Here is a 134,475-nt window from a genome sequence, read left to right on the forward strand (position 1 = left end):
ATATTAAAGTAACAACTTAGCTCAGTATAAAGGGCAGTAAGCGCGACGATAATGAAGGATAGAATAGTTGCATCGGTAAGTGAAAATCATATTTATTTGCAGGTAGATGTGGCAAATGAATATGAGGCCTTCTACAATAAAAAACAAGCAAATACTTATTTAAACACCACTATGTGCTATACTGTACAGTACATAAGAATGTTACGGTGTATACAAAAATAGACATATCAAAACACATTTACACAATTGGGTAATATGTACATACCACAAAAATAACATCAGATGACACAAGACTACTCAAGAGTACTAAATTCTGATTTCAGCCTGTTAATCTGTAGCTTGATATTAATAAGATTATCATGTTATTCAAGCAAATCAAGCTAAACAACAAATCACTTTTGCCTTTTATAAAAGAACGACATGCAGAAGAATCTGGTGTTAATGGGAAGAGCAGGAAAGCAGCCACAGGTCAAATCTCTCGAACTCTGATCTGACTGGGAACATTGGGAGGTGTCATAATGCCCTTGACCATCGACCTTCAGTTGCTCCACTGCACCTGCTCAAAGCTGTGGTTGTGATGGGAAGTGTAAATGTAAGACAGTGAGAGTGAAGAAGTGTCGTCGAAATGAATCACACCTTCCCTGAATGAGTACAAAAGAGTACAAAGTAATCCATAATGATGTCAGGGTGTTTCACATTTTCGGAATGTATCAGAATTTTAATAGCGTATACCTACCTTTGTATTTTATCAATTTGATTGATTTGGTATGACAAAGATTATCATATAAAAATAATATGTATATATCTATATAATACAGCCTGACCAATTCAGCAGCATGGCTGATATTATCAGCTGATTTTCGCTTATCAGATATATTAGTATCAGCGTATAAGTATGTTGTAAATGTTAAAATGTCCCGCTCAACACATAGTCATAATGCTTTAATAACCAAAGTCAAGGGTTAAAAATGTTCATGTTTATATTTATATGTTAAAAAAATCCATACTGGTCTGGTTCTTCTATAAAAGTATACAGCTACATGTATATTGAGTAAGCTGTGATAAAGCTAGCAGTCAAGCTGAAACGACAATTTGATTAATTGATTAGTCCGTCGAAGAAAAAATAATCAAGTATTTATATCTTTTCAATAATTTTCTCTGGTTCCAGTTGCATATTTGTGAGGATTTGCTGCTTTTCCTTCTCTCATGGGATAGCTCATTGAATAGCTTTGGGTCTCGGACTGTTGGCTGGACAGAACAAGACATTTGAAGACGTCACCTTGGGCTTTTGGAAATAGTGATGTGAATTTTCTGACATTTTGTAGGCCAAACGATAAATCCATTCATTAAGAAAAATAACAAATGTATCGATAATAATAATAATAATGGTCAGTTGCAGCTCTTGTCAGCAGTCAGGAAAAGGCTACACAGCACTCATGCCACATGACTATCATACTGTTGGAGAAGGTTGAATTGGTTAAATCTGTGCTTGTTTGTTTCCTAATGAAACAAGTCAGAATCAGAAATTGTTGAACTGTATTTGAAATGCTTTCTATCAGTGTCTTACTGATTGTGCCATCTGTGTGGCTGGATTAGAATTAGAATAGAATTGCTTGTTTTGCATGGTGACCAAAGGGAAAGCTGGGGATTGCTGCGGTCGGACCGTTGTCTATGAAGTGCTGTTCATTGACGGAAAACACTAACAGAATATATACATCCTGATCTAAACATATTGGTGGCACATTCTTCTCCACAACACAATATTTAAGTGGAAACTAATATTTGTGCTACAGACACAGTACACCAAACATGAGCAACAAAGTTCAAGTCAATCACAGGAACAAGTTACACTCACTATAGTGAACAAAACAAAAAGCATGCATATCTAATATACAACTGCTGCCTAACAACCACTAAACATTTGGCGTAGTACTTTTTTCACATCAAATAAGAATAATATTAAATACTATTTTAGGAACTATATGTATTTTCTATGGGAAGGAAGGATTCTACTCTCATCACTAAATAGAATGTGCTGAGCATGGTCTTTCTAATATCTCTGGTGTATTAGGAAGAAGGAGGAGATTTATTCCAGTTCTGTGATCCTGATGTGTACGAATAAGGAGGAGGGAGGAATACTGGTTCCATCTTTGGACAAAAGGTGAATGTGACGATAACCTGAGAACACAAAGCAAAACCAGCAGGATGAGGAGAACACGGCCTTTTGACTTATTTATACAAGCTTAACGGAATCTGGCATATTTGTGTAAGACTACTGAGATACAGTGTGCACAAAGTCAAACTTACAGACCTGGAGCTAAGTTCAAACTTAGCCTAGTTCTAACGTCAGCGTTTATAAAGTGGAGTTTTATCATTGGGAAATGATAAAATCTTCGTTCGTTCTGATGTTGAGATCAGTTGTCACTAAATATTTCCACCCGCAAACTGCTTGGTGTAAGTCCGGGCCGACAATTTTTCAATTTAGTTAAGACTGAGATTCAGTATCGGTGAAGTCGGTGCATTTATAGGCCCCCTGTGACATCACCCACTGCAGGGGCCAAGGCTCATCACTCCTCAACACCCACGAATTTTGTTCAAAAGGTTCAGCAGCCAAATTCACATTTTTTAAAGTACAGTATGTAAAGAGGAAGAGCCAATTTAATAATCACATTCAACGATGAATAAGTTTGGTTGATCAGCATACTTGCCAACCTCCAGCCATCAGGTTAGACCAAACTTAACCAGGGTATCTGGGGATCTCAATTTCTCCATGTATGCCGAAATACAGTAAATAAAACAAATACCTACATTTAATAAAGATATATCTCTTAGCCTCTAAAACATTCAGAACTTATGCTAACTTATGATACTGCAGTGACTTCCTGTTTGCATAGTTGACCGCTCTTGATTGGACAGCGCTACAGATGTTTCCTAGCAAACACATTCACACATTCTCAACGTCTTTCCTAGCTGAGGCACTTCAAGTTTTGATGGTGCAACCTGATTTAGTAAGTCACTAGTTTGAAACTAGTTAGTAGTCACTGAGAACTTGGGAAGGACTTTACGTTTAAACTGATGCTACCCAACCCTGGTGCAGACTTCTTCAGGGGCTTCATAGCACAGCACATGTGCAACAGGTCATTTTAATTGGTAACACAGCGACCACTTGAGAGAATGTTCCAGGAGCAGCGTGGTCTGGTTTTTTAGGTTTGAGAGCATGATACTATGAAAACCGTGGAATCTTAAGAGGACTGGAGGGACTATGGGTGTAATTATTTTTCTGTTCGTTTTCTCAACTTAACAAGCCAAAGCATGAAAGTTCATTCTTGACCGTGGAAATAGTAGTTGACCTTGATTTAACATTTATTTTCTATTACATTGGTTCGTTTTGTGAAATGAACAACAAAACTTGTTGTGTTGAGGTCATAACAGAATTGCTTTGTGATCAAGATATTGTTTTGTGATCAAGAGAAAACAAAACTTAAAAATTACTTACTCCCAATTCCTCTATATGCTAACCTATCAGACATTTGCACTGCATCCTAGACTTTGGGGGCCATTCTTTACTGATGAACTGATATCTCTGCCTCTTTGATAAAATATTTCTCGATCTTAGGTTGGCAAAATAGTGAGTTTAGTATATTTAAGGAAATGTTAAGTTCTTACATTAACTATTTATTTGCAAGTTAAGGTACTATATAGCAAGACATCATTTGCTGGAAGAAGTTATAAGATGTAACGTAACAGTTTTTTCAACCTTACCTTGCTGCATGCAGCTGAGAGGGAGTGTATACTGCCCCACAAAGTCATTTTTAGATGTCTTGTCATAGTCTTCCACGACAAAGCGCACCATGGCCAGCTCAGGGGTGTGGATGGTGAAGCGCAGGGTGTCATACCACACAGGGTTGAACCCTGCAGGAAGGACAAACGGTTCAATGTTGGCACTCACGCTGCTCAGAGACAAGTCTTGATTCTGCGTGAAGCCAAACCAAATCTGACATATAAAGCTACTCATCCTGTCCATTCATCCATACATTCATTGTCTCCCTTATTTACCATTGTTTTCAATGTATCTGGTCTCCTGCTTTGCCTGGTCCACAGGAACACCATGGATCTCCACTCTGACCAGAGGATCTACTATAGAATCCTCTTTGATGTTGACTTTGGGCAGCTGCTGACCACTGATCACCTTAAACACATAAATACAGCGTCCTCAATAAAACAATGACTGAAAAAGATAATAAACTGAAGGGATACATTTTTTTTTATCTTTCTTTGCGCTTGGTACCTGTATCGTGAGGATGACAGGTTGGTAGCCATGCAGTGTATGGGGCGTCTCAGGGTCAAATCTTTTCTCGGCCTCGCTCATTAAACTGGGCTTTAGGACGTAGCCACAGCTGCCATTCTGATTAAACAGTCCGTCGTTCAGGTCCATCCCCTCCCCAGCAGTCTGGAAATTCAACGCAACTGAATGAAAAAGGAAAAGAAACATGATTTACTTTTGCTTTTTTTTTTGACTCATGTTATTCTTGCCAATATATTGACATTCACAACACACTGTATTCAGGCACTTTGAGAGAATGAAATGTTATTAAAGCTGCGCAGGGCAACTTTGCACAAACTATGACTTTCCTGCTGTTGTTTGATGTTGCATACCAAACAACACAACACACAAGATCTACATTAAATTAATTTTGCAGAATATTAATTGGTGAAGAATACTAAACTGGTTATTTTTCAACAATGATAGTACATGATAGGATACAATAGGGTACTCAAGTATGGAGAATGTAGCTATGTAATACTGAGCCACTGGTTGCTTTGGCAATGTTGTCTGACCCCCTCCCAACATTAGTTTCTGGCTATGCTTGGTGTTGCCTTAGTGGGAACGGTAGAGTGTAAAAGCAGCACCACGGACAGCGCTGCATGCAGCACAAGGCAATGCAATTCTAGTCTATAACAAAGCTGTGTCTGAAGTCACTCCCCTTTCACTCCCTCAACAATAAACAGTAGTTTACTCTATAGTGAACAGTAAAAAAAAGGTTTTGGACACTTCGAACACTTCATCATCATTTTGCGTCATCACCACTAACAAGTGTAGTTTTGCATAACTTTAATTGTCGCATCTGAGTTGTGGGATTGTTAGCAAAAAGTAGTGGGCACTGCTTTTTTTTTTTTCAAAACACGTCAACATCTGTCAAATCAGGGTTATTATCATTTACCATTGCTTTGAGTTTCTGCGTTGTTGAGAGGTATATATTTTATTTTATTTTAGGACAATTGTGCTGCAACTCTGTGCATCATCCACAGAAAGGCTCCCCTACCACTTTTGCTGCTACTTCAGCATCAAAACTCACATGAGTGCCACAAAGAGAATGGGAATCCCATTTGATGTTATCTGGCTTTAGATTTGAAGAGGGGGCACACTAACATTAACAATGAGCTAACGGTCATTTTGGGAGATGCAGTTGCAAACTGTAGCCTGATGCAGCGTTAATAGTGAAAACAATATGAGAGAAATGCAAATGATTACAGAAAGAAGGTCTAAACGCCTGCTTAAGTCTGTCTTTCAGTTGCAATCACCGATTTGGCACCCAGCATTCCACATTTCCTGAGGATTGAAATTGGAGGAGTCAGTTCGAAAGCCACTGGGATAAACCCTGGTCAACTGCCGTGAGTTGTGGTGAACAAACTCGGCCCCTGAAATGGAGATAATATGAGAAATGTAGTTAAGGTCGACTGAAGCCCCTGAGAGTTATTGTGTGAAAGTTAATAATTTTCATACAGAACATTTCTCCAAATGTATTCATTTTCATAAGTATTCATTTAATGTATTACAAAAATCCTACAGAAAAATCCTAGAATCAAAATCCCACACTATAAATATCAAAAACTCATCATATATTAATCAAACCTTAGTATTTACAGTGTCTATCATAAGCCATACATTTGAATGTCTATCAAAATGAGAGGAATGATGAGACTGGACTCACCAGCCTCTCGCAGGTGTTTGCGTGCCTTGGACTCTGTGAAAGAGGCTACCTCATAGAACTTGGAGTGGATGCGGGAGTGTTTGAAGCTACTGAAGTGGACGCTTTTGCAATAAACGACACAGTCTGACAGCTCCTTGGACAGACGCTGCTTTGACTTCTATGGAAATAAGAAGACAAAAGACAAAAAAAGGCAAGACACTGATCAATGCGTAGGTTGATAAATTAAATGAATAATAGATTTTGACATAATGCCTATTGGCATATAGTTAGCATTAATGGTCACAGGCCATAGGAATTGTGACAGGAGCAAAGTAAATAGTCAGCTATAGAGTTATAGAGCTGCAAATTCCACGTAAGGAGAAGGTCGAGGTGGATGGATGGTCAAAAAACATGGGACTGTAACACGGGAGACTGCTGTTCTTCTCCCATTTCCAACCATGAGTCAACATTGTTCTTTTAACCATGATCTCGATCGTCCCCTAACCTACAGCAAGCCAAGTGGTTATTATTGCAGGTGCCATAACCTTAAGCCATAGCCATAACGTAGTAAACCTAACCAAGCTAAATCTTAACTATAGTGCTGTCACATCATAAAAAGGTTTTGGAAGGCGCAGACAAATTATGTCCTCCTGCTGATAGGGCCGTTTGACAAGAAAACGCTTCTTGCGTGGACCAACAACACATGCTGTTGTTTCATTTGGAGAACTTGTTGGTCAAGGCCACAGCTAGCTTAGAGACCAGTGGTGTTTGTCACATTAGACAGCTGCCTACAATGTATAATGTTATGGCACAGGCTACTAGTTTTACATGGTACCTGCCAGTCAAAAGTGGCATCTGTCAGGGAAACACAAGTGTGGCACACAGCATTGGTATACCAGTAGTCAGCAGCTGCATATGTCAGTAAGAATCTGTATGTGCCGCAGTGGAGTGGTATGTAGCAGTGGAGCACAAATTACATGCCATTTTTATGCGCCGCAAGCCAGTTGAACAGCTCTCAAAAATAAGCTTATAGTCCACAATGAGAATGCAGCCCAAACTGGCAAACCAGGGCAGAAGCAGGAAGGCAGGTAGGCACAGTAGGCAGCAAGTCATAACACAGGTAACAGATAATGGGCTGGATACGCGAGCAGGAAACAGGCAGACAGGAACAGGATACAGAACACAGATACAAGAAGAAATGGCTGGAATGACATGGCATGGCATGGCAACTGATTGAATATGTACTGTGGGCCTAATGGAATAAAGAGGGGTCGGTGTGCAGGGATGAGCAGGGTCAGATGACTGGCAAAGGCCGGAAACTGTATGAGGACAACAAGGGGACTGGTGTGGAATGACAAGGTCTGGAACGATCTTTCAAAGTGCAAGGGCCAGAGAGAGTTGGAGAGATACTGGATTTTTCTGTTTTAGACTTGTGTAGAGGGTTCATCAGACCCAAAGAGCCATTTAAACCTCTTTGGGTCATTAACACGTCACATGAGTCAAGTCACATGAGGCTCATTGAGGTCGACCCATGAACTGGCCCAGCTGACTCTTATCACTACCACGTGATAGGGCAAACCCTTGTGATACAAAGGAATCCTGCCATGGGTGGAAGCACCAGGCACATTGAAACCTTGAGACAACCCCTTTTTGAATTGTGTAAGTGATACTGGATCACAATGCCAAGCAAAAGCAGGTGTGCTGCCAGGGTGGCGTCCATGACTGTAGAGATCAGAGGTGTGGCGGGCCCCAAACAGCTCAACGACAGTGAAACCTGCAGAGCACCTCAGCGTGCACGCCTGCCTGCCTCCACGTGAAAGCCGATCTGGCTGGTCTACACGGGCTTCACCTGTCTACCAGACAGCAAGACAGTCATCTCTCCAGACACCTAAACCATCAGCAAGGGGCACCGCCGAGCTCACTTCACTGCCAAACTCGTCGCTGGCCTCACCTCTGATGACCGTGTTGACAGGAGTCCCAGTGTGGCGTTTCATGCTTCTCAGATGCTTATCAATAAACATGACTCTAAGTGCCCAATGATTCTTTTACACAGTTTCCTGCACTGGACCCAGATGTACAATCAACATCAAACATTATCCTCCAAAACCTGTAAAATCCATATTTCATATATCAAGCTACGATAGAAAGTGGAGTGCTAGTGGAGTCAAAAAATGTATTTGCCAAATTACATTCATTTTGTTGACAAAAAAACAGCCAATTAATCTAATGGATCAACTCAAATACATTTCATTGTACAGTAAACTAGGGACAAATAAAATATTAAATAATCAATGATTCCACTAACAAATATGCCAGTCACATTAAACTTTATGTGGCTTTTAAGAGCACACACCACACCAACTTCAGGTGACAACCAGTGAGAGCTCTTGCTATATCCAAAGGCAAATGAGACAGAATTTCAGCGACGCACACGAATGCCACTCAAATGATAACAGAGTTGGCAAATGGAAAAGTAAAAAGAGAGCCAATTTGAATATCAAAATTGGAAACTAAAGAAGAATTTAAGTAAGAAGTTGTGCTGATACAGTATTTGTTAATTGGCTTTATAATTTTAATCAGAAATGCAGCCAAAAAGGCAAGCCCTATGTAGAGCCTCCACACTTCAGTATTTACCAACAGAGGTGATTACTGACTGCAATTAGTGCTGCTCAGAGTATCAAGTATACCATTTTAGAGGAGACTGCCCAACCTTCACCTTACCTAACTTAGCTTAGTTTGGCCTAGCCTAGCATGGCATGGCTTGGTCTGGTTTGGCATGACAGAATGGGGGGGGGGGGGGGGGGGGGGGGGGGCAACCGTGAGATTCCCTTGTCAGTCCTTTCTTCTACATTTGACATGCAGGGCGGTGGACAATGTGTATTTCCTTCACTTATGTAAGAGTTGATGTGTATATCTTTTAGTTCAGTAAGAGCTGATAAATATTTTTTCTGTCCTGTGTCTTTAAGTTTTAAGAGGACGTCAGTTCAGTTAAGTTCACTTCAGATCTGGATGGCTGGGGTAGGAGACACCAGTGTCACGGGTGGTAGCACAGTGTTGAAGCCTCATTCTCTCTTTCTTACCTGTCCCTGCCTGCCTGTGTGTCTTTCTCTGCTATCACAGTGTAAACAGATCACCTTATCTAACACCCAGTGTCTGCTCCCTGCCCTTCAGTCCTCTGTATTTTTCATGAGGGATGACAGAAGTTTATGCAATCCTTTTCTGCTGGATAAAAAGGCGACCAGATTTCTGTCCGTCTCTGAGAGGCTTACTACAAAACACTCAAACAAAATGTGACAACAAACACGTACCTGAGGAGAAACATGATGTTACGCTGACTGTGCTGTTAAAACAAAGTCAGGAAGTGTATCTTCAAATGTGCAGATGGTTGTGTCTTTCTGTGCGGTTAAATAAAAGCAGCAGAATGGGATTAAAGGAGCTTGTGTAAATGAAGTGCAGATACGCTCATAACAACCATGATAATTAATCATGATCAACACAACATGCAAATAATATCAGAGTTTCACTGTGTGACACACAGGTTAGCCTATTACAGGCAACAACATCTTATCACCAAAATGCAGCTGCCAGAGTTCCGAATGAACATATTACAGTTTCTTTAATGTCTTATATTATTTTACTTCTTTATACAGTTTGTAAAGCACTTTCATACACATTTTCCACTGTGTATGAAATGTGCTGTATAAATACATTGCCTTGCCCGAGGAAATGTTCAGACAACACAGAAAATAGAGAACACCACAGATATTAAAGAACCATTGTACTGGTTTTGCATATTTTTGATTTCATTACTGATAATTCTCCAAAGCATGCTGTAGTGTTATTTATTTATTTATTTATTTATTTTGGGCTTTTTAATATGTTTTCTCATCTTCCAGTCAGACACTGGCTTAAAATGAATAAAATAAAAATTAATATACGGAGACATATGCAAAAATACTAGTATAAAGTTATACAGTTTCACATCTGAGCTCCAAACATTGGCTGGCTGAGATGACATTTTTGGATTTTGCTGCAAAATTACACAACATCAAAGAACTGTGAGGAGGGTGTGTGTGTGTCGGTGGAGGTGGGGTAACTGTCCTGATGTCAAGACACATAAGACGAATAAAAATTGTCACCAGGTCACTGAAGAACTTTTCAAACTTATAAAGACTGCAGCTGGTCTGGGTACCTGAGTTTATCCTCTTAAGTTATCCAGTCATACTGGAGATTCAACATTCATACAACTGGTCTACTCTTCAGTATCCTGCTTCTCATGCAGGTGCATACATTTACACTGGGAACTACCCAGTATAACCATACTCTTCTACTGGTGGCCACCAGAGAGTGCCACTGGAGCAACTCCCCCAGTTGTTGTTAAGTCTCTAATCTGGACTGAACAGAGAAAGGACATTCTACTGTAACTACCATCTGTAATTTATTCAATTATTAACAAGATGCATTTAATCAAAAGGAGTGCCTTTATTTTGGGTTGGTCAGCTTAATCTATTAAGTGCTCCATTCATACATTATAATCCACTTCCTGATTTGCCTCAGTGTTGCATCATCAGCCTAAAAATTACTGAAATAGATTCTATATCAGGCTGGTTCATCAGCCTGTGTATAATAGGCTGTCTGGGTCTGAGGCCAAAAGGTTGCACCATTGTGCGTGAAACAGCCCGACCCTACCTTGACCCTGCGACGGACACTCTCGCGGTGGAGGTTATCTTCGTCAATTTCAGCCACCTCGTCCTCGTCGCTGACCTCTCCGGTCAGAGAGTCTTCCACCATCCCATTGAAACTCTCCTCCAGACCGCCGATTTTCTTCGCCTTCAGCAGAATTTTCCCCTTAAGATCCTGACAGAAAGGTCAAAGAAAGCCCCAGGGTCAACCTTCACATTCAGTTTAGATAAGATGGTAGTCAAGGTATGGTAGCCTGAATGTGCCTATCCAGGAAGTGAATGTGACAACAAAATTATTTTCTGGCGTACCTTGAAATGTTGTATAATTTCCCCCCCGGGGATCAATAAAGTATTTCTGATTCTGATTCTGCAATGATGCAGGTCAAGACACTGCTGGTGTGTGGCCTCACATGAAAAACTATCTGATAGCGGTGTGTGAGGGTGTCTTGTTCTAAGTACCGGTGGTGAGAAAAGCCAAAAATGACCCATGAAATGTCTAAATGAATAAGCGTTAGTGTTTTCTCATGCAGTGCTATTGCCTGTCTGAACACAGCCTTGAGTAGGTCTTAATGTGCATTTATGTCCATAGAGAAAAAACCTTTTCAGTAAAGTATAGAGCCTAACTAAACCTGTTTTTTAACTGTAAAGCCAGCAAGTACCATACATAGTAGGGCAGGGTTAGGACAACAGACTGCTCTGCTCACCTCAGGAGATGGCAGCCCAATGGGGGCCTTGCCGTCCAATGCACTTTTCAGCAGCTTGTCACCAAGGATGTGGTTGAGGTGTTGGGCCATGACTTTCTGTTGCTCAACACTGCAGTGGTTCTCGATGGACAGGATGACTGGATATTCCGATACCTGGATGCGGGAGAGGAGGAGGCGGAGGGAGTAAGTGAGTTCGTAATTTGACACTGGAGAGCATTATCATAGGGGAAAGCTAATACACCTGCCGCCATATACCCGTGGGTTGTGCCTGGCTGGCTGAAAGACCAACAGATGGATGGACTAGGGGTCATGAGGCCACAATCTTCAGTTGCCGACATATACTCATACATAGCAGGCTCTGACATGCACGTGAACCTGGCAGCTGTTCACTTTGGCATGAGGCTGGCAGTCCTGGCTTGTTCATTTTATAAGCGCTTTCAGATTATGTCTTGGATATCGTTGCACAGTTGTACTCCCTCTCATAAATTTACAATGAGATGCAGAGCGATTTGTTGATACAGCTCCGCAGGACAATGAAAGCAAAAACAATTGCAATGCCAGCATGAGGAGATTGCAAAACGTGCTTGGTCTATTTGAAAAGACACCTTCGGACCAGTGTGACCATCTTTCCAATAACGCTGTGAAAATCAAGACTATTGTCCCAAACACAAATAACAATATAATCAACTTGAAGGACAGGTATATCAGCAAGCCACCGTACTCAAGAAAGTTCTGCATATTGCTCAAAGCTTATGACTTGTTGTTTTAGTTTCAAGCTATGGACAAAAACTTTGGACAAGAACTGCCACTTCTTGCAGATAGAAGTTTCGAGCTGACAAGAATCACAAGAAAATGGGCCTGACCTTAGCAAGATCTTTGTATTGAGACATGTCCTTTGGAGTAATGTTTTGGTTGCAAGCTCTGGGCAATGTGTGGGGTCCTTCTTTACACACACAAAGTTCACATTCACTTCTACATTGGCAGTAATCAACAAAGTGAGGCAACGAGAAATGTGATGCTACCTTGAAGGCATAGTTGCCCACTGCATTGACCACATCCTTGAAGAGTATCTTGGAGGTAAAGGTGTGTCCATGATAGACAATGGGCTCTCCATTGGCACCATCCCAGCAGTCTACTTCCACACACCGGCAGCCACGACTCAAAGCTCTGACCAGCAAAGACAAAATAAATCGTTCATTCATACATTCAGTCATTCAATCATCCATTCATTTTTTTATTCAGGATCACAGGAGGGCAGAACATACACTGGCCATAAGTTAATGTCATTATCAGACTGAAATTTACATGAGTAAATTTAATGAAATAGAATTAATCTCAGATTCAGAATTTGACGTCAGGAATCCCACTTTGTTTTATTAATGAATTTTGTAAAACTGATGAATGGTGGCAGATTAATGCAGGTCAAAGTCACAGTAAATCCCATTACCCCTGAGAGGCTCAATGGAGCATAGATGGATGGGTAAGGGATTTCCGCTGAGGGAGACCCTGAAATCTATAAAATGGTTCCAAAGTGGATTTGGATAGAATCATCTTCTAAATTACTTCAAATATGACATGAGAACTGGTGATAATTGAATGTGTTGGTGCCCTCGGCAAACTCTCTATCGTTTAATCAATTATAAGCGTCTTTTTTCTTATGATTTCCAAGCAGACTGATGGATGTTCATGTGCAATGGACACCAAAGATACCACTATCCCTGTAAGGTCATGCTGACTCCAGGACTGTGTATTATGTCTGTGCGGTCAGATTTGACTAAGTTATGACTCTGAGAAGGGGTGTGAGGGCAGCACCAAGTGATTTTTTTCCCCTTATTGGTGGGCCCCCAGCTATACCACAAATCGGCACTGGATAGTTTGTTTGGCACATTTATCATTAGGCTCAGAACTACAGTATGTCCTTGTTTTACCATTGGTTGTTTTTAACAGTTTAATGTTTGGTCTTACTCACACCAGCATCAATAGCAAAACAGCTTAGTGGCTCATCAACGAGCCCCACAAGTAGTTTTCCAGCACACTTATTTCACAAGGCTGTGCAAATAAATTTTTCTGTGCCACATTTTAACATCACACAGACATTTCCAGCAGAGCCACATGATCATACCTGACATAGAAGCTTAGAAAGTTGACCCAGCAGAATTACCTGATGTATCCCTCTACACTGCTCTGTCCTCGGAGCTGGTCCTCCATCAGGTAGGTGTTGTGGGAGGAGGAGATGAAGTAATGGCACAGCGGCTGGCTCATGTCCTGGAAGACTCTCCGCCGCTGTGGGTTGAAGATGGAGCCCTCAGCTGAGCCAAGGTACATCAAGAAGCCATCAAATGTCATGGCATTCAGCAGCTTGGCTGGAAATATAGCAGGATCGTGTCAGAACCTTATCACATAGTGATGGAATCCAACCTTTCATTTATTTTACATTATTCAGTACCAAGAGGTACACTAGGTGTGACTTCACAATAGTTTTACTTTTCCTATGGTCTCATATAATCACACAAACACAAAGATACAGTATATTCTTCACAGTCCATGTACCTGTGTCAGAGGGCTCATAGCGCTCAATGAGCTGCTTGGCATGCTGCTGGATGTCGTCCCCTTCCAGCTGCTCTTCTCTTAGGAAGTCCTCCAAGTCGCTCTGAGATAACTTCTGGCCATCAGCTGAGTACTCCTGGAAAACCCTCAGTACATCCTCCCGCTGGGTCAACATCTTGTAGAAGAGCACAAACTCGTCGTCCTCCAGGGTACCTGACTGGGACTTGTCAGCCATCTGAGAGAAGCAAAAGGAACACGCTGTAGCTGTAGATGCATCAAAACCCCAGAGGTCTTAGAGCAGCCCCAATCTGGTCTCAGGAAATTGGCCATAGAAACCAAACACTTTATGTTGAATGCTTAAATCACAAGAATGACCATAGTTTGTGTTTAGCTCAAAGGCTCTCACTGTGAAGAGACGATGAGCGTGGTGCTCATTCATGTCCACATTCATCATTTTCAGTAAATCTTGCACTTCCTTGAAGTTCATCCTGCCATCGTTGTTCTTGTCTGCCTTCTTGAACCAGTCGCCAATCCATCTGGGTACGCCACTTAAGGAAAGTGTCACATTCAATACAACAAGTGCTGTATATTTACTCACTTCTTAAACTGGCAAATTTCAATGTGTACAGTACATCATGAATCCAGAGGCTCATTTGCCAGGGAGGTGCCCTGGGAACCATTTTGCTGCTGGTAAATTAACTCTTTACACAACAGATTTATTAACTTAATTCTGAGGAATTTAACTTTGCTGTGGATATTTATGGTTCCCATAGGATGAACTGAATAACCCTCTTGGGTCAGACTGTCAATATCAATGTGCCACGGATTTCTATGAAATCTGCTGTGGATGTTCATGGCCCCCAAAGGACAAATCCTAATGTTTCCCGTGAACCTCTCATGTTTCCTGTAGTGCCACCATCAGGTCAAATGTCAACTTGTGGCCTACATGAGAAGTATTCAACACTGGATGATACTGCAAAACCCCAGATTACATTCAATTTTTTTTTTTTTTTCAGTTTTTAAAATTCTCACTTTCTACAATATCTGTGCATGGCTACCACAGTATGGAAAGCTTGTGGTTACGGTTAATAAAAAGTTGGCCTTTGACCTCCAAACCATATCTTTCCACCTTACTACATTAAGGACACATTACTTCCTACACTTGACATGACATGCAGAATCTGTCAACGTGGACATAATTCCGAGGATACTGGGGTATCAATATATAATGGGCAGATGGCTATGTCGTGTGGAGATCATGTTACCATGGGGATACAATCTTTGATTGTAATGATCCCCAGGTCTCAACAATGCAGCTTTTATTGACTACTTGATGGCCTTCAGTCTCTTTTTACTGTGTGTCATTTTGCTAATCAGCACAACTCCAACCAAAGAGGAGGAAAACAATCAGTAAAAATGATGGTTGGACTGCAAACAAGCACTTTGAAGGCATTGCTGGCATATGACTGAAAACACTGAAAGATACTGATCTAGTTTCTCTCGCTCCCCCATGTTCTCCAGGTTCTCAATCAGCTTCCTCATGCCTCTGATCCAGGACTGTGCTTCCTCGGCCGACTCGGCCACCAGGTCCAGGTTGCCCCTACGACCACGGAAGACCAGTGTGAAGCATCGATCAGCTGGGAACTCATCAGCAATGCTGAGTAGCACCTCAGATTGGTGGCCCTCCCGTATTGCCTCCACATCACTCACTGAAACTGGGCACAAAGACCGACACAGGATGGAAAACTGAGCAAAAAGTTATGTCATATACAGTACAAAAACAATCAGTGATCAATCAGAATGCTAGGTGAACTACTGTATGATCTCCAGGTGATGATCATCATAAGATAAACAACAATAAAATGAGCAAGTCAGTTACATTGCTCTGAGGAAAGTTGTAGCTTCAAAGAAAATAAAAATAAAGAACTGAAGATCATCATCACCATTTGGGTTTTCATAATCGTCATGTTGGGCTCAATGTCCGATCAGAGGTCCATCACATCAGTAAATCATTTGCTCTTACATGTGGAGTGGGCGTTGCCAGCCTTCTTGGACTTATACCAGATGGTCATGTAGTCGTCCTGCAATTTGAAGTAGCGCTGCTTCTTCCAGGTCCTGGACTTGATTTTCCTCATTACCGTCCCCACCAGCATGGACTGGAGGTTGTCATCCCCCCGGATGCCTGAAAGGAGACAGATAGAGTTATTATAAATATAGTGTGATGAGATGGTACTTTTGCTCAAAAGTATGGAAATTCAAATGTAAACATCCCATTTGTAATTTCATTTCCAAGTTTAAGTTGCTCATTGTCTGCCAATTTGAACATGAAAAGTCCATTTCACGTGCAATTTCATTAACATGTAAATGAAAATGTGATTTTTACATTTAAATTTCATCATGTGCCATGCACACAAAGATTACTTGTTTTTGCAGCCCTGGAATTCCATACAAAAGCTTGTATTCATTGTGTGTGAGATATAAAAATAAAAAGTCTACTTTACTAAGGCAGCTCTCTGGGTCTTATATTTGCAAGATACTATAATCAGTGAAGTCCATAAAGCTGTGAATCATACTTTGAGCCAATATTAAATATCTTAATTTGTATCTTTTGCATGCCTAGGTTTGTTGAAAATCCTCCCACAACAAACTAAGAGTCTGCTTAGAGGTGGACAACACTGACTAGACTGGATTTCAAGTTTTAACAAACTGGCCAGATTATTCTGACACTTGCACAAATGTACATCCACACGGAGAGAACGTTTCAAACCAATTAGCTTCAGTGAACGAGTGGAAAATGTACACGTATTGTCCTGATCAAGTAAACCACGATCCCACCACAGGAGTACAAAAACAGACTCACGGAGGCCACTCCCTGTGGAAGCCATTCGTCGCTGTCTCACACTTCTGCCATCTAAAGAGAACAGAGAGCAGAACAGGGGATGCCAACCTTGAGAAACGCTTATTGCATCTTCACTTTTTAGCTATTCACGCATGTTTACAGTTCCAAGCCAAAGACATTTAGACATGATGATGATTTCATCAGCAAAACAAATTATTATTCATTCATATAAGATAACCTCAGAACTTTGGTCTTTTAGATTTAGTCATTTTTATTTTTGTGGGCTGGTGAACCCTTCTTCTCTGAAAGCTTTGATTCACAATTTCAAACGCTGGGTCCATTGCGGGGCTTTAACTGCCATTTAACACTATACGCTGTTACATTCATCCATTTTTTTTTCAATGATTCAATTAACAAAAACATTTAGACAATAGGGTAGATGCAAACATTCATACATATTCATACATTCAGCTTAGTATACAAAAAGGTCTTCATCCAGCACCAGGATCATTCAGGGTTCATTTGCAAAAACAGATAGCTAAACTGGTGTTGGTTTAGCTATCTGTTTTTGCAAATGAACCCTTCATTGTCCTGCTCCACATAGCACGGGCACCTCATGATTCCGGGCTCACTAAGCTGATGGACGGTCTGGATGCTCTTTTGCTGCTCTGTTGTGTTTTCACTGCATTCAGTGCTGTCCTGCACTTTTTGTTCCGTCTCTATGTTCACCAAACCAAATAATCTCCCCAAATCCCTGTCATGGTGTCAGCATTCCTTTCACTCATGACCTGAACTAACTCAGTGCTGGTCCTGATGCTCAAAACACCTGTCCTGTAATTCATTGACAAAGATCATTCTCATGTACAAAAACCGGAGTTGTAAACAATATTATTTGAGCAAAAACACCTTTTTCTCAGGCTACAGTAATACTATTATGATACCCGCTCACTAACTTAGGTTTGTAATGACAGAATTAAGAAGTAAAGGCCAACACAATAAATACACTACAGTAAATACATTATAATAAAACACACCAAATACATTGAATAAACAAAGATAGGTTGTTTTAAACTGGATCAACAGATGAGGTAGACAAAAAAAATCAGCTCTAAAGGAACAACAGCTGCTGCTGCTGTGTTTTTCTGTCACATTTGGTACATCTACATAGTTTAATCACTCTGTTATGAAGACTTAGGACCAGACAGGAAACCAGACAACAATGTTGACAGTAGATCGTGTACTAGTGCGCTATCAGACAAAATATTCATGTTGTCTCGGCAGGTGATAATAGGCGGCATTTTATTTAGAAAGCAAAACTGTGCTGAATATTCTCTTTTCTTCTTCTACTGTTGTCAAACATCCACACATACTAAAGGTCCAAGTACATGGAAGTGTCGTACTGTTTTCTTGTTCCGCCAACTTCCCTGATGGCCTTTTAGGAATAAAGTAAAATAAGCCAAAGCAGCACTTTTGTCAAATAGCTAGGACCTAAAAGGTGCGTCTGACCTGCTGCAGGATCATCCCTGAGTCCCAGTCGGCGCTGCTGGCTGTTGCAGAGCTGGAGCAGATCATATGGCCCGGGAGCTGCTGCTGTCTCCCTGCATGCCACGCTGCAGTGATGAAAGCCAGCAACGACTAAAGCCAGAGTCAACTCACTGTGACGCTCGCCTGCCCCTCCTCCTCCTCCCCCTCCCCATCCCTCTCTCTCCTGGATCCTTTTTGTCCCGTTGCTTGATCGCCCTGTTTGGCATTTCTCAAGCTGTTCTAAGAGTTGTGTCTTCATCACGATCACACTGATCGGACTGAAAGCTCTGCCCGGAGTGAGGTCCCCCACGCAGACTGCTGAGAAAAACTGCGTCCGGCAGACGATGAAGTTTTCAGCTCGGTTTTGCACGACGATCCATTGGGTTACGCACTGGGATTGACTCCACATCAAGAATCAGGTCATGACCTTTGTCACCTGGTTCAAGTGACTGAGGTCACTTGACTGATGAACAGAACAGATGGAGAATAAAAAGGGTACCAGCAAAGACGTTAATGTTGATGATTCATTATATATAATAGGCACAGGCAAGAAAGCTATGATGGAAGGTCCATAAATGATTTTACAAGTTTAAATTACATATAGAGCCAGAGCCAAAAACTTCAGCAGTGACAATTGCGGTTCTCAGAATATTTAGCTCTGAATAAAGTATCTTCTTCAATACGCAAAGCTCACAAGTGTGAATTTGATTTCAAATAATGTAGTTATTATATAATTGGTTGAGAAAAACAATCACATAACAATCGTATGACATGATCTTCAGTGTTTGCCCACTTGCCAAATGTGCACTTCTTCTGAGTACTAACGCAGCACTATGCACGTGTCTAGTCCACATTCACGTCAAAGTTCATGTAATAATTCTCGATAGTGGACAAATTCACTGCATTTCATATATTTACTGAACATATATGTATTCTGTGCTTTCATTTGAGGTTCTCCAGCTCAGTGAAACCCAATTATTCAATTACTAAACCTGTTATCAGTGAGGAAAACAGACCTTTTCTAATTCAAAGGCCCATTATGGCCGTCATGTTGGCCACATTAAATTGGTGTTTTCCACAACAGAGTCTGGCAGCCTGTCTGCTGTCATACAAGACGCTCATTACAATCAGCCTGTTTCCCCCAGATTTGGCCCTGGACCACCCCTATTCCATGATGCCAGGTGGAGGACCGGCAGAGCTCCACCACAGAGAGCCAGCATGTTTTCTGTCCCGTCTAACGTTACAAAGCCCTGCTCATCAAACTTTGATCAGGCAAGTTTAGCTGCAGGCCACAAGGACAGAACACCAGGGACAGATTCACCATCAAATTAACAAACTGTTCCCAGCTTACCTCTGGAGTCATTACTGCCATCACTTATGCACCTCAGCTCACACACATAAGTTTGTAAGTTTTGAATATTAAGATTCTCTCTGTGGTCTTCATCTGTGCTCCCTGCTCAGGTTCTGAGGCATTAATAATTCACAGCTTCAGCTCAGCTTCCCAGCTCAAATTACACACGTTGAGCCAAGACTAAAATGGAGGGGCTCCCTCACAAAGACCTCCTCTGAGGAAAGAAAATAACTACAGTACCCAGCAGCAACCTCTACAACAGATGACCTGAGGTCATTCACACCAGACATCATCACAGCGCTTAGTTTGTTGAATGGTTAATGAATTAGACCAAAACAAAGTCAAGGAAAAAACAGAATAAATGAGAGCAGAAACACGATTGCTTTGACACTTTCAGACACTGAAAGCTATTACATAATGTCCCTGATAGATAATTTCTTCCACAGAAGAGGTCCTTGAATCAGCTGGAAAAAATTAAAGTCTATGCATTTCAGCTGATGATTTCAATGAATGCAGAGCCCCATTTTTACAGACAGTTTAGGGTGACTTGAAGGTAGCATCTGTAATGTTTAATCTATGTACAATGTGTGTTGGCATATTTGTACAGCCTAATAAAAAAAAACAACAGAGAGGCACTCCACCAGTTGTACACATGGGCACAGGGGTTACTGTGAGAACAGTCTTCTGATGCTCTAAAGGAGCCCTGTCAAGTCTGAGAAAATACTCCTGATGATGTCACGGTGATGTCATGAGGGTTATCCCAGCATAGAGTTTTAAAAGAAAGCCTGCGTTACAAACTTGCGGCGAGGAGTTTCCGAGATGTGGGCGTTTACCATGGCAGGGGACAATCTAACAAAATACACTGTCACGTTGCATTGTGGGAAATGTAAGACCCAGTGTTTTTGGAGCTTGATGCACAATGGCAAATAATAATGTAATAAAACTAATAGGCTAATCAAATATACATTTTTCTCTCTCAATCACATTGCAACTCATGTGAAGTGTGATATAAATATCAGCCATGAAGTTAAAACGCATGAGCCCGCAGTGGATCTACGCCACACCATTAAGGTACACTCACATTTCGTCAGCAAAAATATTTTATATCTAGGCTTTTGGACAATGTATTTATTAATTAATTTACTGTAACATTAACAGTAAGAGTCATACAGATTTCATAACACGCAGGCTTATTGCACACAAACAATTCATTGAGCTTTGGCTCCCGCCTTGAAGGGCTGCTATATTGTAAGTTTCACAACCCACCAGAATTTAAGCTCTTTTTCGGCACAAATGGAAATAAAACCCCAAAGCCTCCTAATCTGCCCAACATTACCCTTTAAATTCTAAATGTTATACACCTATTGAGAAATGTTCATCGGGACAACCATGCTGGTAGTCTGTTCAAAACAGAGCCAGCACCCTGTGATGTGATTATTGTGAGAGCACAGGGCACAAATCACACACACGGTTCTAAATTGATTTTAACTTAACTTTAACTTTCTGCAATTAAGATAGCTTATCAGTAACACACCTCTACAGGTGATACAGACGGCGTCACACAACTCCGGTTTATTAGCTAATATATTTAGTTATGGCAATGTATCTGGCAGTGTTACTGCATGAACATGCTGAAGCTGTTATCGTTGTATAACAATTTAGTGTAGATCTGTAACTCAGCTGCAGAACGCATGGCGAGGCAACAAATGTGAATGCATTTGAAACTGTGGATCCATGGCAATTGCAGAGGCTCGAGCTGTTCGCTTGCAGATCTGAACGCAAAAATAATTAGGGCCTTTCCTTTGAAAGTCTTTCATAAAAACAGTGCCATCTGCGTGTCCATGATTGAAGGCTTGTCTGTCAGGCAGTACTTGGCTGGTGTTCCTCAGGGTCGGTGAGGAGCGGTATAAGTCACTGTGGGGGGAGAGGGATGCCCCGGGGGTCAGTAACCTGACCCTCCTGTAGGTTCTTCACCAGCTGGGCCAGCCAGCGCTTGGTGGTGGTGTCATCCTTCAGGACCTGGGCGAAGGTGGTGTCTTTGAGCTGGTCAGGGAGGCACTGCCGCAGAGCTTCTCTGGCCCTGCACAAGAAACAAACACAGGTCAGACATGGGTGCACTGCTAAATCCGCAATGCTGGATTTTTACAGGATTTTTGCAGTAATGTGACGATGTATCATATTTGTCAACATCCTCCGATCATCCAACCAGATCAGCCAGACCAAATGCCACCGCAAGCAGTCCGATCGCCCCAGGGAGAGAGGGAAGCGAGCTGGGATAAGCTAAGCTAACCCAGCTTGGACCTAACGCTACTCCACTACCCAGCCTACTCCGGGATAATATCCGGTCGCAGGAAAATAAAATGGAACGGGAAATCAGAGACTGTTATGCCGACATCTTTACAGAGACCTGGCTTCGTCACAACATCCCAGATCAAGCCATTTCACTCGACAGGCGGACCGCGTTCCACGCCAACAGACCACAATAAGACCACAGTAAGACGAGGGGTCTGTGTTATAATTACATTTACATGATGCTTGGTGCTCAAACGTACTTGCAGTGGATGGACAGTGTCTCCCAGATGTGGAGTTCTTAATATTAAGATGTCGACCACACTATCTGCCCAGAGAGTTCACCAGTGTTTTTGTGGCTGCTGTTTACATTCCACCAGGCGCAAATTCAAAAAAATGCATTACAGGAATTGTATGAGGTCATCAGCGGTCACATGACAAAACAACCTGGTGGTATTTTTATTGTAGCTTGCGATTTTAAACAAACAGACCTCAGAACTGTTTTACCTAAATTCCACCAACGTGTCCACAACATCCTGGACCATTGTCTACACAAGCATTTCTGGCAGCTACAAAGCCTTCCCCCGTCCCTACTTTGGTCAGTCAGACCATATTTCCCTGCTTCTTCTTACTGCCAGATGATTAAAAAGGGTCAAACAATCAGAAGAACAGTTAAAGTGTGGACAGAAACAGAAAACTGATTGGGATTTACTTGTTCAGTGATAAAAGTACCTGGAGTTGTCAGACAGGCGTAAGTAACAGCGCACTACATGCTTCAGTAGGCGGGCTGAGGGCTCTTTGGAGAGCTGCAGGACCATCTTGCCCTGAAACAGAGAAACAGACCGTAAGACCGAAAATGAAAACTGCCCATGAATACATTACATGTTAATAATTAAGATATGAGTGACTTACAAGAATCATAGCAACGTGGGAGAAGCGCTCATATGTTTGACAGATGTATGCCAACCCTGTGTCATCCAGGAGAATCTTCTGTAATATGAAGGTTGCAACCTAAAAAACAATTACACCACATGTTGAAGCAGGTTATTACTGACTTGGCTTTTCATCAATTCATACAGTAGTAATATGCTACAGGAAAATGTAACACGCAGCATGTAGTGTGTGTTGATGTGATATAGCCATGTGTTTTTACAGGGACTCCAATTCCCGCTAGCCCTAAATATCTACACTCTGAAACCCATAGCAAACCCATTGATGAGAATAAGTCCAGTCAGAGTACCGTTTTGGACAGCTCGCTGCCAGACTCCATGATGCGAAGGCACAAGGGAATGATCTCTGTGGTCAACAGGAAGTTGATCACCTCCTGCTCATCTGTTTTCACCAAAGCACCTTGGCAAAGTAAACACAATAAACCAATGAGACAAAACAATTTCGAGGCATGCAAAGCACACATGCATTTAGTTTATAATTTCTACTGTTTGTGCCCCACAGTAAATACATAAAATGAAAATGTTACATTTGTAATGTGCAGTCATCAGATATTGGGATGAGATTGTAGTTTCAAGACAGTACGTGCTGGTGAGGAAACCAGTGGCGTTATGCACATTACCCCCTCCCCTCCACGCCAAAATGGTGGCAGAGAATTGAAACTGAAAACCACTGCTTTATTTTTCAGTGCCAATAAAACTTTTTCCAATACGAGCGTTTCAGTGCCAATATTTCCCTTTTCAGTTCAGGCTTTGTTTTCAAGGCTCTTTTGTGGTTGTATGTTGACAAATTCAACAAACGTGCGCATAAAAAACAACAAGACTCTAAGTGAAATGAGTCATTAGCAGGGGAAGAGTTATACTGTATTATTGGACAGGAGCATTAAACATCTATGCTAATGGGAAATGCTATGCACAAGTACTGACTCATAGAGCCTTTTGTAAGAAAGCGTTTTCTTAGTTAATGATTTTGCGTCCTGTATAATATTCCTATATCACCCCTGCAAACACTAATTTCAAATAAATGTAACATAATTAAAATAATCCAATGATGTTTCTTTGTCATCAGTATTGTACTTATTACAATATTACTTATACTTAACTTGTGACTTAATCCAACATTGTCATAGTTGTCGTTTATCTTAATAATACATGTTCTGTTGTAGACGCTCAACAGCGAGTTAGTTTATGGTGTTTTTCTCAAACCCAAACACTCCAGAGAACGCGTCTCCACTGCTCTAGAGTCCAGTGGCGGCGTGCTGTACCCCACTGCATCACTTTGCATTGCACTTGGTGATGTATGGCTTGGATGCAGCTGCTCGGCCATGGAAACCCATTCCATGAAGCTCTCTACGCACTGTTCTTGAGCTAATCTGAAGGCCACATGAAGTTTGGAGGTCTGTAGCGATTGACTCTGCAGAAAGTTGGCAACCTCTGCGTACTATGCGCCTCAGCATCCGCTGACCCCACTCTGTCATTTTACGTGGCCTACACTTCGTGGCTGAGTTGCTGTCGTTCCCAATCGCTTCCACTTTGTTATAATACCACTGACAGTTGACTGTGGAATATTTAGGAGCGAGGAAATTTCACGACTGGACTTGTTGCACAGGTGGCATCCTATCACAGTACCACGCTGGAATTCACTGAGCTCCTGAGAGCGACCCATTCTTTCACAAATGTTTGTAGAATCAGTCTGCATGCCTTGGTGCATGATTTTATACACCTGTGGCCATGGAAGTGATTGGAACACCTGATTTCAATTATTTGGATGGGTGAGTGAATACTTTTGGCAATATAGTGTATATGCTTGCTTATGAGAGCTTATATGGACTGTGTGTCTGGGCTTCCTGTCCAGAGGCCCACAACATAATGGGAACTGCTACTGCATTTGTCAGAACTGAACAGAGTAGGTGCAATATTCATGAGTTCTGTAACGTTGACTTCAACTGATGAGTGATCGATGGAATGAAGACTTCTTACCTATGACTCCTAAGCTGGTGAGGCGGAGGTACTCAAATGGCCGCGTCTTGCTCACTGTATGTAAGAACGGGTAGAGGAAGAGTGGGATGTGTGCAGCCAAGAAAGCTGACCTGGCAAGAAAAAAAAAACGTTTTGGCATTTGTTTTTGATGAATGGCTGACTTCAGTACTGCATGTTTTCTGACCAATGCATTTTCAAGTTCTGCCCAGGAACATGATCCTCAAAACCATGCTGTCATTATTTACCACGTCCTTATCAGTGAGTGACAGAGCGAACACTGACACACGGTCAGTGTGTTCTGAACGTGAAATTCGGTTACCTTGTCTCTGGATGGGAGGCCACACACTGGAGGAGAGCAAGGGCGTTACATACTCTGTTGGACTGGTGTGCTGTCAGGGTGGGGGGGTTGATTGAAGGGTAGATGTTGACGATTTCCTAGCAATGACAGGGATGAAAATGCAGGTAAAGCATAAATTGCCATGTCCTTTGTTTTTACAAATTAGTTCATTTTGCCTACCCTGTGGAAAACACTGCCCCAACTCACCTGCAGCAGGGCCGCTATGGTGCCGCAGGAGTGCCACAGCATGGGAGCCAGGTCAGGGACAGACTCCCTCTTCTTGCTGAGCTCCAGGAGGGCATTCTCCCTGGTCTCTGGACTGGACAGCTCGTTGATCCACTGGTAGATCTTTTCTCTGTCCACTTGTGCCAGTGCTGTGGTGACAGCCTGAAAGCAAGATGGAGCATGTAGCAGCTGGCACACTCCTAACTTTCATTGTATGGTAAGTTATAGTCAACATGAAGTCAGGAGGTGGATAAGCATTGTAAACCTATTCCAACGTGTACTGGATGCAGGCCGAATTTAAGAATGGCCCAGAGAGGTATTTCTGTATTAGAGCCATCACTTTAAAGACCAACTCTGCATACGACTGGAAAAAATTGACAATTTCTAAACTGACCTCCGACTAGCTTAACGTTATATTTTTGTGCAGCGACTATAAACAAATGAAATGGTATAACGTTAGTAAAGCTACTTAATATTATGCAAGTAGTCTTGGTGACTTGTAACCCTACCTCAAGTGAATTAACCACTGTGACATAGCTGTCTAGCTATCTCAGCTATGAAATTAACGTTAGCTGAAAAGGAGTACGATAGGGTGACCTGTAGACATGTAGCTAATTTAGTTCAAGCTAGCTAGCTAATTTAGAAAGTTAATAGTGGTATCTACTTACTGCGCCAGTAGCCAACATTCTGTTCAGCGCTTGGATTTAACTTATCCAGTAAGACCTTTAAAAAAACCTGTTTCAAAAATGTAGCCTTTTAGTTGGCTGAAACAGAATTAGTCTGCTGAAACACAGATATTAGGCTACATTTGTCTCCATGTTCTGCTAGCTACAACAACTATACTTCCGGATTGCTATTTTCAAAATAAAAGCACAATTGGTTCACACGCGCACCTCAGAAGGGCCGCTTGAAACTAATTTTGAACTATTAACAACAATGTAAACCAATCATTGTTTGCTGAGGGAAAAAAAGGTGTTTGTAGAGCGTTCTAATTCAGACAATCCCATCAGCAACTGCTTTTTAGCTCTTCTTGTAAAATATCATCAAACAATAAAACGTGTGTTTGTCTTACCTTTGTTTCAAGATAAGACAGGATAGTCGTGCAGCAGGCAAGCGTGCAAATATAAAGAGAGAGTTTTCACATTCAAAGTTTTATTATAAGAGTATTGATGTTTCTGTGTGTGGTTGTAACAGTACTGACAGGATTTTCTGTCCCAAGCGGTAAATACATCATTTTATATTTGTACATGGCAGTGTAGTAACACTTGACAGATAATACCTTCACAAAGCTTCTAAATGTATGTTAATCCCATTCATACAGTTTGTGAGGGGAACATTTTATTACAGCAAATTAAAGCGATTAGATACATGCACAGGGAAAAGTGCTGGTTACAGAATGCGTAATGAAGTTTTTTTTTATCAAATTGTGTTTTCTGTGTATAAATATAGTTTACACAGATACAATATCTGTAATAAGTGTATACAAAATGCATGTCACCTTTAAATATGACTTAGGATAGCAAATTCAACACTTAGGCATTACATTTTCAGCTCCAATGTTTGTTGACAAAATGTATGACAAAATGAAAAAGAAGAATACAAAAAGTGGGTCAAAGTTCTGGTGTGTGGGGATGTGACATCTGATGATTCCATATGAGGTTCCTTTGGAGATGACAGAGAGAGAAGGTAAAAAAAATATATATATTGATACATTCATGACAATAATAACAATAATAATATTATAATAATCCATATTTTATGTAAATTGAAATTTTAATAGTACTACAGTAAGTAAAAAAAAATCCAATTTTATTGTATAAGTCTTATTTGTGCATGGTAGACCAGTAAGAGATACAGCAAAGCATCCACAGAAAAAAAATAGAATGAATCATACAAAAAGGTGTACAGGGTAGAATAATAAGGGGGTAAATCGACTGATGCCTAGATGCATATGATCAGAAATATTAAAACAGGTGTCTGCTTAAAATCAGTTAAACTAAAACAAGGAGCTGATTACTTTGGCAAATGTTCTGTTTACCTTCAGTTTTTAAATTCGGGTGGCCTCCTCTTTTCAATTAAAAGACATACTGTACAGCAAGTTCCAGCTCTCATTGGCCACCTGTTTGGCTCTAGCCCAACACATGAGCCCCACTACCTTTTCTGGACACTATGTAGACGCAGTAAAGAAAAGGAAGATGCAAGAGCTTCGTCCACCTCAAGCTCACAACACTGAAAACCATGGCCAGCCAATGGAGGCTGCTGTTACTTTACTTTGCTTTGAACTGAATGTACGTTGGCTGCATGTCTGCAGCCATCTTTAAATGAAAGGGTTGACAGAATGCAAAATGTCAACAGTAAGACAGAAAAAAAGACTGTGACTTGTGAGATGGAGTTTGATTGGACGACAGATAAAATGATTCAATAGACTTGAATTAAGAAAGTGTACTATATAAATCCAATTCTAATTAATCATTAATCAATGTTTCATTTGATTTGAAAAGGTAGCAAGTAAGTAAATTACTATAGAAATTCTCATTATTATCTTATTACTCTGATTATGTTGGGTCTCAACTTGATAATGACCTGTACATCTCTCCATCTACGTTATACAGTGGGAAACCAATGGAACATATTCCCCTTAACATTCTTGACTTATTTAAGATATATATAATGTTCTACATCATCTATATATTTATTTAGTTTTAGTGACACCTGATCTTGTTTCACAGTAGATGTTATTACTCTCTATCAGGATCATTATTCCAGATGGATAGTTTGGCAGCCCCTTGCTGCCCTCTTGTGGATCCTTCAGGAAGCTGTTCTATGCTTATGCTTACTATGCCACAGTTCAAGGTTTACCTCCTTGCATACTTCACCTTGCATCCTGGAGGAGAGAGGCCACCTGCCCCGGACCTCTAAGTCACCAACGGTCCAGTGGTCTCTAGCTGTGGAACCAAGATGGTGTCCTGCACACAGAGTGTCACAGTTTCATTTCAGCTGAATAAGATGAACCAATCTGCTTCATAAAACAACCCGGAGCTGATTAGAACAGTTCAAATTCAAATCTGGTTTCAGATTCGACACAGAAACACAAACCCGAGCCTCACCACATCAATTCACAGTGAAGAAAACAGACATGTGAAGACAAAGCTTTGATGTTAGCCGCTTGAGAGAACACTTGTAGCATGTTGTGGGTCAGCTGTGAGCTCAGACTCTGACACAAGCAGAGATGAACTAAGTCCAGCTGAACTCCTGTTTCAGCTCTGTTTGTTGCGGCGCTCTGCTTGTGATCGTAAGAAAAGTGAATATTTCTTGAAAATGAAATAATAGTTTTTAGCTTTTTCCCGAAGCTAGAGTTCTCTATTAGTTGGATTGTGATACTTTGCTTGTACAAGTGACACAAGAGCCTCCATATGGTGGAAATACTGCTTTGGACCATCAAATTGGCTGCCTTTTAAGACAGATTTCTGGGTGTCTGTTTCTTTCATTTTATTGAAGTGACATTTAAAGAGAGTAAATGGTAAAAATGTGACTTACTACTAGGTTACAACCATGGCCAATGTTGATTATTAGCTTTATTCTCAGTGCACTGCATTTAGAAACACAAATGTTTGGAATGTAACACTGTGTAGATACTTTGGACTGAATAGGACAAAAGCTCAGTGCAGCAGGAAAGAGGAAGGCTCAGAGAAGAACTATAGAGAAACACTGTGTTTCAGTCTGGGGTCAAAATATTCACTTTCAATATAAAACAGATTTTCCTGTATATATCTCACATATGTCAAAAAAAAAACCTGAAGAAAGGGTTTTTGAGGTCCAGGATGTTTCCAGATCTGAAGCCCGATTGGTCGACTGTGGCTGTGATGTGGATGTCATAGCTCTGCCTGGAATGAGGGAAGGGTAAATGGTCATGAGTATTTGTTAAAACAAGCATCCATGAGAGCTTTCACTGGCTTGGCTGATTGATCTGTTGAACTGTTGTGAGCCAAACAATAGAAGAGCTAAGACAGTGGTACAACTCAGTGATTTTGAGTTCTACTTTGGCAGACCAGGCTTGTTGGAAGCACGGGTGTACCTGTTGTTAGCGGACAGCAGGACAGTCCCAGACAGAGTTTGTCCCAGCTTGGCAAAGAGCGGGGTCTGAAGCAAACATCTGACCTGGTACCAGCGAGTCAGAGGCTCGGTGGGAGCTGTGGAGAGCCACACTGTTGACCTGCAGAGACACACAGAGATTACGCCATTCTCACACTGACGTCAAGTGATTGTTTCAGGTTGAGGGAGCCCTCGTTTGAGTCTGAACAAGTTAAAAAAAAAAAATGTGTCCCAAAAGCTAGCTAATATGATATTTGTATTAACTTTCAATTGCTCAACTGCAGTATGTTGGTATGTAAAAGCTGCTTTATGCCATAATGATTTTCGATATGTCAATTGTATTGAGTCGTGAATTTCTTACTTGGATCCCAAATAGGCCACATCAAACCAGAATGCAAGTCCATGGACCAGACCAGACTGCAGCAGTGTAAACACAAAGGGAATCTCCATTCTGGAAGAAACACACACGTTGTATTGCTTGTCTCAGTAGGTTTTTCTGCATTTTGACAAATTATTTTAGACATAAAACTAAATATGTCCCAGCATTAAAATCATCGCTTGCATCAATATTACATATTATTTGGTATATTTGTTTTCTCCTTTCCTTTCACTATTTGCTGCTGCAGCAGAGACCAGTCTTTCTAAACCCCTCAAATCTTTGGGGTTGTGTCTCAGCTTAGAATACTGAATCATTTGTGAATCAACCATGCAGGCGGTAAGTTATAAAACCTTCCTCTGAATGGCTTCAATCTTCAGAGGAGATTTCATGACTGCTGTAAACTCTCTCTCCACTGCGCAGTGAATAAAACGCATCTGGACCGGCCACAGAATTGGACCTGATGTGAATCAAATGCTGCAGCCTTTACAGTCACCAGATCACAACCCAGTTGCACACCTATGGAACATTATGGACCAATGCCCTCCACCACCATCTCCAAATGAAACAATATAAACTTCCATCTTCAAATCGATTTAGTGATGTCTGTGACTGTCTCTGATGCTGTACGTCCTTTATATTGTCTGGCTATGTTGGTTTTTCTATCTGCTGTACTCAGGTATGTCAAGAGATCTAAAAGAAAGCATTACCAATGAAGTCTTGATAATCTACCATGCATGCATCTAACCTGTGTAAGTCTTCTTCTTTAGCCTCCATGAAGTTGATGCAATGCTTGACAGACCTGGCCATCAGGATCTGCGCATCAAATGTGTCCTGAAAAAGGAATAAAATTAAATAAAGTGTCTGTTGAAAACATAAAATTTAAAAGAGATCACAATATAATATTAAAAAGGCTTCTAGCCACCCTTAGATTTGAGGCATTTTCTTTCAGGGCAGATAAAGCCAAAGGTGCTAATATAACGGCGATTGATTAGCAGAGGATTTTTCCTGCCTGGGTAATGCCTGCTGTCAGGCAGCAGTGTTCTACGGCTGCCAAACACTTGTACATGCTTCTTTCTGCAATCAGCCAATCAGCAAGCCAAAATGAAGAACACTCGTGACTGTCCTGTTAAACCGAACCAAACCACCCAATACAATGAGGTGGAAATATTTTAGATGCCCTCTGCATTATTTTACACACACTTACAATGTATTTCTTTACTTTGAGATCATAACATACTGGCCTTGTGGCAAGGTTACTGTTTTGACACATACGGTGAATGGAGTTTTGCTACACGTACCACTATGGGCTGCCTGAAAAACTCATCCACTGCAACACAGTGAAGAGCACTCAGGTTAACGCCGTAGAAGCCTCTCTGCTGCCTGGAGAAAGAGAAGCAAAGAGTGAACAAATAGTCAGCCGACTGACACATCCGGTAGTTCATGAGTGGATTTGCGTTATTCGACACATTTGCACAAGTTTGTATCGCATGCCAACTGACTCCCTGCACACAGGACGCAGTGCAAACTAGTGATGCTTAGTTTTCTACAGTATGTTAAGTTATTAAATCACATGCTGTTTGTATCTGTTGTTATCGTGATATATCTGTTTGTTTCAATTGATCTGAACTCCTTTGATTTTAGGGTTCCCTACCTGAAATGAAACAATTGTTCACACCACAATAGAACAAGTAATGAGTTAAATATTTCATGATGGTTCATATGAGATAGGCAGAACTGCGAAGGGCATGTCATTTTGGATTAAAAAGCGTAGAGTTTGGAACCTTAGTGCTGCAGCTGTAATTAGTATAAACAAATGAGTTCATAGAGTCTTTACCGCTGAATCGCTGCTAAAAATTGTTTTGGTGAACAACATCAGTAGTTTACCTTCATACCTCAAGGCAGACTGAGCCTGACCTCCACATAGTGGTGGAGCAGTGAAGGGCACAGACCATGGCAGCATGCACGCACACACACACACACACACATGCTGGTACGATACACTTTTGTACAAACAAACTGCACAACAGAGGATGTATTGTTTGCATAAAGTTCCTAGAAATACATACAATACAATAATAGAATATAGCGGAATACATGTTCTCATTTGTGAAATAAATACATTTAATTATCTAATTACCATTTGATATACTTGTCTAAGTTCATTGTACATCTACATCCAGGTGCCACAGCTGTTTGTATCAAATAGTGACATACACTTTTACAGATGACACTGTTTTGTATTGTCCAGCCTGAATGAGGCTCTTAACTGCAGTTTGCATGTGATAGGGTCCAGTATCAAATGTGTGAACTCTGCTGAACCATGATTCCTCTTTATTTTTGTCACCATTTTAAACAAAATATTAATATCTTGTGAAAAAAATAAGATTTCAATTTTTTATTGTATTTTAGATTTGTATTAGAGATCAACTCCTTCAAAACCTTTATTGTATTGATAGATTGATTTCTAAATGGTTGTTAATGAAACACACTGTTCACACCTGGTATTAACATGTGTCATGGGTGATCCGATCACATGGGCAGCTGCAAGTACGTCAATTCACACCTGGCATTAACTTGTGCATGTAGAGACGCATTAACTTGCGTCTCTGCATGCGTCTCCAGTGACCACTTGTGATCGGATCTCACTTCCCTGCTCTATATGCAAATAAACATGTACATCATTTCTGTTTGCAAACACCAAATGCGTTGCTGTTTTTAACCTGAATTTGATGAATTGAGTCTTTCAGGGGGGCCAGGCCTCACTGGGTGAAAATGGGTCATGTTTTCGAAGGCTATCTGTCGATCAGGAAACTCCGTAAATTGCCGAAAGCTGAAGCAGAGCAGCCAGAGGACATCAACGTGTTTTATGTGTGCTATATCCACGAGAATCCATTTGCCTGTTGTTGTGGTTTCTCGTTGTTGTTTCGCACTTTAATGAGCAAATGAGTACGTACTTCTGCTGACACAGAGGAGGGTGGTCCGTCAATGTGGCCCAGGACACATTCACGTACGCACTGCTAAAAGAATGTGGCCATATGCGGCCCAGACCTCCTCTGAATGTAGACATGTACTGTCTACGCTCTTTACCTCTCTTACTCTCTTCATTTAAGTAAAAGTGATAATAGTATCTCTATAGGGTTGCTCACACAGTGTTTCACTCTCCCCTTCTTAACTGCATACAATACGTTCAGTTGCTGTGTAACATATGTCTAACATACAATGCAATGCATTGCCTATCACACATTGTCTGGTGGTCCTGGTTTGAATTCAGATGCAGATGTGATAACTGGAGTTCGTACACAGCCAGTCCCCAGGCCTGTGTTGGCTCTGAACATGGGCTATAGGGAAACTCATGTGCACGGCATACTGGTACTGGAACGCATGCACTGTGGAACAAGATGTCACAACAGGAAAGTGCTGATTTCTCTGTCATGTCAATGACACCAGAGTGGTTCATGGACTACCTGTCATGACTGTACATCTGCATAATTAGCAACAACCTTTTAGGTCAAGTAAGTTGGCTATAGAAAGTCATAGAATATTATATAGTTGGACATAGCAGACTTTTCCTGAAACTTATCTTGGGTGTTTTGTGGCTTATCTGTTTGTTTGCTTTTGGACACAGCTTTTGGTGGTTGTCAATCTGAAAATAGGTCTATTTTAGTGTAAACAAGGAGTGATATGATCTCTTTTTGTCCAGATGGAATTATAGTACATACTGACCAAAGGGATCAATATTGTCATTCTCTCAAATTCTTTCTCTTCCCTTAACTAAGTTTGACCAATTATTGAAATGCAATAAATTTCCTGACAGGAAATCTTAAATATATTCACTTTTAGTACAAAATATCAGCTTGAACCCTAACTTATCGGCCTACAAAGATCATATCAGTCAAACCTTTGGTTAGTCTGTATGAGCCAGGACTGGACTGAACCCAAGCGTTTTACGCCCAACAGGAAACATGCCTGACTGAGGTCAAGCACTGGGAACATGTGTGTGTCTGTGTGAGCCGGACAGAAAGGGAAAGAAAGGGAGCCAGTGTGTTTGCGTCCTCATGCATGAATTTACGCCTGTGCATGCTTGTGTGTGTGAGAGAGACCAGAAACTAGCTTGTGCGTAGTGCTCGAAGTAGAGCTGCTCGTCACTGAAGGGAGCCAGATGAATATCAGCATAGGAGGGAAACATCAGACCTGGAGAGAGGGAGAGAGAGAATGACATGGAGATACAGAGAGTGAGGAAGACAGAGAGCTAAATTAACAGTGAGAGACAAACACTCAACATGAGAGATAGAAATAAAGTCACAGACACAGACAGACATTTAGAATGACAAGGTAAATGACTGGAGAAACCCCTTCGGAGGCCTTGGGGAAAATTAGCTGTCCCAAGTCAACAGAGGTAAGTCTGAGGTAATTCAATAGCAATTCAGGATATGTAAGTCCCAAGTCAAAACCCACGTTAATACCAACACCAAGTCCCAAGTCAAGAAAGTTAAGTCCCAAAGCAAGTCCCAAGTAAAGATGGGTAAACTGTAAGGCAAGTCCCAAGTCAATACCAACAAGTCCCATGTCAAGATAGGTGAGTCCTGAGTCAAGTCCCAAGTCAAGACAAGCTTGTCCTAAGTAAAGATGGGTAAACTGTAAGGCAAGTCCAATGTCAATACCAACAAGTCCCATGTCAAGATAGGTGAGTCCTAAGTCAAGTCCCAAGTCAAGACAAACTTGTCCCAAGTAAAGATGGGTAAGCATGGGGAGTGTTATGGAGTGGTTAAACAAAAATGTGGGAAGACTATTATCTCCTACTTGCCAAATGAAATTCAGAATAGATTTAATTTTCCTAATACATCAGTACCATCAATGCAAACTTTAGAGCTTTGTTATGATTTGAGTATTTCATTTACTCATTGCATCATTAAAACCAGTTTGAGGTTTTGCCCTCCTCTGCATCCCTGACGCTTCTCCACACATACCATTGGGTTTGAGCCATTTTCTGGCATGCAAGAAGCTCTCCATGAGTCTATCATTGAGCAGCATGTATCCCATTGGCTCAGAGACAATGACGTCCACCATGTCAGGACAGCTGACCTCCTGCACCTCCCCTTTTAGGACCCTGATCCGCTCAGACAGACAATTACTCTGGACCAGGATCTGCACAGGAGACAGGAAAGATGTACTGCATTAAAAACACACTGTAAGCCCAATCAGAATTGAATTTCCTCAAGTATACATCTTGATAAAATAACCAAAGTAAACTGGGTCATTGTGAGAGGAATTTAATTATGTTTTTACCACTACTTCAATTCAAGGGTATTAAAATAGAAAACCCTCTGAGACACATTGTGACAGTCTGATTTAAAGCTTTTATAATCTGTTATAAGAATTTAAATCTGTCACCCCCTTTCTGTGGACTTTCTATTTTAGGACTATGTATGTTTGAGTTGACTCAAAGATGCTCCTTTAGGAGGATGCACCACTTTTTCTTCTATTCGTGCTGCTACTATAGAGCTGCCGTTGGTTCCGGAAGTGTTTTTCCCATTTCAATTTTGTCTGTCAATGACATCCTCAATGTCACTTAACACACAAACACAGGAGTCTGCCAAAAAATGTAGCAATCCTATAGGTTTATATTGTGGCCAATTTTAATGATTTCAAATTCATTTCTGAGAAATCATGTTCTGGTCATTATTTTGGCAGGGCGGACGGCTCAAAATACTACAGGGCCCAAGATCCTTGGCCGTTGCCATGGAGAAAAGCCAGTCAGAGGCGGGAATCAAAGTGGTAGCCAATTCAAAACCCTTTGTTGTTGCAGCTGAGAACAAAGCATGGTGACGTAGTTGCTCAATCATCCAAAATAGACTCAGAAGTTACTAATGAATTGGTACAGGCTGCATATTGTGTTTACAGCTTTCTCAAAACCATAATCTGGCCACCATTAGCAGCGTACGTAAAATAAATTTAAGTTTGGATGTTTCTTGAAGTCTATGGAACAAATCAATGGGATATATTTTACAGTATATACTATATATGTACTGTATTTCCTCATTTACCTCTAGTGGTGTCTCTCCATACAGATTGCATGTATTGGTTCTATTTGTCCAGGTTTAGATATAATATCTGTCTCTGAGACTTCTGCCTCCACCCCAATATAATGGAGGTAAATGGAATTTAGTTTGTGGTGTCCATAGGATTGAAAAAATTTCAACTCAACATTAAATGTCTTTCCAGAAACAATGTTGTGGTTGCTCTGGATAAGCGACAAAACACACTGTCTGCAGTTTGTATAGGGACTGTGGATTATCCAAAATAACAGGGACACTGTTTTTGGAAAGACACATCTCAGAACTTGGAAAAATACAACTAGAAGTATTAGAATCCATTCATAATATGCCACCTTTTTGGATGTGGTGTGTTAAGCATTTCACAATGCTTCCTTCTGATTGCTGTGGAGAAGGTAAATCTGACACCAGGCTAATGTTCATATTTAATAAAAGACAGATATGAAGCCCATATATCGGTCTAAGCCCAGTACTGTGTGCTTCAGCATCTCTCTGCAGCCCCTATCCTACTGAACATGCCAGATGTTGCTGCAACCCATTAACTCCCCAGAATGCCATGCTCTGCATGTGATGTATGTACTCTATGTGTATGTGTGTGCTATCTAGTGCATTGCTGTGGTTTCTCTTCTCTCTATCAAGGCCAACACACACACATTAATCTCCAAACTCTGCATGTGAGCTCACAGTCGGGAGATTCAAATCTTGCTTGGGGGTTAGTTAAAGAGACTCAAACACTGTTTTAATTTCTGCAGAGATCAAGACCAGTTTTAAAACCTGTGTACAACAGAACTACACAAATTTAAAGCTGACAATATAACTACAAAGATGGAGGAGGATGGAGGATTCATATCTACTGACCTGGGTAAACTTGGCCATGGGGTTGGCTTCAACAGCATATACTCTGGTGGCTCCCGCCTGGACTGCGAAGAAAGACAGAATACCAGAACCACAACATACATCCAGAACCACCTACAGAGACAGGAAGAGAAAATTAGAACTGGTTAGGCTGGTGTGAACTTGACAATTAGAAAGTTATACATAAAATATATGTATTTTATATGTATATGTTAAAATATATACATACATACATACATATACACTCCCTGGACTTTGTTCCAATGTCCAAAATCCCCAAATGTTCTTTAGAGACAACAAACCAAAAACATGTGGCGTGCAATCCAGCCCATCACAGGCAACAAAAGCAGGAGCACCCTGAGAGTGAATATGAGTGAGGCTGCTGGGACATCTCTGGCCTTGTACTAAGAACATGTGACCTACCAACTACTCTATTTCGCATTTTCGCAACATCTCACTGTCATAGGAGAGTCCGCCACCAGTTTGCACACAGAACCAACAGATCCACAGAGTAAGCCATCGGCACTGCCCTCCACTCAGCCCTCACACATCTTGAAAATAACGACACCTACATCAGAATGCTCTTTGTTGATTTCAGTTCAGCATTCGTCACAATCTCCCCGATGAAACTGATTGGCAGACGTAGCACTCTGTTCACACCTCCTCCATTCCAGTGCTCAACACCTGAGCCCCACGCTGTACACCCACGACTACAATACCCTACACCACCACCATCCGCCAGATTGCAAATAGCGGTGAGACTTCATATCAGGAGGAAACCAAAGACACTCCTGTCTACATCAGTGGAGCTGAGGTGGAACAGGTGAGCAGTTTCAGGTTCCTGGGAATCAGCATCGCAGAGAACCTGTCATGGTCATCTCACATCTCCACGCCAATAAAGGAAGCTCAGAGACAGCTGTACTTCTGTTCAGGAGCAACGGAGAGCATGCTGACTGGAATCATTGCAAATTGGCTTGAAATGTGCACGGCCCAGGACAGGAGGGCTCTGCAGGGGGTGATTAAAACTGCCCAGATACTAAGAGACAATACCCGCCACAGCCTGTTCACCCTGCTGCCATCTGGCAAGCGAAGTACCCGATGCCGTACCACAAGAGCAGACTCTTTCCCCAGGCTGTGAGCTGATTGAATCACTCCCCCTCACTCCAACAAAATGCATAGTTTTTTGTTATGTTTTGCTTTGTGTTGTTTGTGTGTGTAGCATAAAGGGACTTCAAGCATACATTTTGTTATACAACCCATTTATATATGCAACATGGATAATATTTGCAGCATTTTATAATATAAACAGGAGCGAGCCACTGTCTCAACCGATAGGCATGCATGTTGAGGAGCTTTTGAGCACTCGCGCTGTCACCTTGTCTCTGAAGTCGGTCTCATTGGCTAAAATGGCTCTCTGGTAGGTGGCGATCCTCAGATAGTCTTGAAGCAGGCTCTGCTGCTGGAACAGACAGCTGTGGAACTACACACATGTACAACAACGAACAATTTGTGCATTCAATTATTTTTCAAACTGATTTATTTATACCTAGCACCAGTAAAGTCAGACTCATTGAGTGGCTTACCTGGTAGCCCTGTGTAGGGGCATTTTCAGTCCTTGATTCAAACATAGTGGGATGTCTCAAAGAAGGTGTTTTGCCCCTATCTGCATCCTTCTTTTCACTCTCATCTCTTTCTGTGCAACATGTCCTTGTCTCTTCATCATCCCCTCTCTTCAGCAACTGCTGGAAGTTCTTCATGTCTGGAGAGTCAGAGGACAAGGTGTTTGCCGAGTTCTACATGTTTGAACTCCTGACACACTAACCAAACCCCGGGATGATAAGCATTATGAACTTTTGCTGTAGCATTTACTGTACAAACCAGTTGGAGTTTTGAACTGCAACAGAAGACTCAGCTTGCCAACAGTGACCAGGAAGGACTGTCCTCCGACCTGGCAGCAGTCCGTCTCCTTGGAAACCGTAAACTGGAACACTGATGCTCCGTTTGCTGAGAACATATTGTTTTAAACCGCATAGACACAAACACAAGAACACTTTAAGATGACACTTGAAGTTTGACACCCTTAATATACTTCGACCCACGCTTTTTAGTCTTGTCTTTGTGTTGTGTCATTAACACTATTACAGCATCTGTGTTAAAGGTTCTACAAGCTTTATAGAGCATTTTTTAATGACACGGTTGGTTGTATCTTGTAGGATTCACAGACACATTCACAAGCATGCAGGCAGTGCCATACACATTCCCGCCAGCGGCAACACCATTGCACTGACCGACAGATGGTGGTAACGTGAATGAATGGGAAACATAGCAAAGCACCAGCAAAAGGCAGAGAAGAAGAAGACGAGCTAGCGAACATGGATGTATACAATGCAAGTTTTAAAAATCAGCTTTGCAAATATTTATTTGAGAAGGGAAATGCTTGTGTTTTGGCGAGAAACACTGCAACTGTGAGTGATTGTATGAGAAAACTGCACAGAGTAACTAACTTGTGGGAAATTGCTCTTGAACAGCTGACACAGTAGGAAATACCATCGGTAAACTGGGACAGGTTTCATTACACCCCAGTTACTGCTGCAGCAGTGGAAAGTAAGTCTACTGTATTAGTACTAGTACAAAAAGTATAATTTTGAGATACTGTATTTGTGTGTTGAATGTTCTGCTACAGTCATTTTTTTCTATTTTTGACTCCAAAAAGTATTTTTACAATTACAAATTAACTAATTTTCTTGAATCAAGTACCATTTATCTAGTAGTGCTGCAATGTTCGTATCAAAAACACACAGGTATTTCTCACTTATTTTAAGATAGCATTCAGGACTCAATAAGTAACAAATACGTACATGATTACTTGTTAAGATGGATGTTTATGACCATGTCATGGTACACTGTAATGGACTGAACTACCCAACAATGTATTTAGGAGTTAATTACACTCTGAAAGGGGCCATTCTTCATAATGAACATTTTTGTTTCAAATACTTTCGTACAATTTACTAATAATATTTTTGTACATTTTGAATACATACATTTTGTAGGTTTGAGTATTTTGGCATTTTGGTATTTGTACTTTTACTTAAGATAAGATACATTTCTTGTAAACACTTCTTCAACCTCTGACAAGCTGTGATGTTTAACTTCAACACACAAAAGAGTGAAATATACGTTAATTTATGAATGATCAGTTGTCCATCATGACTCCAACATTCCATTCCTGGTTGGGTCCCCAGCTTTATCTTAACACTGCACTTTTGGCACACACTTTTTCCACTACTACAGCCTCTGTCCCCGGTATTCTCCAAATAAGCAAGCGTGGCGTGTGTGTGTGTGTGTGTGTGTGTGTGTGTGCTCTCACCATCCTGCACAGTGAGCACCTGAGTCTCCACTCCTGTGGTGAGGAGCAGAGTGAGCTCCTGCTCTGCTTTCTGTCTGCACACATTGACCTGCTGCTCTCTGCTCACCCCCTCCCTGACCTGCACCTCCTTCAGAACACAACACACTGGATTATATCATCGCACACCAGAATGTTTCAGATCCAACCAAATTACACCTGACCAGAGCTTGTATAATTTGCATTGCTACTTTTAATATTAACCCCAGTCTGCCAAAATCTCAATTTGGGCAAAGAGGAGAAAGCCTGAGGTATGACTAGCAAGCTGGCTGTGATTGGCTGAGGCCGAGCCGACGCTTTTATCCAAAGCGACTTACAGAAAGTGCAATCAAGTATGCGGATACAACCCCAAAAATTGCAAGAATCATGCAAGTACATCGACTTCATCAAATATGCTTAACTGCTTCAAGTGCTACATTTAGAAACAATAAGAAACCGAGAAGGAGTAATTTTTTGTTTTTATGGGCCATGGTGCAATCTGAACAGATGAGTTTTCAGTCTGCGATGGAAGATGTGTGCGGTTTCCGCTGTCCTACAGTCAATGGGGAGCTCGTTTCACCATTGCGCAGCCAGGACAGCAAACAGTTGTCATTTTGTTGAGTGGTAGCGGGGCCCCCCTCGTAGTGAGGGAGGAGCAAGCCGCCAAACGGCCAGCGTAGCAGAGCGTAGGGCTGGGGTGTACGGTTTCACCATGTCCTGCAGCCCGATAGGCAAGTACCAGTGTCTTCAATTGGATTTGAACAGCCACTGGTAGCCAGCGCAGGGATTGACGGTTGAATACACATGTATGGAAACTCAGAATCTTGTCTACAATATGTAAACCAGGAATATAACTGTCCTTTAAGCAACCCAACATCTCCATTCGACAAATGTCGTATTGCACACAAGAAACTGGATTACTGAGAAAAGCAGGTTTAGGCAGATAATTGCATATCTTCCACAAAGTTAAATGTAAATTTATACATTATCCGTCACTGTGGGTGAATTTTCCAACTAATAGCGAGGAATAATCAGACCACTTTAGTGCATATACTGTAAATATAGTGTACACATATATACAGTGCATATGATGCCTTTGGCTCAGCATGGTCTTGCTATCTTATTCTTTTTGGAGTGTGCACCTTTTATGCACCTTCCATAACCATTTGCATTAAACAGATTAGATTCAGAGCTGGACAGATTACAACTGCATACATTACATAAATGGGAGCAGAGTTTGATTAGTTCAAACTCAAACCCCAAACCAGGTTTATTTACTTAAAATGCATCTCGTAAAGTCACAACCCAGTTTAAAAGAGCAGTATATATATTAGTGCGCCCACTGCAGCCTCCACCGTTACCTCCTCATGTGTCTCCATGTGCTCCTCCTCAGCCCTCACCTCCTCCTGCAGAGTGAAGACCCTGACAGAGAAAGTCAGTGACTCCTCACTCCTCTCGTCCATTCCTCAATGTGAAAGGAAGCTGCTCTTTGGGAAACAGGAGGAGGAGAGGGCACAGGGAAGGGGGGTGGAGAGGAGGGGATGGAGTAAAAGGGGAGGGGAGATGGAGGAAAGATTATGGGGGAAAGAGAGAGAAAAGTAGGGGACAGAAGTTCACATTGGAAGAAACTGAGAAATCTGCAGCGTTCCTGTGAAAACAACTTTTGGATTCCAGCCATACTGAAACCAACAATGCTGTGCTGAAAGTACTTTAAGCTTTTCACATTTGCGCAGTTGCTTTAATGGATGGTCTTGTCCTGTTTCTTTGGGATTTATTCAAGTGATATGTCCAATACATGTATGGTCCGACAGATTCCAACTTACGACCACTAACTGACAATTTAGTTGACCAGTGGAGATCTGTATTGGTTGGGCTGGACAGGAAAGCTGGTGGCATACTGACAATGTATAACTTCACAAATACATAACTGTCCTAGTACTTATTCTAAGTAATTCCAGAAGTAAGAAGAAAAATATAACTCTACTTAAAACAATGAGAAGTATACCTCTCAATCTTAGCACTTTCTGATAAGGCCCCTATAGATGAGGTTTTGCAAAGGACTATTATTGAAAAATGAAATGACATTCATCCTGGGTGTCGGTCAGAACACAATTCCTAGACAGCTGACTTTCTCTTTGAGTACTTATTAAAGAGACTTCCAATAGCACAGCACAGTAGACAGAGCTATGTTGGTAGACAGAAATAATAAGACTGGATACATATGCAGAATACAAACTGTGTGTATTAGTGTGTGGTAACTGAAACTGAGAAATGTTAATGATTAAATAATTCACTGGTAATGGCAACCATTAACAGACTAAACGGCAACTATCTACTACTCAATAGAAGTTTCGCGACTCTCATTCAGCTCTACAACAACTTTGCCTCAAGCTACCATGATTGTGTGGTGTTTGCTACCCTCTACTGGGCTTAATATGCGACCACTTCATACCATGGACACCTGCCACCGAGTTATCACAAGCTACGTCCACATGCACTATACTGTGGCTGCCTACATTCTACATACATTCTTCTCCAGAAAAGCCACAAACATGCATGAAGGCGTTGCTTAAGGTGAACGGAAAGCTATAATACAAGGTGAATGACAGTTACGTCAAGATATAATGTAAAAATATAATTAGCTATCTATTGGCCAATTAGCTAACTAAATTCACAGCTAAGAGTGATATAACATTATTGCCATAACCTACAAAAACTACTCTTTGCATCCCACTTACTTTAGTCATAGACGCACACGTAAAAAGAAGAGGGTTTTTTTTCCAGTCTTAAATCCGCCATCTTGGGGACCACTGGTCTAGCCTTCCATAAACAGCATTCAGTGCATGTATGCTGGAAGCGGCGGACAGCTTCTCGACCTCTGAGAATCCAGAATGACCGACGGATTTCAGCAAACACTCTCTCCGGACCAGGATGACACAGACGGCTGTCAAAATCCTGGACGAGTAATTTGGTTGCTGGACGACTGGGGTCCAGGACGATGGGGTGCACTGTAGTGAGCTCCAGTTCCTCTGCCCGCCGTAATCGGCCACCCACCCGGAGGAGGCCTGAAGCCAGGGCGCTAGGATGTCCAAGGTGCCATTGGGTGTAACCGTAGAGGGCAGCAGGCTCTCTGAGATGTTGTCTGTGCCCCTGATGTGTTCATAGAGGGGGCAGTTAGAGCTTTGGCTTGAACCTTCATCATCTGGAGCTCACTCATTGCTCACTCTAAATCAGTTTGGTTCTAGAGACCAGGACGCCAAGACCAGTAAAAATGATAAAGAATGACAAACTTTATTTCATTTAACAGAATTGTACTCAATGTTTAAGAGAAAGAAAACAAAAGGGGTTGGAGATCCCAGCCAAAAAGAAGAAAAGATGGGAAAGACACCTGCCAGCCACGCAATGGGCCGTCGCACCCAGCTCAAAAGAGAACCAAACCAAACAAAACCTGAAAACTGGACTACCGGTAATCTCCAACCCAAAATTAAGTAACAAAAACCCAACACTCTAATACCTACCATACACTAGAAGACTTTGAAAAGACTGACACCCTTCCACATCTAAAGAGTTTTAGTCACAGAACTATAAGATTTTGCAAAGACTGGGGATCTTGTATTCTGTATTTCCAGTCTAGGATTATGACCAGTAATGCTGGTTTCACTATAAAACTCAGTTTATATATATATATAAAAATATATATATGTATTTTTTTTTTTTACTGTGCTCTGCTACTTTCAGCAGTGAGTGACAGATAAAATGTTGTCTCAGAGTTCACATAATGCATATATTAGGGTTATTGCATAAACTCAATACAATTAGCTGAAAATTAGCCTGGCCACCGTCAGTAATGAATACACACATTGTTAAACCTTTGATCAAACCAATAACTAACAGCAGTAACAGTTACCTAGTGTTTCTGTAGTGGTGACAAAAGAACTAAAGCTCCCTGCGCTCTCCAGGGAAAATATTACGACCAACTCACAAAAGAAATATAACATATTAGAAATTCCGTAAAAGTGTCCGTAGAAACACATCACTCTAGAAATACAAGATAAAGTGCTTTGTAATCCATAAATATAAACTGTGTTTCAGTACAAACTTCACACAATGAATTTTGTCGCCTCAATTCGCTACCAGCCTCCATTGGTTAGCTGCGTTTAAAAAATGATGGTTTCTCCCTAAAATAAGTGTTGGTTGGTGGATCAGATACACACTGCAATAAACACCGACTCATAACACTGTTAAATCACCATCTATCAGGTGTGTGTGTGACAGTGTTTGAGTTTTTTTGGCAACTACCCGGTTTGCTGCGTCCTGTTTGGTGCTGGAGAGAGCGCATCCATTTGTTGTTGCCAATGTTCACATCAATTAACTTCACTATTTGCATGAGCCAAGACTAAAAACTGTGCGTGCCCCAACCCCAGCAAATGATTTTATTCCAACATTTGAAATTTGTCTGCGTACTGTATTATTTTTGTTTGAAAAGTCGTTTGGTGTAAGGCCGGCATAACTCATGCTGGGAAAAGGTATCCAGGACTGTGTTGCCGGCTGTGATTGACGATCAGATTCAGGTGTTCCGCTCCTACAAGAATCAACAGGGAAGGGGGAGGAAGATTACCAGGGAGAGAAAGAGAGAAAGCCAACAAAAACACGCCTGCAAGTGGTGTGGATTACTACACATGCACGGGCACACGTAACACTCATCACCCTGTCCAAAAATGCCTAGCATCACATATGTTTGAGTAGTTGGCTGACTCTGGCCCTCATCTGTGCTGGGCCATGGTGGGGGGTCATGCCATTCCTCCTCTTCAGACTCACCTTCCTCTGCTGGCGAGATGGGATTAACAACAGGTGTTGGGTTCAGCCCTGAGGACAAGCCAGGCGCTGGACAGGCCAGACACTTTGTTAGGGTAGGACGGATGACTGGGGGCTGAGCAGGCTGTTGTAGACCATGGAAAGCATTCAGAAGCTCAGTGAAGTTGCCATGAATTGCTTGTTCTGACTGACGGAGCTGGATATTCTCCCTTTTTAGTCCCCCGAATTGGATGGCTGGTGCCTATGGTTGAGGAGTGGAGTATCCTTTGCACGGTTGTGTCTCCCCGTTGGTGCGCTCGGTGCTGCGGGGGGCTCTGGCTTCTTTGAATTCTCTGGATCTCCCTTTCTGATGTACCCCACCCATTCCATGTGTATTTGTGTGTGATAACTGAAACAGAGAAACTTCGATGAGCCTTTTTGAATTTTGTTTTTTGTGACTTTGCTATTATTATTTCTGATTCTTAAATGTACGCTAGCTCTGCTTAGCACTCACAGCCCATGGTTCACCACCAACCAGTTCACGTTTCTAACTGTGCTCCTTTCTTCATTGCTCTACAGGTATGCAAATATGTACAAAACCTATTCAGTTATCAGTTCTAGTTGTGTGAGACGTTGGAGAGGTGTGTACTCCAAGCTAATGCTAACGACGGTGAGTTCTCCCCCACCTTGACAAGTGTAATATAAATGACAATGTACCGCTTTGATATCCAGGTTCTGTAAAGAAACCGTAAGCAGTTCCAGGAAGATTTTGGTGTTGAATTGTGTTTTAATTGTTTAGCACACTGGGTTTAATGTGTAGTCTTCCAGTGTCCATGTAAAGGCGGTGTCTATAGGCGGCACGCCGTGCCTGATGGTGTATAAAGTATGTTTTTAGTTTTAAGAACAAGCTTAAGGCCTGTGTTTCATCTTAAAGGTTCAGTCTGTATAATTTTGCTTGTGTCAGAATTACAGCTGTATAACCGAAGTACCACTGTTTAATTTCTTTTGAGTAATAACTTTATTTTGATAATTTGCATTTATGATAATATAAAAGGTATTCAGATTGTGTAGTAGGAATTAAGTGTTTAGATGTCAGAGTGAAATATGAATAAGGAATGTATATTGGTAAAAGCAGGTATTTTTGTATTATTTTGTGGTATACCTGAATAAATCTGCGCATGAGCTGACAACAGTATTTTCCTGTGCTCCTTTCTTCATTGCTTGACAGTCTACAGCGTGTTTGCTGCTGGCCCAGGTTCCCCTAGGCCTGAGGTTGGTAATGTACGTATGCAAAAACTGTTGGACTCCGTAGTTATCTCTGGGCCCCTACCCAATTTGACCAGTGTTGATATGTTTAGCCGCATGTCATCATTCAACCACTGGCTGTCGAGGTGGTGTCCAGCAAATGATGTGGGCTTCGTAGACAAACGAAGACCTGGTCTTATTAGGAGAGACGGCATTCATCCCACTGGATGGAACAGCCCTCATATCTAGAAATCTGACCGACTTTATTAGTAAACCAAAACTGTGACAACCCAGAGTTGAGACCAGGAGGCTGAGTTGCAATCCTACACGCTTCTCTGTGCAGTTACCCACCTATAAAGACTGTGTCTGTCCCCGACCACTTCATTATTAGAATTATGTCAATTGAAAGTAAACAGGAGAGGAGTCATAAATAAAAACCTAATAAAAATTAACACCACCACTGCTATAGTCTAAAACAATAGGAAAATTAAGTGTGGACTACTAAGCATCAGATCTGTCATCTAAAGCTGTATTAGTAAACAAGTTAATATCAGATAATCATATTGATCTACTCTGTCTGACAGGAACCTGGCTGTGTCATGAAGTGTGTCCACTCAGTCATATTAACTCACATTCCTCAAGGCACCGGCCGAGGTGGTGGAGTTGCAGCCATCTTTGACTCAAGCCTGTTGATCAACTGTGGACCTAAACTGGATTATAACTCATTCAAAAGCCCAACCTGAAAAACTCTGAAGCCAGTTTTATTCGTTATGGTGTACAAACGTACGTATGGTGTTATGTCTCCAGGTCCGTACTCTGAATTTTTATCCATATCCATCAGATCGATCTCAGTTTGTACACATAAACGATGAATCCTCCATGCACGCCACAGTTAGTCACGGAGTTTCAAGGTTCTGTGCTCGGACCAATATAATTCAACATATTCAATATATACATGTTTCCTTTAGGCGATATTATCAGAAAACACTCCATAAATTTTCATTGCTATGCGGATGATACCCAGTTATATCTATCGATCAAGCCAGAAGAAACTAATCAGTTGGCTTAACTTCAAGCATGCCTTAAGGACATAAAAACCTGAAGACTCAAGTTATTGTACTTGGCCCTGAACAACTCCGAAACACATTATCTAAAGATACAGTTACTCTAGATGGCATTGCCCTGGCCTCCAGTGCCACCGTGATGAATCTCAGAGTTATCTTTGGTCAGGACATGTCCTTTAACTCTCATGTAAAACAAACTTCAAGGACTGCCTTTTTTCACCTACATAACATTGCAAAAATCTGAAGATCCTGTCTCAAACAGATGCAGAAAAAGTACTAATTGCATTTGTTACTTCTAGGCTGGATTATTGCAATTCCTTATTGGCTGTCCCAATAAATCCCTTGAGAGTCTCAAACTGGGGAACATTCGTCAAACGGGGGGAAGAAGAAAAAAGAGGAAAATGGAAAAAACGAGAAAGAAAGGAAAAATTTGGCTATTTTGTATCCATATCTATTGATGCATTTTTGCAGTATTTATTACTATTTACAGTAAACACAGAATACTTTAATAAACAATATTTTAAATTATTTGCAATACCACTATTATTTACAACTATTAACCATTGGTCTTTGGTAAGAGATTCTGACAGAGGACAATACACTCTACCACAGTAAGGACTGTGTCCAGTGTCAGCAGTAAGGAACTGGCCACACTTTTTACATGTATTTGCCTCTGGTGGGTCCTGGATGCACCTGATGTGCTTTCTCTGGGCTTGCCAGATGTGCTCCATCTTCTCCCTGTCAAACAGGGGAACACCAAGGGAGTCGTTGCCACTGGTGCCCTTGAGCCCCTGCAGCAGCTCCTCCAGCAGCTGAATGGTGGTCTCCTCTCCATGGGTCCTCCTCCGGCAACGGATAGCCACCTCCCTGGATAGATGTTTATTGATGTCGCCATCAGTAGGGGAAGACAGGCCCTGGGATTGAAGCTGCTGTCTTTTTGCTTCACACAACAGAGCTAAATCAGCAGCATCCCACCCAAATATGCACGCTGGCAGGCGTGACATAAAGTTTGGGTACAGCTGAGTAGCCTGCTGGTATCTCTTCACCAGGTCTGTTGTCATCATGTCTAGGCCAGCTCCCTCCTGAGCAGTCAGCACACTGATGAGAATCTGACCATACTCATTTCCCACAGAGGTGAGCCAGAGTGCTGTCCCCTTGGCTGTTCCGGCAAGCTTCTTGGTGATCTGAAGCACACAAAATGTATAGGCCTCTGTGAACAAGACTCAGAGTTACTGAAATACAGGCAGTAGTTAATAATATCAGTAACCTACTTCAAAGAAAAAAGATTGTTTAACCTTTTTGGTTGAATCCATTTTAAGAATGGTGCCGTAGGTCGATGTTATTCTGGCCTTGATGTTCTCCAGCCTTGTTAAAATATCCTGGCTGTGAACGGAGAGGAGCCACTTACAGCTCGGCACCACAGCAGGGTCTCAACTGCTTTAAAACCCACGTTGGGCTGTTACCCAGGCCTCTCTCCCGCTGGATCACCCGGATGTCACATGCATACCTTGGACATACACAGATTTATCAATAATAATGTTTTACATAATATCTATTTGACAAGTGTTGTTAATTTCTTCTTCATTCCCCAGATGTAGGCGATGATCCGATGATGGAAGGAAACTCCACTGATACTGACTTTTCACATAATATTGTTTATTTGCATCAAAGATCAGGATCAACAGGCATGCGCATCTTTCCCTACCTAACATTACTATCCCTAACCACCGAAACAAAACAAATATCTGAGATGCTAAGGTATCCACAACATAACAAAAAACATCCTACTCAAAACAATTATAATGAATAAACCCCAAAAACATTTTCTTTTCCTCAGTCTTATACCCCATGTTATACACACTTAATTATTACTCATGTAATTATATAAAAGTCAAAAACACCTTTAATTGAACAAGATCATTGTTGACTAAACTAATTGTTCTACTTCAATGTCCCCTGTAGTGATGTATATAAGGACATATAATGTAGCTATTACTAACACAGGTTACAAATTAATAAACAAAACTCAATAATGTATGAATATAAAAAACTATACTAACATACTAAACAATTGAATGTAGTCCCCATAGTGTTCTGAATAAGATTCATCAATTTTATTGTTACAGTATCCTTGTTCAGAGTCCCCTTGTCCATTTTCAATGTCCATGTGTGAGTGTTTGAGTCCATGGAGACTGTGGGGATCCCTGGACAAGCTGCCACCTTCACATTGCTCTCCCCATTATTGTCCTGGGAAAAGAGAAAACACCAGCCAGTATTTGGCTTTGCAAAAACATCAGATGCAATTTGCAATTAATTCACCTTGTTTTCATATTTTCACAATGTTCAGTTCATAATCCTATTACCAAAATGATGGCATATTTATGAAATGTATAATGGAATGTAGAGAAATTTTACAAATTTTACAGTTCACTTTTCTATTTCCCCCCTTTACCATTCTAAATCCAATTTGGAATGTAAACTTATCCATCCCAAGTAATCTCACTACCTGTAACTCCAATGATCGAAACATAATACAGAATACACCAACCAAAGAAAGTCAAATAAAAACTAATATGTCAACACTCATGATAAAAATCCTAAAATAATCATAAAAGATAAATGTCGCTATGACTACTTCAAAGTTAAACAGCCAAAACTGGATATTGATCCACTATGTCGTCTGCCACTACTTCCTCCTCATCCTCACCTAAGTTATCTGGCATTATCTGCCAGCATTACCACTCCTACCCATCTCAGTATCATAGCCTTTGCGAAAGTCAACAACAACGTACAAAAACAAAACATCACACACAGTGACAAAACAAGAGCCACCAGTATTTGGACCAATACAGCTCCCATTGGTCCTAATTTATCTTGCAACCAAGCATTAGCTGACCATCCAGCTCCTCCTGATGCGCCAAACGCATCTCTAATGTGCTTTAATGCATCTATGACACTAGTTATGTTGTCAGAGCTGTCAGGAATCAAAGTGTAACAGGCATCCCCTGTTAAGTTTAAAGCCACACATAGGCCACCTTGTTTGGCCAAAATATAATCAAGAGCCATGTCATGCTTCAGCAACGTTAATCTATGACTTCTTTGAGTGTTTGACAGGTAGTCAAACCCTCTTATAGTCTCATTTGCAAAACCTTGTAGGGTGTTGGTGATATTATCAATATGATCAGCCAAGAATGTTACCCCATACCATGGCAACAAACCTATACCCCATTTCTCAGATAAACTTATCCTCCAATGATATGTTGCCATATAACAACATCCAGTCCACCCATATGGTAGAAATATATACGCTTTATCACCACAAATCCACCAAATATCCTTAAAATTTCCAATAGTCACATTAACTGGCAAAGTTTGACTTTGTACACTTAACGTTCTACCCAATCGATGGTGAGATGCATGAAAAGTTACTGTATATATCTCATTAACTACTGCTTGATCACGAAATCCAAATTGCATCCCATACTTATCACACTCTGATATCCCCACAAACATTCCAGCCCCGTTATGGGTATTGTTTGAACAAAAACAAGTCATGGCCTTGACAGGTGTCACTTCCATTGCTTCAGGGACTGCATATCCAACGGCATATCCAACGGTTCTGGTACCGTCTCTAAAATTGAAGGCCATGTGCCTGGAGCTGGAATTTTCACTATACATGGACAATTCATGTTAGTAGCTAATCTTACAGAATGAGTCAATTGCTGAAACCATAAGTTTCTACTTGCCCATGGGTCTGATATTTGCAACATTGAAGAATCAAATCCAAATGCTTTCCACTTAACTTCACGCTTCTGTAGTGTATGATAACGTTCAGTCATGTCTTCTGGTGACCAATAAGAATCTAAATCATCATTGTCTATTTCTGCCATAGTTATCTGAACTGTTTCAGATAACTTTGTATCATTCTTTTCAACAGTTAATTCATAATTTCCAAATTCCGTATTAATATTACTCCTATTTTCATTCAGCTCTACCATGGGTTTCTGATCCACATTTATCAATGTCTTCAATGTCTTCGATGTCGCAGATGTCATAGATGTTTTTGATGTCATATCCGATGTCACTGTCACGTTCTGAAATTTTGTAGACATTGGAGATATGATAGTCATTTTACTTGTAGAGGTATCTGTTTTCACTATTTTACTTGTAACATGTCCTGGTGCTACAGGAATAGAAGTTGTCACCACCATAGCTGTAACATTTGTTCCTAGCAAAATTGTAACTAGAGTAGTAGCCGGAGTTGATATATTAATACTACTAGTAGTTCTTGAAACTGTAGTGAGGTACTGCAGCCCTCTGGAATCTCTGACGAGCCACTCCGCAGGGCAGTAGGCCCTGTTGTTTCTGGGACATGTTGCAACACAATGTCACCAAATCTTCTTTCCTGCTCGTTGACTGATAAGTCATCTCTGGCATCATTAGGAGTGTAATCAACACCAACATGACTGTCCACAACATGGTCAATTTCTCCATCCGGATTTTGACCTTGGAGGTCCTCATGAACCTCTGCTTCTCCAGGCTCTCTTGAGCCATCAACATCCTTTAGTGCTTTAACACAATGCGATAAATGATACCAAGTCGGAGATCCTCTAACCTGCACTGCAGTTCCAGTACTGCGAACAACTTCAAATGGTCCTTGGCGGCGTTCGTTAAACCACTTCCTTCTAAACACCTTCACAAACACCTTGTCTCCGGGCTGCACTGTGTTCCTCTTTTGCTCATCTAGCCTCTTTTGCACCTCCTCCTGCTTTTGCCTGTCAGAAACATATGTGGATATTTTCTTATGTAAAGCAGCCATATACTGAACACACGTTCGCATTTCGTCTTCCAAGAGGGCCAAACTAGGACCTTTTCCACTGGTGCGTAAACAAGGTGTTGGCATTCGTCGACCTGTGGCCAATTCATGGGGTGTCATGTGCAAATCACGGAGCTCACTCGAACGGCAAACCATTAATGCCAATGGAAGCGCCGCTACCCAATTTAGACCCATGTGTTGGCATATCTTAACAATGCGACTTTTCAACACACCATTCATTTTTTCACAAGCTCCTTGGCTTTGCGGATGGTAAACAGCTCCTAGACGCTGTTTAATTCCCAATTTCTGTAGAATCAATCTTACCGTTTTATCCACAAACTCTTTACCATTATCTGAGGATATACGATCTGGAAGTCCCCATCTACTTATGACCTCACGACACAAGAACTTAGCAACAGACTGAGCATCCTTCCGCTTGGTAGGACAAGCCTCAGGCCATCGTGAAAATCTATCCACTACAACAAGCATGTATCTTTTGCCTTCAATTGGTTTTATCATGTCAACAAAATCCACAACCAACTCACGCATGGGACCTGTCGGAGTTGGAATGTAACCAGGAGGGACTGTCAAACCTCTCTGAACATTATTTTTTAAACAGATAGTGCATCTGCCTATGACATAATAAATTTGTTCAAGCAAATAAGGTGCCCAAAAACCATACTCTTTCGTTATCTTTCTCCTTACTTCCCCCCTTGAGACATGAGCTAGCCCATGTGCTTCTTGAATCATCAAACCTAGTAGGTCTGGTGGTGCTACCATCAATCCTTCATGATTTCGCCACAGACCAGTGGAATCTTGGGTGGCTCCTCGATCTTGCCACAATTGTTTATCATAGAGGCAGCTTCCTGCATTGAAACCACATCTCTGAGTGTAATTTTATCTTCCAAGTCCACCTCATGAGTGACCAGAAAGACCTTGCCCAATTTATCTGCTCCTGTGACTGCTTTTGCAGCCTCATCTGCTGCTTTATTACTGAGTGTGACCCTTGACATGTCTTTTTTATGTGCAGCACACTTAGCTATTGCTATTTCTTTAGGCTTCATCATAGCATGCAACAACTTCATTATCTGAGCATGATGCTGTATAGGAGAACCATCCATTTTCTTAAATCCTCAATTTCTCCACACTGCTCTAAACAAGTGACACACATTATGCGCATAAGCAGAATCTGTATATATTGTCACCCGTTTTCCTTCTGCCAACAAACATGCTTCTGTCAGCCCCACTAGCTCAGCAAGTTGTGCCGATGCAGGCTGTGGTATTACTTCTGCTTTCTCAACAACAAATTCAGTTCCTTGTGCTCACTACTGCATAGCCAGCACTCAATGTGTCTCCTACTCGATAGCAGGACCCATCAGTCCAATACTCCAGATCTGCCTCTTGCAATGGAAGAGCTTGCAAATCTGACCTGAGTCTTGAGTATTTCTCTGCTTCTAGAACACAATCGTTTGGCTCCCCATCCTCTGGAGTTGGCAAATTTTCAGCTGGATTCACCGTGGCACATCTTGCCAGGGTAACATCTTCCTGTTCCAAGAGTCTATGATAATCTCTGAGCCTAGGCATTGTCAATGTATATTGGCCATAATTTAAAAGATTTCTGAGACTGTGATGGGTAAGAATTGTCACAGGATAACCCATAGTCACAGCTGACACTTTGTCATACATCAAATGAACTCCCACCATTGCTCTGTAGCACAGTGGTAACCCCAACTCTGCTTCTGAATAAGCAGTGGAATAATAAGAAATGGGCTGAGGACTTGTCCCCGTACCCGTTGGCTGACAAAGAACTGCACATGCATATCTACCCCCAGTGGATGTAGACACATACAGCAAAAAGTTCTTAGAATAGTCTGGCAATACTAGTGCTGGTGCCTTCTGCAACCTTTGCTTCAAGGTCTCAAATGCCACAAGACCCTCCTGGGTTCAGGTCAGGTTACAATGAAGTTGGGTATTTCCAGTAGCTTTGATCATGGCCCTCAAAGGCCCTGTTAGACTGGCATAATCCTCTACCCATGCTGAAGAATAACCAGTAATGCCAAGAAATGTCATCATCTCTCTGACTGTCCTAGGCTTTGGAGCCCTTTGGATGGTCTCCAAATGTTTGTCAGAGATGCTTCTACGTCCTTGTGTTATGTTTTGACCCAAATAAACCACTTTCTCCTGGCAGTATTGCAGCTTCTTCTGGGAGGCCTTGTGTCCCTTTTCTGCCAATATCTGCAACAACTTAACTGAGTCCTCATGACATGTTTCTTTATCTGGTGAGCAGATGATGATGTCATCAACATACTGAACAACAGTACTATTTTGCAAGATCTGATCTATCCCTGCCAAATCATCTTTCAACACTTTGTTGAAAATATGAGGACTATGTTTGAATCCTTGTGGCAATCTCTTGTACTCATAAGACTGTCCTTTATATGTAAACCCAAACAAACCTCGACTTTCTGCGCTCAGTGGAACACTAAAAAATGCTCCACACAGATCTAACACTGTGAAATGTGTGGCGTCTGGGGGAATTTGAGCTAACAAAGTATGTGGATCCGGCACATCTGCTGGAAAATCAGCAACCACTTCATTTACTGCTCTTAAGTCATGTACCATACGATAGGACTCATCTGGCTTCTTTAACGGCAATAAAGGTGTGTTGCTCTGAGGATTTGAAGTTATCGTCAAAACATCTGCTTGCAACAGTCCTTCAATTTGTGCTCCAATCCCTTCAATTGCCTCCTCTTTCAGTGGGTATTGGCTTTTCCAAGGTGGTTTGGTTCCTGGTCGAAGTTCAACTTTCACTGGTTGGGCTGACTTCACAAATCCAATATCAGTACTGTGCTTTGACCACAAACATTCTGGAACTTGTCGCAGCATCTCCTCTCTCATACCATCTGAGTCTAATTTTGCACTGAAGATTGACTCATGTGTCATCTGCACCGTCTGTGGTTGCCCTTGTCCATGAGCTGAGATCATAATCTTTATAAATCGCTGATCTTCACTTCTCCAGATAGCAAGATTTTCCTTTATCGGTTTAAAAATGGCTTTCTCCGCTTCTGCCATCATTGTCCCTATATGTTTTTGTTCATATCCTTCAGCCACTCTCAAAGACACATGTGGAACACTTTTCTTGATATTATGCTCTTTGTCAAGATAATCATTACTGCTTATCTTCATTGCTGCTCCTTGTGGTCCCAAAATTATACAACCCGAGACGAGCTGCACTTGTTCTGGTTGATGACTTAACCACTTTGCTGGATTTGATTCAGCAGCACTCTTAAAATACTTAAGCGTGCAATGTAGTGGACACTCAGGAAGTCTTGCATCAGGCATGTTTGCTATGATGAATTTTTTTCACAACTTGACCGGCTCCAGTAGCTCTGGACTAAGATTTCCAATCCAATAGGCTTCAGAAGCCTCAGTCTCTGTTGTCATCAATAACTGGTGGTAGGTTTCACTTGGCATTTCCACCAGACAGCCGTCTGGTGTGCATCGTATCGTACACTTTAATCTGCACAAAGCATCTCTGCCCAAGAGTGCAATTGGCGTATGTTCTGACACCAATATAGGTATTGTGATCTTCTGATTTTTACAGCGGAGCTCAATTGGTTTTGTGAGAGGAACCAGCTGTTTCACACCCTCAAACCCGATTGTCCGTATCAATTGGCCAGACATGGGGAGATGTATAGCGTCTTCAGGCCAAATACAGGTGAAAGCAGCTCCACTATCTGCCATCATTTCTAATGGTTGATCATTTACTTTCACCTTTACGATTGGATCTTGCTCCGGCCTTGACACTACCAGCTGACACCTCCCTTGCGAGTTTTCTGGGCACCCCTAGAATTCTGGTTCCAGACCCCTGTAAGGGTTTACCGGTCCCCTGGGTAGGCGTGGTTGTCCTCTGAATCCTCCTCTAAATCCTCCTCTGTAGCCTCCTCTGAAGCCTCCTCTTGACCTGTAGCATTCACGAGCAAAGTGGTCCATCTGTCCACAATTATAACATCCTTCAGTCGACTGTTTAAAATTGGCATTAAAATATCCTCCTCTTCCTCTTCCTTGATTTCCTTGTCCTCTTCCTCTCCACAATTGTGACTGGCCAAAACCTGGTTGTGAAAATGGAGCAACGGGGGTCACAAATGATGACTGTGGTGGTTGAAATCGGATCTGTCCTGGCTGAGTTTGTGGTGGTTGATTTGGCTGGGACTGACTCTGCATAACCACGGCTTGGTTTTTGTCCTTCTTTTTGTTATCTACCAATTGTATTTGATTAAGTTTTCTGAGAGTCTCCTGGTCCTGTTCTTTCTGGTCTTGCTCCTTTTTCCGATATAGTTCCACTTGGTGTGCTATATGATCCGTGTAGACACCTCTTGTCATGCTTCCAAGTCCAACCACCTCGGCCAGTTTGCTCCTCACTGGCAGGGGCAGCCCTTTCTGTAGCTTAACTCGCAAGATTGATTGCTCCATCTCATTCAAATCCGGATCATTCCCTGTAATATTTCTCCAAACTTGATGAACCCTTGACACGTAAGCCCTCGGGTTTTCCTGTGGACCCAATGACTCAATGAGAATATTGTCAGGATGTACATTTGTTGGGAACATGTCTCTCAATGCTCTCCACAATTGACCTCTACTTGCAGCAAACAACTCCGGATCATTTACTGCAGTCCCCATATATCGATCAAGTCCTGCATTTTGCAGAATCTCTTGCATAGTTGGGATCCCAAGGAGACTGGCCAGAAGTCTCTTAATGTCTCCCATGGCAGGCTGTGTTCCCACCAAAACTTCTTCCAGCTTTGCGATCCAAGGATGTGCTCCATCTTGAAGAGTAGGTAATTTTCCAAGAATGTCAGACATATCTGTATTTTGCCAGGGCTTATACTCCAGATTCCTACCTCGAATGACCACTGGGCACATCTTATCCAAATCCATTTCCTTCCTTGGGCGTAGTGCATATTTTGAAGTATCTGCTTTTTGAACTATTCTCTTTCGCAATTCTCTTCCCGTTGCCCGCAGGTCCTGTATCTGCTTCTTCAATGCCTGTCGGCGCTCCGTGCAGACAGATTCTTCCAGGTCCAATTGATATCTGCCCAGAGTGTTCTCAACCTCTCTTAGGACCTGTTGTCTCTCACCTTCTTTCCCAGTACTGGATGCTGTAGGGAAAAGAAATGAAAGACCCTCATCCTCCAAGTCTTCATCACTGGCTCCATCTTCACTCTCATCCGTGTCACTCTCTTCTGGACTCCTTACTGATCTACATCCTCTTTCCTCTGCTTTAGTCAACATCTTTTTGACTGCTTGGCTGTATCCCCCAATGGCCTCATCCGAGTCATTCTGACTCTCATCTCCCAACTCCATCCTTTTGAACCTCAGTCTACTCAAACCTCTCAGGCGTGTCTTCTTCTTCTTGGATTTGGAGGTCGGATACATTTTTATGGTTGTTTTGGCTTTTCCCGTTTCGATTATTCGCTCGTATTCATCTTTGATGTGGTAATTGCCCTCCTGGCTGATCACTGGGAGCTGAGGATACACATCAGTGAGCTGCACCTTTTCCTCATAAGGTGGGGGCTTCTTTACTGAGGCAGTATGTGAGAAGGGAGCATTGATCTTTGCCATTAACTTTTCTGTTTCCTTCACATTTTTTCCTATCTCTTCTTCCGTTCTTTCTCTCCTTTCCTTTGCGACTTTTACTACTTTCTGTCCCTCACTCTCAAATAACTGCAAAATGCCAAGCTCGGTCTGTCTCTTGTCCTTGCGTTTTTGTCCCTTCTTACCTTTCTTTTGCCCTACTTTATAAGTAGCCACCAGCACTTGCATTGTTTTAATCACATCTGGGTTAAGAGTGCCTTCCACTGGCCATGGTTGATCAATATCCGGCCAACGCTTGCTCCATTTTTTCGACATTTCTGAAACACCTTTGACAAGAGGATTATTCTTCTGTACTACATCAACAGGGGTAATTGCTTTCATAATTTTAGTGTCCATCTTTGACATTGTGATGGCTTCCCTGTACTCTCGTATTATATCAAAAACAAATTAAAAGTATATTTATGAAGCACCTTATTATCACAAACAATCCAGAAAAACTACTGAATTTGCCAACCTCAAAGGAAACCAAAGGTTTAGCGGTCCAAAAACAAAATCGAATTGCCAAATTATTTCAACACTTAATCTTAACTCAAATCAAACAAGATCATGCTCAGACAATGAAATCCTCTTCTGCAGCTTTCAACTGCATTTGAATCAAATCAACCGTTCACAAATAAGTAATTAAATCAATACTACTCCACTGTTAGATTAAATGCATCAGTTGATCAGTCCGTTGCCAAGCCTCCAAGTGTAATATATATATCCCCTATATGTATTTTATGAACCCCAAACTAAATACCAATAATTGAAAAGTAAAGTTGTGTGACTATTTTGAAATAATATTAGTTATATGTGAGTGTATATGTATGTAGGTGACTACAGATATTTGTTAAAAGAGTTTGTGGATAAATACACTGGCCTTGATTGAGCTGGATTCAGGATCCACACATGCTGTCATCCACAAGCCTTGATGGATGTGAAGAACTGCCAGATGTTTTTCTCATCTGTGTCTTGGAAGGTCCAAATTCAAACACTTTCCATCTCCTGTCTTACCCCACTCTCATACCCTCATAGTTGGGTAGAGGAAGAAAAAGAGAAAACAAATCAACAATTTCAATGTCTTATTCTTACCCTTGCTCTTTGTATATCTGACAATGAATAATTCAATGAAGTTTGCACACTCTATTTACCATCAAGTTATTTTATTCTGTCATAATAAGTATATTTTTATAAGAGTTTCTCTTTAAACAATTTTAACTTAATTAAATGTATCACAGTTCATTATATTCATACATACTTTTATCAATTTATGAATTTAAAGAATAAGTATTTTAATATAATTTCAATCTGGCGTGACCTCTAGTTCTCTGTCCCCTTTCTCTGTCTGTTTTACACAGAGAGAGAAAAAGAAAAAAGTGGGAGGGCTCACTCACTGCTCTCTTTTTTTAGAAGGAGCCGCCTTCAAAAATGAGACACCACCCTTTTCTCTGCCTCTTGAAAGTAACAAAGATTTCCAGTTTACACTGACTGTCGGGAAGCGAACATCCGGCCCAACTCTCCTCAAGAAAAATTTACTCAGTGTATGAAGCACAAAGACAGAGACAAGGTACACCCAAAAGCCAGAACCATATCTTCCCAATCAACAGCCGAAATACAGAATTTATCCTTTAACCATCCAATCTTCTCCTCTACTTTCTGCGCAATCCACCAACCACAGAAGAACACATTTTAATACTCTTTATCAGGAGATTTTCTTTCCCTTTAACTTGTCAAATTATTGTCTAGTGCTTATGCAAACAAACTGTCCCTGCCAGTCTTCAGACCTCATATCTTATTATTATTATTATTATATTTATTATTCGTATTCTTATAAAATGTCCCAAAGAGGCTCATTATATTATCAAAATATTAATGTCCCTGAATGGGCTCATTCTCTTATACAATTATATCAAACTATTAATGTCCCTGAATGGGCTCATTCTCTTATACAATTATATCAAACTATTAATGTCCCTGAATGGGCTCATTCTCTTATACAATTGTAAATGTCGTCCTTTTTGGGCTCATGTTTTTATCAAATTATAAAGTCCCTTCAAAAAGAGCTCATTGGATTTTTAACACTGTATCAACAAAAATATCTTGCCTTATGAATTGTTAATCTCCTGCAGTCAATCACAACCTATATGTCTATTCAATCAAAATTCTACTACATATATATCAAGTACACATTACAAAAATCATTCCACAGCCTTGCACACACACTGCCATACCCCACACAACATACACACACAGACAGAGACGGACGGTCCAGCAACAAAAATCCTGCAGCACACACACATCAGCTCTCAAACACACCCCCAGCGCTTGAACTTATTCCCTTATGTTTTTCTCATCTCTCTTTTCACTTTTCTTAATCTTTATCCTCTCTTATTTTCTATCTTCACTTTATCCTTTAATCATTTATCCTTTAACCATTTATCTTTTAACCATTTATCTTTTAACCATTTATCCTTTAACCATTTATCTTTTAACCATTTATCCTTTAACCAATTATCTAACCAACTATCCTGGATCCTTAATTTACTATTTTTACCGATACCAATTTGACTATTCAAAGCTAACTTTCACACAATGTCTAAATTTACACATCTGACTGTTAAAGAAGAATACAGGCCCTGTACTTCATTAATCTGATTGCATGGTTATTTTAGCACACTTTTATTGTTACTAATACAGCTATTCCCTTAAACATTATTCCTTTTTCTTCTACCGTTTATTTCTCTTTTCACTTATTTCTATCTTTTACATCCTTAGTATTACATTAATTTAGACGGAGTCTCACTTCCACCATCAACACATCACTACATCAACACAGATTCTTCTTATTAGTGCAACCAACAGTTTTAATCAAACAAACCAGCCTCACTTGACGTCTTGATGTGGTAGTTTGTGGGTTAAGCTGTCAATTCGGATGCAGCGAATCCTGTTCGTGACGCCATGTAATGTTGTGAATTTCTTCTTCATTCCCCAGATGTAGGCAATGATCCGATGACGGAAGGAAACTCCGCTGATACTGACTTTTCACATAATATTGTTTATTTGCATCAAAGATCAGGATCAACAGGCATGCGCATCTTGACCTGTACAGCACCCGTAGCCGAATCAGTACTGCTGCCTCGAACACTGTTCAAACTCGTCTTTTATACATTTAGGCATACATGGGGTCTTACTATAACACATGAGTCTGTAAACTTATGTCTCCCTAGGGTCCCTCAGTACCCCAAAACCGATATTATTAGTTATTTGCACAGCAGTCTATGGGTCAGGAAAGCAGACCTCCATAACTCCTACATACCAAGGAGACCTCATCCAAACAATAATGAATCTTATAAGTATGAGGCCCCAACATCTGCTTATTTGTTCACCTGGAACATTGCATACGTGGCAACTTTGTACTGTATATCATTTTATGAAAAGACTATTTTTATGATTAGTGTCAAATAATACACATCACAAGGCAACAGAGAAAAGAGACGTTACTCACTTTTGTGTGAGGATGACCCGAAATTCTGATCTGTGAGTCCAGTTGTGTGAGGACAGTCTGGCTCCAAGAGACGTGAGTTGATCTAAATTTGGTGCAGGTTAGTGTCTCTGCCACCATATTGTAGATCCTGTCCACATCCAGGACCTGCCGTGCCCTCTTATGCAGCCCTGCTCCTGTGAGCTGGTGCCGCCCACAGGCAGGGTTGGGACAGACCACCTTCACCTTCCACAATCTGTAGGGCATCCAGACAAGAAGTGGGTGGGCAAAAAACGGTCTGGAGCAGGAGCCTGGTGGTACACATGGCTCGGCTGTGGTGGAAAGTACCAGAGTTTCAGGTTGTGTTGAAGCTCTAGTCTTCCTTTAGGGCCCAACTTCAGCACAGTCTTGACAATCCACTTGTGGTCTTCAGGTGGCAAGCCCTCAGACCACAAACAGGGAAGCTGAGATGGTGACGCTTCAACTGTCTCTGTCCTGGAGTCAGCCGTCTGTGCAATAACAAAACAATGCATAAACATACTTATTACTGCTAAAAGACACTGCTGATGCTAAGTTAAATGACTTTGTGATGACCCCTCCCACTCTTGTTTGTGGCTTCTGGTGTGTTCTCTTGTGTTTCCTTTTGTGTAGGATACAGAGTGGCAGAGGTGTGTCAGGAGGATGAGCCACATCTGAATCAACTCTTCCTGATTGCCCTTTCTGCTTGCCATATAAGAGGGCTGGATTTGGCAGTTCTGGCTCTCTCTCTCTATCTCCCCAGCCAGAAGGGTTTTGTTTGGTTGTGTTTTGGGTTCTATTTGATTGGCTTTATGGAATCCATTTTATTTACATTACTTTTGCCCACACTCATTCACTCCCTACACCACCGATAATACGGATTTACCAGTTTCTTTGTTCTTTTGTGTATAGGTTAGCGTCGGTTAAATCAATTTGTTTTGTTTAAACCGTCATTATCTATGTGGTCTCCCTTGTTTTGTCTGAACTCTGAGCCGGTTCATGACAGACTTACTGACACAGTGGCACACACTGGGACAGGCACTGAAGCTTGAGCAACAGTCTGAGGGTCTGAAGCATGTGAAAGCATGGCAAAGAAAAGGGTTAAAAATTTACTAAAATTCATAGCAAAGTGTAAGTTATTATTCCATACAGCTGCTCTACATGAAACACTGTTATTTGGCTTTCAAGTTTCATTTCTGATTTAAAAGCTTTTTAATACTAATAAAAAAATGTGTGTAGAAATACAGATACTGTATTCAAAAAGTGAGTTACATCATTACTCACTGGGACAGCAATGCTGGCTGGAGAACTGATGGGGTCAGTGACTTGGGTCTGTAAAGAATTCAGTCTAAGTAACTTGTAATAATAACACAATTTAAACAGCTGATATTTGATCTCTATTTGCCTGTGTTACTCTTCTAGCTTTGCTGAGATTTGGCTTCGCAGCAGCACCATGAGACCCCCCAAATCTTGACTTGGTAAACTGAACGGCAACAAAGCAAAGGGCCGTGTCATGAGAGGACTATATTGTCAAACTATCATTCAGTGAACAAAGCGTCAAATATTCACTAACAAATCCAAATACCATTGATAAATTCAATATTGGTCGCTGTTTATGACCCTGCACTCCCAGCACTTCCCACTGTTGCAGTCTGTTGCCCCACGATGGCTTGGGCCGGACCCACTGCTGCAGTCTGTTGCCCTACGGTGGCTTGGGCCAGACCCACTGCTGGCCCCTGCACAATACTTGCTCCAGTTGGCTGTGGCAGAGTAGATACAGTGCTGTGAAAAAGTATTTGCCCCCTTCCTGATTTCTTATTTTTTTTCGTATTTGTCACGCTTAAATGTTTCAGATCATCAAACTAATTTTAATATTGGACAAAGATAACCCGAGTAAATACAAAATGCAGTTTTTAAATGATGATTTCATCGGACATTCTCCTTCAGGATTTTCTGGTAGAGAGCAGAATTCATGGTTCCATCAATTACGGCAAGTCGTCCAGGTCCTGAAGCAGCAAAGCAGCCCCAGACCATCACACTACCACCACCATGTTTAACTGTTGGTATGATGTTCTTTTTATGAAATGCTGTTAGTTTTACGCCAGATGTAATGGGACGCACACCTTCCAAAAAGTTCAACTTGTCAACTTTGTCTCGTCAGTCCACAGAATATTTTCCCAAAAGTGTTGGGGATCATCAAGATGTTTTTTGGCAAATGTGAGACGAGCCTTTGTGTTCTTTTTGGTCAGCAGTGGTTTTGGCCTTGGAACTCTCTAATGGGTGCCATTTTTGCCCAGTCTCTTTCTTATTGTTGAATCATGGACACTGACCTTAACTGAGGCAAGTGAGGCCTGCAGTTCTTTAGATGTTGTACTTGGTTCTTTTGTGACCTCCTGGATGAGTTGTCGATGCGCTCTAATTTTGGTAGGCCGGCCACCCCTGGGAAGGTTCACCACTGTTCCAAGTTTTCTCAATTTGTGGATAATGGCTCTCACCGTGGTTCGCTGGAGTCCCAAAGCCTTAGAAATGGCTTTGTAACCCTTTCCAGACTGATAGATGTCAGTGACTTTGTTTCTCATCTGTTCTTGAATTTCTTTCTTTTTCACAGCACTGTACATCACAAATTAATTAATTAATTTATTGTCAAGCATACACACAGACACACACTCTACTTGAGTCTTTAATTGGACAGGGTTACCTTCTGAGTGTGGAATCCGCACATGCACGTCCTTTCTTGACCAAACAAGGACGTCTGTCCATGGCACTGCATTGGACATTTGTCGATCTAATGATAATAGCTGTACATTTGATTCAATTGAACACATATTAAATCATTGATTTGCATTTGTGTAGTTACAGAGATCTGATGAAAATGATTTGCTTATTAAATGTTAACTCACAGGATCCTTTTATTGTATTTGATACAAGTTATAATGAGTAAAATGTATTGTGAGCGTAAATAACAATGAATCCAATGTACTGTGCCATGAATATACTCATATCCTTTGACACAGCTCATGCCACTTCTTTTGCCTGGGAGCCGGTCTGTTTTCTTATGCAATCATTTTAATGTTTGGTAATATTAATTATGGTAAATAGTTCAGCAGTTTGACTAATCTGGCGCTTCATATAACGGATATGATATTGACGTTTTTATTATATTAGGCCTACATTCCTGTCACCTGTTCTCAAAAGGGTTAGACAAGCCTGACTGCACATACACTAGTGATTGTGTGGGGAATATGTTTAACACTAAATGATAACCATGAAAGTATTACATGCATGAAAATTGTGTCACTTAACCGAAGTTAAGGTTACTTACGATAGCTGTTACAGTGTAGCTAACTACCTTGAACTTGTGTAAAGTGATACGTTGACATTACCACCATGAACGTGGCCTAGTCTATACATATGAAAACTGTCATTAGGTGAAAACAATTGTTTATTGCATGAACAACACTGGCCTTATTCAAAATGAACGTTAGCAAGCTAACGTACGCGTACGCCTTTAAAACTTCATTGCTTTCTGCCGAAACCCGCCAATACATTTGTTTATACATCTGAATTTAAAGGATTTGGTAGAAATATTCTGCTTCATAGTCAACATGTTGTTCTCCAAATGCTGTATTCATAGTCTAATGTTACCTTAAAGCCACCTTAGTAGATGACATAAGGCCGGCTGGCAAGAACTAACGTTAGCGAAATTCCAGACAGATAACGGAGGGTTTGTAATGTTGATAGCTGAATCAATCAATATGACAACATGATATAACTGCTGAAATTACTTCAATACTTTAAGTTATATCATATACAGCACTGTAGTAGATGTGTAAATACTCACCATGCTGCTTGAATTGAACCTATTTGCGCGACCTATCTTGTCCAGCTTACGCTCTGTATTCAACTTGATTGAACGGCCCTTTCAAGAAACTCTGTCAACATTTCTGCGCCGTGATTAGTCAAATGTTAAAAGCCGGGGAGAATGCGCTAAGAAGATTGGTCGCCGAATGTTGAAGCCACGAATGTTATAGGCCATAATTCTTCAACATTTCTGAATGTTGTGTTGAGCAATCCACCTGTGTTGTGTCCGAGCCCCCCCCCCCCCCCCCCCCCCCCTTCAAAGTAACAGTTCAAATGAAGTTTAACAGTTCAGGTCAAGTTCAAGTATCTTGTCAATAAGATGTACTTTGTGTGACCTATGACTTAACACCTTTATGAAACTGCAAAGACGACAGTTAAAGGTACAACACGCCTGTGGTTTCTGCATCTGCCAAGCACCCCACGCTTGCAGTGAAAAGCCACATATGCACTGGAAAATTTATTTTGTGGTCTCACATGTTGTTACCCAATAGCTAAGATGTTTTTATGGATCTCTTTTTATGGTTGCATGCCTTCTATGTCATATTCTCTGCATTAACATACATACATTGTCATATCATGTGAGAAACTGTTCTGCAACAGCCTGCAAAACCTTTGTTGAGGTTCCATGGTGTAATGGTTAGCACTCTGGACCAGCGATCTGAGTTCAAATCTCGGTGGAACCTGATTTTGTGTGGGACAAAAGGTAAGAGAATAAAACCTATCCGCTGAATGATAAACCTTTGTCTGATTGTGCTGCGTTCAGGTCGCAGTTTCTACTGGAGGCGTGGATTCAAGTCCCAGTTCTGACAGTTTTTCACTGGAAACTGGACTCATTTCCTCTAGCATGATAATGGGAAAGTAAAGTCAGCCGTTGCTGTGTTCGGGTACGAGTGTATGAGAAAATACAGGCAATGCCACATACAGATTCAAAGTAGTAGGTAGTTTCTGGCCTCTCGTGAAACACCAACTGATGCAATGCCAGGTCCCGCTCCCAACAAATAGCAGCCTACCCCTATCCCAGCTCTTCGTTCTTTATGTGCTGATGATTTTAAGTTACTACACATGCTAGAATGTGTTTGTATACAGCAGATCTATTTGATGCTGGATGAATTGTTTGTGGGAAGTCTTGGGAAAAGTACAGAAAAGGAAGAAGAGAAAGGAAAGAACAGTTGGCCATTCTTACTATGTTCGGGGACAAGTAGTAGGCAGCCTCTGGCCTCTCATGAACCTCCAGCTGCTGCAACGGCAGGTCCCATTCACAACAAATAGCACCCTCTCGCTATCCCAACTTTTTATTACGTATGTGTGATTGGTTGTATCTTTGGTGTCACTGGTATTGTTACATTCCATCTGTGTCATATTCTTTGCATTAACATACATACATACACGGTGATATCATGTAAGAACCTGTTCCACGAAAGTTTACAAAAGCTTTGTTGTGGTTCCATGGTGTAATGGTTGCGACAAAAGTTGAGCCATGGCATATCATTGCAATACCATATCAAGTTACATAGCGACAATTCTACTACAAAGAGGGTTTTTATAGTCAGGATGGCCGAGCGGTCCAAGGCGCTGCATTCAGGTCGCGATCTCCACCGGATGCATGGGTGCAAATCCCACTTCAGACAGTTTTTCACTGGAAACTGGAACCATTTCCTCTAGCATGATAATGGGAAAGTAAAGTCTGACGAAGTATGAGTTCTTGCGCACATGACAATGTACCAGTGCAACTACAACATTTGTAACGCTGCTTACATACATACAGATTCAAAGTATTAGGCAGTCTCTGTTGAGCCATGGCATATCATTGCATTACCATGTCAAGTTACATAGCGAAAATTCCACTACAAAGAGGGTTTGTATAGTCAGGATGGCCAAGCGCTGCGTTAAGGTCGCAGTCTCCACTTGAGGCGTGGTTTCAAATCCCACTTCTGGCAGTTTTTCACTGGAAACCGGAACCATTTCCTCTAGCATGATAATGGGAAAGTAAAGTCAGCCGTTCTTGCTGTGTTTGGGTAGGAGCGGATGAGAAAATACAGGCAATGCTGCTTACCGACATACAGACTGAAAGTAGTAGGTAGTGTCTGGCCTCTCATGAATCTCAAGCTGATGCAATGCCAGGTCCCGTTCCCAACAAATAGCCCCTAACCCTATCCCAGCTTTTAATTCTTTATATGCTAATGGTTGGAAGTCACTACACATGCTAAAATGTTTTTATATACAGTAGGCCTATTTGATGCTGGATGATTTTTTTGTGGGAAGTCTTGGGAAGAGTAGAGAAGAAGAGGAAGAGAGAGGAAAGAAAAGTCGGCCATTCTTGCTATGTTCGAGGACAAGTTGTAGGCAGCTTCTGGCCTCTCATGATCCTCCAGCTGCTGCAACGGCAGTTCCCATTCACAACAAATAGCACCCTCTCGCTATCCCAGCTTTTCATTCCGTATGTGTGATCGGTTGTATCTTCTGTGCCACTGGTATTGTTACATGCCTTCTATGTCATATTCTCCATATTAACATACTTGCATTGTGATATCATCTGAGAAAGTGTTCCGCAACAGCCTAAGCACCTTTGTTGAGGTTCCATGGTGTAATGGTTAGCACTCTGGACTTTGAATCCAGTGATCCGAGTTCAAATCTCGGTGGAACCTTTAAAGTGGGAAGACTGGAAAGAGAATGCAGCTAATCTGCTGAAAGACAGATATTCATCTGATATTGCTGTATGTGGAAGGACGCTTCGTTCAGGTTGCAGTCTCCACTGGATGAATTGTTTGCAGGAAACCTTTTTCACGCAGTGTACAAATTCCACTTCTGACAAGTTTTTCACTCGAACCGTTTCCTGTTACATGATATTGGGAAAGAAAGGTCAGCCATTCACCTGCTGCACCGCCAGGTCCCATTCACAACCAACTGCAGCCTATCACTATCCCAGGTTTTCATATCACTACATAGGCTAGAATGTGTTCTATGAAAAATCCATAGAACACATTCATTATAGTAAGAAGATTTGTTTGTTTCACACAAACGGATTAATTGTTATTGATGTGTGAATTGATTGTAGGAAGTCTTTTTCACATGTTATCTTCTGTTTCACTGGTATTGTTGCATGCCTTCTATGTCATATTATCTGCATTGACGTACATACATTGGAGGCGTGGGTTCGAATCCCACTTCTGACAGTTTTTCACTAGAAATTAGAACCATTTCCTCGAGCATGATAATGAGAAAGTAAAGTCAGCCCTTCTTGCTGCGTTCGGGTACAAACGTATGAGAAAATACAGGCAATGCTACTTAGAGAAATACAGATTCAAAGTAGTAGGCAGTCTCTGGCCTCTCATGACCCTCCAGTTACTGCAACGCCATGTCCCATTCACAACGAACAGCAGCCTATTGCTATCCCAGCTTTTCATTCTGTATGTGCTAATGGTTGGAAGTCACTACACATGCTAGAATGTGTTTGTATACAGTGGGCCTATTTGATGCTGGATGAATTGTTTGTGGGAAGTCTTTTTCACGCAGTGTACAAATTCCACTTCTGACAAGTTTTTCACTCGAACCGTTTCCTGTTACATGATATTGGGAAAGAAAGGTCAGCCATTCACCTGCTGCACCGCCAGGTCCCATTCACAACCAACTGCAGCCTATCACTATCCCAGGTTTTCATATCACTACATAGGCTAGAATGTGTTCTATGAAAAATCCATAGAACACATTCATTATAGTAAGAAGATTTGTTTGTTTCACACAAACGGATTAATTGTTATTGATGTGTGAATTGATTGTAGGAAGTCTTTTTCACATGTTATCTTCTGTTTCACTGGTATTGTTGCATGCCTTCTATGTCATATTATCTGCATTGACGTACATACATTGGAGGCGTGGGTTCGAATCCCACTTCTGACAGTTTTTCACTAGAAATTAGAACCATTTCCTCGAGCATGATAATGAGAAAGTAAAGTCAGCCCTTCTTGCTGCGTTCGGGTACAAACGTATGAGAAAATACAGGCAATGCTACTTAGAGAAATACAGATTCAAAGTAGTAGGCAGTCTCTGGCCTCTCATGACCCTCCAGTTACTGCAACGCCATGTCCCATTCACAACGAACAGCAGCCTATTGCTATCCCAGCTTTTCATTCTGTATGTGCTAATGGTTGGAAGTCACTACACATGCTAGAATGTGTTTGTATACAGTGGGCCTATTTGATGCTGGATGAATTGTTTGTGGGAAGTCTTGGGAAGAGTAGAGAAGAAGAAGAAGAAGAAGAGAGAGGAAAGAAAAGTCGGCCATTCTTGCTATGTTCGGGGACAAATAGTAGGAAGCGTCTGGCCTCTCATGAACCTCCAGCTGCTGCAACGGCAGGTCCCAGCTTTTCACTGGAAACTGGAATCATTTCCTCTAGCATGATAATGGGAAAGTAAAGTCAGCCTTTCTTGCTGTGTTCGGGGAGAGCGTAAGAGAAAATACAGGCAATGCCAATTACAGACATAATCATTCAAAGTAGTAGGTTGTCTCTGTTTGTAGGAAGTCTTTTTCAGGTGTGGGTTCAAAGTTTCAAGTTTTTCACCAGAACCGTTTCCTGTGACATTATATTTGAAATGAATAGTCAGCTATTCAGCTGCTGCAACGCCAGGTCCCATTCACGACGAACAGTAGCCTATTGCTATCTCAAGTTTTCGTGTCACTACATCCAGATTTCCAGTCACCAGTCCGTAAAGCTCCTGACGTTTGCGGACGACACCACCCTCATCGGATTCATCTCTGGAGAGGATGAGTCTGCCTACAGGTGGGAGATTGACCATCTGGTGACCTGGTGCAACAGCAACAACCTGGAGCTTAACACTTCAAAGACAGTAGAGATGGTTGTAGATTTTATGAAGAGTGCAGCCCCACCTGCCCCATCAACCTGTGTGACTCTCCAGTGGACACTGTGGAGTCCTTCCGTTTCCTGGGCTCCATCATCAGCCAGGACCTCCGGTGGGAGCTGAACATCAGCTCCCTCATCAAGAAAGCCCAACAGAGGATGTACTTCCTGAGGCAGCTGAGGAAGTTTAACCTGCCACAAACAATGCTGGTTCACTTCTACACTGCCATCATAGAGTCCATCCTCACCTCCTCCATCACTGTCTGGTACGTTGCTGCCTCCACCAAGGCCAGACGCAGACTGCAGCGTATCATCCGCTCTGCAGAGAGGGTGATTGGCTGCAACCTCCCATCTCTTCAGGACCAGGACCACCCTGAGGAGAGCAGGGAAGATCGCTGCCGAACGCTGCCGACCCCTCCCACCCCGGACACTATCTGTTTGACCCCCTCCCCTCTGGCAGGAGGCTGCGGTCCATCAGGACCAAAACCTCCCGCCACAAAAACAGTTTCTTCCCCTCTGCAGTCAACCTGATCTTGTTGTATGTGGAAGGTGCTGAGTTCAGGTCGCAGTCTCCACTGGAGGCGTCGGATCAAATCCCAATTCTGACAGTTTGCACTGGAAACCGGAGCCATTTTTCTAGCATGATAATGGGAAAGTTTAGTCAGCCATTCTGTTCGGCATGTTATAATTGGCTATGTTTCGAGCTGTCATGTATTCTGATTCTGTATTTCTCCACTGAACCTATGATCCTGTTTTGTACTTTTCTACTGAGCACAATGTACGTCCTTGAAGATAATATGACTGGTTAGAACTGGTTTTCATACCAGGAGATGGCTGAAACTCCTCTATTTTATCAGTTAGATTTACGCCGTACCACCAACATCCACACATGATTTATTAAGTCCAACCTCTGTACAGGGCAGGCCCAGCCCGAGAAGATAAATGTGAATCATTTTCGGACATCGGGTCTCCTTCTGACTGAGATCCTGCGAGAGCTCTGTCACTCCAAGCCCAGCGCTGCATTTACTTTACCTATGCCTGAAATAAAGTTTACATCTGTGAACTGAACATTGCTCCAGTTTGTTCTTGGGCTTCCAACAAAAGAATCGGGTTAACAGGCATTAATGGTAAAACTACAGCATTTGTAACACTGCCTACAGACATACATATTCAAAAAAGTACGCAGTCCCTGGCCTCTCATGAACCTCAGGCTACTGCAATGCCACGTCCCATTCACAACGAATCCCAGCCTCTTGCTTCTTACCTTAATCACAGAATTCTGACTTTGATCTCGGAATTCTGACTTTGAAGTAAGAATGTTTCCGCACATGACAATGTATCAGTGATAATGTGTCAATGATCTTATATCATATCGCCTATAATAATGTAACACTGAAGGGTGGACTACAGAGTTTTTTATGAAGGTGGATTTTCTTCATTTTTTGTAGTAAGATTTGTTTTATTTCACACATACGGATGAATTATTTGTGATGGGTGAATTGATTGTAGGAAGTCTTTTTCACATGTTATCTTTTGTGTCACTGTTATTGTTGCATGCCTTCTATGTCATATTCTCTGCATTAAAGTACATACATTGTCATATCATGTGAGAAACTGTTCTGCAAAAGCTTGCAAAACCATTGCTGAGGTTCCATGGTGTAATGGTTAGCACTCTAGACTCTGAAACCAGCTATCTGAGTTTAAGTCTCGGTGGAACCTGATTTTGTGTGGGACAACAGGTAAGACAAAGCAACCTATCTTCTGAATGACAGATCTTTGTCTGATCTTGCTGTATGTGGCAGGCGCTGCGTTCAGGTCGCAGTCTCCGCTGGAGGCCTGGGTTCAAATTCCACTTCTGACAGCTTTTCACTGGAAATTGGAACCAGTTGATAATGGGAAAGTAAAGTCATTCCATTCTGCGATAATGGTACAAGTACAGCGTTTGTAACACTGCTTACAGACATACAGGTTAAAAGTAGTAGGCAGTCCCTGGGTTCAAATCCTCCTTCTGACAAGTTTTTCACCAGAACTGTTTCCTGTGACATAATGTTGGGAAAGAAAGGTCAGCCATTCAACTGTGGTATCAACAGGTCCCATTCACAACGAATAGCAGCCTATCACCATCCCAGGTTTTCATGTCACTACATATGCTAGAATGTGTTCTATGGGCTTACAGGACTACAGAAGAGGAATAGGGCCACATGTGACTTTAAAGTCAGAATTCTTACCTTAATCTCAGAATTCTGACTTTGATCTTAGAATTCAGACTTTGATCTCAGAAGTCAGACTTTGATCTCAGAATTCTGACTTTGAAGTATGAATTTTTCCACACATGACAATGTATCAGTGCAACATTTGCAACTACAACATTTGTAACGCTGCTTGCATACATACAGATTCAAAGTAGTAGGCAGTCTCTGGCCTCTCATGACCCTCCAGCTACTGCAACGCCACGTCCCATTCAATTCAATTCACTTTCAATTTTATTTATATAGCGCCAAATCATAACAAAAGTCATCTCATGACACTTTACAAATAGAGCAGGTCTAGACCGACTCTTTATCATGTTATTACAGAGACCCAACAGTTCCCACCATGAGCAAGCACTTTGGCGACAGTGGCAAGGAAAAACTTCCTTTTAAGAGGCAGAAACCTCGAGCAGAACCAGACTCTAGGTGGGCGGTCATCTGCTTTGACCGGTTGGGTTTGAGAGAGAGAGAGGGAGAGAGAGAGAGAGAGAGAGACATAGAGAGGGAGGGAGAAAGAGAGAGGGGGAGAGACAGACAGACAGACAGACAGACAGAAAGAGACAGAGAGAGAGAGATAGACGTAGAGACACAGATTGACAGACCGACAGACAGACAGACAGACAGACAGGCAGAGATGTATGGCAGCACTAGCAGTAGAAATAGCAGCTATAATTATAATAATACTGGAAATATGACTGATAGTAGTAGTTACAGCTGTAATAATAGCTGAGATTAATAATAGCAATAACAGCTTTAATAGTAACAGAACTACGACTAAACATAATAACTGTAGTGATGAGAGTCAGGCAGGCCCATGGCAGCAGCACCCGGGTGTACCAGGACCACGATCCACAGGAACCTGCGAAACGAGAAAGCCCAAAGAAACTCCGGGGAAGATATAAAGTTAGTAACATGCATTGATTGTGATGAATGTGCAAAGATGAAGAGGGAGAGGAGGAAAGCTCAGTGCATCATGGGAAGTCCCCCAGCAGTCTAGGCCTATAGCAGCATAACTAGGGGCTGGTCCAGGCAGGCCAGAGCCAGCCCTAACTATAAGTGTTATCAAAAAGCAAAGTTTTAAGCCTACTCTTAAAAGTAGAGAGTGTGTCTGCCTCCCGGACCCAAACTGGGAGCCGATTCCACAGGAGAGGAGCTTGATAGCTGAAGGCTCTGGCTCCTGTTCTGCTTTTGGAGACTCTAGGAACCACAAGCAACCCTGCACTCTGGGAGCGCAGTGCTCTAGTGGGGTAATAGGGTACTATGAGCTCTTTAAGAAATGATGGTGCCTGACCAGTAAGAGCTTTGTAAGTCAGGAGTAGGATTTTAAACTCTATTCTAGATTTTACAGGGAGCCAGTGCAGCAAAGCTAACACAGGAGAAATATGATTTCTTTTCCTGGTTCCTGTCAGTACACGTGCCGCAGCATTCTGGATCAGCTGGAGAGTCCTCAGGGACTTATTGGGACAGCCTGATAATAAGGAATTGCAATAATCCAGCCTAGACATGACAAATGCATGGACAAGTTTTTCTGCATCTGTTTGAGACAGGATCTTCCTGATCTTCCTGGTGGCGCTGGAGGCCAGGGCAATGCCATCTAGGGTAACAATATCCTTAGATACTGTGTTTCTGAGGTGTTCAGGGCCAAGAACAATAACTCAGATCAACATCAGATAATTACAGGTCATCCAGGTCTATATGTCCTTAAGGCTTGCTTGGAGCATGGCTAACTGAGGAGGTTCTTCTGGCTTGATCGATAAATATAGCTGGGTATCATCCGCATAGCAACGAAAATGTATGGAGTATTTTCTAATGATATCTCCTAAAGGAAGCATATATAAGGTGAATAGTATTGGTCCAAGCACAGAACCTTGTGGAACTCCATGACTGACTTTGGCGAACATGGAGGATTCATCGTTAACATGTACAAACTGAGATCGATCTGATAAATACGACTTAAACCAGCTTAGTACGGTTCCTTTGATGCCAATTAAATGTTCCAGTCTCTGTAATAGGATATGATGATCAGCCTATCATCCATCCGCACTATGAAATTTGTCACTTGATTGACATACAGGGCAGCCAGTCTGACATCTGATCTTTTCTGACACATGGGTCACCACTCATGCGTGTACAAGCGCGCCAAGTGCGGCAAAATGCATCCCTGGCTGATTCCATTCAGTGCAAGTCATCAGAGTAAGGTAATGACAAAAAATGTACGGAGTTATATTGTCCAATGTGGGTTCATGCAGTTATGCAAGGTACACCAACATATATTTTACATATAAAGAATACTCAATATATTTATAAATAAATATATGTTTTGCATTTTTATAGTAGGTAGATCATTTTGACTTGGTCATTTTATAAGTAGCTCGCATGCTGAAAAAGTGTGTGCACCCCTGCAGTGGGCCTATTTGATGCTGGATGAATTGTTTGTGGGAAGTCTTGGGAAGAGTAGAGAAAAGGAAGAAGAGAAAGGAAAGAACAGTTGGCCATTCTTGCTATGTTCGGGGACAAGTAGTAGGCAACTTCTGGCCTCTCATGAACCTCCAGCTGCTGCAACGGCAGGTCCCATTCACAACAAATAGCTGACCCCTCCCACCCCGGACACCATCTGTTCGACCCCCTCCCCTCTGGCAGGAGGCTGCGGTCCATCAGGACCAAAACCTACCGCCACAAAAACAGTTTCTTCCCCTCTGCAGTCAACCTGACAAACTTACATTGACCCCCCCCCGAACACAAACACAAGTTATACGTTATATTAACGTACATCACCCCTGTCCCCCCTGTGTTACATTAACGCACCCACCCCCTACTGGACACTTATCTGGACACTTTACTTTATTTTGGTCACTGCACTTTGTTTGTTATTTATCTTATCTTATCTTATTTTTATTTTTATCCTTATTTTACCTTTTATATTCGACATATTTGTTATCAAAACAAAAGCACCTTCAGACCACGGCAAATTCCTTGTAATGTATGTTACTTGGCAATAAACAGTTTCTGATTCTGATTCTGATTCTGATTAAGAAGGCAAAACCTGTTAACCTGCACACCTGTTAATTGAAAACCAGGCTCATAAAGCTGATTGAGAGAATGCCAAGAGTGTGCAAAGCTGTCATCAAAGCAAAAGGTGGCTGCTTTGAAGAATCTAAAGTATAAAACATTCTGGTTTGTTTAACACCTTTTTGTTTACTACATAATTCCATATGTGTTCCTTCATAGTTCTGATTCTTCAGTATTAATCTACAATGTAAAAACTACTTAAAATAAAGTAAAACCATTGAATGATCCAAGATGGCGCCGCGGATGGCTGCCTCGGTCTGTTGGAGCGCCTTGTTTTGTTTGTAAACAGTGTTTTTTGTTTTGGTTCACGGAGCTCTTTCACCAGAGAAGAGCTCATGAACATCAGGGGAACAACTCCAGTGGATTTGTTTCCCGAATTTCTTGCACCTTTCACTGTTTTATGGGACATTCTGGTCAAAGGTGCTCTCACCTTTGCAGCTCTACGTCGACGTAGAGGGAAACGTGCCGGTGCGCTCATGCGTCTTCGCCGGCGAGGACAACGCACACCGCTACCCGGAATATTTCTCTCTAACGTGCGCTCACTGGGGAATAAGATGGACGAGCTCCAGCTGCTGATGAGGAGAAACAAGGACTTTTATTCATCTGCTGTTTTGTGCTTCACGGAGACATGGCTGGGGGAAAGAACTCCCGACGCGGCGCTGCAGCTGGACGGATTCCAGCTTCTCCGAGCGGACCGCGACGCGCACCTCTCCGGCAAAACAAAGGGTGGAGGTATTTGTTTCTACATCAACAGCAGCTGGTGTAACGACGTGACAGTGACGCGACGGCATTGCTCTCCTTCCCTGGAAACCTTTTTCATAAACTGTAAACCCTACTACTCCCCCCGTGAGTTCGCTTCACTCATTCTGGTCGGTGTTTACATTCCACCGGAGGCCAACGTGCAGGACGCACAGCGCGCACTCGCCGACCAGATACTGGAAACGGAGCAGACCAACCCGGACTCCTTAGTTATTGTCCTCGGTGACTTTAACAAAGGTAACCTACACAACAACGACAAACCCTGGTTCACAGCAAGACTGCGACAGCTGAGGTTGGAAAAGGAAGAGGCGTTTAAGAGTGGCAACAGAGCAGAGTTTAAGGAAGCCAAGTACAAGTTTAGCAAGGCGGTGAGGGAAGCTAAACGACTGTACTCAGGGAGACTACAAGACCAGTTCTCCTCCAACGACTCTGCTTCTGTGTGGAGGGGGCTCAGGCAGATCACCAACTACAAGCCAAGAGCCCCCAACTCTGCTAACGACCGACGCCTCGCCAACAGCCTCAACGACTTCTACTGTCGCTTTGAAAGACAATGGGACAGTCCTGACACCATCCCCCACACCATCACCCACCAGCGTATCATTTCTGGCCTCTCATGAACCTCCAGCTGCTGCAACGGCAGGTCCCATTCACAACAAATAGCTGACCCCTCCCACCCCGGACACCATCTGTTCGACCCCCTCCCCTCTGGCAGGAGGCTGCGGTCCATCAGGACCAAAACCTACCGCCACAAAAACAGTTTCTTCCCCTCTGTAGTCAACCTGACAAACTTACATTGACCCCCCCGAACACAAACACAAGTTATACGTTATATTAACCTGTCCCCACTGCGTTACATTAACGTACCCACCCCCTACTGGACACTTTATCAGGACACTTTACTTTATTCTGGTCACTGCACTGTTGTTATTTATCTTATCTTATTTTTATTTTTATTCTTATTCTTATTTTAGCTTTTATATTCTACTTATTTATTATCAAAACAATAGCACCTTCAGACCACAGCAAATTCCTTGTAATGTATGTTACTTGGCAATAAACAGTTTCTGATTCTGATTCTGAGAAGGTGTGTCCAAACTTTTGACTGGTACTGTACATACATGGTGATATCATGTAAGAAACAGTTCCACGACAGTCTGAAAAAGCTTAGTTGAGATTACATGGTGTAATGGTTGTGACAAAAGTTGAGCCATGGCATATCATTGCATTACCATATCAAGTTACATAGCGAAAATTCCACTACAAAGAGCGTTTGTATAGTCAGGATGGCCGAGCGGTCCACTGTTAAGGTCGCAGTCTCCACTGGAGGCGTGGGTTCGAATCCCACTTCTGACAGTTTTTCACTGGAAACTGGAACCATTTCCTCTAGCATGATAATGGAAAAGTAAAGTCAGCCTCTACAACGCCAGGTCTCATTCACAACGAACAGCAGCCGTTCGCTGTGCCGTTCGAGTTTAAGACTCGGGGGAACCTGATTTTAAGCGGGAAGACAGGTATGAAAATGCAACCTATCCGCTGAATGATAGACCTTTGTCTGATCTTGCTGTATGTGAAAGGTTCAGGTCGTAGTTTCTACTGGAGACGTGGGTGCAAATCCCACTTCTGACAGCTTTACACTGGAAAATGGAACCAGTTGATAATGGGAAAGTAAAGTCTTTTCATAGCCATTCTGGCTATGTTTGGCGTTAATGGTACACAGCATTGTATGGTTAATGGTTAATGGGTGTTAATGGTACACAGCATTTGTAACGCTGCTTACAGACATACAGATTCAAAGTAATAGGCAGTCTCTGGGTTCAAATCCCCGTTCTGAAAGCAAGTTTTTCACCAGAACCGTTTCCTGTGACATGATATTTGGAAAGAAAAGTCAGCAATTCAGCTGCTGCAACGCCAGGTCCCATTCACAACGAACAGCAGCCTATCGCCATTCCAGGTTTTCATGTCACTACATATGCTAGAATGTGTTCTATGGGCTTACAGGACTATGGAAGAGGAATAGGGCCACATGTGACTTTAAAGTCAGAATTCTTACCTTAATCTCAGAATTCTGACTTTGAAGTAAGAATGTTTCCGCACATCACATCTCGTCATATTGCTTCACACATACGGATTCATTTTTTGTGATGATGCTGGGTGAGTTGATTGTACGAAGTCTTTTTCATGTTTTGTTCTGTGTCACTGGTGTTGTTGCATGCCTTCTATGTCATATTCTCCGTATTAACATACTTACATTGTGATATCATGTGAGAAAGTGTTCTGCAACAGCCTACAAACCTTTGTTCAGGTTCCATGGTGTAATGGTTCGCACTCTGGACATTGAATCCAGTGATCTGAGTTCAAATCTCGGTGGAACCTGAGTTTGTGTGGGACAAAAGGTGAGAGAATGCAACCTATCTGCTGAATGACAGACCTTTGTCTGATCTTGCTGTATGTGGAAGGCACTGCGTTCAGGTCGTAGTTTCTACTGGAGGCTTGGGTTCAAATCCTACTTCCGACAGTTTTTCACTGGAAACAGGAATCATTTCCTCTAGCATGATGATGGGAAAGTAAAGTCAGCCGTTCTTGCTATGTTCAGGTACGAGCGTATGAGAAAATACAGCCAATGCCACGTACAGATTCAAAGTAGCAGGTAGTTTCTGGCCTCTCGTGACTCTCTTGGGGAGAGTAGAGAAGAAGAAGAAGAAGAAGAGAGAGGAAAGAAAAGTCTGCCATTCTTGCTATGTTCAGGGACAAATAGTAGGAAGCTTCTGGCCTCTCATGAACCTCCAGCTGCTGCAACGGCAGGTCCCATTCACAACAAATAGCAGCCTCTCGCTATCCAACTTTTTATTACGTATGTGTGGTCGGTTGTATCTTCTGTGTCACTGGTATTGTTGCATGCCTTCTATGTCATATTCTCTGCATTAACATACATACATGGTGATATCATGTAAGAACCTGTTCCACGACAGTCTAGAAAAGCTTTGTTGCCTTGAATTTTGAATAAATCACCAACAGTGACACCAGCAAAGCACCCCCACACCATGACACCTCCTCCTCCATGCTTCACAGTGGGAACCACACATCCGCTCACCTTTTCTACGTCTCACAAAGACATGACAGGTTGAACCAAAAATCTCAAATTTGGACTCATCAGACCAAAGTACAGATTACCACTGGTCTAATGTCCATTGCTTGTGTTTCTTGGACCAAGCAATTCTCTTGCTCTTGTTGTTCTTCCTCAGTAGTGGCTTCTTTGCAGCAATTCGACCATAAAGGCCTGATTCACGCAGTCTCCTCTGAATGGTTGATGTTGAGATGTGTATGCTACTTGAACTACTTGTGAAGCGTTTATGTGGGCTCGAAGAGGTGCTGTTAATTTGCGGTTTCTGAGGCTGGTAATTCTAATGAACTTATCCTCTGCAGCAGAGGTAACTCTTGGTCTTCCTTTCCTGGGACGGCCCTCATGAGAACCAGTTTCATCATAGCGTTTGATGGTTTTTACGACTGCACTTGAGGATGCATTCAAAGTTCCTGAAATTTTCCGGATTGACTGACATTCATGTCTTAAAATAATGATGGACTGTTGTTTCTCTTTACTTAGTTGAGTGGTTCTTGCCATAATATGGATTAGAACAGGAGTTGAATAGGGCAATTCACTGTATAGAACTGTGTACCAACCCTACCTCTGCACAACACAACTGATGGGCCACAAATTCCACAAATTAACTCTTGACAAGGCACACCTGTTAATTGAAAACCAGGCTCATAAAGCTGATTGAGAGAATGCCAAGAGTGTGCAAAGCTGTCATCAAAGCAAAAGGTGGCTGCTTTGAAAAATCTGAAGTATAAAACATATTCTGGTTTGTTTAACACTTTTTTGTTTACTACGTAATTCCATATGTGTTCCTTCATAGTTCTGATGTCTTCAATATTAATCTACAATGTAAAAAATACTAAAAATAAAGTAAAACCATTGAATGAGAAGGTGTGTCCAAACTTTTGACTTTTGACTGGTACTGTACATACATGGTGATATCACGTAAGAAACTGTTCCACGACAGTCTGAAAAAGCTTAGTTGAGATTCCATAGTGTTATGGTTGTGACAAAAGTTGAGCCATGGCATATCACTGCATTACCATATCAAGTTACATAGCGAAAATTCCACTGCAAAGAGGTTTTGTATAGTCAGGATGGCCGAGCGGTCCAAGGCGCTGCGTTCAGGTCGCAGTCTCCACTGGAGGCGTGGGTTTCAATCCCACTTCTGACAGTTTTTCACTGGAAACGTGAACCATTTCCTCTAGCATGATAATGACAAAGTATAGTCAGCCATTCAGCTGCTGCAGCGCCAGACAGGTAAGAGAATGCAACTAATCTGCTGAAAGACAGACATTCGTCTGATCTGGATGAATTGTTTGCAGGGAAACTTTTTCACGCAGTGTACAAATTCCACTTCTGACAAGTTTTTCACTCAAACAGTTTCCTGTTACATGATATTGGGAAAGAAAGGTCAGCCATTCACCTGCTGCACCGCCAGGTCCCATTCACAACCAATTGCAGCCTATCACTATCCCAGGTTTCATGTCACTACACATGCTAGAATACGTTCTATGGGCTTACATGACTACATAAGAGAAATAGGGCCACATGTGACTTTAAAGTCAGAATTCTTACCTTAATCTTGGAATTCTGACTTTGATGTCAGAATTCTGACTTTGAAGTAAGAATGTTTCCGCACATGACAATCAGTGACAATGTTCCAATAATAATCTCATCATATTGCCTATAATAATGTAACAACCGACTTTAAAAAGTGGAACCTTTAAAGTGGGACGACAGGTAAGACAATACAACCTATCCTATCCTATCTTTTGTTGAGGTTCCGTGGTATAATGGTTAGCACTCTGGACTCTGAATCCAATCGAGTTCAAATCTCAGTGGAACCTGGGACAACAGGTAAGAGAATGCAACCTATCCGCTGAATGATAGACCTTTGTCTGATCTTGCTGTATGTGGCAGGCGCTACGTTCAGGTTGTAGCCTCCGCTGGAGGTATGGGTTCAAATCCCACTTCTGACAGCTTTTCACTGGAAACAGGAACAAGTTGATAATGGGAAAGTAAAGTAATTCCATTCGGCGTTAATGGTACAACTACAGCGTTTATAACACTGCTTACAGACATACAGATTCAAAGTAGTTGGCAGTCTCTGGGTTCAAATCCCCCTTCTGACAGCAAGTTTTTCACCAGAACCGTTTCCTGTGACATCATATTGGGAAAGAAAAGTCAGCCATTCAGCTGCTGCAACACCAGGTCCCATTCACAACGAACAGCAGCCTATTTCTATCTCAGGTTTTCATGTCACTACATATGCTAGAATGTGTTCAATGGGCTTACATGACTACGGAGCAGGAATAGGGCCACATGTGACTTTAAAGTCAGAATTCTTACCTTAATCTTGGAATTCTGACTTTGATGTCAGAATTCTGACTTTGAAGTAAGAATGTTTCCGCACATGACAATCAGTGACAATGTTCCAATAATAATCTCATCATATTGCCTATAATAATGTAACAACCGACTTTAAAAAGTGGAACCTTTAAAGTGGGACGACAGGTAAGACAATACAACCTATCCTATCCTATCTTTTGTTGAGGTTCCGTGGTATAATGGTTAGCACTCTGGACTCTGAATCCAATCAAGTTCAAATCTCAGTGGAACCTGGGACAACAGGTAAGAGAATGCAACCTATCCGCTGAATGATAGACCTTTGTCTGATCTTGCTGTATGTGGCAGGCGCTACGTTCAGGTTGTAGTCTCCGCTGGAGGTATGGGTTCAAATCCCACTTCTGACAGCTTTTCACTGGAAACAGGAACAAGTTGATAATGGGAAAGTAAAGTAATTCCATTCGGCGTTAATGGTACAACTACAGCGTTTGTAACACTGCTTACAGACATACAGATTCAAAGTAGTTGGCAGTCTCTGGGTTCAAATCCCCCTTCTGACAGCAAGTTTTTCACCAGAACCGTTTCCTGTGACATCATATTGGGAAAGAAAAGTCAGCCATTCAGCTGCTGCAACACCAGGTCCCATTCACAACGAACAGCAGCCTATTGCTATCTCAGGTTTTCATGTCACTACATATGCTAGAATGTGTTCAATGGGCTTACATGACTACGGAGCAGGAATAGGGCCACATGTGACTTTAAAGTCACATAGTGTATATTCTTATATCCGTTACACATACATTGTCATATCATGTGAGAAACTGTTCTGCAACAGCCTGCAAAACCTTCAATGAGGTTCCATGGTGTAATGGTTAGCACTCTGGACTCTGAATCCAGCGATCCGAGTTCAAGTCTCGGTGGAACCTGATTTTGTGTGGGACAACAGGTAAGAGAATGCAACCTGTCCGCTGAATGACAGACCTTTGTCTGATCTTGCTGTGTGTGGCAGGCTCTGCGTTCAGGTTGCAGTCTCAGGACAGACTGCTCATTTGACAACACCACAGTGAGGGAGGCATCTGGCTTTCTGAGGATGCTGCAGGATGAAGACTTCCTGTTTTTCTTGCAGCTATTTCATCAAATCATGCCTCACGTTCACATGATGTACCAGCAGCTGTAGAAGAAGGACATTGACACGGTCTTCATCAAACATGCCCTCCAGAGCTTCACAAGCAGTGTGCAGGCCATGAGGTAAGATCAAATAGTATTGTTCATACCTTCTCAAAATAGAACCTTGTCATAACCAAGTGCTCGTATGCTGTGATGTAAGCCAATATGGTAACAAGAATTAGACAAGTAGGAAACTAATTTTTGGAAATTGTAAATACCCTTTGTGTAACGTAGTTAAGCACCGCCAGCAATTCTGATATTTTCCCAGCCATTCCCAGAAAGTATATCTAAAACAGGCAGTTTGTATTACTTCTGGTTTTCTAAGATAGGAATTGTAGGTATTGTCAATGACACACTGTCTTGTTCATATACTAACAAACACTGTTGGTCTGTCTGCCTTCAGGGACCAAAGCTCATCTTGAGAGCAGCGGCAAAAAACATCAGGAACCACAAGATCAAGGAGGGCCTTGGGAGAAAAAGAGAAGCAAAGGCTGTCCAAAGAGGTATCTGCATTTATTATTGACCATTCAAGTAAGCCTGCTCTAGTGTTGGAACCCAGTATTTCAAAATCACCCACCCTGTTTTTACAGACATACATTCAGGGATGGACGGTAACTGATTTTTTACTCATAGAGTACTTCTAGTGTGAGATACTCATTTACTTGAGTATTTCCACATCTTGGTTTTCAAATTTGGTAGTATTCCACTACATCTATCTGGACCCATCATACTCTCAAGGACAAAGTAAAAGTTTGCATAATTAAATCAAACTTTGGGACTTTGAGACAGCTTTTACTTAAGAGACATAATGGTCACATTCATGTTAATTGCATGTCAACACCAGTAGAATTGTATATGTCGATATATATATACTTTTTTTTTTGACAGGTCTGCAACCTTGAAGAGAATCAAGACATTCCTGCGAAACGCAATGGGACAGGAACGTCTGAATGCACTGGCCATGCTTTCTATGGAGAGGGAACTAGTCAGGAACATGCCTGATTTTAATGATTTAATTGATCACTTTGCCGCTTTGAAAGAGAGACGAGCAAAATTTCAGTACAAGTGAGAAATGTAATTTAAATAGTGAGTTATGTGACTTGTTGTATCTCCTAATAGTTGAATTGTAAATAGTTTTATTTATTGCATACTCTCAGCCCCACTGCCACTGTTCTTTATTCTGCTAGTAATGCAGAAAGTAATGTAAGTTGCCTTTACATCCAAAGGTGTCTTGATGTTTTTTTTGATTGTCTGTTGATGATCACTGTGGAATGTTCATTAATTGTAGAGACTTTGACAATCCAGGATGTCAGTCTACAAATACTGTACAGTATGTGGCCTGAGAGAATATCCTTGTCTTGTGTATGTTGCCATCTAGTGGTTACTATGTGATGTGCACTGTATCTGTAGTAAGTAGTAGGCTATGCTTACATTCATTTCTTTGTTTAATCAGAACACAACTACCTACAAAATAAATGTTCTTGATTTGCTACACTCCGATGAAGACTGAATCAGATTATTGTGAAAATGAAGGATCTCAATTTTATTTGATTAATGGTAAAGCAGGTTCCTCTTCACATTCAAAGGTATTTGTGAGGGAAAACTAATAGATGACAATTTATCTGTTGATGATCACATTGGGTTGTTCAGTCATTTTAGACCCCAAATAATTTTATTCCAAACAATTAAGATGAACAAATGGGCAAAAAACGAACTGTAAAATGCAATGTCAAGTTAGCTAGCTGACTTAGGTTAATTTACCCAGTGAATAGGCCACGTTAGCCACAACAATTGCCCCTCCTGAGAGATTTGGCAGCTTTGAATTATGAATTTTTCAGCACATGATAATGTATAAGTGCAACATTTGCAACTACGACATTTGTAACAGATACAGATTCAAAGAAGTAGGCAGTCTCTTGCCACTCATGAACCTCCAGCTACTGCAACACCAGGTCGAATTCCAAACGAATAGCAGCCTATCGTTATCCCAGCTTTTCATTCCGTATGTGCGAACGGTTGTAAGTCACTACACATTCTACAATGTGTTTGTATACTGTAGGCCTATTTGATACTGGATGAATTGTTTGTTGTAAGTCTTTTTTCAGGTGTGGGTTCAAATCCCCCTTCTGACAGCAAGTTTTTCACCAGAACCGTGTGCTGTGACATGATTTTTGGAATGAAATATCAGCCATTCAGCTGCTGCAACATCAGGTCCCATTCACAACGAATAGCAGCCTATCGCTATCCCAGGTTTTCATGTCACTACATATGCTAGAATGTGTTCAATGAGCTTACATGACTACGGAAGAGGAATAGGGCCACATGTGACTTTCAAGTCAGAATTCTTACCTTAATCTCAGAATTCTGACTTTGATCTCAGAATTCAGACTTTGATCTCAGAATTTTGACTTTGAAGTATGAATATTTCCGCACATGACAATGTATCAACTGTATTGCAACTGTAGATTTGTTGGCTCAAGGGGCGCCCTCTCTCAGGGGTGGTAAATGCCACTGGCACCTTAGAGGCATTGCCAGTTGTGAGAGACATGCCCGCGGTAAGTTGCTGTGCACAGCACTGTATGCAAATGTGGTGCATTAATGTCTGTATGTCCACCATATGAACATATATGCACTGTGGTTTATGGAAACGTTAATGAGAAGAGTTACAAATGGGTTACTGTACTTTTTAAGTGCTAAAAATGTACAATTAACAGTTAACACTTTTGTTAAGTTAGCTAGCTAGCGTCAATGTTAAAATAATTTGCTGATCTTTTGTAGTGTGCTGTGTCTGAGCTGCCTGAAACGAGCCAACTAAGAGACTGACCGGTACATGTTTTGTTTCTGTTCAGATATTAAACGGCGGCCCAAAAAGAGAAACAAGCCTCCTGTTCATCATTATTCACACAACGCAGAGTCGAGGGGTTGATAGAACCAGCCAGTTACAGCGAAGTGTAGCTGAGCGCAGTTACAGAAGGCATGCAACAATACCCGTGACACAGAAGAACATGTGAAAAAGACTTCCTACAATCAATTCACCCATCACAAACAATTCATCCGTATGTGTGAAATAAAACAAATCTTCTTACTACAAAAAATGAAGAAAATCCACCTTCATAAAAAACTCTGTAGTCCACCCTTCAGTGTTACATTATTATAGGTGATATGATATAAGATCATTGACACATTATCACTGATACATTGTCATGTGCGGAAACATTCTTACTTCATAGTCAGAATTCCGAGATCAAAGTCAGAATTCTGTGATTAAGGTAAGAAGCAAGAGGCTGCGATTCGTTGTGAATGGGACGTGGCATTGCAGTAGCTGGAGGTTCATGAGAGGCCAGAGACTGCCTACTTTTTTGAATATGTATGTCTGTAGGCAGCGTTACAAATGCTGTAGCAACTTTTGTCACAACCATTACACCATGGAATCTCAACTAAGCTTTTCCAGACTGTCGTGGAACTGTTTCTTACATGATATCACCATGTATGTACAGTACCAGTCAAAAGTTTGGACACATCTTCTCATTCAATGGTTTTACTTTATTTTTAGTATTTTTTACATTGTAGATTAATATTGAAGACATCAGAACTATGAAGGAACACATATGGAATTATGTAGTAAACAAAAAAGTGTTAAACAACCAGTATATGTTTTACACTTTAGACTCTTCAAAGCAGCCACCTCTTGCTTTGATGACAGCTTTACACACTCTTGGCATTCTCTCAATCAGCTTTATGAACCCGGTTTTCAATTAACAGGTGTGCCTTGTCAAGAGTTAATTTGTGGAATGTTTTGCCTTCTTAATGTGTTTGAGCCCATCAGTTGTGTTGTGCAGAGGTAGGGTTGGTACACAGTTCTATACAGTGAATTGCCCTATTCAACTACTGTTCTAATCCATATTTTGGCAAGAACCACTCAACAAAGTAAAGAGAAACGACAGTCCATCATTACTTTAAGACATGAAGGTCAGTCAATCAGTCAAAAATTTCAGGAACTTTGAATGCATCCTCAAGTGCAGTCGTAAAAACCATCAAACGCTATGATGAAACTGGTTCTCATGAGGACCGTCCCAGGAAAGGAAGACCAAGATAAGTTCATTAGAATTACCAGCCTCAGAAACCGCAAATTAACAGCACCTCAGATTAGAGCCCACATAAATGCTTCACAAGTAGTTCAAGTAGCATACACATCTCAACATCAACCGTTCAGAGGAGACTGCGTTAATCTAGCCTTCATGGTCGAATTGCTGCAAAGAAGCCACTACTGAGGAAGAACAACAAGAGGAAGAGAATTGCTTGGGCTAAGAAACACAAGCAATGGACATTAGACCAGTGGTAATCTGTACTTTGGTTTGATGAGTCCAAATTTGAGATTTTTGGTTCCACCCATCATGTCTTTGTGAGACGTAGAAAAGGTGATGGTTTCTACATGTGTGGTTCCCACTGTGAAGCATGGAGGAGGAGGTGTCATGGTGTGGGGGTGCTTTGCTGGTGACACTGTTGGTGATTTATTCAAAATTCAAGGCAACAAAGCTTTTCTAGACTGTCGTGGAACAGGTTCTTACGTGATATCACCATGTATGTATGTTAATGCAGAGAATATGACACAGAAGATACAACCGATCACACATACGGAATAAAAAGCTGGGATAGCGAGATGGTGCTATTTGTTGTGAATGGGACCTGCCGTTGCAGCAGCTGGAGGTTCATGAGATGCCAGAAGCTGCCCATTACTTGTCCCCGAACATAGCAAAAATGGCCGACTTTAATGCAGCAACACCAGTGACACAGACGATAACATGTGAAAAAGACTTCCTATAATCAATTCACCCATCACAAACAATTCATCCGTATGTGTGAAAAAAACCCAAATCTTCTTACTACAATGAAAAAATCCACCTTCATAGAAAACTCTGCAGTCTCCCTGTCAGTGTTACATTATTCTAGGCGATATGATGAGATTATTATTGGAATATTATCCCTGATACATTGTCATGTGCGGAAAAATTCATACTTCAAAGTCAGAATTCTGAGATTAAAGTAAGAAGTCTGTGATTAAGGTAAGAAGCAAGAGGCTGCCATTCGTTGTGAATGGGACGTGGCATTGCAGTAGGCAGAGGTTCATGAGAGGCCAGAGACTGCCTACTTTTTTGAATATGTATGTCTGTAGGCAGCGTTACAAATGCTGTAGTTTTACCAGTAATGCCGAACATAATAAGAATGGCTGACTTAACTTTCCCATTATCATGCTTGAAAAATGGTTCCGGTTTCCAGTGAAAAACTGTCAGAAGTGGGATTTGATCCCACGCCTCTGGTGGAGATTGCGACCTGAACGCAGCACCTTCCACATAGAACAAGATCAGACAAATATCAGTTATTCAGCGGAAAGGTTGCGCTCTCTTACCTGTCTTTCCACTTTAAAGGTTCCACCGAAATTTGAACTCAGATCACTGGATTCAAAGTCCAGAGTGCTAACCATTACACCATGGAACCTCATCAAAAGTTCGTCGGCTGTTGCAGAACAGTTTCTTACATGATATCACCATGTATGTATGTTAATGCAGAGAATATGACATAGAAGGCATGCAACAATACCAGTGACACAGAAGATACAACCGACCACACTTACGGAAGAAAAAGCTGAGATAGAGAGAGACTTCCTACAAACAATTCATCCAGCATCAAATAGCCCTACTGTATACAAACATGTGTAGTGACTTACAACCATGTGTAGTGACTTACAACAGTTTGCACATAGAGAATGAAAAGCTGGGCTGGGGGTAGGCTGCTATTTGTTGAGAACAGGACATGGCATTGCATCAGCTGGAGATTCATGAGAGGCCAGACACTACCTAATACTTTGAATCTGTATGCCTGTAAGTGGCATTGCCTGTATTTTCTCATACGTTCGTACCCGTACATAGCAAGAACGACTGACTTTACTTTCCCATTATCATGTTAGAGCAAAATGGTTCCAGTTTCCAGTTAAAAAGTGTCAGAAGTGGGATTCGAACCCATGCCTCCAGTGGAGACTACGACCTAAACGCAGTGCCTTGGACCGCTCGGCCATCCTGACTATACAAACCAATTTTGTAGTGGAATTTTTGCTATGTACGTAACTATGTGCATGCGCCGACCGTGCATGCAGCCTGTTACAGTCCCTCTTGTTTGTTCTCTTCTTTTTCTTACTTTTTCTCCTTTATTCCTTTAATTTAACTCAACTAACTAACTGTAATTCAACTTTTTTAAGTACTGACTTTTGAAGTTATGCCCTCTCCAAACATGCTGGTGGAGAGAGTTCACTCTGGAATTACTTTATTTCATTTCATTCAGTCGCGCAGCAACTTCTGGGTCGCTTTGTGTACTCCAGAGATCAGCTGATCACTCTGAAGCCGACCGGCTTGGAGACCAGATCATCGGAGATCCCCACTGAAACCTGGAGAAAAGCACACAGAGGATGCAGAGGGGGAACGAAGCGACGAGGGAAGAGAGTTGGGTCGAGACAACAGAGGCTTATGGAGAAAAGGAAAGCCGTGTCTCCCCTCTCTCCTGACTTACAACCGTTCACACTTAGGGAATGAAAAGCTGGGATAGCGGACAGCTGCTATTTGTTGGGAACGGGACCTCGCATTGCATCAGCTGGAGCTTCATGAGAGGCCAAACACTACCTTCTACACTGCTCATAAAAATTACAGGAACACTTTTTAATCAGAGTATAGCATCAAGTTAATTAAACTTCTGGGATATTGATCTGGTCAGTTAAGTAGCAGAGGGGGTTGTTAATCAGTTTCAGCTGCTTTGGTGTTAATGAAATTAACAACAGGTGCACTAGAGAGGCAACAATGAGACAATCCCCAAAACAGGAATGGTTTTCCAGGTGGAGGCCACTGACATTTTTTCCCTCCTCATCTTTTCTGACTGTTTTTCACTAGTTTTGCATTCGGCTAGGGTCAGTGTCACTACTGGTAGCATGAGGCGATACCTGGACCCTACAGAGGTTGCACAGGCAGTCCAACTCCTCCTGGATGGCACATCAATACGTGCTATTGCCAGAAGGTTTGCTGTGTCTCCCAGCACAGTCTCAAGAGCATGGAGGACATTCCAGGAGAAAGGCAGTTACTCTAGGAGAGCTGGACAGGGCCGTAGAAGGTCCTTAACCCATCAGCAGGACCGGTATCTGCTCTTTTGTGCAAGGAGGAACAGGATGAGCACTGCCAGAGCCCTACAAAATGACATCCAGCAGGCCACTGGTGTGAATGTCTCCGACCAAACAATCGAAGAAATGGTTCCAGTTTCCAGTGAAAAATTGTCAGAAGTGGGATTCGAACCCACACCTCCAGTGGAGACTGCGACCTGAACGCTAGCTGCCGCAGGATCGGCTGTCAACATTCAGAAATGTTGAAGTATTACGGCCTATAAGATTCGTGGCTTCAACATTCGGCGACCAATCTTGTTAGCGCATTCTCCCTGGCTTTCAACATTTGACTAATCACGGTGCAGAAATGTTGATGAAGTGTCTCCCCGGCTTTCAACATTTGACTAATCACGGTGCAGAAATGTTGACGCAGTGTCATGAAAGGGGCGTTCAATAAAGTTGAATACAGAGCGCAAGCCTGGCGAGATCGGTCACGCAAATCAAAGCCAATTCAAGCGGCATGGTGAGTATTTACACATCTATTACAGTGTTGTATATGACTTAAAGTATAGAAGTCATTTCACCAGTTATATCATGTTGTCATCAACATTACAAACCCTCCGTTATCTGTCGGGAATTTCGCTAACGTTAGTTCTTGCCAGCCGGCCTTTAGCTAATGTTATCTATTACGGTGGTTTTTCGGTAACGTTAGGCTATTAGTACAGCATTTGGGGAACAACATGTTCACTAACAACAATATTTTTTACCAAATCCTTTAAATTCAGATGTATAAACGAATGTATTGGCGGGATTCTGCTGAAAGCGGTGAAAAAGGCGTAAACGTACATTAGCCTGCTAACGTTCTTTTTGACTTCCGAGCCTTTTTAAGGCCAGTGTTGCTCATGCAATAAACAATCGTTTTCACACAATGACAGTTTTCATTTGTATAGACTAGGCCACGTTCATGGTGATAATGTCAACGCTTTAAACAAGTTCAAGGTAGTTAGCTACACTGTAACAGCTATCGTAAGTAACCTTAACTTCGGTTAAGTGACACAATTTTCATGCATATAATACTTTCATGGTTATCATTTAGTGTTAAACATATTCCCCACACAATCACTAGTGTATGTGCAGTCAGGCTCTTCTAACCCTTCTGAGAACAGGTGACAGGATTGTAGGCCTAATATAATAAAAACGTCAATATCATATCCGTTATATGAAGCGCCAGATTAGTCAAACTGCTGAGCTATTTACCATAGTTAATATTACCAAACATTAAAGTAATTGCAGAAGAAGGTATACAGCTAACTTTCTAATTCATGATATTTCCCACCACACACTGTAAGAATACATGTTTATTAAAGGAAATCAGGTTAATTCATGAGCTGTATTTCAAACACAGACACCATACACCCTAGGTGGTTTACGCCAAGTTTTTCATAGGATTATTACAATATTACAAGGCGGTGGTCTTGCTTTCATGTTCCAGCACTTATGTTGTTTTCAGGCTTTCAAAAAATGTTAATGCATTTATGTCACCAAAGGCAATGTCTTCAAAATCAAAATCCCACAAAGCGATGGCAGACTCAAAGTGGATGGCACGCTTGAGAAAGTTTGCCAGCTCTGGGGCCTGGCCTGCCGGCGAGGGAAACAGACCGGCTCCCAGGAAAAGAAGTGGTATGAGCTGTGTCAAAGGGTATGAGTATATTCATGGCACAGTACATTGTATTCATTGTTATTTACGCTCGCAATGCATTTTACTCACTATAGGGTTAGGGTTGTATCAAATACAATAAAAGGATCCTATGAGTTAACATTTAATAAGCAAATCATTTTCATCAGATCTCTGTAACTACACAAATGCAAATCAATGATTTAATGTGTTCAATTTAATCAAATGTACAACTATTATCTTTAGATCGACAAATGTCCAATGCAGTGCCATGGACAGATGTCCTTGTTTGGTCAAGCAAGGACGTGCACGTGTGAATTCCACACTCAGAAGGTAACCCTGTTCAATTAAAGACTCAAGTAGTGTGTGTGTGTGTGTGTGTGTGTGTCATATCAGTAAATAAATTAATTAGTGATGTATCTACTCTGCCATGCCACAGCCAACTGGAGCAAGGATTGCGCAGGGGCCAGCAGTGGGTCCTGCCCAAGCCACCGTGGGGCAACAGACTGCAGCAGTGGGGGAAGTGCTGGGAGTGCAGGGTCATAAACAGCGACCAGTATTGAATTTATCAATGGTATTTGGATTTGTTACTGAATATTTGACGCTTTGTTCACTGAATGATAGTTTGACAATATAGTCTTCTCATGACACGGCCCTTTGCTTTGTTGCCGTTCAGTTTACCAAGTCAAGATTTGGGGGCTCTCATGGTGCTGCTGCGGAGCCAAATCTCAGCAAAGCTAGAAGACGAACCCAGGTAAATAGAGATCAAATAGCAGCTGTTTAAATTGTGTTATTACAAGTTGCTGAGACTGAATTCTTTACAGAACCAAGTCACTGACCCCACCAGTTCTCCAGCCAGCATTGCTGTCCCAGTGAGTAATGATGTAACACTTTTTGAATACAGTATCTGTATTTCTACACACATTTTTTATTAGTATTAAAAAGCTTTCAAATCAGAAATGAAACTTGAAAGCTAAATAACAGTGTTTCATGTCGAGCAGCTGTATGAAATAATAACTTACACTTTGATTGTGTTGTGAATGCTATGAATTTTAGTATATTCTTTGCCATGCTTTAACAGGCCCCAGACCCTCAGACTGTTGCTCATGCTTCAGTGCCTGTTCCAGTGTGCCACTGTGTCAGTAAGTCATTTAACTTTTAATTTCATACTGTGTAGAGCATCAGCAGTGTCTTTTAGCAGTAATAAGTATGTTTATGCATTGTTTTGTTATTGCACAGACGGCTGACTCCAGGACAGAGACAGTTGAAGCGTCACCATCTCAGCTGCCCCGTTTGTGGTCTGAGGGCTTGCCACCTGAGGACCACAAGTTGATTGTCAAGACTGTGCTTAAGTTGGGCCCTAAAGGAAGACTAGAGCGTCAACACAACCTGAAGCTCTGGTACTTTCCACCACAGCCGAGCCATGTGTACCACCAGGCTCCTGCTCTTTGCCCACCCACTTCTTGTCTGGATGCCCTACAGATTGTGGACGGTGAAGGTGGTCTGTCCCAACCCTGCCTGTGGGCGGCACCAGCTCACAGGAGCAGGGCTGCGTAAGAGGGCACGGCGGGTCCTGGACGTGGACAGGATCTACAATATGGTTGCAGAGACACTAACCTGCACCAAATGTAGATCAACTCACGTCTCTTGGAGCCAGACTGTCCTCACACAACTGGACATGGCTCACAGATCAGAATTTCGGGTCATCCTCACACAAAAGTGAGTAACGTCTCTTTTCTCTGTTGCCTTGTCAAATAGATATTATGCAAAACATTCTTATTGATAAATCTGTTTATGTCCAAGGTATGCGTGTGACATCCGGGTGATCCGGCTTCCGGGAGAGAGGCCTGCGTAACAGCCCAACGTGGGTTTTAAAGCAGTTGAGACCCTGCTGTGGTGGCGAGCTGTAAGTGGCTCCTCTCCATTCACAGCCAGGATATTTTAACAAGGCTGTAGGACATCAAGGCCAGAATAACATCGACCTACGGCACCATTCTTAAAATGGATTCAACCAAAAAGGTTGAACAATCTTTTTTCTTTGAAATAGGTTACTGATATTATTAACTACTGCCTGTATTTCAGTAACTCTGAGTCATGTTCACAGAGGCCTATACATTTTGTGTGCTTCAGATCACCAAGAAGCTTGCCGGAACAGCCAAGGGGACAGCACTCTGGCTCACCTCTATGGGAAATGAGTATGGTCAGATTCTCATCAGTGTGCTGACTGCTCAGGAGGGAGCTGGCCTGGACATGATGACAACAGACCTGGTGAAGAGATACCAACAGGCTACTCAGCTGTACCCAAACTTTATGTCACGCCTGTCAGCATGCATATTTGGGTGGGATGCAGCTGATTTAGCTCTGTTGTGTGAAGCAAAAAGACAGCAGCTTCAATCCCAGGGCCTGTCTTCCCCTACTGATGGCAACATCAATAAACATCTATTCAGGGAGGTGGACCCATGGAGAGGAGACCACCACTCAGCTGCTGGAGGAGCTGCTGCAGGGGCTCAAGGGGACCAGTGGCAAAGACTCCCTTTGTGTTCCCCTGTTTGACAGGGGGAAGATGGAGAACATCTGGCAAGTCCAGAGAAAGCAAATCAGGTGCATCCAGGACCCACCAGGTGTTGCACTACACACCAAAACGGGGGAGCTCACAAAGGGAGGTGTGCGGTTACCCACGCATAGTCAGTCATATGTGCCAGAGGCTCTACATCCCTAGAGTCTTTTCATTTACACCTAACCTGCTTCATACCAGGTTTGTGTCTGTCAGACAATGTTCGTTCATGTGTTGTATAGTCCATGAATATTTCATAATTTAATATTCAATTATGTACTTCTAGGGAGTAGTGCCAACAGCCTGAATTTTCAGGTATACCTGCCGGAAGGACTGCATAGGTGTAACCAGGACCATGGTAGTGCTGCCTTGTCTACTGGACCATCTGCTTTACGCAGCTACTCGGGTGACCTGCCTCACTGCGTCAACAAAAATTATGAGAAGCTGTTCGGCAGGAAGGTGGCACCTGAGTTCTGTCTGCCCTCACGTTCTTCGCATCAGCAGGACAAACTCTAAATCTGGTACCAGTAATCCTTCCTGTGTCAGTAGTTCAGGGCACCAACCCACAAAACAGTATACCCAACCACCACCGTGGAAGCAGGAGCCACTACAGGCCATATGGGCAAACTGTAGAGGCAAATACATGTAAAAAGTGTGGCCAGTACCTCAATGCAATGGACACAGTCTTTACTGTGGAAGAGTGTATTGTCCTCTGTCAGAATCTCTTACAGAAGACCAATGGTTGGAGGAAATGAGGAAAAAGATCATAAATAATTATGTGCAATGTATTGTAAATAGTTAATAGTTGTAAATAATAATGGTATTGCAAATAATTTGAAATACTGTTTATTAAACTATTCTGTGTTCACTGTAAATACTAAGAAATACTGCAAAAATGCATCAATAGATATGGATACAAAATAGCCAAATCTTTCCCTTTTCCTGTCTTTTCTTCTTCCCCCTCTTTGACAAATGTTCCCCAGCTTGAGACTCACAAGGGACCTATTGGGACAGCCAATAAGAAATTGCAATTATCCAGCCTAGAAGTAATAAATGCAATTAGTACTTTTTCTGCATCTGTTTGAGACAGGATCTTCATGATTTTTGCAATGTTATGTAGGTGAAAAAAGGCAGTCCTTGAAGTTTGTTTTACATGAGAGTTAAAGGACATGTCCTGACCAAACATAACTCAGAGATTCATCACAGTGGCACTGGAGGCTAGGGCAATGCCATCTAGAGTAACTATATCTTTAGATAATGTGTTTCAGAGGTGTTCAGGGCCAAGTGCAATAACTTCAGTCTTGTCTGAGTTTAACTTCAGATAAACGCAGGTCATCCAGGCTTTTATGTCCTTAAGGCATGCTTGAAGTTAAGCTAACTGATTAGTTTCTTCTGGCTTGATTGATAGATATAATTGGGTATCATCCACATAGCAATGAACATTTATGGAGTGTTTTCTGCATGCTTGAATTTAAGCTAACTGATTAGTTTCTTCTGGCTTGATTGATAGATATAATTGGGTATCATCCGCATAGCAATGAACATTTATGGAGTGTTTTCTGATAATATCGCCTAAAGGAAACATATATATTGAATATGTTGAATTGTATTGGTCCGAGCACAGAACCTTGGAACTCCGTGACTAACTTTGGCGTGCATGGAGGATTCATCGTTAATGTGTACAAACTGAGATCAATCTGATGGATATGGATAAAAATTCAGAGCACGGACCTGGAGACATAACACCACACGTACGTTTGTACACCATAACAAATAAAACTGGCTTCAGAGTTTTTCAGGTTGGGCTTTCAAATGAGTTATAATCCAGTTTAGGTCTACAGTTGATAAACAGGCTTGTGTCAAAGATGGCTGCAACTCCACCACCTCAGCCGGTGCCTTGAGGAATGTGAGTTAATATGACTGAGCAGAACATATTCTTCATGACACAGCCAGGTTTCTGTCAGACAGAGTAGATCAATATGATTATCTGATATAAACTTGTTTACTAATACAGTTTTAGATGACAGATCTGATGCTTAGCAGTCCACACTTAATTTTCCTATTGTTTTGGACTATAGCAGTGGTGGTGTTAATTTTTATTAGGTTTTTATTTATGACTCCTCTCCTGTTTACTTTTGATTGAATTAATTCTAAAAATGAAGTGGTCGGGGACAGACACAGTCTATAGGTGGGTAACTGCGCAGAGAAGCGTGTAGGATTGCAACTCAGCCTCCTGGTCTCAACTCTGGGTTGTCACGGTTTTGGTTTACTAATAAAGTCGGTCAGATTTCTAGATATGATGGCCATTCCATCCAGTGGGATGAATGCCGTCTCTCCTAATCAGACCAGGTCTCCTCCAGAAAGTTTGTCTACGAAGCCCACATCATTTGCTGGACACCACCTCGACAGCCAGTGGTTGAATGATGACATGTGGCTAAACATATCAACACTGGTCAAATTGGGTAGGGGCCCAGAGACAACTACGGAGTCCGACAGTTTTTGCATATGTACATTACCAGCCTCAGGCCTAGGGGAACCTGGGCCAGCAGCAAACACACTGTAGACTGACGAGCAATGAAGAAAGGAGCACAGGAAAATACTGTTGTCAGCTCATGCGCAGATTTATTCTGGTATACCACAAAATAATACAAAAATACCTGCTTTTACCAATATACATTCCTTATTCATATTTCACTGGAAGACTACACATTAAACCCAGTGTGCTAAACAATTAAAACACAATTCAACACCAAAATCTTCCTGGAACTGCTTATGGTTTCTTTACAGAACCTGGATATTAAAGCGGTACATTGTCACAGCCGTTAGCATTAGCTTGGAGTACTACACTTAGATAAGTCTAGGCTTAGGCTTCACTCGACAACACATCTACAATGCTCCTCTCACACGCACAGCCCCCCACAACGTCTCACACAACTAGAACTGATAACTAAGGTTATAAGGTTTTGGACATATTTGCATAGCTGTAGAGCAATGAATAAAGGAGCACAGTTAGAAACGTGAACTGGTTGGTGGTGAACCATGGGCTATGAGTGCTAAGCAGAGCTAGCGTATGTTTAAGAATCAGAAATAATAATAGCAAAGTCACAAAAAACAAAATTCAAAAAGGCTAATCGAAGTTTCTCTGTTTCAGTTACCACACACAAATACACATGGAATGGGTGGGGTACATGAGAAAGGGAGATCCAGAGAATTCAAAGAAGCCAGAGCCCCCCGCAGCACCGAGCGCACCAACGGGGAGACACAACCGTGCCAAGGATACTCCACTCCTCAACCCATAGGCACCAGCCATCCAATTAGGGGGACTAAAAAGGGAGAATATCCAGCTCCGTCAGTCAGAACAAGCAATTCATGGCAACTTCACTGAGCTTCTGAATGCTTTCCATAGTCTACAACAGCCTGCTCAGCCCCTAGTCATCCATCCTACCCTAACAAAGTGTCTGGCCTGTCCAGCGCCTGGCTTGTCCTCAGGGCTGAACCCAACACCTGTTGTTAATCCCATCTCGCCAGCAGAGGAAGGTGAGTCTGAAGAGGAGGAATGGCATGACCCCCCACCATGGCCCAGCACAGATGAGGGCCAGAGTCAGCCAACTACTCAGACAGATGTGATGCTAGGCATTTTTGGACAGGGTGATGAGTGTTAAGTGTGGCCGTGCATGTGTAGTAATCCACACCACTTGCGGGCGTGTTTTTGTTGACTTTCTCTCTTTCTCTCCCTGGTAATCTTCCTCCCCCTTCCCTGTTGTTTCCTGTAGGAGTGGAACACCTGAATCTGATCGTCAATCACAGCCGGCAACACAGTCCTGGATACCTTTTCCCAGCATGAGTTATGCCAGCCTTACACCAAACGACTTTTCAAACAAAAATAATACAGTACACAGACAAATTTCCAATGTTGGAATAAAATAATTTGCTGGGGTTGGGGCACGCCCAGTTTTTAGTCTTGGCTCTCTCCAGCACCAAACAGGAGGCAGCAAACCGGGTAGTTGCTTTGGTAATGTCCAAAAAAACTCAAACACCGTCACACACACACCTGATAGATGGTGATTTACAGGGTTATGAGTCAGTGTTTTTTGCAGTGTGCATCTGATCCACCAACCAACACTTATTTTAGGGAGAAACCATCATTTTTGAAACGCAGCTAACCAATGGAGGCTGGTAGCGAATTGAGGCGACAAAATTCATAATGTGAAGTTTGTACGGAAACACAGTGTATATTTATGGATTGCAAAGCACTTTCTTTTATTTCTAGAGTGATGTGTTTCTACGGATACTTTCACAGAATTTCTAATATGTTATATTTCTTTCGTGAGTTTGTCGTAATATTTTCCCTGGAGAGCGCAGGGAGCTTTAGTTCTTTTGTCACCACTACAGAAACACTAGGTAACTATTACTGCTGTTAGTTATTGGTTTGATCAAAGGTTTAATAATGTGTGTATTCATTACTGACGGTGGCTGATCAGGCTAATTATCAGCTAATTGTTTTGAGTTTATATATACATACAATAACCCTAATACAGGGGTATTCAACTAAAGTTCAAAGAGGTCCAGTTAGAGACAATTTCCTCAAGCGAAGGTCCGGAACATCATAATGTCTAACTTGCGTTGTGATTTAGTGTGATATATATTTAAGTAGCGTAGTAGTTGTATCAACGTCTGCATGCGATCAACAACTGACTGTCAAATCAAATAAAGAAAGTACAGTTCAAAAACATGTTGACAATATTTATTGTCACTTAACATTGAACTATACAGTTATATAATACTGTAGATGTGTATAATGTTCTTCTCTCATTTCGTAAAAGAAGGGCTGCATTTCAAAATAAAAGAGAAAATAAATAAAATAACTTTAGAAAAATTGTGCATCTTAAAATAAAGTGCTTAATTTTAGAAAAACAAAATAAAGTGTAGCAGCAGCTTGAGTTTCCCTTTTTCTTTGTTAACTGTTTCACATCTTGACTTCGCAGTCTCAACCAATTTCACAATAAATAATGTGTCTTCTCTCCCTCCCGCTCATTCGTCTCTCCGTCTTCTCTCCCGTGTCATTCACTCGTCTTATCATCTGTCACTCGCCTCTCTCCTCTCTCGTCTGTCTGTATTCAGAGTCGCAATGTTTATTGCCTGGAATGCACAGATTTGATTGGCTGAGTAGCTTCACATGGGCTGGCGTAACTCGTATGCAATTGGTCTGTGAGTTTCCCGAGCCGCTAAACCAGTGCCGCAAAGACTAGAAAAGCTGCTTCGGCTAAAAAAAAGCGTCCCGTCAAAATTTTAAATCCCCTAATAATTTATTGATTATAGGTCCGGGTCCGTATAGGATGGCGTCTGGGTCCGGACTCGGACCGCGCTCCGCCTGTTAGTGACCCATGGTGTAGGGAGTGAATGAGTGTGGGCAAAAGTAATGTAAATAAAATGGATAACATAAAGCAATTCTAATAGAACCCAAAGCACAACCAAACAAAACCCTTCTGGCTGGGGAGAGAGAGAGAGAGCCAGAACTGCCAAATCCAGCCCTCTTATATGGCAAGCAGAAAGCGCAATCAGGAAGAGTTGATTCAGATGTGGCTCATCCTCCTGACACACCTCTGCCACTCTGTATCCTACACAATAGGAAACACAAGAGAACACACCAGAAGCCACAAACAAGACTGGGAGGGGTCATCACACCCCCCAGCTTAAGAGTGGAGACCCACCAGGTACTCCATAAAAATGTTACAAAGAAGTTACATTATTAAACACTAGCATATTCAGAATGTATCTAATCAGCACCTGAATGCATACGTCTTACATTTAACATTTATACTGTACTGAAGCCTGATAAAACCAATCCTATTTTTTGGCATATTCAAAATATCTAAATACCTTAGACCACTCCCTCCAAGTACCTTTCCACATCCCGTCCGCAACCTTGGTACCTATGGGAGCATTTTTAAGAGAGAGCAGGACAGACAAACTAGGAGAGAGGAAAAAGCACAAATATAGGCAGCATTAAACACTTAAGCCAGTTTTATTCGTTATAGTCTATCGCACTCCAGGTCCATACTCTGAATTTTTGTCTGAATTCTCAGGGTTTTTATCAGGTTTAGTCCTTAAAACAGACAAAGTCATTATCGTAGGGGATTTTAATATTCATGTGGACGTTGATAAGGATGGCCATGGTACTGCGTTTATCTCATTATTGGATTCGATCGGCTTCTGTCAGAGGGTACAGAAACCCACTCACTGTTTTAATCACACCCTCAACCTAGTTCTGACATATGGACTTGAAATTGAACATCTAATAGTCTTTCCACAGAATCCTTTGTTATCGGACCATTATTTAACAACTTTTGAATTCCTATTACTGGACTACACGACATTAGGCAAAAATGCCTACACCAGATATCTATCTGATAGTGCTGTAGCTAAATTTAAGGAAGTGATTCCATCGGCATTCAGTCATGAACTCCCCAAATACAAACAGTCTGGATCACTGTTACACCACAGTCAGTAACGCTTTTCAAATCATTTGAACGCCTGGTTTTGTCCCACCGCAAATCCATCACTGACCCTCTGCTGGACCCCCTGCAGTCAACTTGGCCCTACACTTCATCCTCCAGCTCCTGGACTCCGCAGGATCCTACGCCAGGATCCTGTTTGTGGACATCAGCTCTGCCTTCAACACGATCGTCCCGGCTCTTCTTCAGGACAAGCTCTCCCAGCTTAACGTGCCTGACCCCACCTGCAGGTGGATCACAGATTTCCTATCTGACAGGAAGCAGCAGGTGAAGATGGGGAAACATGTCTCAGACTCGCAGACGATCAGCACCACCAGTGTTCTTTCTCCTCTACACCAACAGCTGCACCTCCAGTCACCAGTCCGTCAAGCTCCTGAAGTTCCCTGACAACACCACCCTCATCGGACTCATCTCTGGTGAGGATGAGTCTGCCTACAGGTGGGAGATTGACCATCTGGTGACCTGGTGCAGCAACAACAACCTGGAGCTTAACGCTTCAAAGACAGTGGAGATGCTTGTAGACTTTAGGAAGAGCGCAGCCCCACCACCCACCCCCATCACTCTGTGTGACTCTCCAGTGGACACTGTGGAGTCCTTCCGTTTCCACAAAAACAGTTTCTTCCCCTCTGCAGTCAACCTGACGAACACGGCCAAAGTCTTGCACTGTCTTTATGTCCTTAAGGCATGCTTGGAGCTTGGCTAACTGATGAGGTTCTTCTGGCTTGATCGATAAATATAGCTGGATATCGACCGCATAACAATGAAAATGTATGGAGTGTTTTCTAATAATATCTCCTAAAGGAAGCATCTATATGGTGAATAGTATTGGTCCAAGCACAGAACCTTGTGGAACTCCATGAATGACTTTGGCATACATGGAGGATTCATGCTTCATGCTTTCTCAAGAGTCTTGGAGAGAAAGGGAAGGTTAGATATAGGTCTATAGTTGGCTAAAACCTCTGGATCAAGAGTGGGCTTTTTAAGAAGAGGTTTAATTACAGCTACTTTACAGAACTGTGATACGTAGCCTGTTAATAATGACAGATTGATCATGTCTAGTAAAGAAGTGCTGACTAAAGGTAAGACCTCTTGAAGCAGCCAAGTTGGGTTAGGTTGGGGTTGTTAGGGTTAGGTTTGGCTTAAAACACAGTGCTCTGGGAAGAGCACTACGGAGTGCACGGGCTCACGGGGGATATTAATAATCTAAAATGTGAAAGACATTAAAATAATCCTAAACGGTATATAAAAAATTATAGGGGGTATACTGGTCCACTGGGCAGGTGGATCAGCAGGAACTTAATCTTAAAAAACAAAATCCTCTGGTTCATCAGGGTCTCTAAGAGGAAGGAGTGGGACTGCAATTATTGGTCATATATTTGCAATAGTACGGTGGAGTAATAGTTGAGTGTTCGACAAAAATGTAAGATAAAAACTGATATAGGTGTATACATATGGTTAAAGTAGGTTATCAAAAAAATTTTTAAAAACGATAAGTGCTAGAATAAATCGTATGTATAGAAAATAAGAAATAAGTAATAAGTGCCAGGATAAAATCTAAAACAAAGTGCAAAAATGTATATGTTTATTTAAAAGGAAGAAATCATCAACATATCCACAAACCGATTAAAATGTTTGTAAAAACCCACTCAAGTTAGTAAAAAAAAATATGTATGCATTATTTATATCACTTTTAAAATGTATAAAAGAAATAAAAACTAAAAGAACCAACCGTATCAGACCAGTCAACTAAGTCCCACAAAATGACGTTACCAACGGGGTTAGGGTCAGGAGAAGTGCTATATAAATATAATCATAAAACCCATGCTGAATACGAATAAAAAATTAGTACAAAACACATAAAAATTCAATCATTGTTAGTAATGAGTTTAAAAGACAGCATGCATCAATACATTTTCAATATAGTAAAAACTCAAATCCATACAAAAGTTTTAAATACAACCTTGTAAATCCAATAGAAGGTGTGAAAACCCACATGTAACAATTGCACCACTCACAGGATGCTTGAATGGCATGTGAACGTACGCATGTGGGGAGTCCACATACAGGTGGAGAAATATGACCTTGCCTTCTTTTCCAAGGACCCCCATCAAGTCATCACTGACATCCAGCCCTCATGTTTCTTCAGCATGTGGTAATGTGGCTTCAGTAAAGGTGATTTGAAACGTGGGAGAAAGATGTGGTGCAGCCCAACCAGCAGCCCTTGCAGTTTGTCAAACTCTATGACCAGTCCATCCACATCAAACATGTATTTCAGAAAATGATGGGGATAGGACACCATTGTAGAGTGTAGTCCCACATACAAATAAATCAGCATGCATGAAGTCTTCCACACTGCTGAACTTTTCAAATACATCGAAAACATTTTTTTTGTGTTTTCAATGCCCACATCAAAAAGTTCATCCAGCAAATCCATTGTTCTTGTTCTTTTCAGATTCACTGTCAGTCACAGGTAAGTACACTGAAAAAGAAGCAGTTATTTGTGTAGATGGAAAGTGATATAAACCAAAAGAAGGCTATCCGAGGAGCAGTACGCAAAAAACGGTTTGTCTGTAGGAGGCTCAGAGGTGAAATGACAGCAAAACGAAGTTTCTACATCCATATAACATGTAAGTATAACAACATTACACATTTAATTAATACTTTGTTAAACTTACCGTTTTTGTTGAATAACTTTCGATAGGAAGGTCGTAGAGACCTGAAACCATGATCTGTCTGATATAATTTGGGCACGGCCTTTCCAACGGTACCACCCCCGACTCTGTACGAGCTTCCATTCCTGAGATACGTAATTTCCTGTCTTTGAAATTGCTGTATCTCCGCAATGGAAGGTCGTAGAGATATGGGACCAGGACTAGCGTGTTCAGCATGGCCGAATTATGGCAGACGGTTGCGGCCTTTCCAACGGTACCACCCACGAGTCTGTAGGACTTTCCTATGCGGAGATAGGATTTGCAGAAATTCCCCATAGGAAATGAATGGGGTAATTTCAAGCGAAAAGTGTGGAGGGAGGTCAAAAATCTCTAACAAATCGGTCCTTCTAGAAAGTGGTTAGGAGCACGTTTCAGGCAATTCTGAGTCGATTGGAGTAGACTTTTGTAGATTTTTGACCATTTTGATGGGTTGGTACTTGCATGACCCCTTTCCCTGACCTTAACCAGTGTGAAATGTGTTACCTTGCCTAACCTCGAGCTAGCCTACTAATAGAGAAACAGGGACAGAGAAGCTTGTTGCATCTTTGAACTTTTATTCATTTGTCAATACTTAAATAAGTATGAACAAACAAAGTAAAACACAAAGAGTACACTAACTAATGTTAATGATGTCAACTTTTCTTGTTCAAGGGTGCACAACATCTGAAAACATAAATTTTTTGTCTTTGAACAAATGTACATCAAGGGTGCACAACATCTGACAACATTTCTTTAGGAACAAATGTACATCAAGGGTGCACAACATCTGAGAAAATGTATTTTTGAACAAATGTACATCAAGGGTGCACAACATCTGAGAACATTTCCTTTTTTTCTGTCTTTTTCTAAATTGTCCTTACATTTGTGATCTCACCATTTTAATCCTGTAGCGAAATGCATTGTAAGATCTGATGAGAATCTTCTTTTCCTTGCACTTTTCACTGTATTGTCTGTAGGCTACCTTGATCGTCATGGTCCTATCTGTGGGGATGAGTGACATCTCCTGAGCTGTCCATTGCTCAGAGGAATGTGCAGGTAGGTACATTGCCTGCGACCTCTCTATCAGTCTCAGGTCATCCTGCAGTTCGACCTTCTGAGCCTCATCCTCATGTACAATGCTGTGGTTCATCCCGTCTTTGTTGTGTTGCACCAAATCCTTTTGTTCTTCTTGACATCCCGGAATTTGAACGCAGGGAAGAAATTTAGTTTTGATTCAATGAAGCCTTGCAAAAAACACTCCTTGACATCTTTGCCAACTGTGCCAACCAATGTGCGAGCCCTGGCAAAGGTGTTTGGCGCTGGGAAGTAGTTCTTGACAGAAAGGTCCTCGCAAAGAGTCTCAAGAGACCAGGCACCTATCAGCTTTCCAGGTGGGTGTGTGGATGTCAGAGCAGACATGGGTACTTCTGTGTTCCACTTGTACAGATCCCCGAGAAGTACTCTGACAAGGGCAGCCCCAGTTACTGATGGTGCTGAATCAAGGGTACGACAGAGGGGAAAAAGACACTCAATGCATATCTTTTGGAGGTTGTCTCTGGTCCAATGACGAATTTGGGGTGCCGTTTCCTCAGAACTTGCACTTGAATGAGGTGTCAGGCCAACCCTCTCTGTTTGCTCAGACTCTCGTCACTCACTGTACTTGTGCCCAAGGACACACTTAGTTGGAAATCCAGTGGTGATAGAGGACGCCCATAGAGAATCTCCTCAAGTGCCAGTTCACACTGGAATGCCATCCATGTGGCATGGTAGCATGCCACTCCTGCATTGTCCTGATACAGTTGTCTTAGGGTATCCACCAAATAACTCAGCACATCACAGAGGATTGAAACCAGACCCACAGTAGAATGTTCCTTGAATGGGACAAGGATTGCACGTTGCTCCAAGAGGCAAGTCAATCTATCCAAATGGAAGTGGTGTGATGGGTCAAGGATACACGGCAGTTCAGCGTCAAATCTCACAACCTGTTCAATGCGGCATTTCAGTTGACCCACCATCCTGTCATGTAGGTCCCTCATGTGCCTCAAATAGTCCCCTGCCCGCAAGAGAAGCGCAGTTTGATAGTTAGGATGAGACAACCCACATGTCACTATAGTACCAGTCACGGGATGCTTGTATGGCATCTGAATGTCAGCATGTGGTGAGTCCACATACAACTGAAGGAAGGTGAGGTTTCCTTTATTCCCAAGAACATCAAGCAACTCCTTGCTCGCGTCCATCTCAGTGTTGTCCAGATTGCACTGAAAATGTGTGGCCTCATGGATCCCCAGTGTGGTGAAGAAGTCACCCCTGAAACCCATAAGGTCTTGCAAACCATATCTAGAAAAAAGGATATGGGTTTCAGGGTCCTTGGCCACAATTTTGCAACCAAAGTGGACAGACACAGACCTAACGTCAGATGGGCCAATGATGTCAGTTATACCCAGTTGTTCTATGTCTCTCTGTCAAAACTGATTGAGCAGAAGCACCACCTTCATGAATGAACAGGTGTTGGACTTACACAACAAGCCCATCAATGTCAAAAGAAAACCTCAAAAAAGAAGTGGGGTCAGACAATGTCGTGGAATGTATCCCAATGTTTAAATCGGCATGCAAAAAGTCTCCAACATTGGGGTAGTCTGTGAAGGCACGCAAAAGATTGTTGGTGTTGGTAAACCCAACATCAAGAAGGGCATCAGCAAGAGCCATAGCTCTGTGTGCCTGTTTGTCTGAGTGTCAAAACTGTATCTGATTAGGTTTTACAGCTTTAAGTGATTGACATTATATATATAATAGATATAATATATAGAATATATATTCTATATATTATATTATATTGTATTGACGATATGTCAAGAACCGAATGAGATAGAGTGATGGGCCGTTCTTGCTGTGTTCGGGTACGAGTGTATGAGAAAATACAGGCAATGCCACATACAACAAATACACAACAAATAGCACCCTCTCGCTATCCCAGCTTTTTATTCCATATGTGTGATCGGTTGTATCTTCTGTGCCACTGGTATTGTTACATGCCGTCTATGTCATATTCTCCGTATTAACATACTTGCATTGTGATATCATCTGAGAAAGTGTTCTGCAACAGCGTAAAGACCTTTGTTGAGGTTCCATGGTGTAATGGTTAGCACTCTGGACTTTGAATCCAGTTATCTGAGTTCAAATCTCGGTGGAACCTTTAAATGCAACTAATCTGCTGTAAGACAGACATTTGTCTGATCTTGCTGTATGTGGAAGGCGCTGCCTTCAGGTTGCAGTCTCCTCTTGCAGGGAAACTTCTTCACGCAGTGTACAAATTCCACTGACAAGTTTTTCACTCGAACCGTTTCCTGATATTGGGAAAGAAAGGTCAGCCATTCACCTGCTGCACCACCAGGTCCCATTCACAACCAATTGCAGCTTATCACTATCCCAGGTTTTCATACCACTACATAGGCTAGAATGTGTTCTATGAAAAATCCATAGAACGCATTCATTATAGTAAGAAGATTTGTTTTGTTTCACACATACGGATTAATTGTTATTGATGGGTGAATTGATTGTAGGAAGTCTTTTTCACATGTTATCTTCTGTTTCACTGGTATTGTTGCATGCCTTCTATGTCATATTATCTGCATTGATGTATATACATTGTCATATCATGTGAGAATCTGTTCTGCAACAGCCTGCAAAACCTTTATTGAGGTTGCATGTTGTAATGGTTAGCACTCTGGACTGAATGACAGACCTTTGTCATAGTCCTGACGTGGGTTCAAATCCCACTTCTGACAGCTTTTCACTGGAAGCTGGAACCTTTTCTTCTAGCATGATAATGTGAAAGTAAAGTCAGCCAATCTGGCTATGTTCGGCATTAATGGTACAAGTACAGCATTTGTAATGCTGCTTACAGACATACAGATTCAAAGAAGTAGGCAGTCTCTGGTCTCTTATGAAGCTCCAACTGATGCAATGCCAGGTCCCGTTCCCAACCACAATCCCAGCTTTTCATTCCCTGTGTGCGAATGGTTGTAAATCACAACACATGCTAGAATGTGTTTGTATACAGTAGGTCTATTTGATGCTGAATGACTTGTTTGTAGGAACAACTATGACATGATATTGGGACAGAAAGGTCAGCCATTCACCAGCTGCACCGCCAGGTCTCATTCACAATTTTATGTCACTACATATGCTAGAATGTGTTCTATGGGCTTACATGACTACGGAAGAGGATTGCTGCCACATGTGAGTTCAAAGTCAAAATTCTTTCCTTAAACTCAGAATTATGAATTTGATCTTAGAATTCTGACTTTGAAGGAAGAATGTTTCTGCACATGACAATGTATCAGTGCAACATTTGCAACAACATTTGTAACGCTGCTTACATACATACAGATTCAAAGTAGTAGGCAGTCTCTGTTGAGCCATGGCATATCATTGCATTACCATATCAAGTCGTAGTCAGGATGGCCGAGCGGTCCAGTGCGCTGCGTTAAGGTCGCAGTCTCCACTGGAGGTGAATCCCACTTCTGACAGTTTTTCACTGGAAACTTGAACCATTTCCTCGCATGATAATGAGAAAGTAAAGTCAGCTGTTCTTGCTGCGTTCGGGTACGAGCGTATGAGAAAATACAGGCAATGCTACTTACAGACATACAGATTCAAAGTAGTAGGTAGTGTCTGGCCTCTCATGAAGCTCCAGCTGATGCAATGCCAGGTCCCGTTCCCAACGAATAGCAGCCTACCGCTGGTAGGTTTTCATGTCGCTACATATGCCAGAATGTGTTCTATGGGCTTACATGACTATAGAAGAGAAATAGGGCCACATGTGACTTTAAAGTAAGAATTCTTACCTTAATCTCAGAATTCTGACTTTGATCTTGGAATTCAGACTTTGATCTCAGAATTCTGACTTTGAAGTAAGAATGTTTCCGCACATGACAATGTATCAGTGACAATGTTCCAATAATAATCTTATCATATTGCCTATAATAATGTAACAACCGACTTTAAAAAGTGGAACCTTTAAAGTGGGACGACAGGTAAGACAATACAACCTATCCTATCCTATCTTCTGTTGAGTTTCCATGGTATAATGATTAGCACTCTGGACTCTGAATCCAATCGAGTTCAAATCTCACTGGAACCTGGGACAACAGGTAAGAGAATGCAACCTACCCGCTGAATGATAGACCTTTGTCTGATCTTGCTGTATGTGGCAGGCGCTACGTTCAGGTTGTAGTCTCCGCTGGAGGTATGGGTTCAAATCCCACTTCTGACAGCTTTTCATTGGAAACAGGAACAAGTTGATAATGGGAAAGCAAAGTAATTCCATTCGGCGTTAATGGTACAATTACAATTTTGCGGTTTGCAACGCTGCTTACAGACATACAGATTCAAAGTTGTAAGCAGTCTCTGGCCTCTCATGACCCTCCAGCTACTGCAACGCCATGTCCCATTCACAACGAATAGCAGCCTATTGCTATCCCAGCTTTTCATTCTGTATGTGCTAATGGTTGTAAGTCACTACACATGCTAGAATGTGTTTGTATACAGTAGGCGTATTTGATGCTGGATGAATTGTTTGTGGGAAGTCTTGGGAAGAGTAGAGAAGAAGAAGAAGAAGAGAGAGGAAAGAAAAGTTGGCCATTCTTGCTATGTTCAGGGACAAATAGTAGGAAGCTTCTGGCCTCTCATGAACCTCCAGCTGCTGCAACGGCAGGTCCCATTCACAACAAATAGCAGCCTCTCGCTATCCAACATTTTATTACGTATGTGTGGTCGGTTGTATCTTCTGTGTCACTGGTATTGTTGCATGCCTTCTATGTCATATTCTCTGCATTAACATAGATACATGATACTATCATGTAAGAACCTGTTCCACGACAGTCTGGAAAAGCTTAGTTGTGATTCCATAGTGTAATGGTTGTGACAAAAGTTGAGCCATTGCATATCATTGCATTACCATATCAAGTTACATAGCAAAAATTCCACTGCAAAGAGGGTTTGTATAGTCAAGATGGCGGAGCGGTCCAAGGCGCTGCGTTCAGGTTGCAGTCTCCACTGGAGGTGTGGGTTCGAAGCCCACTTCTGACAGTTTTTCACTGGAAACTGGAACCGTTTCCTCTAGTATGATAATGGGAAAGTAAAGTCAGCCTTTCTTGCTGTGTTCGGTTCGAGCGTAAGAGAAAATACAGGCAATGCCAGTTACAGACATAATGATTCAAAGTAGTAGGTTGTCTCTGTTTGTCGGAAGTCTTTTTCAGGTGTGGGTTCAAATCCCCCTTCTGACAGCAAGTTTTTCACCAGAACCGTTTCCTCTGACTTGATATTGGGAAAGAAAAGTCTGCCATTCAGCTGCTGCAACGCCAGGTCCCATTCACAACGAACAGCAGCCTGAACCCACCTGCAGGTGGATCACAGATTTCCTGTCTGACAGGAAGCAGCACGTGAAGCTGGGGAAACACGTCTCAGACTCGCGGACGATCAGCACCGGCTCCCCTCAAGGCTGCGTTCTTTCTCCTCTACTCTTCTCCCTGTACACCAACAGCTGCACCTCCAGTCACCAGTCCGTCAAGCTCCTGAAGTTCGCGGATGACACCACCCTCATCGGACTCATCTCTGGAGAGGATGAGTCTGCCTACAGGTGGGAGATTGACCATCTGGTGACCTGGTGCAACAGCAACAACCTGGAGCTTAACGCTTCAAAGACAGTGGAGATGGTTGTTGACTTTAGGAAGAGCGCAGCCCCACCCGCCCCCATCACCCTGTGTGACTCTCCAGTGGACACTGTGGAGTCCTTCCGTTTCCTGGGCTCCATCATCAGCCAGGACCTCCGGTGGGAGCTGAACATCAGCTCCCTCATCAAGAAAGCCCAACAGAGGATGTACTTCCTGAGGCAGCTGAGGAAGTTTAACCTGCCACAAAAAATGCTGGTTCACTTCTACACCGCCATCATAGAGTCCATCCTCACCTCCTCCATCACCGTCTGGTACGCTGCTGCCTCCACCAAGGACAGACGCAGACTGCAGCGTATCATCCGCTCTGCAGAGAGGGTGATTGGCTGCAACCTCCCATCTCTTCAGGACCTGTACTCCTCCAGGACCCTGAGGAGAGCAGGGAAGATCGCTGCCGACCCCTCCCACCCCGGACACCATCTGTTCAACCCCCTCCCCTCTGGCAGGAGGCTGCGGTCCATCAGGACCAAAACCTCCCACCACAAAAACAGTTTCTTCCCCTCTGCAGTCAACCTGACAAACTCTCACTGACCCCCCCCCAGAACACAAACACAAGCTATACGTTATATTAACGTACATCACCCCTGTCCCCACTGCGTTACATTAACGCACTCACCCCCTACTGGACACTTTATCTGGACACTTTACTTTATTCTGGTCACTGCACTGTTGTTATTTATCTTATTTTTATTTTTATTCTTATTCTTATTTTAGCTTTTATATTCTACTTATTTGTTATCAAAACATTAGCACCTTCAGACCACAGCAAATTCCTTGTAATGTATGTTACTTGGCAATAAACAGTTTCTGATTCTGATTCTGATTCTGATCACCATCCCAGGTTTTCATGTCACTACATATGCTAGAACGTGTTCTAAAAAAAGAGTGGAACCTTTAAAGTGGACGACAGGTAAGACAATACAACCTATCCTATCCTATCTTTTGTTGAGGTTCCGTGGTGTAATGGTTAGCACTCTGGACTCTGAATCCAGCGATCTGAGTTAAAATCTCGATTTTGTGTGGGACAACAGGTAAGAGAATGCAACCTATCCGCTGAATGATAGACCTTTGTCTGATCTTGCTGTACGTGGCAGGCACTACGTTCAGGTTGTAGTCTCCACTGGAGGTATGGGTTCAAATCCTACTTCTGACAGCTTTTCACTGGAAACAGGAACAAGTTGATAATGGGAAAGTAAAGTAATTCCATTCGCCGTTAATGGTACAACTACAGCATTTGTAACGCTGCTTACAGATTAAAAGAAGTAGGCAGTCTCTTGCCTCTCATGAACCTCCAGCTACTGCAACACCAGGTCCCATTCCATCTATCCCAGCTTTTCATTCCCTATGCGAACGGTTGTAAGTCACTACACAGACCAAAGTACAGATTTCCACTGGTCTAATGTCCATTGCTTGTGTTTCTTAGCCCAAGCAATTCTCTTCCTCTTGTTGTTCTTCCTCAGTAGTGGCTTCTTTGCAGCAATTCGACCATAAAGACCTGATTCACGCAGTGAACGGTTGATGTTGAGATGTGTCTGCTACTTGAACTACTTGTGAAGCATTTATGTGGGCTCTAATCTGAGGTGCTGTTAATTTGCGGTTTCTGAGGCTGGTAATTCTAATGAATTTATCCTCTGCAGCAGAGGTAACTCTTGGTCTTCCTTTCCTGGGACGGTCCTCATGAGAACCAGTTTCATCATAGCGTTTGATGGTTTTCATGACTGCACTTGAGGATGCATTCAAAGTTCCTGACATTTTCCGGATTGACTGACCTGTCTTAAAGTAATGATGGACTGTCGTTTCTCTTTACTTAGTTGAGTGGTTCTTGCCATAATATGGATTAGAACAGTAGTTGAATAGAGCAATTCACTGTATAGAACTGTGTACCAACCCTACCTCTGCACAACACAAATGATGGGCTCAAACACATAAAAATTCCACAAATTAACTCTTGACAAGGCACACCTGTTAATTGAAAACCGGGCTCATAAAGCTGATTGAGAGAATGCCAAGAGTGTGCAAAGCTGTCATCAAAGCAAGAGGTGGCTGCTTTGAAGAGTCTAAAGTATAAAACATATTCTGGTTTGTTTAACACTTTTTTGTTTACTACATAATTCCATATGTGTTCCTTCATAGTTCTGATGTCTTCAATATTAATCTACAATGTAAAAAATACTAAAAATAAAGTAAAACCATTGAATGAGAAGATGTGTCCAAACATTTGACTGGTACTGTACATACATGGTGATATCATGTAAGAAACAGTTCCACGACAGTCTGGAAAAGCTTAGTTGAGAGTCCGTGGTGTAATGGTTGTGACAAAAGTTGCTACAGCATTTGTAACGCTGCCTACAGACATACATATTCAAAAAAGTAGGCAGTCTCTGGCCTCTCATGAACCTCCAGCTACTGCAATGCCACGTCCCATTCACAACGAATCGCAGCCTCTTGCTTCTTACCTTAATCACAGAATTCTGACTTTGATCTCGGAATTCTGACTATGAAGTAAGAATGTTTCTGCACATGACAATGTATCAGTGATAATGTGTCAATGATCTTATATCATATCACCTATAATAATGTAACACTGAAGGGTGGACTACAGCGTTTTTTATGAAGGTGGATTTTCTTAATTTTTTGTAGTAAGATTTGTTTTATTTCACACATACGGATGAATTGTTTGTGATGGGTGAATTGATTATAGGAAGTCTTTTTCACATGTTCTTCTATGTCACAGGTATTGTTGCATGCCTTCTGTAACCACGGTCAGCTACACTTCGCTGTAACTGGCTGGTTCTATCAACCCCTCGACTCTGCGTTGTGTGAATAATGATGAACAGGAGGCTTGTTTCTCTTTTTGGGCCGCCGTTTAATATCTGAACAGGAACAAAACATGTACCGGTCAGTCTCTTAGTTGGCTCGTTTCAGGCAGCTCAGACACAGCACACAGCAAAGATCAGCAAATTATTTTAACATTGACGCTAGCTAGCTAACTTAACAAATGTGTTATACTGTTAATTGTACATTTTTAGCACTTAAAAAGTACAGTAATCCATTTGTAACTCTTCTCATTAACGTTTCCGTAAACCACAGTGCATATATGTTCATATGGTGGACATACAGACATTAATGCACCACATTTGCATACAGTGCTGTGCACAGCAACTTACCGCGGGCATGTCTCCCCTGAGAGAGGGCGCCCCTTGAGCCAACAAATCTACATGAAATAGCAAGTGGGATCACATCATACAGACTCTGTTACATATGTAAGCAGCGTTACAAATGTTGTAGTTGCAAATGTTGCAGTGATACATTGTCGTGTGCGGAAATATTCATACTTCAAAGTCAAAATTCTGAGATCAAAGTCTGAATTCTGAGATCAAAGTCAGAAATCTGAGATTAAGGTAAGAATTCTGACTTTAAAGTCACATGTGGCCCTATTCCTCTTCCATAGTCATGTAAGCCCATTGAACACATTCTAGCATATGTAGTGACATGAAAACTTGGGATAGCGATAGGCTGCTATTCGTTGTGAATGGGACCTGATGTTGCAGCAGCTGAATGGCTGATATTTCATTCCAAAAAAACTTGCTGTCAGGAGGGGGATTTGAACCCACACCTGAAAAAGACTTCCTACAAACAATTCATCCAGCATCAAATAGGCCTACTGTATACAAACACATTGTAGAATGTGTAGTGACTTACAACCGTTCGCACATACGGAATGAAAGCTGGGATAACGATAGGCTGCTATTCGTTTGGAATTCGACCTGGTGTTGCAGTAGCTGGAGGTTCATGAGTGGCAAGAGACTGCCTACTTCTTTGAATCTGTATCTGTTACAAATGTCGTAGTTGCAAATGTTGCACTGATACATTGTCATGTGCTGAAAAATTCATACTTCAAAGCAGTGGCGGCTCCTGCCAAATCTCTCAGGAGGGGCAATTGTTGTGGCTAATCACTGGGTAAATTAACCTGTCAGCTAGCTAACTTGACATTGCATTTTACAATTAGTTTTTTGCCCATTTGTTCATCGTAATTGTTTGGAATAAAATTATTTGGGGTGTACAATGACTGAACAACCCAATGTGATCATCAACAGATAAATTGTCACAATTTTCATGCGGAAAATCATTTTCACAATAATCTGATTCAGTCTTCATCAGAGTGTAGCAAATCAAGAACATTTATTTTGTAGGTAGTTGTGTTCTGATTAAACAAAGAAATGAATGTAGGCATAGCCTACTACTTATTACAGATACAGTGCACATCACATAGTAACCACTAGATGGCAAAATACACAAGACAAGGATATTCTCTCAGGCGACTGTCCAGTATTTGTGGATTGACATCCTGGATTGTCAAAGTCTCTACAATTAATGAACATTCCACAGTGATCATCAACAATCAATCAAAACAACATCAAGACACCTTTGGATGTAAAGGCAACTATTACTAGCAGAATAAAGAACAGTGGCACTGGGGCTGATAGTATGCAATAAATAAAACTATTTACAATTTAGCTATTGGGAGATACAACAAGTGCAGTCACATAACTCACTATTTAAATTACATCACTCACTTGTACTGAAATTTTGCTCGACATATACAATTCTACTGGTGTTGGCATGCAATTAACATGAATGTGACCATTATGTCTCTTAAGTAAAAGCAGTCTCAAAGTCCCAAAGTTTGTGATTTAAATATGCAAACTTTTACTTTGTCCTTGAGAGTATGATGGGTCCAGATAGATGTAGCGGAATACTACCAAATTTGAAAACCAAGATGTGGAAATACTCAAGTAAATGAGTATCTCACACGAGAAGTACACTATGAGTAAAAAATCAGTTACCGTCCATCCCTGTCTGTAACAACAGGGTGGGTGATTTTGAAATACTGGGTTCCAACACTAGAGCAGGCTTACTTAAATGGTCCATAATAAATGCAGATACCTCTTTGGACAGCCTTTGCTTCTCTTTTTCTCCCAAGGCCCTCCTTGAGCTTGTGGTTCCTGATGTTTTTTGCCGCTGCTCTTGAGATGAGCTTTGGTCCCTGAAGGTAGACAGACCAACAGTGTTTGTGCCTGCACACTGCTTGTGAAGATCTGGAGGGCACGTTTGATGAAGACCGTGTCAATGTCCTTCTTCTGCAGCTGCTGGTACATCATGTCAATGTGAGGCATGATTTGATGAAATAGCTGCAAGAAAAACTGGAAGTCTTCATCCTGCAGCATCCTCAGGAAGCCAGATGCCTCCCTCACTGTGGTGTTGTCAAATGAGCAGTCTGTCCTGATGGCTTCGAAACACTCTATGAGGTCATCAAGGTTCTCATAGACAGTGCTCATGATTCTGCTGCTGAAGTTCCACCTTGTGGCTGATGCTCTTGGCAGCCTTCGTGCAACAATCTGGTCGAGAATGCTGGTGCGTTTGGGTGAAAAAACTGGTAATGCCACCCAAATCAGAAAAGAAAACTCTCACTGCTGAGATGTGAGAAGTGGCTTGCTGCATAATCAAATTCAGCTGGTGTGCATAGCAATGCACATAATGGGCATTTTCATAATATTCACGCACCTTTTGCTGCACACCAGCCGTCTCTCTCCTCATCACACTGGCCCCATCGTATGCTGCGCGATGAGTTTACCTTTGTCGTCATTAGACAAAAGACTGTTCAGTCTCTCCAAAATCGCACTGGCAATCGAGTCAGCTGTTGCATCCAAGATAAGGACAAATTCAAAGAAACGTTCTTGCACAGCATGGTTCCCATCGATGTATCTCAACACAAGCACCAACTGTATCTGTGTAGAAACGTCCGTGGTCTAATCTGCTTGGATTGCTACGAATCTAGCCGACTTCACCTCCTCCACGATACATTCCCTGATGACAGCATGCAATCCAGCAGCTCATTTTGCACAGTGTTTGACATACCCTTGAAGACTGTGGCACTTTTCAAGTGCTCCTCAAACACCTCGTCTAGCGACGCCACCAAGTCGACCACTCCACAAAAAATCCCAGGGTTGCTGGAGCCCTCCCTTTAATCTTTGCCTCCCAAAGCTAACTCAAACACTCCACAAAACTTCACACAGTAGATAAGACTGGCTAGAATGTGGCGGTTCTTGCTCACCTCATCGTTGTGGCAACGCACAGCTATCCTGTAGCTCTGGTCCAACTGTGTGGCAATGTTGACCCTCCCAAGAGCCGAAAGTTTCAGGCAACTGTCCATATGCATCTTCGATGTTTCATGCTTTTTCACCTTCTCCAAAAGATGATGCATGTCGGTGACACCCGTAACTGTCCATGCGGTGTCCGTGCTGCCATCAGAATGAAACAGAATGCAGGGGTAGAAGAATAAAGCGTTAGCTACCTCGCATCCTGCTAGCCCCTTTTTCTGCTCATACCAGCTCTGCGAAAATCCCCGATTATATGATTTCCCCCCCTTTGTAGATACTTGTTTGATGTTTAAATTTGGTCTGGGTGGTCTTAATTCTTTAGTTGCCAATTTATCCTGATTACTACGACGACTGAAAGGTATTTCTCTTAGTGACAAGATCAAGTTGCTCCTCTGAGTCGAGACGTTAGCCATGTTGATGGTGAACATGACCGCCGGCGCAAGCGGCGCTTCACCGTGTGGTGTCGGAATAATCGGAAAAATGAGATTCTGACGGTGACGCAAAATTTTAGTGGAAATAGCAACCAACGTGTTTTGTGAACTCACTGAGCAATAAATTACAACACATCTTATTTGTGGCATCAATGTTATTTCCACATTACGACTTAAAAGCTCATGAACACACCAAAGTTGGAAGAACGACTTCCCACCTCGGGAAATGGAACCATCCAAGGAGCACATGAATGCCTTAGGTTACATATGACGAAAACACGTTAGGTTAGTGCAAGCCCACCCGGAACCCATAGAGATTGCATTGCAGCGCCTGCAGTTTGGAAAAAAAAAACGATTTAACATGAAAGTCAATCACAGCGATCCGATTTTCAACCACACTGAAATCGCCCGGAAGGGTCAGTACTCCATGGAACACGACATGACGCCTTGGATTATGATATTCACGAGCAGGACAAACTGTCTTGAAGATGTTTTAATAAATTGTTTAAAAAAGATAATGGTGATAATAATAAATCAAATGTATATTTATCATCATTATCAGTTTTTCTATTTTTCTTAGGAGGGCGGCGATCAAAGTGATCTCAGAATTCAGACTTTGATCTCAGAATTCTGTCTTTGATCTCAGAATTCTGACTTTGAAGCAGGGGCGGCTGGCCAATAGAGGGCGACAGTGTGGGTTGCATGGTTGCATGGCTTTCAAGGTGACAAGTTTGCTGTACGACATATGTAACAATACCATATGTTCTTCATGTTCTGGAGAAATGGTAATACATGTGTCCTCTGTCTGTGGTGTTAAGCCCGCAGGAAGTCCAAACCAAGAGGGGGAGACCTCATCACTACCAGAACTTTCATTTGAGCTACTTGCAGCTTCCAAGAGTTTGGTAAGTGTCAAACAAGCACTTTTAACTAGCTCCATATGACAGACCTCCTAATAGTTAGTACTTCACCCTGTTATTGTTACTAGCCAGTTACAATGCAAGTATCCTCCCAGGTAATTAGAACCTGCCGTAGTGAGTAGTGCTGTCAATGAATATCCTAAATTTGATTATATATTCTAATTAAATTATTGCTAATTAGATGGATCACCCTTTCAGCATTTATTTTGTCAGTACCAGCTGGTGGTTACTTAGTAACTTTATACCTTACACAGCGTACTGTAGTCTGTAGATGTTAACTTACCCACATTACACAAACTCGGTTGACGTTTCACAGAGCTGCTCTGGGTCCAAAAACACAATCCCAAAACGAAAGCTCACCGTCATGTTTTGCTGTGACTCACACAACCCAACACCGTGTGTGCGCTGTAGGTGTAGCCAGTAAAAAGATGCATTCCGCAGCACATCGGCTCCGCGGACGGTCCGCATACATCATGTGTTCAATGTAGCCATGCACAAAAATAGATATTCGAATGTTTCGAACGTGTGTTGTTTTTTTGTTTTTTTTTAAGAACGAATAATTGAACATCATTTTTTGCCAATTTTGACAGCCCTAGTAGTGAGCGTGCAGCTACAGTGAGATTGGACTATGTTTGAGATGTGGGTGTTTGAGACAAAATAATTCATTATTTGTTATTAGTTGTGCAAGCTGTAGGCTATCGCCAAACCTAAAACTACATGTGGCAAACACTGTCTACCTGTGTGCAGCCCCTCACATTTTACTTTGCTATTGTTACAAATATGAAAATCTACTGCATTTGGAGCTATAAGCATGTGTCTACCATCTACCATCTGCACTCCTGTAACTTGCACCAGCGAAAAAATTAAATACAAAAAAAATGAATAAATAAAACATTTGAGGTAAAAAAAATAATGAGCTGCATGAGCTGAACGGTAATGCAGTTATCGTTACAGCCCTACCTCTGTGATGTTAGCATGTACCTTTACTCCACACCACAAGGGTTCATAAGCACAGGCTGTTCTTAAAACACAAGCAAGTTGGGAATGATTTTGCATTGTAGGACATAACCCCATTTTCAACAAATGCTCTGGAAGTTACAAATCGTGTTTCATGTCCTTTTTCAATGTATTACAGCAACTACTTCTGCCAGTGCTTTATATCGTGTTTTTTTTCCCCCCCATAGGAAATAAACCTAGATTTTAAGAGCAAGATATGCACCACTGAAAGTTCACACTCTGGTGTTGGTGATGACCCAGATGTACCACCGCTGAGAAGAACTGACAGCATATTCGTAAGTTTGCATAATGAAAACTAGTGGGACACTTAACTTTTGAAAGAGAAAATAACTATAAAGTATGATTCCGATAATTTTCTATATTTTGCTTCTTGTCAAAATCAATAAAGGATGATTGTCAGGTTCAGGTGCCCAGGTTGTAAGAGGGTCTCGTAGACAATGTAAGATTTTCATACCTGGTTAATGTTTCTTGCAGATAAATTAGCTATAAGCGTCTTGTATATTTCATTTCCAGCTTACCAAAGAATACCTGGGACAGATCTCCAAGGTGTCTGATGGATCAGAAGCCTCTGTAAGCTGCAGTGATGACGAATATATTCTGTCAAAAGACTCAGTACGTGAAAGCAGTTCAGAGGGATCTGACGATCTTACGAGCAAGGTTCCATTGGTGAAACTAAAGAAAGAGAAGACGTCAAAGAGGACTTCTAGAAGAAAGACATTGCCCAATACTTCTTCAGATAAAGATAATAGGAGAGCAGAACGGGAAAACTCTGATGACACAAACCTGGGTAAAGAAGCTGTGTCAGTAATGAAGCTGCAAAAAAAGAAAGATGGTGCCAGAGTTTACAGTAAAAAGCATTATTGTCTGTACTGTCCCATGCACTGCCTTAAAATGTCGAGGCACTTACTACGCAAACACAGCAATGAAGCAGCTGTAGCACAAGCAATACGTTTTCCTTTGAACTCAAAGGAACGAAAATTGCATTTTGACCTGATTAGAAACAAAGGAAACCATGTTCATAATAATGAGGTCCTAAAAGCTGGTAATGGAACACTAATGCCACGTCAGCAATCTGGGAAACCAGTGAAAGTAAGTGACTACATGCACTGCATAAACTGTGAGGCTTTGCTTAAAAGAAAATCATTATGGAGGCACATGTCCAGGTGCAAGCTTTCACGAAAATGCAGCACAACAAAGCCAGGCAAAAGTCGGATCCAATCACTCTGTGCCTATGCACAGCCCGTCCCAGAGGGTGTTAGCAGAAAAGTTTGGGAGCTGGTAAATTCTATGCACCAAGATGAAGTCACAAACATCATCAGAGAGGAGAGAAGCATTTTGAGACTTGGAGAACATTTGTATGCAAAGCATGGACATGACAAGACCAAACATGAGTACATTAGACAAAGAATGTGAGAAATAGGTAGACTAATTCAGCACTCACAGAAAGCTGGCAGACTGAAACGAATTGAGGAGTTCTATGTACCTTCCAACTTCAACTTTGTGGTTGAAGCAGTAAAGGACGTGGCAGGCTTTAATGAAGAGAAAAACATCTACAAAACTCCATCCTTGGCTCTTAAACTGGGTCATAGTCTCAAGAAGGTTGCAGGTATTCTTGAGTGTGAACCTCAGATGGCAGAGTCTGACAATGAGGACTTTCTCAAGAATCTGAAGCGGAGCCGGGGTCTTTATGAGAAGAAGTGGGGTGTGTGTGTGTCATCATCACCAAAGCAGACTTAATAATGATCCAACTAAGAAGAACTGGTCGAAGCTGGCCATTTTGACACTTTGCGAGGCGATACTGTTTAATCGCAGAAGGTGAGGTGTCAAAGATGCCGCTTAGTGCATTCACCCTAAGAGACACTTCAAGAGTCCATTCAGATTTGGCACTAGGACTTTCAGAGTTGGAGCAAAAGCTTTGCCAGCATTTTCAGCACATTGAAATAAGAGGGAAAAGAAACAGGAAAGTTCCCATCCTTCTAACGCCAGACATGCTCTACTCAATGGAAGCCTTGGTTGCACATCGGCGGGCCTGTGGTGTGCCTGATGAAAATCCTTTTTTCTTCTCCAGACCTGAAGCAGAGACTCACTTAAGGGGATCGGATGCCATCAGACAGATTGCAAGGGAATCTGGGGCCAAGCATCCTGAAACTCTGTCCTCAACCAAGTTAAGAAAGCATGTATTCACACTGTCCACGGTCCTAAACCTGAGAGATAATGAGATGGACATACTTGCAAATTTTCTTGGCCATGACATCCGAGTCAATAGGCAGTACTATAGACTACCAGAAGGAACGCTGCAGTTGGCTAAAGTCAGCAAAGTGCTGATTGCCCTAGAACAGGGTTCGGCAACCCGCGGCTCTGGAGCTGCAAGCAGCTCTTCAGCCTCCTTGTAGTGGCTCCCTCTGGCCTTGACAAAAAAACATGAAAATGAATAACGGTTATTTCTCAATTTAATTTTTATTTATTTTATTTCTGTTTATGTTGTACGGTTATTTGGGAGTTCGAGGTGATACTTTAACATCGAATTTGAAAAAAGTTTTTAATAATTTGTCAACTAAAATATGCGTCACACTCACGTCTACAGCCCTCGCCTTTACCTGCAGGCGGCTTCTTCAGTGTCCGCCCCCCGCCCTTGGTAAGCTAACCATGAGTAAATCCAAAAAAAGAAAAGTCTCAGAAGAAAATAGAGAGTTTAATTCTGCGTGGACAGATTCATTTGCCTTCACCACCAACGATGCTGGCTTACCCGTGTGTTTGATATGTGGCGAGAAATTAGCAAACAACAAAAAATGTAACGTTGAAAGACATTTTCAGAACAAGCACTCAGCATTTGCTGAGAAGTACCAAACTGAAGATGAGCGAAAGAGAGCGATTTTGGAACACATAAATTGTGATTATTTACAGCGTGCAATTATCGTAATGCAAGCCGCATTTGGAGAAAGATTCAGCGAGTTCAGAAAGGAAAAAAACACACTGTCCCTCCCTGTTACACCCCTGGACATCGACCCATCCCTGCTGAACATTTCTGGATTCACAGGAGTGAGTCAGCGCGATCTGGAAATTGAACTGGCCGACATAGCGGATGAAGACTTAAGGGTGTCCAAGTTCAAAAGCCTGACAGCGGATCTGGAAGAAGTCGCCCGTCAGAAGGCCACTCTCGCTAAAGAGCACAAATGGAGTGATATTGAAAACCTCCCCAAACCTGACAAACTGGTTTTTGAAACATGGAATGCCATTCCCGACACGTATATGAAAAATTATGCATTTGGAGTCCTGTCCATCTTTGGCTCAACATACTTATGCGAGCAGGTTTTCTCGAGCATGAACTTCATAAAGTCCAAATATCGCTCCCGCCTCACAGATGACAGCCTGCAGTCCTGTGTGAAGATCAAAGTCACATCTTACAGCCCTGACATAGAGAAGATCTGCAGCGATCTTCAGAAACAGAAGTCACATTAAACAGGTGAGAACACTAGCATTTAATAGGCTATTATTTTTCATTTTAGACCCAGAGCTGATTTGGTTGTATGTTCAGGTGCGTCGGTTGATTGCTGTACGTGACTGAGGGAAAAAAACAGAAGAGGATGACAGCACACTGAAATGGACTTTAGTCACAAACATTCCTAATTGTATGTTTACTTTTTTAAGCTGTGGCTATACGTTTTATTTATATTAAAGTGGGCTAGTTTCTATTTTATTAATTTTACACAAATATGGGAAGGACTCAAATAAGCCTGCATAGTTCAGTGTTTAATTCATGTCAAAGTAATAGAAATAAAAATAGAAAAAGAATAAAACTTATAAAACTTTGTAAGCTGTGTTATGTTTTGCGGCTCCAGACTATTTTCTTTGGTGGAAGAGGGGGCAAAATGGCTCTTTTGATAGTAAAGGTTGCAGACCCCTGCCCTAGAACAAGGCCGACTGTCTGAGTTCAAGGGAATGAGCCTGAACCAAATCCAAATCGATCCCAATGGTAAAAAAAAAATAAATAAATAAAAAAATATATATATACAGTATGTGTGTATAATATAAATACAATTTCAGAGCAAATGTCTTTTTTCATGTCATATTTGGTTTTGTTGTCCCTGCTTTTCAGAGGAAGTGCCGGAAGCTATGGACAGTGATCTCTCAGAGGCAGAGAAGGACTCATCTTTCTCCTCTCCGTCACCAGGTGGGTTACAAGTTTAACTGTTTTTACCTTCCAACTCTGAGTTAGTGTTTAGATCAACCACATGCCAATTTCTTTTTTTCTTTTTTTTCTTTTCAAAGGATCCTCAAGATCTGAAAGAAGACAGCCAACTATTGATGAGTTTGATGATGATACTGCACCCACAAGTATGCCACAGACTAACTAGATACTGCTCTTTCCATTCTTTCCTTGTTTTTCTAAACACTGAGAAATTAAAAACATAATGATTTATTATTTGTTACTTTAACAGGATCCTCAACACCTAAGAGAAGACTGCAAACTGAGTCTGACGATGATGACCCTAAAACAGGTATTTTTACACACTAAATGCACTCCTTGCTATTTGTTAGTTAGCTGTCTTAACTTCACCTTTTGGCAAACCTTCGAAAAACTTTAATTTCAATAAATTTACCGATTAATACAATACTGTATTGAAATTAGGCTGTCAACCAGAAATCTTTGGGTGGAGTCAGTCACCTGGGCTCTACCTCAACTGGCTAGAGTCTCTCAACTAAATGGTAGAGCTGCTGCATGAAGCAGCAAATCAGCTTTAGGCTAATCTATCTATCATCTCCCAATATAAATTAATATATTAATGATTTTTACTGATTTTACGGGTTTCTGGTTCTTTGATCAGGTTTTAGTTGTGTGTGTATGTGGTCACTGTTACACGTGCCTGACTGTAGTGGACTGGACTCCATACATACCAACTACCAAATGTTCGGTGCAGTTCTGGTCTTGAGTGCTGGAGGTTGGGGAATTGAATCGTGCTTTTTCAACAATAATTTAAAATTTAAATTTTATTTACTTAGTGTTTGCCTAAATTAAGATAGCAAAATTCAGTTAAAACTATTCCACTATCATTATCACAAAATATTAAAATATAATGACACAACGGTGCACAAAGCTGATTTATAATGATAACTGAATTAGGTCATGCAAACACAGAAAAAAGATCAAAAATGCTGTGGAAAAAGCGATAATTTATCCCACAGCGTTCTGCACTCAAGATCAGAATTGCGCCACACATTTGGTAACTTGCAAACACTTGGAACGGTGACCACACGCACAACACCCGACCACAATTTGATCACGACACACAACTCGATCAAAGAACCAGAAAACGGTAATATCAGTAAGGTGCTTCAAGCTCCTATCATCTCATTCCTTCAAGATTTGCTGCTTCATGCAGCAGCTCTGCCAAGCACTCCAGAGACTCCAGCAAACTGAAGTAGACCCCTGTTGGCTGGCTCCACCCACATACCATTGGTTGATAGCCCAATTTGCATAATGAGTCAGGTGATTATTTTTTGGTAAGTTATAGTACGGTGGTTGATGATTTATGATAGACTGGGTGACAATAGAGTGGTTGAAGTATTTGCAGAATGTTGGTTATGATACACTTACCATGCGCTGTATTGCTATCACCAATTTTCACGTTATTTATTTTTATATATTTGCTTCTCCTAGTTTTTCATAGTGACAACCTACATCTTTTTCATTTTATAAACTATTTATTCTTCTGATAGGACCTTCAAGATCCAAAAGAGGACAGCGGACCTCTGATGAGCCTGGCAGTGTTGAATCTACTACCACAGGTATCCCACACAGGCCATTGTGCTTGATGTCCATATGCCCTTTTTGTCTGTCATTACCCTTTTCATGGTTAAGATTTCTGCTTTCCCCCTGAGAGACTTGGGTTTGATTCCTGGTCTGACCACTCCTTCAGTAACACTAGATGTGCCTACTGTAACTCCAGTAAATCATTTTTGATAAAAGCATCTGCCAAATGTAATTGTATAAATAAATCTGATGCACTGTACTGTTAAAATGATTAGATTATATTTTTAAGTCTTGTTATAGTTGGTTTTCAGTCAAACAGTGAAGGGGTGTTGTCAGTTAGCTGTCCATTTATTGTATTAATATGCTTATTCATTATTTTAACAGGATCCTCAAGATCTAAGAAAAGATCCGATTTCTCTCCTGCCTAACATACATGGTTATTTTCAGCCAAGCACAGGCATATTTTTAAGTGGATTTAAGTCAGTGTTATTTCCATGTTTATAAATGCGGTCATTTTAAAAGTACTGTCCTGCCAGAGTTTATGAACAGACTGCGCAGCTCCTGAGGTGGGCAGGTTTTTGCTGAGCTGTTGAATTTGATATGTTCAGCTGTGGAAATCTTGTGGAAGTCTTATTAGTAGGTCTACTGTTCAGTTTCCAACAGGAGAATAAATACACCTTGGTTAATTAAAGTTGAGGCTGAGTAGCTTATTTTAAACTCGACACACAGCAGCAGTTGAGTCTGTTCTGTCGACAGTAACGTTAGGTACTGGGCAGAGTGCGTTTACATGGCACTGTAGTAATCAGGGTATCTGCCACTGTCAGGTTGTCCATGTGTATTAACTTTCCTGGTACTAACTCAACAGTTGACCGTGTAAATAAGACGATTTCCACAGCTGAACATATGAAACTCCATGAATCTGCCAACCTCAAGCGTTGTGCAGTCTGTTCGTAAACTCTGACAAGACAGTGGGTGACTCTTAAAGTGACAGCAGCTCTATACAGGGGAATGTGTTGACTTCAGTCCACTTCAAAACATGACAGTGCAGATCTGAAAATAAGCATATATGGTAACAGGTGGGAGAGAAATGTGGATACTGACCAGCTGCAGGTAACATCAGGTTTGTAGAGTCTCAGTAAAAGATAACACCTCTGTACTCACAGCAGGAGATAACCTGGTTACTAAAGTGCCGTGTAAATATAGTCAGATCTTTTGGTTTTCTGTTGTCAGCCACTAAGTGCAGACGGCTCGACACTTCATGCATCAGCTTTAGATCCCCAGTTTATTCCTACAGTGTGAAATACATATCAGTCTGGGTACCACATCAGTCAATACTGCTGATGCTGTAAAAAATTAGGTTACCATGCTGTTTGTTTGTTTTTTTAAAAGGCTTTGACTTGGTGTCAGAATATCAGCTTTCAGGACACTACTTGATGACATTAAAATTTGATCAAATTAATAAGGCTGATTGGTCACTGAATAATCTTTTACATCACTGGTCTACACCCCTGATTGTCTTTCTCTTTTTCTGTCTGTCTTTCGTAGAAGCCTCAAAGAAGAGGGGTTGGTCATTTGCAGAGGTCCACGCAGTGGAAAAGACACTAATGGCCTTCATAGAATCTGGTAAAGTACCAAGAAAGTCAGAATGCATTGCCTGTATTAAGACCTCACCTGAAGCACTGAAAAGAAGAAGCTGGACAGCGGTAAAGTACTATGTTAAAAATCGTATCACTGCTATTCAGCGTGAAAGTGCAAGAAGGATTTACTGAAAAAGACTTTGCGCTTGTTGTCACGTGTTGATACACGTGATGCTCTTCTGTTAGATCCAGTTTTTGAGCTTGTTGAGAGTTCAGTTTGTCTGCAGCTCGTCATCAGTTTACTGAGTGAAACATCAGAGAATGTTCGAATGTCAAATGTTTGGTTGCTGATAGACACGTTTCTCCCACAATGCAGTGCACAAAGAAAATGGAGGATCTGCTTGAAAACATGTTGAACGATGCAGAAAAGTACTAATAAAAGTAGCCGACCTGCTGGAGATCAATTGACAAACCACTGTTCAATTTTAAAATGATTTTATCTGAAACATGTTCAACCATACTAAGTAACAGAGCAGCAATAAACCAAATATAAAAGTGAAATCATGTTGCTCAATCTTTGGCCAGTGAATGAATCCTAAATGTGGACGGTAGTGTGTTGTGTAAATGGATTACATGGTGTTAAGAGTAACAGTGTGCTGGGGTGGAGATAACATCTTTAATGCTGAACCAATATGGCTGTTCAGGTGGAGCAGCCAGGTAAATCATCCATCATGTTTATCATCATATGTTTGCCTAACAATTATATTTTAGAATCAGAAACTGATCTGTTTTTGAAGAAAAATCTGCATCTGGCAGTCTGGATTCAGTGTTTATGTGATCTAATATTAAGGTTTCAGTCCAACATTAGTTAGATTAAATGCCTGTCATGAGTTGTGCAGTGCCTAACAGTGGTGTTGATTGTGTGTCAATAGACAAAACATGACTGGTCCTCATGGGGGGGCAAAATCCAGGTCATGGTCCCCGGGGGGGGGGGGGGGGGGGGTCCTATAGGCTTAGCAGTGGTTGGACATACAGTCCCCGGTTGGATAAATACGCTCCCTTAACCGGTGGTTGGTTGGATAAACCGTGGTTGGATGTATCAAACCGCCAACCATGGTTGGATAAAGCACGGTTTGATACTTGATCTATGTCAGAGAATGAGCTTTGGTGGGATATTACAATCCCCCATAGACTTAACACCGGTTGGAGGAATGTTCCCATCATATAGTCCTGTGTATGCACATATGACATTGTACACTTGCACATCACCACACATTCAAGAGAGCAGAGACGCAAAATGGAACTGATTCCGAAATTCGAAATGGTGAACTACATGAAGACGAATAAGGCCAACTTTGACAGGCTGGTTGCGGCTATACAAGACTACACCAATCTGCCACTGAGTCGTGAGCTAAACAAGAAGATCGACCTGATGCTTAGGAAGCGCAAGTCCGACACATCGTATGAGAAATACCCTGAGACCCTGATCTCCATAATGTGGTCATACTTGACTGGGGATGTTGCGCAGAATGCTATAGTCACCATACTCCAAAACCTGGACCCTGCCTTCAAAGTGACTGATCTGAAGGTGCTCAACCTTGAGGAACTTGTGGACCATGATCTGCTTGGGAAACACATCGATACATTGTCCTTGATCAAGATGTTGGAGAACCTCACAGAACGTGACTTACAACGGGTGAAACTGTTGCTTTCATGGGACATAATTGAGGGTTACAAGCGTTTGCCCTATGGAAGTAATATGTAAGAGTATATGGACATCTGCCAACTATCCCAAGAGATTGTCACCACGCACTGTAACCACACAGCATTTGTGATGAGTCTGATCTTTGCTCAAATTGAGCAAAAGGACCTGGTGATGGAACTATCCTCGGTGGCCGGGTTAACGCCAAAGTGTTGATGATCATGGGGCGCCAAGATCCAATTGGATGACGCCGATCCAAGATGACGCCGCGGATGGCTGCCTTGGTCTGTTGGAGCGCATTGTTTTGCCTTGTTTTGTTTGTAAATAGCGTTTCTTGTTTTGGTTCACGGAGCTCTTTCACCAGCCAAGAGCTCATGAACATCAGGGGAACAACTCCAGTGGATTTGTTTCCTGAATTTCTTGCACCTTTAACTGTTTTATGGGACATTCTGGTCAAAGGTGCTCTCACCTGTGCAGCTCTACGTCGACGTAGAGGGAAACGTTACCCGGAATATTTCTCTCTAACGTGCACTCACTGGGGAATAAGATGGACGAACTCCAGCTGCTGGTGAGGAGAAACAAGGACTTTTATTCATCTGCTGTTTTGTGCTTCACAGAGACATGGCTGGGGGAAAGAACTCCTGACGCGGCGCTGCAGCTGGACGGATTTCAGCTTCTCCGAGCGGACCACGACACACACCTCTCCGGCAAAACAAAGGGTGGAGGTATTTGTTTTTACATCAACAGCAGCTGGTGTAACGACGTGACAGTGATCCGACGGCATTGCTCTCCTTCCCTGGAAAGTTTTTTCATAAACTGTAAACTATACTACTCCCACCGTGAGTTCGCTTCATTCATTCTGGTCGGTGTTTACATTCCACCAGAGGCCAACGTGCAGGACGCACAGCGCGCACTCGCCGACCAGATACTGGAAACGGAGCGGACCAATCCGGACTCCTTAGTTATTGTCCTCGGTGACGTTAACAAAGGTAACCTCAGACATGAACTCCCCTGTCTCAACTGGGCAAGGCAAAAAATTAACCCAAACGCACAACTCAAACAAAGTACAAAAAAATAGTTTTTTTTGATAACAAAATAAGCTTGACCAAGCAAGAAATCTCTACAAAGTAATAAATCAAAATCACTCCTAAAAAACGGAGGAAAACGCTGATACAAAAATGCGAGAAAACAAAGGAGCTTAAACTAACAAAGTAAACAACAGAAAATCACTCCTACAAGTGGAGGAACAAAACTGGGAAAATCTAGACAGCAAAAAATAACAAGAACACTGAATCAAACTCACACAGGAACTCACTGGGTAACAAGATGCGGACTTACAGCTGGTAAACATGACATGAAGGACAAGACGAACTGGCACAAGACAAAGGGAGACGCAGACTATTTAACCCTTGTGCCCTCCTCGGGCATTTTTGTACATTTTTCTCAACTTTATTTTTGATTTGGTGATCATTTTGGCTGTGTTATTGTGTGTTATTTTGGCAGCTTTTGGCATGAATTTTTGCAAGAACTTTTCTTTTTAGTAAAATCTTTGAAATCCAATGTCTTTTACTCTTACATGTCTTTTATACTCTCTTGATGCATTTTGCACCCTCTGGACACCTTTGTGGCAAAAATGTACACGCACACAAAACTGCTATTAAATCATCATACATCAATATTTTCTCCTGCTTTTTTTTCATAAATCACTTAAACAACTTCAAACTTGCTCAAAACTACAAACATTCAATCATTTTCAGGATTTTAACCCTTTAAATGCTTGTTTAATTATTTGAATTTTTTATTATTTATTACAAAAAATGTATTAATTAATTATTTTCCATATAATAAATAGTAGAGGGATGGGACATTGGTGGTGATTAGAGTCTTAGCAACAAAATTGATTTGATTGAAGTGTAACAGGTGCATTTGTAGCGAGCACCAGGTCACATGCTGCAGGACCTGCTGGTCTGCAGCTGGAAATGAACTAAACACACACACACACACACACACACACACACCCTCTCTCATGTCATTTATCTGTTGTTGCAGTTTGCACAATAAATGTTCACATTGATGAATCAGATGTTGATTTAAAAATTATTTCACACACACACACACACACAAAAAAAACCTCTTTGGGCCCCCTGGTAGTCACACGGCTCCATAATATAACTGGCAAAAATACAAGTATTTCATGCATCAGCCTGCAATGGGAAAACGGTTGAATATGGTGGAATACAGTAAAAATGTCAAATGATACTACTTTTCTTCAAAATGAAATGCTGACATTACAGAATGCACGGTTTTATACTGTAATGGCAGTGAGATTAAAAAATGTGGTTTTAATGGAAGTCAATGAGGCATTTTTGGCCCACGAAGGTGTCCAGAGGGAGTCTCTGACACTACATAAAAAATACTAATGCAATCAAATCAATTTTGCTAATCACCGCCAATGTCCCATCCCTCTACTATTTATTATATGGAAAATGATAAAAAAAAAAATTTTTAAGATAAATAATTAATAATTCAAATAATTAAACAGGCATTTAAAGAGTTAAAATCCTGAATATTATTGAATATTTGATCATTTTGATCAGGGCTGAAGTTGATTAAGGGATTCAAGCAAAAAAAAAAAAACAGAAAAAAATATTGATGTAAAATAATTAATTTTTTGTCTTTTTTTGTAATAAATAATAAACAATTAAACTGGCATTTAAAGGGTTAAAATCCTGAAAATGATTGAATGCTTGGTAGTTTTGAGCAGGGTGGAAGTTGTTTGAGAGATTTATGAAAAAAAAAGCAGAAAAAAATATTGACGTATGATGATTTAATAGCAGTTTTTGCGTGCATGTACATTTTTGCCACGAAGGTGTCCAGAGGGTAGTAAATTTGAGGAGGGCACAAGGGTGAAACAAGAGGTGAGTGAAACAGGTGGAAACAATCCGGGCGGGGCTGACAATCACAAAGGCGGGAAACACGAGGGCAGGAAGTCAAGTGGTCTGAAACGAGAGGGAACACAGTTACTACAAAATAAAACAGGAAATGACAAGACAACATAACTAAACGAGACAAAAACGGTAACGCGCTTTTCACGCCGTCACCCGCGCTGCACTGGGACACTCTGACCACGACATAGTCCACCTGATTCCTGCATACAGGCAGAAATTAAAACTTTCTAAGCCTGTTGCGAGAACTTCGAAGAAGTGGACCAGTGAAGCTGCAGAGGACCTGAAGGCGTGTTTGGACTGTACTGACTGGGATGTTTTCAGGACTGCTACCAACAGTCTGGATGAGTACACAGAGGCTGTGGCTTCATATATCAGCTTCTGTGAGGACTGCTGCGTACTCGGACCAGGGTGAGTTATAACAACGACAAGCCCTGGTTCACAGCAAGACTGCGACAGCTGAGGTTGGAAAAGGAAGAGGCGTTTAAGAGTGGCAACAGAGCGGAGTTTAAGGAAGCCAAGTACAAGTTTAGCAAGGCTGTGAGGGAAGCTAAACGACTGTACTCAGAGAGACTACAAGACCAGTTGTCCTCCAACGACTCTGCTAACGACCGACGCCTCGCCAACAGCCTCAACAACTTCTACTGTCGCTTTGAAAGACAATGGGACAGTCCTGACACCATCCCCTCACCATCACCCACCAGCTCCCGCCCAACAGCCCCAACCCCCTCATCACACCTGGGGCTGAACTCTCACACCTCCTACCACCACAGTTGCCCCCCCCCCCCTCCAACATTGACACCTCTGTCTGTCCTTGAAAGAGATGTGAACAGGCCCTTCAAGAGACAAAACCCCCGGAAAGCTGCTGGACCAGACTCCATCTCTCCATCCTGCCTGAAGCGCTGCGCCGATCAGCTGTCTCTGGTGTTCACAGACATCTTCAACACCTCACTGTAGACATGCCACGTGCCAGTCTGCTTCAAGGCCTCCACCATCATCCCCGTCCCCAAAAAAATAGAGCCCACAGGATTAAATGACAACAGACCCATCGCCCTGACCTCTGTGGTCATGAAATCATTTGAACGCCTGGTTTTGTCCCACCTCAAATCCATCACTGACCCTCTGCTGGACCCCCTGCAGTTCACCTACAGAGCCAACAGGTCTGCAGACGGCGCCGTCAACTTGGCACTACACTTCATCCTCCAGCACCTGGACTCCGCAAGATCCTACGCCAGGATCCTGTTCATGGACTTCAGCTCTGCCTTCAACACGATCGTCCCGGCTCTTCTTCAGGACAAGCTCTCCCAGCTTAACATGCTCACAGATCACGTTATCACAGATTTCCTGACTGACAGGAAGCAGCAGGTGAAGATGGGGAAACATGTCTCAGACTCACAGACGATCAGCACCGGCTCCCCTCAAGGCTGTGTTCTTTCTCCTCTACACCAACAGCTGCACCTCCAGTCACCAGTCCGTCAAGCTCCTGAAGTTCCCTGACAACACCACCCTCATCGGACTCATCTCTGGTGACGATGAGTCTGCCTACAGGTGGGAGATTGACCATCTGGTGACCTGGTGCAGCAACAACAACCTGGAGCTTAACGCTTCAAAGACAGTGGAGATGGTTGTAGACTGTAGGAAGAGCGCAGCCCCACCACCTGCCCCCATCACCCTGCGTGACTCTCCAGTGGACACTGTGGAGTCCTTCCGTTTCCACAAAAACAGTTTCTTCCCCTCTGCAGTCAACCGGACGAACACGGCCAAAGTCTTGCACTGACCCCCCCCAACACAAACACAAATTATACGTTATATTAACGTACACCGCCCCTGTCCCCCCTGCATCACTGGACACTTTATTTTGGTCACTCCACTGTTTGTTATTTATCTTATCCTTCTTATTCTTTTACCTTTATATTTTTACATGTTTGTTGTCCGCACCATCAGACCACGGTAAATTCCTTGTAATGTATGTTGCTTGGCAATAAACAGTTTCTGATTCTGATTCTGAATATCCTTAGAAACTGTGTTTCTGAGGTGTTAAGGGCCAAGAACAATAACTTCTGTCTTGTCCGAGTTCAACATCAGATGATTGCAGGTCATCCAGGTCTTTATGTCCTTAAGGCATGCTTGGAGCTTGGCTAACTGATGAGGTTCTTCTGGCTTGATCGATAAATATAGCTGGATATCGACCGCATAACAATGAAAATGTATGGAGTGTTTTCTAATAATATCTCCTAAAGGAAGCATCTATAAGGTGAATAGTATTGGTCCAAGCACAGAACCTTGTGGAACTCCATGAATGACTTTGGCATACATGGAGGATTCATGCTTCATGCTTTCTCAAGAGTCTTGGAGAGAAAGGGAAGGTTAGATATAGGTCTATAGTTGGCTAAAACCTCTGGATCAAGAGTGGGCTTTTTAAGAAGAGGTTTAATTACAGCTACTTTACAGGACTGTGGTACGTAGCCTGTGAATAATGACAGATTGATCATGTCTAGTAAAGAAGTGCTGACTAAAGATAAGACCTCTTGAAGCAGCCAAGTTGGGTTAGGTTGGGGTTGTTAGGGTTAGGTTTGGCTTAAAACACAGTGCTCTGGGAAGAGCACTACGGAGTGCACGGGCTCACGGGGGCTATTAATAATCTAAAATGTGAAAGACATTAAAATAATCCTAAATGGTATATAAAAAAATATAGGGGGTATACTGGTCCACTGGGCAGGTGGATCAGCGGGAACTTAATCTTAAAAAACAAAATCCTCTGGTTCATCAGGGTCTCTAAGAGGAAGGAGTGGCACTGCTATTATTGGTCATATATTTGCAATAGTACGGTGGAGTAATAGTTGAGTGTTCGACAAAAATGTAAGATAAAAACTGATATAGGTGTATACATATGGTTAAAGTAGGTTATCAAAACATTTTTTAAAAACGATAAGTGCTAGAATAAATCGTATGTGTAGAAATAAGTAATAAGTGCCAGGATAAAATCTAAAACAAAGTGCAAAAACTTATGTTTATTTAAAAGGAAGAAATCATCAATATATCCACAAACCAATTAAAATATGTTTGTAAAAACCCACACAAGTTAGTAAAAAAAAATATGTATGCATTATTTATATCACTTTTAAAATGTATAAAAGAAATAAAAACTAAAAGAACCAACCGTATCAGACCAGTCAACTGAGTCCCACAAAATGACGTTACCAATGGGGGTTAGGGTCAGGATTGGGTTCGGGGTAGGATTATAAAATAGAAAGATAAAAAAAGAAGGCTCCTCCTCATAAGGATGAAAAAGTGATATATAAATATAATCATAAAACCCATGCTGAATACGAATAAAAAATTAGTACAAAACACATAAAAATTAAATCATTGTTAGTAATGAGTTTAAAAGACAGCATGCATCAATACATTTTCAATATAGTAAAAATTCAAATCGACACAAAAGTTTTAAATGCAACCTTATAAATCCAATAGAAGGTGTGACAACCCACATGTAACAATTGCACCACTCACAGGATGCTTGAATGGCATGTGAACGTACGCATGTGGGGAGTCCACATACAGGTGGAGAAATGTGACCTTGCCTTCTTTTCCAAGGACACCCATCAAGTCATCACTGACATCCAGCCCAGTGTGGTCAAGATTTGTCTGGAAGTTTGTGGCCTCATGCATCCCCAATGTGGAAAATAATGTGCCTCTGAGACCCACAATGTCTTGCAACCCAAATCGGGAAAAAAGGACATGGGTGTAAGGGTCCCTGGCCACAACCTTGCAGGCCATGTGGACAGACACTGACCTAACAGATGATGGGTCAGCCAGGTCTGAAAGTTCCAGGGTCTCGGTATCTTTTTGGCCAAACTGATTAAGAAAGACCTTTATGAAGTAGCAGGTGTTGGCCTTCTCAATTGCCTGGTCAATAAGGTTCAGGATGAACAGGGAATCCTGCAACAACACGTGGTAATTTCTCGTGTCATGAGAGACCTGCTTTTGGATAGTGGGTCTGCTCATATCCTTTGGGGACAGGTTGGCAAGTAACTGTCTGAAGTTGTCAGT

General features: G+C 41.8%; 3 protein-coding genes and 6 non-coding genes across 10 annotated transcripts; 4 read left to right on the forward strand and 5 right to left on the reverse strand.

The window, feature by feature from the left end:
* Nucleotides 1-2,086: 2,086 nt before the first annotated feature.
* plcd4a (phospholipase C, delta 4a) lies at nucleotides 2,087-18,495 on the reverse strand. Its single transcript, XM_070930881.1, is given in 17 exon segments — nucleotides 2,087-2,178; nucleotides 3,763-3,912; nucleotides 4,057-4,189; nucleotides 4,289-4,467; nucleotides 5,584-5,700; nucleotides 5,994-6,150; nucleotides 10,662-10,829; nucleotides 11,359-11,511; nucleotides 12,381-12,525; nucleotides 13,520-13,721; nucleotides 13,909-14,140; nucleotides 14,312-14,441; nucleotides 15,392-15,620; nucleotides 15,929-16,087; nucleotides 16,766-16,816; nucleotides 18,251-18,450; nucleotides 18,452-18,495. Coding segments are annotated over 17 exon segments (2,541 nt in total).
* Nucleotides 18,496-20,608: 2,113 nt separating this feature from the next.
* On the reverse strand, nucleotides 20,609-26,196 carry cnot9 (CCR4-NOT transcription complex subunit 9). The gene is made up of 8 exons (XM_070930882.1): nucleotides 26,066-26,196; nucleotides 25,380-25,559; nucleotides 25,155-25,270; nucleotides 24,836-24,945; nucleotides 23,149-23,258; nucleotides 22,821-22,919; nucleotides 22,641-22,732; nucleotides 20,609-21,699 (listed from the first exon to the last, which is right to left on the reverse strand). Exons 1-8 carry the CDS (start codon nucleotides 26,081-26,083, stop codon nucleotides 21,531-21,533), a joined length of 894 nt encoding a protein of 297 aa, XP_070786983.1. The 5' UTR covers nucleotides 26,084-26,196; the 3' UTR covers nucleotides 20,609-21,530.
* Nucleotides 26,197-26,540: 344 nt separating this feature from the next.
* Nucleotides 26,541-41,624, reverse strand: LOC139306723 (histone-arginine methyltransferase CARM1-like). 2 transcript variants are annotated; one of them, XM_070930674.1, is made up of 15 exons: nucleotides 41,523-41,624; nucleotides 40,147-40,273; nucleotides 38,655-38,780; nucleotides 38,360-38,535; nucleotides 38,152-38,256; nucleotides 36,780-36,890; nucleotides 34,836-35,013; nucleotides 33,969-34,059; nucleotides 31,167-31,248; nucleotides 30,614-30,699; nucleotides 29,851-29,940; nucleotides 29,473-29,610; nucleotides 29,192-29,281; nucleotides 28,274-28,363; nucleotides 26,541-27,059 (listed from the first exon to the last, which is right to left on the reverse strand). In XM_070930674.1, exons 1-14 carry the CDS (start codon nucleotides 41,622-41,624, stop codon nucleotides 28,339-28,341), a joined length of 1,527 nt encoding a protein of 508 aa, XP_070786775.1. In that variant the 3' UTR covers nucleotides 26,541-27,059; nucleotides 28,274-28,338. The 2 variants fall into 2 exon arrangements, with proteins under 2 accessions (XP_070786775.1, XP_070786776.1); XM_070930675.1 differs by having other exon boundaries at nucleotides 28,257-28,363.
* A 26,023-nt stretch (nucleotides 41,625-67,647) lies between these two features.
* On the forward strand, nucleotides 67,648-67,719 carry trnaq-uug (transfer RNA glutamine (anticodon UUG)). Its single transcript has one exon. It is a non-coding gene; the product is annotated as a tRNA-Gln (tRNA).
* Nucleotides 67,720-80,192: 12,473 nt separating this feature from the next.
* Nucleotides 80,193-80,275, forward strand: trnal-cag (transfer RNA leucine (anticodon CAG)). The gene has a single exon. It is a non-coding gene; the product is annotated as a tRNA-Leu (tRNA).
* A 2,029-nt stretch (nucleotides 80,276-82,304) lies between these two features.
* trnaq-cug (transfer RNA glutamine (anticodon CUG)) lies at nucleotides 82,305-82,376 on the forward strand. The gene has a single exon. It is a non-coding gene; the product is annotated as a tRNA-Gln (tRNA).
* Nucleotides 82,377-88,041: 5,665 nt separating this feature from the next.
* On the reverse strand, nucleotides 88,042-88,113 carry trnaq-uug (transfer RNA glutamine (anticodon UUG)). Its single transcript has one exon. It is a non-coding gene; the product is annotated as a tRNA-Gln (tRNA).
* A 500-nt stretch (nucleotides 88,114-88,613) lies between these two features.
* Nucleotides 88,614-88,696, reverse strand: trnal-uag (transfer RNA leucine (anticodon UAG)). Its single transcript has one exon. It is a non-coding gene; the product is annotated as a tRNA-Leu (tRNA).
* A 17,614-nt stretch (nucleotides 88,697-106,310) lies between these two features.
* Nucleotides 106,311-106,382, forward strand: trnaq-uug (transfer RNA glutamine (anticodon UUG)). The gene has a single exon. It is a non-coding gene; the product is annotated as a tRNA-Gln (tRNA).
* Nucleotides 106,383-134,475: the final 28,093 nt, after the last annotated feature.

This window comes from Enoplosus armatus, chromosome 24 (genome assembly GCF_043641665.1).
Source record: "Enoplosus armatus isolate fEnoArm2 chromosome 24, fEnoArm2.hap1, whole genome shotgun sequence".
Classification (NCBI taxonomy): Eukaryota; Metazoa; Chordata; class Actinopteri; order Centrarchiformes; family Enoplosidae; genus Enoplosus; species Enoplosus armatus.

What these genes read in the sequence shown, in the direction of transcription:
- cnot9 (XM_070930882.1), bottom strand. An exon ending in GCCTCCCATCCAGAGACAAG is followed by an intron (nt 24,946 to 25,154) that starts GTAACCGAATTT and finishes TTTTCTTGCCAG; the next exon opens with GTCAGCTTTCTTGGCTGCAC. An exon ending in CCCACGTTGCTATGATTCTT is followed by an intron (nt 22,733 to 22,820) that starts GTAAGTCACTCA and finishes TCTCTGTTTCAG; the next exon opens with GGCAAGATGGTCCTGCAGCT.
- LOC139306723 (XM_070930674.1), bottom strand. Translation starts at nt 41,624, where the DNA reads ATGGACGAGAGGAGTGAGGAGTCACTGACTTTCTCTGTCAGGGTCTTC. An exon ending in ACATGGAGACACATGAGGAG is followed by an intron (nt 40,274 to 41,522) that starts GTAACGGTGGAG and finishes TGTGTTCTGAAG; the next exon opens with GAGGTGCAGGTCAGGGAGGG. An exon ending in GTGGCCTATTTGGGATCCAA is followed by an intron (nt 29,611 to 29,850) that starts GTAAGAAATTCA and finishes GTGTCTCTGCAG; the next exon opens with GTCAACAGTGTGGCTCTCCA.